The sequence below is a fragment of the Tiliqua scincoides genome, chromosome 3 (assembly GCF_035046505.1).
Source record: "Tiliqua scincoides isolate rTilSci1 chromosome 3, rTilSci1.hap2, whole genome shotgun sequence".
NCBI lineage: Eukaryota > Metazoa > Chordata > Lepidosauria > Squamata > Scincidae > Tiliqua > Tiliqua scincoides.
Genome location: NC_089823.1, coordinates 223,173,935 through 223,318,113, shown reverse-complemented (window position 1 = coordinate 223,318,113; position 144,179 = coordinate 223,173,935). Strand labels below are relative to the sequence as shown.

General features: G+C 44.8%; 1 protein-coding gene and 3 pseudogenes across 1 annotated transcript; 3 read left to right on the top strand and 1 right to left on the bottom strand.

Moving 5' to 3' along the window:
• Positions 1-12,713: 12,713 nt before the first annotated feature.
• LOC136646690 (5S ribosomal RNA) lies at positions 12,714-12,830 on the top strand (annotated as a pseudogene).
• A 23,995-nt stretch (positions 12,831-36,825) lies between these two features.
• On the top strand, positions 36,826-128,124 carry ZBBX (zinc finger B-box domain containing). Its single transcript, XM_066622601.1, has 20 exons — positions 36,826-36,893; positions 38,075-38,188; positions 42,621-42,711; positions 43,948-43,996; positions 45,510-45,625; positions 49,545-49,640; positions 57,613-57,691; positions 58,305-58,460; positions 59,454-59,574; positions 60,641-60,786; positions 63,872-63,975; positions 68,254-68,321; positions 72,195-72,340; positions 73,843-74,117; positions 76,248-76,398; positions 79,201-79,353; positions 81,638-81,808; positions 83,320-83,455; positions 85,405-85,462; positions 128,101-128,124. Exons 1-20 carry the CDS (start codon positions 36,826-36,828, stop codon positions 128,122-128,124), a joined length of 2,322 nt encoding a protein of 773 aa, XP_066478698.1.
• On the top strand, positions 71,454-71,572 carry LOC136647186 (5S ribosomal RNA; annotated as a pseudogene).
• An 11,035-nt stretch (positions 128,125-139,159) lies between the features above and the next one.
• Positions 139,160-139,277, bottom strand: LOC136647276 (5S ribosomal RNA; annotated as a pseudogene).
• Between the last annotated feature and the right edge of the window lie 4,902 nt (positions 139,278-144,179).

The following is a 144,179-nucleotide window of genomic DNA, read 5'->3' as shown; positions in this document are numbered from 1 at the left end:
CCTGTGCCAATAACATCCATATGACAAGGGGGAATTCACCACTGGCAACTTTTCCCATCATTGACCTACAGTATTGCAGAAAGGCCCCACATGATGTTTCTGTCTGGCAACTGCTTATGGCTCAAACATGTCTGTCAGTAGAGGAGTTTCAACCTAAGGAGGACTTGGACAATAGCTCTGAAACAAAAGGAGTCTGTTACCTTTAACAGTTGTGGAGATGGAAGATTCATCAGAAATAGCTCTTTTCTCCATTGCAATCGGAGGGGATGCATGGACTGGGATGGGCAGGGAGCGAAGTTAAACTTGATGAAATATATTTTGCAGTTACAGCTGCAAGGTAAATACACCAAATTCCTTTCCTGAACATAGCAGCTCTCAGCGGGACTATATGGTAAGAAGGATGGTAGTGTCAGAAATTGTACTGGGCACTGAATGGATGACCCATTCATCAGAGCAGTCTAAATCCAGGAGATTGGATTGTTTAGATTTTTGCTTCCGTTTTAATAGGTAGGCCACAGTTTTCACACAGCAGAGATAAATTCATCACAGCCTGCCTACGACTTAACAGATGAGCTGGTACGGAGGTAGAAATTTGCTGATATGGATTTCCAAGTGGCACTCTAGATCTATTTTAGGCCAAAAAAAAATTGGAATGTAGTTCTTGTACTCATGAATCATGGCAGCTGGATGGAGAAAAGTGTAGAGTTCAGACAAGCTTTAAGTTCAGTTCAGATGCTTTATATATGAAAACTGACCTTATTCTTCTGTCCTTTTCTGTTTGCATAAATGGTATCACTCATGACATCTGAGATGTTTGCTTTCTAGGGAAACACCATTGGTTTGGTCTAGGAGTCAGTGGGGTCTGTGACACCCGATTGTGCACAGTGATTGGTCAGTGGGTTGCAGCAGTGAGACCCAAACTTCACTTAATTCTTGGGATACACCCTTGCAAGAAACCCGGGTTGGGAAAAAACATCCTATCAAAAAATGTTTCCTGTTAGGGGAATCCAATTTCCTTGGTGGAAAACCAGAGGTGCAGAACATGGGGAAGAACTTCCCTGTGAACTGGAGTAGGGAATCAAATGGTATGGGCACCATCATTAGTTTCCTGTCCTCAGAAGGGCAAAGCCTCAGAGGAAAGCTCCTGCACTGTTCACTATAAGGGCTCCAGGAATTCTCGCAGAGTCAGGAAGTCTGCCAGAGGTTGACTAGCAGTGCAGGAAAAGGGATTATCATGGCTTCCACTGTGACAAAAGCCCTGGATTGCAGAGAGTGTTCTTCTATTGTTTTCTTCCTTGCCCCTTGTCAGGGGCTCCTCAGCCGAAAATGCACCGTGCCTACCACAACTGAGGAAGGATGTGCACAAGTGTGACCAATGCTATTGTTAGGACAACTAGACAGCTGCCTATCGGTATTCCAACGGTTTCTCCACCCTCCAGTTCTCTGCCAACTGTTGTGTTAAGACCCTGACACAGGGCTGATCCATATTCAAGCTGATTCCAGCTGCACCTGCAAAGAGAAGCAGGAGCAGATTTTTCTGTTGCAGGGTGAGCTCTGCTGTTCCTTACCTTTACTCCCCAATGATACATGCACACACAGCAGATTGGAGGCTGATAGCCTCTTCACCCCTCCTCACATCAGGAAAACTTTCTACCTTGCTCTAAAAAAAAATGTATTTGCTTGTGTATCTATGGAACTCTTGTCTGTGGAACTCCTTGCCACAGGAAGTGTTTGATGGCATCTTGCCTGGATGATTGATTAAAAGAGAATTGGACAAATTTCTGGAGGAAAAGTTCATCACGGGTTACAAGTCATGGTTACAAGTATGTGCAAGCTCCTGGTTTTAGAGGTAGGCTACCTCAGATTGCGAGATGCAAGGGAAGGCACCAGGATGCAGGTTATGTCTTGTTTTCTTGTCTTGAAGCATTTGGTGGGCCACTGTGAGATACAGGAAGTGGGACTAGATCGGCCTTTGGCCTGGTCCGGCGGAGCTCTTCTGACGTTCTTATGTTCTTATCTGGTCAAATGTAGGCTTGGCACTTTATTATCAAAAATAAATTTTCCCCTGCACTTGAAAAATTGCCCAGGAGGAGAGGTGGGCTTTGTGATTTACACAAGGGCCAGCCAATTGGTGCTGTTCCTAATCACAACCTCTTTGGCCACAAACTGAGCTTTCCTTTGAACTGGATTTGGGAGAGGAGGTTGTAAGTCTGCCCAAAACATGAGGCTTCCTGCTAAAACTGTGCAAATCTGTATGCACCATTACAGGTGCTGAGTGAACCTCTTTGATTATGTTCATTTCTTATTGGTTGACATTTCCTCTGTGGGATCTAATGATGAGAGATGTTTTTCCCAAATGGGAAATCTACCTGCATTGTGGGTCTTTTCTGCAGGCTAGTGCATATAAATCACTTCTGTGTTGGGAAGTATCTGAAGATTTCTAATCAATTTTTTTCACTTACCCTATATATTCATTGACAATCATATCTGTCTGTCTATCTGCCTGTCTCTTTTAATGTATGCAACCATTTTATTTATTTTTATATTTGTCATGGATTTTCACATGGGTCTTTCACATGTGGTTGTTGTCCACTTAATCATGAGGACCAATATGTGAATGTTGTTCTACCCCCTCCCACTTTTTTTGAGCAGATGAGGAAATGGAGTAAAAAGGGAAGCAATTTGCCTAGAGCAGTGTTATTCAAACTGTGAGGTGCGGCACCTTAGGGAGGCGCCAGGAACTCAAAGGGTAGGCGCAATGTCCTCTCGGTAGGCGGAATGTCCTCTCGCAGCAATACAGTCACACCCCTGGGCTGAATTTGTATTGGCATATTGACAACCTTCAGTTTCAAAAGACTATGGTATCACGCTCTGAAAGATGGTTCTGGCACAGCATCTAGCGTGGCTGAAAAGGCCAATCAGGGAGTGACAATCCCTTCCACACCGGGAGCAAGTGCAGTCTGTCCCTGCACTTACGAGCCCTTCTTCTGCCCCTCTTCTGCACTTTTTTTTAAAGCAGAAGAAACAGGAGTTGCTCAGCTGCGAGAGCGGCTGTGCCGCCCAGCCCTCTTCTCCCTCCACTCCGAGGCTGCCAACTTCTGTGTTCGCTCTTCAACTCTCATCTGGCAAGTACCAAGCATTCTCAGCTTGCAGTCCTTAACGCTCACTGATCCTTCTGGTTGGTTCCTAGTCCCCAGCCTGGGATTCTTCTCATCAAAGTGAAATCTCTCTTTTCAACCCCCTCCCTCTTCCACTCCCCCCTTTCGATCTCCAAACCTTCCCGCTTTCCTCCCCGTCCCCAAATAAAACGCTTCCTATTTTACCAGTCATCAGGGGTCTTAAAGTTGTTCCCATGCAGTTGGCAAAGGGGGGGGGGGAGCGAGAGAGAGAGAGAGAGAGAGAGAGGGGCACACACTTTACTTGGCCAGGAGCAGAAAAAGGGTACTGTTTTTAAAGTGATTTATTAATCTTGTTGTTTGACTGAAGAGGAGAGGCTGTATTTTTAAAGTGATGAATCTTGCTATTTGAAGGGAATACTTATCAGCCATTGATGAAGTGATTGCCAGCCCAATCCTATCCACACTTTCCTGGGAGTAAGCTCCATTGACTCTAATGGAACTTACTTCTGAGTAGGCATGCGTAGGATTGGGCTGTGCATCTCCTAGTATAGAAGACAAATCAGCTTCCTAACCAAACCCTTATCAGCTCTGATATATTTTCATGGTCTATTTTTGTTTTCCCCACTAGCTGCTGGGAAAAATTAATTTAATTAAATTAATAAAGGGTTCAATCCTATCCAAGGAGAATGGGAGAAATGACTAGTTGGATTGGGGTCCACAGGAGCGTGTGTGTGTAATGTTGGTCAGACTGGTTGTTCACAAAGTTCATTTGATAAAACAATTCTATTGGTATGCTTACAAAGTTTAAAAAAATGAGTTCTCCTGGACCAGACAAAATCTACCTACTCCAGCATCCTGTCTCCAACAGTGATCAGCAGCTGATCATTTATAAAGCATATATATTGCTGTGTATTAATAGTATATTTTTAAGATCTGCATTTAATTAATGATATGATTAATATAATTAATATTAATATAGTTAATATTTCTGGCCACTTCCTGTTTAATGATGTCACTTCCAACCCTTAGGAACATGATGGGGAGTCATGGCCAACAGCCACGGGGGGTCAAGGGAGCCACTGGCTGGAAAAGTTTGAGTACCACTGGCCTAGAATAACACCATCGGTATGCAGACAAGGTACAACTCATAACCAGGCCTGCCCAAGCTCAATTTTCTATTCATTGTACCACCTCAGTAGTCTGGATCAGTCTGAATTAAAATGGAAAACTGCAAATGTTCTTATACTAAATTATCTACATATTATTATTTTAGGCTTCAGAGTCGGGGGGGGATCAGACATATGATATCATATTGTGACTGAACTGCACAGCTGCCATTTTACAGAGCACTGTGTGTTCCTAATAGCCTTATGCAGTAATTGTATTTATAACCTTGGCACCATTTACTACAGTTGCCAAATGCAACATCCTAAAATGCACTCAATGTCAAAGCCATGTGTGCCTTGAAAAATTCCCTGCTGGTACATAGGGACAGGTAAGAGATCCTTTGCCTGATGATTCAGAACCATGCAAAGACATTCACTCAGCAACCGCAAGGCTTGCTAAAATTATGACTGTTTTCACCTGTGGTGGAGCAATATTCTCATTTCAAGAGATCTTGCAAGGAGATACCCCTTAAATCAGTGGTTCCCAACCTCTAGGAGCCCATGGACCACTGAGGCAAATATCGGAATTGTCGTGGACCACATGCAACCCCCTCCATCCCCACCACACAAAAAATAAAATTCAATTTGGTAGTCCATGGGGGAGCACTCAGTGAGACACTGGAAATGTCAGCTGGTGGGGGGGGTCCATTCTCCGCAATCTCTGTTGGTCCATGGGGAAGCATCTCACAGAGTGAGCGCTCCTCCACAGACTACCAGAAAGGGTGAAGAATGGGCCCTCCCATAGCTGGTACTTCAGCAAGCGCTGGACCACCAGAGAGGGTGGAGAATGGACTACTTACAGCCACGGCCAATATGTCAGTAGTCCATGGGGGAGCACTCACTTGGCAAGACACTGGAGGTGATCAAAGGTGATAATCTCTTTTTTCCTAACACCTTGAGGACCACTTCTCAGGGTCTCATGGACCACCTGTGGTCCCCGGACCACAGGTTGGGAGCCATTGCCTTAAAAATCATGGAAATCCCTCTGGCAAGAGTCACCAAAAGTCCTCCTGCATCTTCCTCATATCTCATCTCTTTTACTTCATTTGCTATTGACACAAAATGCCATCGGCTATTTATTTTACATGCCAATGAAGTAAGAGAGATATCATTGCTATTTCTGTGTTTAATGTACTTGCAAGCTGCTTTTTAAAAAGAAAATTTAAAGAATGTTGATCGAAGTGGAACAAAATATCTAAGGATATTGGGAGGAATAATGGATAAGCAGGGAACTTGCCTTGAGCAAAAGATGAAAAAAAAAATCTAAAAGTTGTCAATAAATGCTTCTGTTCTAATGCATTTCAAGTGATATTGAAAGCTTGCTCATGAAATATGTACGCCACAGAATTAAAAAAAATAATTCCCTCTTCCCAGGGAGCCTTATAGGAATTATAATGCTGTGAGTGGCTTCGAACAGAGAATTCTCAGCACCTCATCAAACGCTAATGCTCAGAATTCTTCAGACAAAGCCATGGGTGTTTATACATGACATGAGAGTTCTGGGACTGAAAATTCTCTTTTTCAAAAAGCAGCCATGGGGCGGGTTTCAATTGGATTGAGGCTGTGGTGCAGAGATGAAGAGAACACAACCCTTTCCACCAAACCAGATGTCACAGTTCAAGTGTGGTCATGAACGAGCCAAGGGTCCACGCCCTTGAAGGACCCCATGGTTATACTAGGCTATGCCCCACCTGTTGATGGTGGCAGGGCCGCTGCTTGTTTCCCATCACTTGGTAAACATCTACATCACGTATCAGATGATGGGGACAGAGCTGTAGCACTTTGTTAATCATTCCAGGCACCATTTCAGAATTTCTGGAAGTCGCATCTAAATGCTGCATTGGGCCATCTGGGAATGTTAAAATGGTGCCAAGGAAGACAGAGGATGCACTGTTGCCGTCCCCCCATTGCCAGAGGGAAGACTTACCGGGTTGGGGGGGGGAACACCCTACAGTAGCAGCAACGTTTTCCTCGTGTCACCATGGCAGCAGCAAAGAAAACTCTCCTCCACCAACCCATTGTCTTGGGCAACTTGTGTGTGCATATACATATGATCAGGGGATGTCAAACTCATTTCATACAGTTAGCATCCAAAGTTAGCATCCATGGCACCTGCTAAGGGCAGGAAGTGACATCATTAAGCAGGTGATGACCTGCAGGTGATGACTAAGAGAAGGTCTTAGTTGTCATTCAGTAACTCATTAGCTCAGTGGTTCCCAAACTTTTCAACTGATGACTCCCTTGACCTACTGGGCCATTGGCTGCAGCTCCCTATTAGGGCTACAGTTCAATAGGGCAGCAGTGTTTCTGCAAGGATTCCACAGCTCCCTGGCTGGTTTCTGTGGCTCCTCAGGGAACCACAGCTCACAATTTGGGAACCACTGCACTATGTGGTTGACAAAAGAGAAAAAATTTATATTTATTAATTACATTTGCATACATAATAAATTATATTTATTAATTAATTTGCATACTGTCTTTCTCACAGACTCAAGGCAGTTTACATAGGTGGGCTGACCTTTTTTCCCCCCAAATGGGGTTCTTACAAGTCTTATTCTATGAGCAAACCCACAAAATCCTCCATTTCTCCAGATGGTGCAGTGTCATCCTGGCTGCACAGATCTAGCCTTCCAAGCGTCCATAGGCAGCCACAAATCAAGCCTCAGTTGGGCTCTCAAGATGTTATCCATTTCTTGCCAGCGGACTCCTCCACATTCCTGAAGTTCTGTCAGCTCCATCAACTCTGTCAGTGGCATTCCTGTTGCTGTTCCAAGGTGAGACCGAAGCCAATCCTGCTGAGCTTCGTCAGGCAAGGCAGCAGCTCAACATCCGGACCACACCTCCTGCCTTTAATCATATTTTCAAGATATGGGAGAGCCTAATTATAACACAGGTTGTCATTCAGCTGCACTGCTTCTGCTGAGCAGTGTTCCCTCTATTTTTTTTCCCTAGCTTGAGGAGAAGTTAATGATCTGTAACCACTGGCATCTTAAAATGGGCAATGGCCAGTCTGACTTAACTATAATGACCACAAGATCAACATCCTCTGATCCTCCGTCCACCAGCACAAATGCCGCCTTCCTCAGCCACCATACCCTGGCCCTAACTTCCTTAACCCATTACTGCGAGGCCCACAGGTGTACATATTTGGTCCCTGTTGCATATATGCAACGTTGGGCAGAGGCGGCTTAAAAGCATTGCCTCTGTTGGCGATCTGCACATCTTGGCCAGTTGGCAGGAAAGAAGTTTATGTTAAGGAAGGGATAGAATCCAGCAAAGTAGAGATTGAAGGTGGGTCCGACTCCACCATAGAATCTCTGTGGGTTAAATTACCAGGCTTATGCAGCGATGTAATACTGGGGGCGTGCTATCGTCCTCCAGACCAGAAATCGGATGGGGACCTTGAAATGAGGAAACAGATCAGGGAGGTGACAAGGAGGGACAGGGTTGTAATCATGGGGGAATTCAATTATCCTCATATTGACTGGGTCAATTTGTGTTCTGGTCACGATAAGGAAACCGGATTTCTTGACATGCTAAATGACTGTGGCTTAGAGCAGCTAGTCACGGAGCCCACCAGAGGACAGGTGACTCTGGATTTAATATTGTGCGGTACGCAGGACCTGGTTAGAGATGTAAACGTTACTGAGCCATTGGGGAACAGTGATCATGCTGCGATCCGTTTTGACGTGCACGTTGGGGGAAGAATACCAGGCAAATCTCTAACAAAAACCCTTGACTTCTGACGGGCGGACTTCCCCCAAATGAGGAGGCTGGTTAGAAGGAGGTTGAAAGGGAGGGTAAAAAGAGTCCAATCTCTCCAGAGTGCATGGAGGCTGCTTAAAACAACAGTAATAGAGGCCCAGCAGAGGTGTATAACGCAAAGAAAGAAGGGTTCCACTAAATCCAGGAGGGTGCCCGCATGGCTAACCAGCCAAGTTAGAGAGGCTGTGAAGGGCAAGGAAGCTTCCTTCTGTAAATGGAAGTCTTACCCTAATGAGGAGAATAAAAAGGAACATAAACTGTGGCAAAAGAAATGTAAGAAGGTGATATGGGAGGCCAAGCGAGACTATGAGGAACGCATGGCCAGCAACATTAAGGGGAATAATAAAAGCTTCTTCAAATATGTTAGAAGCAGGAAACCCGCCAGAGAAGCGGTTGACCCTCTGGATGGTGAGGGAGGGAAAGGGGAGATAAAAGGAGACTTAGAGATGGCAGAGAAATTAAATGAGTTCTTTGCATCTGTCTTCACGGCAGAAGACCTCGGGCAGATACCGCTGCCCGAACGGCCCCTCCTGACCGAGGAGTTAAGTCAGATAGAGGTTAAAAGAGAAGATGTTTCAGACCTCATTGATAAATTAAAGATCAATAAGTCACCGGGCCCTGATGGCGTCCACCCTAGAGTTATTAAGGAATTGAAGAATGAAGTTGCTGATCTCTTGACTAAGGTATGCAACTTGTCCCTCAAAACGGCCAGGGTGCCAGAAGATTGGAGGATAGCAAATGTCATGCCTATTTTTAAAAAGGGAAAGAGGGGGGACCCGGGAAACTATAGGCCTAACATCCATACCTAACATCCATACCGGGTAAGATGGTGGAATGCCTCATCAAAGATAGGATCTCAAAACACATAGACGAACAGGCCTTGCTGAGGGAGAATCAGCATGGCTTCTGTAAGGGTAAGTCTTGCCTCATGAACCTTATAGAATTCTTTGAAAAGGTCAACAGGCATGTGGATGCGGGAGAACCCGTGGACATTATATATCTGGACTTTCAGAAGGCGTTTTGACACGGTCCCTCACCAAAGGCTACTGAAAAAACTCCACAGTCAGGGAATTAGAGGACAGGTCCTCTCGTGGATTGAGAACTGGTTGGAGGCCAGGAAGCAGAGAGTGGGTGTCAATGGGCAATTTTTCACAATGGAGAGAGGTGAAAAGCGGTGTGCCCCAAGGATCTGTCCTTGGACCGGTGCTTTTCAACCTCTTCATAAATGACCTGGAGACAGGGTTGAGTAGTGAAGTGGCTAAGTTTGCAGACGACACCAAACTTTTCCGAGTGGTGAAGACCAGAAGTGATTGTGAGGAGCTCCAGAAGGATCTCTCCAGACTGGCAGAATGGGCAGCAAAATGGCAGATGCGCTTCAATGTCAGTAAGTGTAAAGTCATGCACATTGGGGCAAAAAATCAAAACTTTAGATATAGGCTGATGGGTTCTGAGCTGTCTGTGACAGATCAGGAGAGAGATCTTGGGGTGGTGGTGGACAGGTCGATGAAAGTGTCGACCCAATGTGCGGCGGCAGTGAAGAAGGCCAATTCTATGCTTGGGATCATTAGGAAGGGTATTGAGAACAAAACGGCTAGTATTATAATGCCATTGTACAAATCTATGGTAAGACCACACCTGGAGTATTGTGTCCAGTTCTGGTCGCCGCATCTCAAAAAAGACATAGTGGAAATGGAAAAGGTGCAAAAGAGAGCAACTAAGATGATTACTGGGCTGGGGCACCTTCCTTATGAGGAAAGGCTAGGGTGTTTGGGCCTCTTCAGCCTAGAAAAGAGACGCCTGAGGGGGGACATGATTGAGACATACAAAATTATGCAGGGGATGGACAGAGTGGATAGGGAGATGCTCTTTACACTCTCACTTAATACCAGAACCAGGGGACATCCACTAAAATTGAGTGTTGGGCGGGTTAGGACAGACAAAAGAAAATATTTCTTTACTCAGCGCGTGGTCGGTCTGTGGAACTCCTTGCCACAGGATGTGGTGATGGCGTCTAGCCTAGACGCCTTTAAAAGGGGATTGGACAAGTTTCTGGAGGAAAAATCCATTATGGGGTTCAAGCCATGATGTGTATGCACAACCTCCTGATTTTAGAAATGGGTTATGTCAGAATGCCAGATGCAAGGGAGGGCACCAGGATGAGGTCTCTTGTTATCTGGTGTGCTCCCTGGGGCATTTGGTGGGCTGCTGTGAGATACAGGAAGCTGGACTAGATGGGCCTATGGCCTGATCCAGTGGGGCTGTTCTTATGTTCTTATGTTCTAAGTTAAAGGAAAGAGATAAATTGGCAGTAACGTCTTTTTTACTTTCAGCTCCTATTACAGCTGCATGTTTTGGAGGAGTCACATTAAAGCTCAATTATCATAAACCTAACATCAAGCTGGCCTAATAAGGAGCTTATTCTTCCCTGATCAGGCCTCCGGGCTTTTTGTTTGACACTCCTGTACTAGATAAAGCTTCAGGTTTGCATGTGTTTTCCTTTCCTAAATGCCTCCAATTGCTTTAAATCATATCATGTAGAGACACCAGATAATTTGAATACTTACTTACAATTAATTATTATGATTAGGTGCTAAGGAATTTTTGCTTTTTTTTTCTAAGCAGGAGAGATGCAAGGGAGGGCACCAGGATGAGGTCTCTTGTTATCTGGTGTGCTCCCTGGGGCATTTGGTGGGCCGCTGTGAGATACAGGAAGCTGGACTAGATGGGCCTATGGCCTGATCCAGTGGGGCCGTTCTTATGTTCTTATGTAGATAAAATGTGAGTGGCTTAAGATGAGCTTCCTTTAGTTTCCTTTTTTAAATCTTTGCCCAAAGAACAAAATAAACTCAGTTCCAGCAGGCACATTTATAGGAAGCTATCATGCCCATATTTTTCTCCTTGAAAAGTATTCTTTTTGTGTCTGTTTAGGCTATCTTTTCCTGAATTTACCCATAGGTAATCATGTTTAATTCAGTTAGATAACAGGCAGACATTGGCTGATAGGTAATAGGTGAATATCTGAAGAAGTATGTTTGATAATGAGTCCAAAGAAGCTCTTCTGCCACAGGCAGCGGTATTACTAGGGATGTGTGGAGGGTGCAGGCTGCACAGGGTGACACCCTTGAGGGGGGTAAGACCACTACTGGCCAAAATTTTGAAAATCTTGATATTTTTGAACAATACCACCATATATATCATTCAATGTGTAATTTAATTCAGAATTCAATGAAACAAACCAAGTTGAAATATATTTATTCTATCAAAAGTTATAGCCAAATGACTAGAAAAGGAAAACACAGCCGCCTTATGTAACAAAAAGTGGATTTTCTTATCTCAAATTGACCAATGAGACTGATTGTTCCTAGGGCCATGGAGGTTCTAGTATGACATAGCAGGGGACCAATAAGGTGTTAGTATGAGTCAGGTCTCATTGCCATGGATCAGAGCTACTAGAACTCTTAGGGCCCAATTCTATGGTCCGCACTGTGTCTCCGCAGTGTGGACCACAGTTGAAAACGTGCCGTACGGCACATTTGCGGGGCTTACCGCCAGGCTGCTGCCGGAGGTGGCTCAGCTCAGGCCAGCGCTGAGCCACCGCCTGGCAGGCACCCGTGTTCCACAGGTCGGTGGTGCCTGCTACTGCCGGGCTGTGGAATGGCAAACGGGGGGGGGGCACGGGGGTGTTCCAGGGAGGGGGGAGGCCAGTGTGATGCGGGGAGGGGCGGGGAAGCTGGCGTGATGCGGGGGGGCCGTGCCAGAAGCGTGCCTGGGGGCAGGCAGGAGAAGGACCTGCGAAGCTCCACTCCGTAGGATCCTCGGCGCTCGTGGAGGCTACATGCCTTACATGAGTGCCTTTACTTTAGCGGCGCCCTTTGGGCACCACTAAAGAGAGTAGCCCCATTGTGGGGCTGCCTTCCTTACCTGGGGGAAGGGGACGAATGTTCCGCTGGATGCGGCGGCAGTCCTTGTGTTGCCGCCGAGTGGGGGCGCCCCGGGCAGCTCAGGATTGGGCTGCCCCTTAGGATTGGGCTGTTACTCAGTTGTGTGAGTGTCGTTAAGGTGACCACTGGTTTTTTGTTGGCTACTGATTAGTCGGGTGACCTGTAGTGTTATATAAATAAACAAATAAATAAATAAAGTGAATTGGGAGGTTACACCAACCCTAGTTATGTCACTGTATTTAGGCTGTGCATATGATATTGTAATTTATTCTGTATAGTCTGGTACATTAGGAGGTCCATCATGGGAGGGACGTCATGAGCTCACGCATTGGATGTCACAAACTGTAGCGATGCCTTTGGCCACAGGAAATATCCTGTCCTCAAATAATGGGAGATGCAGGTGTATGTATGCTGGAGGGAAAGACAGACTTCATTTTGCCATTTTCAATATGCCACGTTCAATATGGTTGTATAACCTCAGCTGGGAAGTCCTTAAAAGCACAAATGGAAGCTACACAGAGCCTTTCTCAAAAGTTTTGCCTTCTTTTCAACAATTTCAAGATGGGAGGCCCTTCATGAAATCCAGAAGCTCCACTCCCATTTCAGGCAAATCATGCCTAGCATTCTAAAAACATTAATGGGGGGTATTAAAAATGTCTCAAAACATTTGAGAACCACTGCCATAGCTATCTAGTGTTCTCTTGGATGTTCTTTTACCCCTAGGCAGCAATTGTTACCCTGCACATGCCCAATCTCATCTGATCTCAGAAGCTAAGCAGGGTCAGGCCTGGTTAGTACTTGGATGGGAGACCGCTTGGGAATACCGGGTGCTGTAGGCTTATAGCATGATCTCGGAAGCTAAGCAGGGTCAGGCCTGGTTAGTACTTGGATGGGAGACCGCCTGGGAATACCGGGTGCTGTAGGCTTATACCATAGTCTTTTGAGACTGAAGGTTGCCAACCATTTTTCTTCTACCCCTCGATATTGCCATGCTAGCTGACCACACCCTCAGGCCTTTGCACATTTGGTGCTTGGGTGCAGATGGTAGGACCAAACATGGGGAGGGCCTCATTATGTGCAAGTATTGCACCCAATTTGGAATGTGTCAGAAACATTTAAAATATCATACTGGAACTCAAATGGATATAATCAGACTGCAAGCTGTAACCAGAAATTTATGACATTATATTAGCATTTTAATTTTCTAATATAAAAGGATAATTGGCAGAAGTTGGACAATAGTCAGCAAAGGCAGTTTCAGATGTTTCAGCATTATTTTATGTGGAGAGATAAGTTGCTAAAAATGATTACATATGACAGTGAGAGCTGGAGACACTGCTTATAAAGTGCACTTTAAGACAAAACTATTTCTGAGTATCATTTCCATTTTCTAGCCATGACATAATGTAACATCTTTCATCTGCAACTCCATTTCTTGACCACTGGGTTGATTTTAAAATAAAATTACATTAAAGTTACCAGCAGTTGACTGTGATTAACAATTCACTTTGTTACTCCATCAGAGTGATTATACCTTTGCATGTTGTTTTCATTATCTAGCAGTAATATTGCTGGGGGTCGAAAAAGCTAGCAACCAAAGAAGGGAGAAAAATTTTACGTGTTGCACAGATTATATTAATTTAGCAAATCACAGATTATTTTTGCAATCCGATGCCACTCTACTCAGAAGTACCTAAGTCTCATTGATTTCAATGAAACTTACTCCCAGGTAAGTGTGTATAGGATTGAAGCCTATGTTAACTTTGCAAAAGACAGTATAAATTTTCCTAGCACCTGTGGCAGTGTGAGCATATGGGCTCTTCTAGTGTTGAATTCTGTGGTGTTCTTGTCCCTCATCTAACCTGTTTTCTTACACCTTGGCAAGCGGTTCAGTGATACTGAACACAATTCAAAAGGACATCCAGGACTGGCCCATGCATAAGACCAGCTGAAGCAATCACAGGCAGTAAATTGGCTGGGATGTCCACCTTCATCCACTTGCTCCCATTGCTTCTCTTCCTCTTCCCGCTCCTTGGGCTGGAAAAGAAAGAAGAGGACAGAAATGAAGAGGGCGTGTGGAGGAGAAGAGAGTGGTGGGGTCACTCTCTAGGCCACCACTCTCCTGCACACTTCCAGTCTATCCCCCTTTTCCTTTAGCAATCTGGGGAACAGGAAGAGTAGAGCCTGGTACATCTCCAGGTTGGGGGGGGGGGACGGGACATTGCCTCAGGCACAGGGAGATCTTGGACCAGCAGTGTAGACATTCACTAGCACAATCCTTCATTGTGCTCCAGGGAAGCTCTCATTCCCTTCAACTGGACTTCTAGAGGAAAAAACTTCCCACTAAATTGTGTTTTCTATCTGCACTTTTTTTTTACTTTTCTTCATAAAGCATCTGTATAAAGCTGTCCATGGCTCACAAAAAGGCATATGAACCTGAAAGTCTACATTCCACACCAGGAAATTTGTGGCTTGCTGATACACAAGCATGGGGGAGTGATGAGCCATCACACTCTCATTTGCCCTCTACCACTGTGGTTTATTTAGACATTTCTAGAGTTATTTTAAAAGCTTGCCTTCCATCAGTGCTTGAACATATAATTTTCCAGATTGCTGTCTGCCAGCATTTATGCTAGTACCACTCAATTATTTGAGTAGCTGCCTAAAGTGAAGAGAACAAATGGTAAGAGAATAATATTTGCAGGCTTCTCTCCCATACCACATTAATACAGTGTTTTACCCATTCCATTGCTGAGCTCACATTGACATAAAAAAGTACCTGCTGAAACCCATAGTTTCAGCCATAGATGTTTCAAAACACTTTACTGCCAGCCTGTCCTGGTTTTATCACTCTTTATTCCAGACTGAGGCTGTGGGTGATGAATTGTACTGAATTGAATAGTATTTATGAATACAGGTATAACCTAATTATCCATGGATTTTTCACCTGTGGTCTTATCTCAACAAGATGAGAAGGGCCTTTAATTTAAAGGAAAAAAAAGTTGTTTAACAAGGAAGTCTTGTTAGTGTGGGAGAGGGCAGCTGACAGACAATCCATCAATCATGCACTCTCCAGGTGCTTAAAACAACTTCACTCCCAGGCAAGCAACCCCTCCCTTCCCCCTGAGCATGTGAAAGAATAATGCAAGTGATTATTACCTCCTCTGGTGAAGGGAGGGGTTGCTGCCTGGGAGTGAAGCTTTTCTAAGCATCTGGAGAGAGAATGATTGATTCTGCTTCAGGGTCTGCTTGATGCTTCTGCATTACAAAGGTCAGCAAGGCTGTTTTTAAATTGGCTGAGCAAATGGACATTGTTTTTTAAATGGATTTCCTTTAACATGATTTTTGGTATACCTGTGGGTGCTGGGAAAGGAACCCTCTGGAATACCAAGACTCAACCTGTAGTAATGAATTGTCCCAGTGGAGGAAGAGGGACAGGCAACTCATTGTTACAAACAGCTGCCCTAGAAACAGAGCCATAAAACCCAGAGGAGTTGTCATTTTCGACCACTGTGTGCTCCAAACTTTTGTGGCATACTAGTTGAAAACAGAAGAAAATTGCCCCTCTGAAGTCTGCCACAGGCGAGGTCATCCAGGATCGGGCGCAGCAGATGGAACGCTGGGTGCAGCACTACTCTGAGCTATATTCCAGAGAAAATGTAGTCACCGAAGAAGCGCTGAACAACATTGAGTGTCTGCCTTTGCTGGAGGAGCTTGACAGTGAACCAACCCTAGAAGAACTTCACGTGGCCCTGGACTCCCTTGCCTTTGGCAAGGCACCTGGAAAAGACAGCATCCCTGCTGAAATCCTAAAGTGCTGCAAAGAGATCATCGCTACTGAGCTGCATGAAATCCTCTGTCTCTGCTGGAGAGAAGGTGAAGTACCTCAAGACATGAGGGATGCAAACATCATCATGATGTACAAAAACAAAGGTGACAGGGGTGACTGCAACAACTACCATGGCATCTCTCTCCTTAGCGTTGTAGGAAAGTTGTTTGCCCGAGTTGCACTAAAGAGGCTCCAGGTACTTGCAGAGAGCGTTTATCCAGAATCACAGTGCGGATTCCGAGCCAGCAGGTCCACCACTGATATGGTATTCTCCCTTAGAAAACTGCAGGAGAAATGCAGGGAACAACGACAGCCACTCTTTATAGCCTTCATAGATCTCACAAAGGCTTTCGACCTGGTCAGCAGGGACGGCCTCTTTAAGATTCTCCCCAAGATCGGATGTCCACCCAGGCTCCTCAGCATCATCAGATCTTCCACAAGGACATGAAGGGCACTGTTGTCTTTGATGGCTCCACATCAGACCCCTTTGACATCCGAAGTGGCGTGAAGCAGGGCTGTGTTCTTGCACCAACCTTGTTTGGGATTTTCTTCGCTGTCCTGTTGAAGCAGGCCTTTGGAACTGCAACAGAAGGCATCTATCTCCGGACCAGATCAGATGGAAAGCTCTTCAACCTCTCCAGACTGAGAGCAAAATCCAAAGTCCAGCTGAAATGTCTGTGTGACTTCCTCTTTGCCGACGATGCAGCTGTCACTATCCACTCTGCCAAAGATCTCCAGCAGCTCATGGATCGTTTTAGCAAGGCCTGCCAAGATTTTGAACTGACGATCAGCCTAAAGAAAACACAGGTCATGGTTCAGGATGTGGACTCACCTCCCTGCATTACAATCTCTGCGCATGAACTGGAGGTTGTCCATGACTTTGTGTACCTTGGCTCAACGATCTCCGACACACATTCTCTCGATACTGAGCTAAACAAACGCATCGGTAAAGCAGCTACCACGTTTTCCAGACTCACAAAGAGAGTCTGGTCCAACAAGAAGCTGACAGAACATACCAAGATCCAGGTCTACAGAGCTTGCGTCCTGAGTACACTTCTGTACTGCAGCGAGTCATGGACTCTCCGCTCACAACAGGAGAGGAAACTGAACGGTTTCCACATGCGCTGCCTCCAGCGCATTCTCGGCATCACCTGGCAGGACAAAGTTCCTAACAACACAGTCCTGGAACGTGCAAATCCCTAGCATGTATGCACTGCTGAAACAGAGACGCCTGCGTTGGCTCGGTCATGTCGTGAGAATGGATGATGGCCGGATCCCAAAGGATCTCCTCTATGGAGAACTCGTGCAAGGAAAGCGCCCTACAGGTAGACTACAGCTGCGATACAAGGACATCTGCAAGAGGGATCTGAAGGCCTTGGGGATGGACCTCAACAAGTGGGAAACCCTGACCTCTGAGCGGCCTGCTTGGAGGCAGGCTGTGCAGCATAGCCTTTCCCAGTTTGAAGAGACACTTTGCCAGCAGTCTGAGGCAAAGAGGCAAAGAAGAAAGGCCCATAGCCAGGGAGACAGACCAGGGACAGACTGCACTTGCTCCCGTTGTGGAAGGGATTGTCACTCCTGGATTGGCCACACTAGATGCTGTTCCAGAACCACCTTTCAGAGCGCGATACCATAGTCTTTCGAGACTGAAGGTTGCCAATACATGATAGTTGAACACAGGGTGACCAGATCCAATGGAGGACAGAGTGCCTCTATCTTTAACCATTGTATAGAAGTGGGAATTTGGGCAGGTGCAGCTCAGCATGGAAGGGTTTAAAAAGCGGCACTTGCCAAAATTCCCTTTTATACAATGGTTAAAGGTAGAGGCACTCTGTCCTCAATTGCTGATGTAGAGTCTTTCCTCCATATGTTTAGGTAGCCTGGTTAGGTAGTAGCTGCTCTACATAATACATACTTTGAATGTAAGGCAGAGTGCTTGGATGAGTAGCCCTTAAACTGAATGGCAGTCATGGACTGCCATTGTGGAAATGTGTCTGAAACCCGTCCTTATATTTCTATGGATATCTTTCAAGCACCAGCATCATGTCTGGGCTCAGGATCGGTGCCAGGTTATTTTGCACCCTAGGCAAGGCTAACTACTTGCACTCCCCAAAAAACAACATATAAAAAGGATAAAGGACAAAGTATAGAAATTTTTCATAAGTAATTATATTCTTGTTATGTATGTGAGTATATCACCTGTGGGAAAAGCAACAGGTTATATGTGATTGGCTGTCCAATCAAGAGGGATGTAGGCTTGTTGGAGTTGTATATATATCTGGGGTATTTGTGTATGTGTGTGTGTGATTTTAACTCATATGGAGTAGGAATAAACTATGATGGAACTTTTATTCAAGTCTACTGATGTGTGAGACCCACTATATAACACTGGCGACGAGGATGGGATTCAGTCTGAGCAGCTGAAATTATACAAGAGATAAAGATGGCCTTTCAAGGACAGATGGAGGTATTTGACCCTGCATTCCCTGAACTGTGGGATAATTATGCAGAACGTTTGGAATTTTTTTTAGAAGCAAGAGGAATTACTGAGGCTGCTTTGAAAAGGGCAACTCTGCTAAGTGTTTGTGGGTCTGCCACATTTGAAATTGCCCAAAGTTTGGCGGCACCAAATGAATTAAGGACTACTTCCTATAGAGACATTATGACTCTTTTAAAAAGTCATTTTTCACCTCTACCCTCTCGGATTGCACTGCGTCATGCCTTCTACAAAAGAGATCAGGCAGCTGGAGAGTCCATCCCTGTGTTTGTTGCTGCTCTTCATCAGTTGGCACGGAGGTGTGAGTTCCATAATTTGGAGGAGTCACTCCTTGATAAATTTTGTTGTGGGGTAAGAGATATAAAACTACAGCAGAAGTTATTTGCAAAGGAGGAATTGACCTTCCAAGGAGCTCTCAAAGAAGCTTTGTCCTTCGAAAAAGCTGAGGGCATTACAGAACAATTACGTCCCTCCCTTAAGCCAGCTGTAAATCATTGTGAGGAGGCTGTTTCTGAAGGTGCTGATAGGGGAGAGGTGTTACAAATTCATCGAGAAGGACTGAGATGGAGTAACCATCATAGAGTACTAGCTTCCCAACTAAGGGTCCGGCAAGATTCTGAGACGCCTAGGCAGGGGTTTTGTGCAAGCTGTGGGGAAGCACATGAACGTCAGAACTGTCATTATAGGAATTTTAAATGTAAAAATTGTTTAAAGTGGGGACATTTAGCGTGAGTTTGCCACAGTAAGCCAGCAGGGGGAATTTCCCTGGTAGTAGGGGGCAGTAGTAGAGAAATCCATCAAGGGTCCATCCTTCAGGAGGAGCTTTATACTACTTCTATTTATCCTGTGCAGAGTATTAAGTTGACCACTAGAGAAAAAATACATGTGATGGTGGAGATTCAAGGGTCCCTGTGTAAAATGGAGGTAGATTCAGGGTCCGCAATTTCCATCATCTCTATGGATACCCTTAAGCGCCTTTGCCCCCAAAATGGTTGGAATCTGCAGGGTTATTGCTTACTGATTTTCAAGGAAATCATGTCCCTGTCCGGGGTGTGGGCAAGTTTAGAGTCCGTTATAAAGAATTTGATGGGCTTTTGGATTTGGTTGTTGTGGAAGGACACCGTACTAGCCTGCTGGGATTGGCCTGGTTTGGCCCATTGGGTATTCAGGTAACTGGGGTTCAGAGTATGGGCCAACAGGATCTTGAGGCAGTTTGTAAAGAGTTTGCCCAGGTTTTTGAGGAAACTCTTGGTTGTTATACAGGTCCCCCAGTGTCTTTACAGTTAAACCCAGCTATGTTGCCCATACGTATGAAGGCACGGCGAGTTCCATTTGCACTAAAGTCCAAGATAGAGGAAGAACTAGATCGTCTGGTTGAGCAGGGAGTTTTGGAACCTGTGTCTCATGCACGATGGGAGACACCTATTGTCACCCCCCTTAAACCAAATGGGGATGTAAGGATTGGTGCAGATTACAAATGTACTATTAATAAGGCCCTGCAGCAGCATGCATATCCAGTCCCAGTTGTAAGCCATCTCTTGACCTCTCTTGCAGGTTCTAAGGTTTTTGGGAAATTGGATCTAGCTCAAGCTTATCAGCAGTTGCCTGTTGATGAGGATACGGCAGAAGCCCAGACCATTGTGACACACCGGGGTGCATTTAAAGTTAAGCGCCTTCAATTTGGGGTTTCTGTGGCACCAGGAATTTTCCAAAATTTCATGGATACACTTCTGAAGGGAATTCCTGGGGTTATTCCTTTTTTTTGATGATGTATTGATAGCAGCGTCATCAGATAGTGAATTTATTGGTCGTCTGCGGGAAGTTCTCCGTCATTTTCATTCAGTGGGATTAAGGGTTAAAAGAGAGAAGTGTATTTTGGGGACATCAAAGGTGGAGTTTTTGGGGTACCTTATTGATGCAAATGGGGTACACCCTGCTCCCGAGAAGGTGCGGGCTATTGTGAATGCTCCACCTCCTACATCTAAGCAGGAACTACAGGCTTTTTTAGGACTTTTAAATTTTTACCATTCTTTTCTGCCTCATAAGGCGGCAGTGGCAGAGCCACTCCATCACCTTTTGGATAGAGGGGCTCCATGGGTTTGGGGTCAATGTCAGGAGGTTGCCTTTCAAGAAGTGAAGAGACTACTTACTTCTAATTCTTTATTGGCTCATTTTGATGAGTCACTGCCTGTGGTTTTGGCATGTGATGCTTTCCCTTATGGTATTGGTGCAGTTCTTAGTCATAAACTGCAGGATGGCCGAGAGGCGCCTGTAGCTTATTATTCACGGACCTTATCCCCAACAGAGCGAAATTATGCTCAAATAGATAAAGAAGCCTTAGCAATAGTGGCAGGGGTTAAAAAATTCCATGATTATTTGTATGGTCGTTGTTTTTCCATTATAACAGATCATAAGCCCCTGTTGGGCCTTTTTGCCCCAGATAAGCAAACACCACAGATTTTGTCCCCTCGCATATTGCGGTGGTCTATTTTTTTGTCAGCTTATCAGTATTCTTTGTATTATCGACCAGGGAAGGCTATTGGACATGCAGATGCTCTTAGTCGTCTGCCATTGCCTGTTTCCGGACCAGATCCGGCTCCAGCATATTGTATTATGCTTCTAGAATCCCTCCCAGAACCACCATTACATACTTCTGTTGTAGCTTCGTATTCTGCTAAAGATCGTATTCTTTCCCGTGTTCTTAACTGGGTTTGGAGGGGGTGGCCAGGAGGCCATATAGATGCAGAGTTTAAAGCATATGTTACTTGCCAGACTGAGCTTTCAGCCCATAAGGGTTGTCTTCTTTGGGGTAGTCGAGTGGTTATCCCCCTAAAATTAAGAAATCAAGTTCTGGAGGCTTTACATGAAAATCACCCGGGTATTGTGCGAATGAAGGCATTGGCAAGGAGTTATGTTTGGTGGCCAGGAATAGATGCTGCCATAGAAGAATGGGTAAATCGTTGTAGAACATGCCAGGAGTCCCGGCCAGAAGCCCCGAGAGCACCAGTACAGCAGTGGGAGACCACTCGCACTCCTTGGTCCCGGGTACATATAGATTTTGCAGGGCCATTTCAAGGCCAGAATTTCTTTTTATTAGTTGATTCATATACTAAGTGGCTGGAAGTTATACCAGTCACAGTTATGACTTCTCGGGCAGTTGTTAGGGCCCTTCGTAGGATTTTTGCTACCCATGGACTACCAGACACTATTGTATCAGATAATGCTACACAGTTCATGTCTGCAGAGTTTAAAGAGTTTATAGGCAGGTATTTGATTCGCCATGTGACATCAGACCCTTTCCATCCATCCACGAATGGACAGATGGAGAGGATGTTGAGGACTACTAAGGAATCTCTGTCTCGTATTATCCAGGGTGATTGAGATCATCGGCTGGCAGCATTTCTTTTTAGCCAGCGAGTGACCCCTTGTACGACTACAGGTCGTAGTCCAGCTGAACTTTTAATGGGACGGCGTTTGACAACCCGTTTGGACAGATTGCATCCTGATAGAACGACTGATAAGCTGCCAACTGCGGAGATACAAGAGCCAGTACGCAGCTTCAGTCCTGATGATTCAGTTTATATCAGGAATTATGCAAATGGCCCGTCATGGATTCCAGCGACTGTTTCTCCTGCTACGGGTCCAGTTTTATACGAGGTGGCCATCCCAGATGGGAGGATTTATCGTCGTCATCTGGATCAGATGCATCGTCGAGTGTCTGATTCAGCGCCAGTGACATTGTACCCTGTCCCCAGGGATCAACAACAAGATGTGCCCAGTGCAGGTGCCAGTCAGGACGTTACATCTCAGGAATTGCAGCCTTCTCCAGTTCTACCTGGACCCACTGATGTTAGGGCACCTTCTGAGAGTCCTCCTATTATCGGCTCCAGAGAATATTCAAGAGCAGACAAGGGAGACTGAGGCTTCAGTCCCAGTGTTGCATCGCTCTGTACGAGAGCGTACACGATCTAGATATTTGGAGGACTATGTGTGTTGATTCTAAACAACCCTTGGGGGGAGGGGTGTTATGTATGTGAGTATTATCACCTGTGGGAAAAGCAACAGGTTATATGTGATTGGCTGTCCAATCAAGAGGGATGTAGGCTTGTTGGAGTTGTATATATATCTGGGGTATTTGTGTATGTGTGTGTGTGATTTTAACTCATTTGGAGTAGGAATAAACTATGATGGAACTTTTATTCAAGTCTACTGATGCCTGAGACCCACTATATAACAATTCTATAGCACTGTAGTGATATTTATCTTAAAATAAAAAAATATATAAATCATCCATTGCATTTTTTTTTACATGGGTTAAAAAAACTAACCTGCATAAAACGGTGTCCCTCAAAGGTGAGTACTGCACCCCTCTGAGGTCTGCACCCTAGGCAGCTGCCTAGTTGGCCTAATGATAACACTGGCCCTGTCTGGGACATGGTTGGTTGGCAACCTTCAGTCTCAAAAGACTATGGTATAAGCCTACAGCACCTGGTATTCCCGGGCGGTCTCCCATCCAAGTACTAACCAGGCCTAACCCTGCTTAGCTTCTGAGATCAGACAGAATTGTGCAGGGAGAGACTGTACTTGCTTCCAGTGTGGAAGGGATTGTCACTCCTGAATTGGCCTTTTCAGCCACACTAGACGCTGTTCCAGAACCACCATTCAGAACGTGATACCATAGTCTTTTGAGACTGAAGGTTGCCAACAATGATGTCTGGGACAGGTATGGCTTTTGACAATTGTTGCCCTGCATTGCCCGAAGTTGGCTGAGTAGCGCCTCGTGTTCCCTGCTCCAAAGCAGACACATTTCTAAGGAATATAATGTAGATCTGAACCATTGTGACAAACTGGACACGTGTTACTGACCCCCAGCTGACAGAACTGTGCAACATTTTGTGTGTGTTGCATGTTGAATCCGACAGCCATATTCTCAAACTCATTGGCTTGCTCAAGGCATTTAGACAATGAATATGTTCTTTTCGTATTTGGAGGGAGAGTATTCACCATATCTTTTGTTTTGAAGCCTGCCAGCCCACATAATAAATCTGCTAGCTTTGTGAGACACTCAGCCAATCATGCACAATTCAAGGTTCACAAATCTATAGGCTTGAGCTACCAAGCCTTAACTGACTCAGGGCACAATCCTAACCGGGTCTACTCAGAAGTAGGTCCTATTTTGTTCAATGGGGCTTACTCCCAGGAAAGTGTGATTAGGATTGCAGCCTCTTTCAGCCACACTTGGATTTACAATGCAGGTTTACTCAGGCCTTCTGATTACAGTGAGTATGAGCACATAAAATTGTAGCCTTATAGCCCTGTCCATTTAATAAATAGTGCATCCCTGTTAAATGAGGTTCACCACTCCCTGATAAGTCTACATATAACTTTGTTGTTTGTTTTTTACAATTTGTACTTGGTATTTCCTGGTTCTTCCACTGACCACTTTTCATTGGAGCTAATTTTGTGTCATCTCTTCTAAGAGTTGCAATTGAGGCAGTGTGCTGACACAAGTTCTCATAAACCTTTCTCTGTGTATGGCCCGGGGTGCCAACACAAGGAGAGGTTTTTTTGTTTTGTTTTTCTGATACCTACACAGGCTGCCCTGGAAAGAATGTGCTAAAATATGATTAGAATAAAGAACAAAACAGAAAAAAACAATACAGTATTCCTGGATTCTATACGCATGTTACAAACAAAGACACAACATGGAAGCTCTCAGTTTTGTGAAACGTGCAATGCTGATAACTAATAGGACAACACCACCAAATGGAATTTAGCTGAATTTCAGGTCTTTTCGTTTTTTGGCTGAATGCATGTTTTCAAATGCAAAAGTAAATTGGGAGCAATGAACATAAATGAGTCTTCAGTAGTTCACATTGATGAATGCCAAAGTCCTCCAGTACTAAATCAGATTGGCCTGGAAACAAATGGGGCTTCCCCCCCCCCCCCAATTTCGGTAATAACTTGGCTTGTTTCGGAGAAAATCTGGAAATAAACTGACCCTCACTTCCATGAACCCTCAACCCCTCAAATCTCTAAGTAGCATTAATGAGGGCACAAGACACATGCAAGGCACTGGGGGGGGGGGGAGGAAGGAACTGGAGATACAGACATCCACATTCCCATAATGTCCAATTAAACAGACTGCATGTATGCCCATGTACATGGGCTGGTAACTTCAAAGCTTAGCTGTGTTGTAGAGCTCAAATCGCACTCTGAGCGCGGTTCAGAGCGCGATACCATAGTCTTTCGAGACTGAAGTTTGCCAATACAAAGAGCTCAAATATTACCACTGCATATTTAAGATGAAAGTTTGGAAGTTTGGAAGTTCTGGGGAAGTTAGCCGTCTTTAGCAGAAATCCTCCCTACAGTCAGTGTGGGGAGGAGAGAGTAGTATAGTGTGGGGAGAAGAGAGAGGAGAAGGGGCCATAATCCCCTACTGCCAATGCACACGCTGGCCATCTCCTACTGACAGGGTTGCGCAGAAGCGCAGTGCGCATGTATAGCAAAGGTGTGCAACTCTGAGAATTGTTTCTCATGAAAGTCAAACAAGTGCTCCTGCACAGGCAGACATCATTGCCTCGGGTATAACAGTCAGTATTATGGACTTCCTCTTCAAGGCAAGAATTTAGGAGTGAGTGAGACATGGTGAGACACAACAGTCTGCCCAGCAGAATGAGAAGCTGTAGGGATAAAGGCACAAACAAGCAACCCATCTTGCGGGGCCCAGTATTTGGGGAGTTTTTATGCAAAGGCCTGATGTCTCCAAACGAAAATGGGGCAACTGGAATGTTTGGTGGCTAGGGAAATCATTGATATAGAGGACATAACAGAAACCTGGTGGAATGAGGAGACAGATACTGCAATCCTAGCTTACAAACTCTGTCATAGGAAGGGGTGCATTGGGGATGCAGGGCACTTTCTGAGTCTCTGAGATCCTTTTGTGACTTTAAAGGACTTGAGTCCTCCCTTTATAAATAAATAATAATAATAATAAACTTTATTTATATCCCGCCCTTCTCCCCGAAAGGGACCCAGGGTGGCTTACAACATATTAAAAACAGATTAAAAACATAATTTAACCACAGATAAAAGCATATTAAAACACATTAACAGATACCATAAAAACAGTATTCAGATAAAAAGTCAGATAAAAAGAGCAAAATGCAGCAAATCATAGAGGAATCAGGCCTGTAAAAATACTAAAAGATATAGAAAAGATGTTAAAAAAAGGCCATGAACTCAGAAGGCTTGTTTAAACAGAAGGGCCTTCAGGCCTCGCCGAAAAGTCTCAAGAGAGGGAGCCATTCTCAAGTCAAGGGGAAGGGAGTTCCATAGCGTTGGTGCCACTACTGAGAAGGCCCTATTTCTTGCCGCCGCCCCACGTACCTCTTTAGGCGGCGGCACTTGTTAGAAGTCTTTCTCTGATGACCTAAGAGGACGAGCCGGATTGTACGGAAGTAGGCGATCTCTGAGATACCCTGGCCCAGAGCAGTATAGGGCTTTAAAAAGCCCACCATAGAAAAAACGGGGCTGCTGCTGGGGGGTTCGTGTTGGAGTACTCCTTTAGTCACTCCCCTGCTGTCCCTGCCCATCTGTAAACAGGACAGGAGGGAGGGACTGTATGAGAGCGGGGACAGAAGCAGCAAGCAGGGTCACACACAGCAGCTGCAAGGCTTACCAGTCCTTTGCTGCCCTACCAAAGGACCCAATCCTTTGCAGCCCTACCTAGGAGTACATGTCGAGACTCATTATTTGCAAGGGTTCCGTTCCAAGAACTCACATGGATGGCAAAAAACGCACTATAGGAAATCAATTTAAAAAACAAAGTTTCTTTGCTCTGGTGATTTAAAACAGCTTTGCTGACCTTTTGAAATGCAAATGGAGGCAATTTCAATGCACATGGAGGCAATTTCTGTCAACAGGCGCTTAGGCTTCACTAGGAGGCAGCAATCCCTCCCTTCACCAGGAGCCCCATTGAGGGGGAAAGAATGGAGAAGGTGATAATCGCTGCCATTTAGCCTTCTTTCACATGCTCAGGGGGAAGGGAGGAGTGAAGCCTGCAGAGAGAATGATTGATGGATTGACAGCCAACTGTCCTCTCTGGCATTATTAAAAGACTGTTTTCCTTTAATTTAAAGGGCCCTTCTTATCAGCTTTGAGACAGAAAAATCTGTGGATACTTAGGTTATACCTGTAATCACTTGTATGACTGTCTCTTTGCAACAGTAAAAAGCAGTAAAAAGCAGTTTTTTAAACTGTGATTTTAAAGGGGTGCATTTTCCCCCTTGTCCAGGAATCAGCACATTCCTTCTCTTTTGCAGGGGTCATTTCTGTTGAGTCAAATCCATTTATAAAAAATCCATGTATAACAAGGCTGGACCAGTAGTCCCACTGCAGCTGGTCATTCAATTAGGGTTCCTCCCTCCAAGTAACAACAGAGCCATGAGGAGGAAAGCGTGATCCTTACGAACTGCCTCCCTCCCCACTTCCCTGTCTCCTCCCCCTCCCTGTGCTTCTCCAGTCAATCATAAGGCAAGAACTCCCTTTGGCTCCTCCTTCTGCCCTACCTCCACCAAAGAAAATATCAGAACACCCATCCTTCATCCAAGGATCATTGGTTCCTATCAGAAACAAGCAAAAGAACTTGCTCTCGCCTCCCGCTCGGATGCAAACACAAACATTAACCCTTCCTTGCCTTGTGGCTGGAACCTCTCTGCTGCTTGCCTGGTCTGAATGATGGCCCCACAAGGTTTTTCATGCCACAAAAACAGTAAGCAAGTTTACCCAGACACAGGCAGACTTGAGTCTGGATACGTGGGGACAAGTGCCAAGTTAGGGGACCCTGACTCAAGTGTTTTTCTGAGTCTTCCATGCACGTGACTCCCAAGTCCATGACTCAGCAAAAAATGTGTTTTTACGACTTGAGTCCAAGTCACCTGACTCGAGTTCCCATCCCTGCTAGTTGGTGAAGTAAACAAACTTTGGGAATATACGTATTAATATCCCAAACTTACTATAACAAAAATGTCTGCGTGAAATGTCTGAAATGTCTGCGTGACTTCCTCTTTGTCGATGATGCAGCTGTCACTACCCACTCTGCCAAAGATCTCCAGCAGCTCATGGATCGTTTTAGCAAGGCCTGCCAAGATTTTGGACTGACGATCAGCCTTAAGAAAACACAGGTCATGGTTCAGGATGTGGACTCACCTCCCTGCATTACAATCTCTGCGCATGAACTGGAGGTTGTCCATGACTTTGTGTACCTTGGCGCAATGATCTCCGACACTCTTTCTCTCAATACCGAGCTAAACAAACGCATCGGTAAAGCAGCTACCACGTTTTCCAGACTCACAAAGAGAGTCTGGTCCAACAAGAAGCTGACAGAACATACCAAGATCCAGGTCTACAGAGCTTGCGTCCTGAGTACTCTTCTGTACTGCAGCGAGTCATGGACTCTTCATTCACAACAGGAGAGGAAACTGAATGCTTTCCACATGCGCTGCCTCCGACGTATTCTCGGCATCACCTGGCAGGACAAAGTTCCTAACAACACAGTCCTGGAACGTGCTGGAATCCCTAGCATGTATGCACTGCTGAAACAGAGACGCCTGCGTTGGCTCGGTCACGTTGTGAGAATGGATGATGGCCAGATCCCAAAGGATCTCCTCTATGGAGAACTCGTGCAAGGAAAGTGCCCTACAGGTAGACCACAGCTGCGATACAAGGACATCTGCAAGAGGGATCTGAAGGCCTTAGGAGTGGACCTCAACAAGTGGGAAACCCTGGCCTCTGAGCGGCCCGCTTGGAGGCAGGCTGTGCTGTATGGCCTTTCCCAGTTTGAAGAGACACTTGGCCAACAGTCTGAGGCTAAGAGGCAAAGAAGGAAGGCCCATAGCCAGGGAGACAGACCAGGGACAGACTGCACTTGCTCCCGGTGTGGAAGGGATTGTCACTCCCGAATCGGCCTTTTCAGCCACACTAGACGCTGTTCCAGAACCACCTTTCAGAGCGCGATACCATAGTCTTTCGAGACTGAAGGTTGCCAACATTATTAAGGCCTTGTGAAGTGAGTCCAGCTGGACAAAAATAGTATTAAGTTGTTTGCATACAAAAAGAACCGCGTTTCCAATAATAATATTGTAATCACCCAACAAGGACAAGAAACAGTTACTGAGACCATTCTCCTGAGATAATGACTGCTTGTCCTGTGGAGAGGGAGCTGAAGGGGGGGGTGAAGGAGGGCAGGCTGAAGCTGTGCCAATATGACAGGAGGGAGAATGGTAGTTCCTCTCCACCTCTGATTCGGAAACATGAAGAGCTTCATATCTGTTGGGAGAAGCGAGATTCATGAGCTCACCTACTGTGTCTGACCATGCTGGGTGATCCTCCAGGTGTAGCTGCTTGGCTAACTTGGTAGGAGAGTTGCCCTGTCCAGGGGAGTGTTTATGCCTTCTCCTCGTCCCCATTGGAGCAGCTTTTTAGAATCCACTGTAATCCAAAGACAAGGGTGCAGACTGGAAACAACTAGTAGTGTTGCTTTGCTCTACCAGGACTCAGGAAGCATCCAGAGGAGGAAAAAGAGTCAACGGATCCAATTGAAGAGAAATATCAGGGCATATAACAGGAGCACAATAGCAGGGATTCTACCAGGTGGCCATCTTGGAACCTACTCCAAAGTAAGTGTATTTAGGTTTGCACCCTGGGCCTCCAATCCTATGCAAGCTATCCTGGAAGTATGTCCCACTGAATGTAGTGGGATTTACTGTACACCTGCATATGATACAGTAAGGCTGCAATTTGATGCCCCTTTATTTAGAACAGCGTTTCTCAATGTTTGTCTCCCGCCATACCACTTTGCACGGTCCACCTATTAGAAGCACTACTGGAAGTTACTGGTGATGATAGCAATGCCAGTTACTTCTGGATTGGGAGGCTAGACACAACACAACAAACACCACTAAGAAGTTCAGGGCAGATGGGAGGGCTGCCTCAAGCATGCAAAAAGTACATGCTGGAGCTCTGCCCACCAAGCTGAGCTTCCTGCATCATGTTGCATTGCTGACCTCACTGCCAGGAAGCTGGAGAGGGGATCTGGCGGTTCTATGAGTACCACCAGACACCACCACAAGTACCACCAGTACTTTAGAAATGCGCTTTAGAGTAAGCCCCCAGTGGAACTTTCTTCTCAGGGAGCCAGTGGTGGGATTGAGCCGGTTCGCCCCGGTTCTATAGTACCGCTTCCTAGTTCACCTCTTGGTTCGGAGAACCGGTTGTTGGCTGGGGAGCGCACGCACAGCTATGACCCTCCTGCGACTGCGCGGAGAATGCAGGAGAGGGCGCGAACGGCCAGCCTGCAGCCTCGTTGATGAGGAGCAATTCAGCTGCTCGCCACGCGCCTCTCCTCTCCAGCTAGGCTCAGCACTCCCGGTGAGTCGGGGGCCCGGGAGGAAGAGGAGGGCGCTGGAGCCCAAAGAGCCCCCGCTGCCCCCAAGGGCGAGCCCCCCCCACCGCCATGTGTCCCCACCCGCTAACAAGAGAAACAGGAGCAGTTGCCCCTCCTGCGCCTGTCCTCCCCGGCTGAGCTAGCTGGCTCAGCTTTCCCGGTGGGTCGGGGGTGCGGGAGGAAGAGGGGGACGCTGGAGCCGCTCCCACTCAAAGAGCCCCCGCTGCCCCGGAGGGTGAGCCCCCCCTGCCGCCATGTGTCCCCTCCTGCTAACGAGGGCAACAGGAACAGTCAGCATGCAGCCTCGCTGACTAGGAGCAGTTCAGCTGCCCGTCCATCGCCCTGAGGATTGCAGCCCCAGCAGAGTTTGCCACACTTTCCTGGGAGTAAGCCCCATTGAACACAATGGAACTTACCTCTATGTAGGCACTGAGCACAATCCTAACCAGGTCTACTCAGAAGTAACTCCTATTTTGTTCAATGGGGCTTACTCCCAGGAAAGTGTGGATAGGATCGCAGCCTCAGTGAGGAAGATGAGATGCTTCCTTCTTCACATTCTGATTGACAGTGGCTGCAATCCTAACCACAATTTCCTGAGAGTAAGCCCCATTGAACAAAATAGGAGTTACTTCTGAGTAGACCTGGTTAGGATTATGCTCAGTGCCTACGTAGAGGTAAGTTCCATTGTGTTCAATGGGGCTTACTCCCAGGAAAGTGTGGCAAACTCTGCCACACTTTCCTGGGAGTAAGCCCCATTGAATACAGTGGGACTTACCTCTGAGTAGACACTGTCAGTCAGAAGGCGAAGAAGGAAGCATCTCATCTTCGTCACTGAGGCTGCGATCCTATCCACACTTTCCTGGGAGTAAGCCCCATTGAACACAATGGGGCTTACTTCTGAGTAGACATGCCTAGCATTGCATTGTCAGTCTGGAGGAGAATGACCTCCAAGGGGCGCCTCCTCCTTCCAGCTCCAGACTGCAGAAGTTTTTGGAGCTCCCCCTCCACCTTTGATCCAGGCAAGAGGGTCAGTCTCCCAGTGTCTCACCCCACCAGTGGCTCTCCCCAGAAGACTTTTTGCCCCTAAGAGACATCAAAACCCCCCCCCCCATCTCTCACACAGGAAGGGACTGAAGATCGCTTATGTCTCCCTGGCACACTTCTCCAGCTTGGATGGGCTCAAGGTCCCCAGTGAGAGGAGCCAAGGGAAGACTTGCCTTCCCCTGTGAAGTGCAGGTGCAGCTCCACACCTCCTGCTGCTGCTGCCCAGAGCAGATGGGTTGCCAACCCCTGGGCTAAGCTAATTACTGGGCTGGGGCACCTTCCTTATGAGGAAAGGCTATTTGGGCCTCTTCAGCCTACAAAAGAGGCGCCTGAGGGGGGACGTGATTGAGACATACAAAATTATGCAGGGGATGGACAGAGACAGAGTGGATAGAGAGATGCTCTTTACACTCGCACAAAACACCAGAACCAGGGGACATCCACTAAAACTGAGTGTTGGGAGGGTTAGGACAGACAAAAGGAAATATGTCTTTACTCAGCATGTGGTTGGTCTGTGGAACTCCTTGCCACAGGATGTGGTGATGGCCTAGATGCCACCTGGCCTAGATGCTTTTAAAAGGGGATTGGACAAATTTCCAAAGTCCATCACAGGTTACAAGCCATGACATGTATGGTGCAACCTCCTGATTTTAAAAATGGGCTACGTCAGAATGCCAGATGCAAGGGAGGACACCTGGATGAGGTTTCTTGTTATCTGGTGTGCTCCCTGGGGCATTTGGTGGGCTGCTGTGAGATACAGGAAGCTGGACTAGATGGGCCTATGGCCTGATCCAGTGGGGCTGTTCTTATGTAGCCCTGACCCCCTCTCCCATGCAACCCTGATCCCCTCCCCTATTTTAACAGTAATTATTGCCTACTCTTTATTCTATAATTTCAGGGAACAAATGTTCCCTGCCCCCAACCACAGGATGCAGTGCATGCCCTATTGGTACAGCTGCACTGGCACTGGAAAATTGGATAGGATTAGGTCCTAAGTCCTCTTAACTGTAACTTTCCAGCACCAAGTCCTGGAGGTTTCCTTGTGACAACAAAATGTTTGTTCCCTTACCTCGGGGCTGCATTGGCTCTGGAAAGTTGGATAAACCTTAGGCTGCAATCCTACTCACACCTGGGAAGCAAGCCCAATTGACTATAGAATGTGATTTGCTCCTGTGTAGGCTTGCATAGGATTGGGCTGCTATTCCCAGTGTGCTGAGGATGGTACAGTTAGCATTGCTCCTTCTCTCAAAGAAAAGTTCCTTTAGGTTATTCTCCCTCCCCCCATGCAAGTGAAATGCCAGGCTGACTAGAAATTGAAGATTTTTTGAACAAGTTTGCAAATTGGGTTTAGGTCTTATCACCTAATGAAAAAGAACTGGAGAAGCACTGGGAAGAACTTGTGATCAGGGTGAACCTCAAAACCTGCAAGGCTTGTTACATGTGCTGTTAATTTTCATTTTTGGGCTGGGTTGTGGGTGCTGGGCACCTACACAGCTGCAACACTTTCGAAGGACTGTGGTGGGGAGGTTCTGCCTCACCTGCCTCCCCACCCACTGCAGGCCCCTGCTTTGCACTCCCTGGTCAGTAGCAGCCCTCAAACTTGTGGGAGACTCGCCACTAGAGTAGACCAAAGTGATGGGTATCTGCTGTTGCCTGTCAGAAAGCAACCTAGAAAAATAGTCCCCTCATAGTACCTTTTTGCTCATTAGTGAAACTGTCCTTCAAGGCTGCCATTCTCTCTTAAACCCTGGAAGTCAACAACTCCCCTTGAACTTGTTGGGCTTCTGAGTAGACGTGCATTGGATTGCAGAGTTGGAAGTTGGAGGGGGAAGCTTTAGAGTTCACTGGAATTCTTTTTGGGGCTGGGTGGTAAAAGCAATAGAGCAGCATTTCTCAACCAGTAGTACTCATACCACCAGTGGTACTTGAGGTGGTGCCCAGTGGTACTCATGGCAGGACCCCCCCCCCAGACCTCCACTGCCTGGCAGTGAGACCAGCAATACGATGCAACAAACAGTGGTAGGAGGCTCAGTTCTGCTTTTCTTGCACTCAAAAAAGCCTTCCCATCTACCCTGGGAGCCCAATCCTATGCATGTCTACTCAGAAGTAAGTTCCATTATAGTCAATGGGACTTACTACCAGGAAAAAGTGGATAGGATTGTAGCCTGAGCCTCTCTCTTACCGTGGTTTGTTGCATCATGTCTGGCCTCTTAGTATGGAGATAACTGGTGATAAAGTCATTCCAGTTACTTCCAGTTGTACTTCCCAGAGGTGGGCCATGCAAAATGGTACAGCGGGCGAGAGGCAGATGCTGAGGAATGCTGTAATAGAACAAAAAAGAAGGGGAGATATAAAGATGTTACTATGCTGTTGTTGCTTTTGGTTGATGATGAGGTGTCAGACTATGTGCTCAGTGCACTTTTGCTGACCAGATGTTCACCACTAAAAGTGAACCAGATCCTCGAGAGGATTGACTGCTCTGGTAAAAATCACCAAGTTCCCACTGAGAAGGAAGGTGGCCCAGCTCAAAGCCCAGTGCAGCCAGTTGGTTTGTGCAGATGTGAAGGTGCTATGCTGCTGTGGTGTCTCCAGAGGTTGGTAACCTGGAGCCCTGGCAGTTCCCACCTCCTTTCTTGGTGCCTTCCTGATTTCATTATACAACTGCCTTGAGAATTCAAGAAAAAATGTCCATTTGAAGTGTGCATGTCAGCCGCATGTTTATCCTCCTTGGAAACTAGTGGCCAGAGGCCTGTAAGTATGACTATAGAGGACAGAATTGCAGCCTTGCAATTTGGATTTAGACATTGGGTTACAGTAACTTGGTTAAAGTTACAGTGCAATCCTATGACTGTCTACTCAGAAGTAAGCCCCATTATGTTCAATGGGACTTACTCCCAGGAAAGTGTGTACTGTACAGTATAGGAGTGCAGCTGTAGTCTTTCAACTTCCTTTGCAGCAGACAATTGAAGCTGAGTTGCTCATTAGGACATAGAACCTGTTGTTAATTTATTTGAATCCCACCACTGCAGGGAGCATGTGTAGGAGTGGGGCTGCACCTAATTTTAGTTTAAGGGTCTAAATTAAAGGCCAGTAAATTGATTAAATAAATAAAATAAAAATAATTAAATAAAACAGAATTAATCTTAAAAAAATAAAATTGAATATAATTAAACTAAACAAACCTTTCCTGTTATTACTTTACAGTCACAGTCCTAGACACACTTACTGGGGAAGTAAGGCTGCAGTGCTATCCACACTTTTCTGGGAGTGAGCCCCATTGGAAACAGTAGGACTTACTTTGGAGAAGGCATGCATAGGCTTGTGCCCTAAGGCTGCAGTCCCAGCCACACTTTCCTGGGAGTAAGCCCCATTGGACACAATAGGACTTACTTCTGAGTAGACCTGCCTGGGAGCATGCCCTAAGGCTGCAGTTCTATCCACACTTTCCTGGGAGCAAGCCCCATTGGACACAGTGGGACTTACTTCTGAGTAGACCTGCCTAGGAGCGTGCCCTAAGGCTGTAACCACATTCACACTTTCCTGGGAGGAAGAGCTAGTATCCCCCCAGGCTTCCCAGAAGTAGGCTCTCCCTGTTCCCCATCATCCCCCCCCCCGCTCCTCTAGAATGGAGCATTCCACAGGTCGGAAGCATTTCCACCCCCCGCTTAGCGCGGTGGAACGAGCCTGGGCATCCCGTTGCCATGGAGACGGTGAGGCCCGCGGCTGCGCGGCTCTGTCCCTGCCTGGGAAGCGGTGGGGGCGCCTCGAGGCGGCCGAAGGGAGGAGGAGGCGGCGGTTGGCTGGGACAAGCCCCTGGGCCACCCAAGCGCGTGTACGTGGAGCCGGGGCACGAGGGGGCGGGGGGGGGCAAGTGCGTTGTCGAGGCGCTAGGGATGCTGCGATTCTTGTGTGTGGGGACAGCTGGGAAGGAGTTAACTTAAAGGGGCCGCGCTGCTTTGGACGTCTCTGGACCACCTGGGGATGCGCTTCAGTCCTGCATCACTCGCTGCTGTAGAAGGCAAGGAGGTGGTCCAAGGGGGAAGGGATGCTCTCCAGGTGAGGCGTCATAGGTGGGCACCTCTCTCTCTCCTCCCACTCTTGCACTTAGCAACAACAACACACAACACTCACAGCAGCAACACAAAACAACACACAACAGCAGCAGCACACAACATGCAACAGCAGCACAAAGCAACAACACACAGCAGCAACAACAACAACATAAAACAGCAACACAGAATGATACAAAACCACGACACAAAATAACAACAACCACACAACACAAAACAAAACTGGGATTGCAGTTTGAGAGTTGTAGAGCTAATAGAGTAATAGATCATTGCTGTGGGGTGTAATTCAGTAGTAGAGCACACATATTGTTGCATCCATAAAGTCTCAGGCTAAGTCGAAAGGATCTTGGATATCCGGTGATGGGAAAAGTCCACACCAAAGCATTCAGATGCAAGTTGTACATGTTAAGTAAAAGTGCAAATGTCTTCTTATTTACTTATGCTTTGCAACCCAATCATAGCCTCTTTTGAATGTGTGAACTGAACCTTCTTTGCATCAACTCTAACCACTATTGGACAAAAGAAAATATTTCTTTGCCCAGCGTGCAATTGATCTGTGGCACTCCTTGCCACAGGATGTGATGATGGCACCCAGCCTGGATGCCTTTAAAAGGGGATTGGACAGATTTATGGAGGAAAAGTCCATCATGGGTTACAAAGCCATGATGGATATATGCAACCTCCCGGTTCTAGAAGGAGGCTGTTTCTGAATGCCAGATACGGGGGTGTACCTGATACAGGTCTCTTGTTGTCTTGTGTGCCTCCATGACACATCTGCTGGGCCGCTGTGAGATACAGGAATCTGGACTAGATGGTCCAGCAGGGCTCTTTCTATGTTCTCATGCCTAGTCTGCCTGCTCAGAAAGCTATTGCACTTCTTGTGTTGCAATTTCAATGTGCTGCTGGAATAGTAACTGTGGTTTCTGGTAGATGTTTCTCTTAATTAATCCATACATGTTGTAGGCAGCTTCTTCAATCTGTGGGGCCCAATGCTCCAGCTGCTTGGGGACTTGGGCCCTTTTCTGACCAAGAGATTTTGTTGGTGGATGGGAACAGTTCACTCTCTACATCCATTGGAGAATGTGGTAGTTGATCTTCTCAATATGAAATTAGAAAGTGTCCCCAAAGTTGCTTGGGGAGCCCTGTTGCTCTAACCACAGCTGGCGCATGAGAAACTTGTGTGCAGTTTTTAGCATGACATGAAGACAGAGTTTGAAAGAAAATAGGTAGGAGGCCACATGTGAGCTATCAGTCTACCATTGCTGATGTTAGCTTGTTATACTAACACATGGCTGTATCATGAAAGATATTGGCTGTGCTGACAGTGCATTAAACGTTCCTCTGGTTGTGCCAGAAATTCTAGGATGTTCCTAGACACATAATTCTGATGACTGATCTGTTTAGTCTAGAAGTTCAGACTGTTGAATCCGGTGGGTGTTCCTTATGAGTAATCATTCATAGGATCAGGCTGTAACACAAACCATCAGATCAGCAATTTTCAACCTTTTTCATCTCATGGCACACTGGCAAGGAACTGAAATTGTCAAGGTACATCATCAGGTTTTTTTGACAATTAACAGGGCACATCATACTGCCAGTGGGGGCTGACATCCCCCATTGGCCCTACTAATAAATGATCTTCCCCCAAATTCCTGTGGCACACCTGTGGACATCTTGTGACACACCAGTATGCCACGGCACAGTGCTTGAAAATGGCTGTATCAGACTTGCTACAGATAATTGTTTCTCACTTGCTACAGATAACTTGGTTGCCTGCCGTGCAAAATTGACACTTGTACTCCCCTGTATTTCAGCTTATTTGGAATTGGTAATTGGTTATTAGAGTATCTAATTTTTGTTTTAATTTACATCTTTTCTTTTTTCCTCAGCAGGCTTTTGAGTCTGTGCAATCTGACAGATTGCTGTAATTTGTTGTGAATTGGCAATCATGAATATCAATGACTTTGTGATACTTCCTGGTTCCAAAAGTGGATTCTCTGTAAAACTGAAGGCAAAGTAAGTTCATTTTCTCACATGATCTTTGAGGTGCTTCACTATCTATTGATTTTTGAATGTGTCATTAAATACAAGCTTTATATTAATGTAGGACAACTAGGGCTGCAATCCTAGGTATACTTCTGGTCGCCGCATCTCAAAAAAGACATAGTGGAAATGGAAAAGGTGCAAAAGAGAGCGACTAAGATGATTACAGGGCTGGGGCACCTTCCTTATGAGGAAAGGCTACGGCGTTTGGGCCTCTTCAGCCTAGAAAAGAGACGCTTGAGGGGGGACATGATTGAGACATACAAAATTATGCAGGGGATGGACAGAGTGGATAGGGAGATGCTCTTTACACTCTCACATAATACCAGAACCAGGGGACATCCACTAAAATTGAGTGTTGGGCGGGTTAGGACAGACAAAAGAAAATATTTCTTTACTCAGCGCGTGGTCGGTCTGTGGAACTCCTTGCCACAGGATGTGGTGCTGGCGTCTAGCCTAGACGCCTTTAAAAGGGGATTGGACGAGTTTCTGGAGGAAAAATCCATTATGGGGTACAAGCCATGATGTGTATGCGCAACCTCCTGATTTTAGGAATGGGTTAAGTCAGAATGCCAGATGTAGGGGAGAGCACCAGGATGAGGTCTCTTGTTATCTGGTGTGCTCCCTGGGGCATTTGGTGGGCCGCTGTGAGATACAGGAAGCTGGACTAGATGGGCCTATGGCCTGATCCAGTGGGGCTGTTCTTATGTTCTTATGTTCTTATGTACTTTCTTAAGAGTAAGTCCCACTGAATTTGGTGGTACATACTTCTGAGTAGACATGTATCAGATTGTGCAGTCCTAAAATCACTTACCTGGAAGTTCACCCTGTTGAAATTGATGCACTACTCTTTATATAAACATTTAGAATCCTAGTGCCAACTCACATTTGCCTTCCAGTGTCTCTTTTTTGTTTTCTGAGGCACGTCTCATCTTGGTGCCCGATGAATTGCTTCTGTTGTATTAGTGCAACAGAGGTCACAGAAACCACATTGTCCTTTTCCTTGGGTTAGAGACTGTAGCTATATCAGCCAGTCTCAAAGGATATCAAATAATAAATTTTATTTCAGTATTGAATTTATTACAAGTACTTCTATATGGTGGAAGGAGCATATAGTGCCAAATTGGATTCACACATGTGTTTGATCTCTTCAGAAGTGTACGAGAGTTGCAGCTGGAGAAGGTGCAGCTGGAACTTGAAAATAAGGAGATGGAGAAGAGGTTGCAACAACTGCAATCCAACATGAGCAGAGAAAAACAAGAGCGAGAGTAAGTCCCCTGCTAATTGGAAAAAAGAAGCCCCTTTCCCAAGTGGTACTCGTCTTATATTTAGCAGCGGCAGAGTAACTGGCCTTCCTCAATCCAGTGCAGTGTCTTTTCTAAGATAGTTGGTGTTTTGCACCTTTTTAGATTATGAGCCCCTTTGGGACAGGGAACTATTTAGTTGTTTGATTTTCTTTCTAAACTACTTTGTGATAATATTTTTTTTGTTGTTGTTGTAGGAAAAAGATGTATAAATATTCTTAATACAGGCCAGACTTCAGAATCTGTGAGGAATCCATTCCCAGACCTCCCCCTCCATGGATAATAAAATCTTCTGGTTGCATCAGAAAGTATTCTGCCTCATGGGGATTCTGTGTGTGGCCTCTCCATGCTTCAGAAAGTCTCCCCGATGCGACTGAAAGGCACCCATGTTAAGTCTAATCCACAGATCCCAAATCCACAGAAAAGGAGGGCCTACAATAATAAGTGAAATTCTGTTTTTTGAAACCAAGGGTGAAGATTCTGGTGAATGTTTTTGTTTTTAAAAGACTTTTGCAGAACTAACTATGGACAAACTGTCCAAGGAAAGTAATGTTGTATTACTCCAGCACTGTTGTGCTCTGTCTTTTCTACTTCTTGCACCCCATATTTCTGATTTTCCTCAGTTGGCAGTCTGTAGCATTTTGGTGCTACTTGAGGAGCAGCCTGAGTTAGCTGCTTGGTGTGGCAGAGAAGCCATGGCAAGAATTAGACAACAGACACAGGTTTCAGAGAGGTTGAAAGTGCTGGAAGCAGGAGCAAGAATGAAATCAAGGGAGAAGTGAAGTGTCTCCCAGCTCCTGACCCAGCTTTTTATTAAGTCTCAAAACACATGATATAAGGCTACGTAATAGGGAATTTTCCAAGAGGATGTAGAGAGTCATACTGGCTGTAACCAGCCGGCTCTAAAGCTTAACCGCAAACACATTTCTAAATATGATTCTTCATAACATCTTCAAGGCTAGCTCTTTCTATAACTTTCTACTACTTTCCAGAGCACTGGCTTTTCAACACTAAACATAGATAACAAAGCGTTTGCGCAGTTGCAGGTGTGCCTGCCAGATTGCCAAATATGCAAAGACATCTCAGAGCTCAACGCCTGTACATTCTATATTTACTACAGCAGTCCTAGCTGTATTCTGTTGTCCGCTATTGTGTGGGGCTTGTGGCTGTACTTGGGACATCAAAGTTATGTTGATCATTGTCAGGCATAACGCCACCAAGCTCTCTGCCAGCTTCCATGCCCTGACTGGACTGGTCAGGTATGAAGTGAAGCTGCTGACAGTGGGGTGACGACAGCCCTATTGAGTCCCAGTCACTTGATAAGGGGTTTGTGCAACAGAGAAGCAGAAGATGGGAAAGGATACAGCAACTCAGAACACAGAGTTGCAAAAAACAGCCTTTGACTTCAGGAGGAAGATGGCCAGATGTGCCTGATCTGGTCTGGCAGCCTCCACAGGGGCTTGGCAGCTGTGAAGCACACACTCCTTGAATGCATCCCTGTGTAAAATCCAGTGAGGCAATGTACTATTAGAGAGACGGGCAGCAAGGGACACTGCAGTCATGGGCAAGAGGAAAGGCTAGTGATAAGTTGAATCTCCTCCTCTCTCCCACCTTTCATGCTAGGATATCTGCATGTCCCTCTGGTAGTTGTGGAACTGTACCTTCTGAAGCCAACGCTCCAGTGACAGATCTCCATTCATATCATTTGGTCTTTTATTGTGCTTTTCTTTTACCCCTTCCTCTGAGCTATATCCACCTACACTCCTTTATTTAGCCTCTTTGACTGAGATATTTCGGCTTACAAGGCTGCACTATATTCCCAAAAAGTAGAAATTGGGTTTAAAATGTACTGTTTGAAAGATTTATACAGTGCTGTTCCTGGAGTGCAAAGCTATGTACAATATAACAATAAAATAATTAAAAACCTAACAGCACAACAGAATATGCACCCATAACATTTTTTGGCATGCAAAAATAATCAATAGGAGTGTTTCTGAACGAGTGATCCTAGGAGCCCTGGGGGTCCAGAAGCAGTGACCGCCATCTGCTTGGTGCTATGTTACTCTGTGTATGCGCCAACATGCTGAAGCTCCCCAAGACTCCATGTATGTATCAGTAGAGCTCCCCGAGACTTTGTTTAGGAGTATAAAGGGCTCTGGAGACCGAAAAGCTGAGAACCGCTGGTCTATAGTATTTGTGGTTGTATTTTTTTCCCCATGGTTTATTTATATTTGGTGAATGAATGTGAATTTTCCATGAATGAGTTCATGGTGGTTGTGCCACCTGTTTGCAATTGGATAACACAGGCCTACAAAATTGAGGGTCATAAAAGTTTTTCCAAAACTTTATGGTGGTTTGATATGAATTTGGGGTGCCGATTCCAAAAATGGCATCCGTTTTGCCCTATCACGTCTAGTTTTGGGGATATAGTATAACCTCATCAGTGAATGGTTCAAGCAGCTTCCTCATGAGGAAGCCATGGTGTAGGCTCCCTCATGAGGAAGCTGCTTGAATCATTCACTAAAGAGGCTATGCCGTGTCTCCCAAACTAGACGCGATAGGGCAAAACAGATGCCATTTTTGGAATCGGCACCCCAAATATACCCAGGAATTGGTGTAATGTTTAAGGAAGCAAAATGTGTGTTGGCCTGTGTAATCAGAGTAATGGTAGCATGATGTGCTAAACTCCCATGCTCGACTCTTCAACAGATGGCTTCTCACCGTGTGTCCAGTTTGTCTCTGTGGTTGTTCTAGCAGCTGACAGCAGGCTCCATGGTAATGCTTGCATACGCCACCCAGCCATGCTCCATCCATGTTCAGCTGGAGGGGGTCTTAGCAAACACTTCAGTTGGCTCTCATAGCTAAGCAGTCAAAGCTCTTTTTGAACTGAAAAGGCGCTGGCCTGTTCGACTGTGCAAGCACCTGCAGTAGAAGCTTCCAAATCCCTCCAGCATGCTTGGACTGTACCAGCTCCTTACTTTGTAGGATCGGAGACTTTTGTCATCTTCTTTTTTTGGTTGGAATTTTGATACAGGGATTCAGTTTCAAATGCCCCTTTCATCCACTGAACTTCACTTTGTATTCTTTTGGAGTACTCCATTGTTTCATGAAAAGGTAGTTATCTTTTAATAGAATCTCACTTGTATATAGTTTAAGTGCTTATGCATGCCTTTACAGAAAAGCAAGGAAGTTGTAATTGTTCTGTATTTGATAGAATCCATTTAGACAGCCAAAGCGTTCTGCAGACAAAGCACAGTCCTGAATATTTGTTACTCTTTTCACTTCCATTCTGAGAGCCACTTTATTAACCTCTCTGGATTTGTTTCTCCAGTTCTCAGTAATGGGAATAATAATGCGAACTGTCCTCCCCCAGAATAGCTTTGTTAAGGGTGCAGTCAATTAGTGCTCCATTGCACTTAACAAGATATGCAGATCTATTTAAGTGTTGCTAATTGCCTTGGATCATTGCGATTAATTTCTGCATCTTTGTCTTGGCGCATCTAATGCTGGATTCTAGCTTTGAGAAACTGAGAGAGAAAAAAAGGATGGGGGGAGTTTGTAATCAACACATCCTGGTTTTCAGTTCATAATTTGTTTTTCTGTTGTCTTGCAAAGATGCAAAAGAATGTTGAAATGGGAAACAACCATGATTTCTTAGTATGGGATTTTTTGGTCAGTGAGGGGGAACCATCACTGTGGCCGCCCAACTGTTGCGCCAGCGGAGAAGTGTGCCTGCTGGGATGGAGGGCAAAGTTGGGCACCAGGGGAACACCCACTGGGCAGGGCATTGGCGACGAGATTGCGCCCACTTTGGCTGGAAAAAGCAGCTCCAGGGGGCAGAGTCAGAATGGTAGCCCAGGTCTACCCAGCAGGTCTACCTGCTATCCAGATAGGAGCCCAGGTATACCTGCCCAGCAAACCTCAGCCATAGGGGACAAAGTTCAACTGGGAGCCCAGGTCTACCCTTCTGGAAGAGGTGGCTCTAGAGGGCAGAGTCTAAATGGGAGCCCTTCCTCCGAGGGCTTAATGGGAGTCCTTCCCCTTTGTTACTAGCATTCCTCGGAGGATATCAGGATGGTATACGTGGTTCCTCACAACAACCCTGTAAAGTCAGTTTGGCTTGAGAGATATTGACTTGCCCAAGGTCACCCAGGGAGCTTCATGGGTAAGCAGGAATTTGAACCTGGATCTTCCAGGTCTGACTTTCAAATAACTACACCGTCTTGGCACTCCATTGAATTCTTCTAGGTTCTGTTCCTTCCTTATCTCTTGTTTTTAAGACCTTGCTTGGGATGGCTGGAGTCAGGAGTGGGGGAGGGGTAGAGAAATTAAACAGAAAATGTTCTGCTTGATATAGAAAAGGCGTGTAAAATGATATATTTGGACTCTCTTGAAGGCGAGCAAATGGATATCACTGGAGGACTGGGCAGTCAGGGTTCAGCACACAGCCCCAGCTGCTGTCACACAACAAGGAGAATGTTGGAAAGGTAAGACTGCTATTGGATTTCCAGGTTGGCTTGTATGACTTGGTTGTTTCTTTTAATTCACATTACATTCAAATATTAGTTACAAAGTATTCCCATATCTCCAGACCTCTTACCCCTCTCCACATCTGAGTTCTCATGTGTGTTTGTCCTTTGGACACATTTGCTTTGAAGTTGAGTGCAGCAGAAGCTGCATGAGGATGAACCAGCATCTGGAGCAACGTCTTGCTTTGCGCTTGTACTGAATTTCAGATTGTAGTCCTTCTCATTGTCTAGAAGTACTACAGAATCATTATACCCTTATTTAATATCCTCTGATTTCTTGCAGCTTTTTTGCATTTGCTTTAATTTTCTGTATTTTGCTTTCTTGCTGTTATATCGCTGTTTTTCTGTCCACCAGCTGCTGTTGAAGCTATCTGGAGAAAAATGAGGGTCCACAAAGTCCTTACGTTTGCAAAGCCAACTGTGAAGGAATAAGCCCCTGTTTTGCATGTACTGCTGATGTGCTAGAAATATTTTTGTTCCTCCCCCTTCCTGCACAAGCTGATTCACATGATGCCTTTGGGGGATATTTAGAAAACCACTTTTGCCTTTTTTATTAACCATCTTGTGCTGAATGCATTGAAATGGTCTTGTGAATACTTAGTCATTTAGTTTTCTTTAGTTGGACCTTGGTATCCATGGTGGGGAGGGTATCCCCTTGGTATCCATTCCCAGACCCCCTGCAGATACCAAAACCCACTGATAATGGAATCTGCAGGTGGGGGCCATCGGAGGACCTCCGAACGTGACTGGAAGTGCCTTTCCGACACCTCTGGGAAACGTTCTGAAACCTGGAGAGGCTACACATGGCCTCAGAAAGCTTCCCAGATGTGACCAGAAGATGCTTCCGGTGTGTCTGGGAGGTCAAGTGAGGCCTTCCACTGAGGTGCCCACTCTGAATCAAATCTACATGTGCCAAACCCATAGATAAAGAAGCCCCACCTGTATTTACCTTATTTCTATCCCGCCTTTCTCCCCCTGAGAGGACCCACTTACCCAGATCCTGACTTGCTGGGCCACTGTGAATGCATCAGAAAGATTCTTTGGAGGCACTGTGGAGGCTTGATGGCATGGTGAAATTCTTGGACAACCATTTCAGCATATGTAGGCTAGAAAGAAAAAAAAAATGGGCCTGCTGAAAGAAGCTCCAAAGCTGAATAATCCAGCTGAACTCCTTTGTTTGTTTGTTTTAAACAGGTTTCTTCAGGCAAAGTAAAATTGAGGCTGCTCAAAGAACAAGTAGAAGGTAATGGGATGTGAGTGCTGGAAAAATGTAGTCAAAGTATATGATGGAAGAGGAGCAATGTGGGGGGGGGGGGCAAATGAGCACAGCGACTAGCAATTAGCAATGTTCCTTACTCCCTTGTTCTCCTCACTGCTCAAATTGGAATGTGCTGGGGAAAACTGATCGCTTTCCTTGCCAGCATTCAGGACTAGACAGCTCAGACAGATTGTGGCCATCATGAGAAAGCCTTTCCCACTGGTTAGCAAGAAGCCCCTAAGTCTGATGGGGTCCCACTTAAAATCAAACAGTAGCAAGATTGAGTAGTATAGGAAGCACGATTACCAGTTCTCTCTCTAGTAAACTGAATCAGTAGTCAGTGAAAATAAGTTTATTGAAGGAATTAATAAAAAGACAAATGAAATGGGGAGAGAATGTTGAGGGTCAAAAAGGAGACACATTTCAAAAATAGAACAGAACTTAAGGCAGGTGTTTGGCAAAGGATTATCACAGAGCTTAAAAGACAAGCAGGAAGTCAAAATTCCAGAGCAATAGTTACACTTTAATCCAATCCTTTCCACGCTGTTCTAGGAAGTGGGAGCAGTGGTAGGTCCGGTTCTCTACACTCTTCCAAAGAGTGGGAGTTTGCTTCATTAATGCGTGGACTAAGGACGCAGTCCTAACCAACTTTCCAGCACTGGCATAGCTATGCCAGTGGGGCATATGCTGCATCCTGAAGTTGAGGGCCAGTCATGGAGGCCTCCTAAAGGTAAGGCAATGTTTGTTCCCTTACCTCAGAGTTGCATTGCTCATATGTCAGTGCTGGAAAGTTAGTTAGGATTGCAGCCCAAGTCCATCAGTGCAGAACCAGAAATAACAACTTCAAGCACCTGGGTGCTTGAATGTAAAAAAAATAAATAAATACAAAAACCTAGGGCTGATGATGTCACAGAATCATCTGGATGGCTGATTTACAACTACTAGACTGCCTTGTGCTAGTCGGACTGGGGTGACCAACCGGCTGGCACTTACCCACCTTGGCAGGGCCAGCATCCTTTGTCTGAGAGAAATCCATCCAAGAAGACACTCGGTCTCCAACAGGCTTGTTTGGGATTTGTCCTAGCCTCTTGTAATGGTGCTGAATTCAAACAGGGCAAGGACTACTGCAGGAGGATATCTTGGCAGCTATTTGAAAACTTCACAGAGAGCTCTGGAGAGCTAGAAGTGTTAAAAATAGGGGGAAGGCAGACTTACTTTTGAATAGAAAAGAACTCCTGACTTTTCTTAGTTCAATTTAATTTACTGCTTTAACTAGGGTAGAAACCTGTGAACCTTGAGGCACTGAATTCATGCATGCACTGTGATTTGTCAAATGTTTCCACTGTTCTCCTTCCCACCCACCAGTAGTATCAAACTGCATTCGTACCAGTGCTTCCACTATCCACACTGATAGGAGCTATGTATTTCTATGTATTTATTCATCTATGCATCTTGCAATGTACTTTAAAAAAAAAAAAATCTGCGCTATGTTTTGCAGCTCCAGAGCCAGCAAAGAAGTCCTTTGCACATAAAGTAGCCAATGCTGCAGCTGTGGAAAAGCCTAGACTGAAGGGAAAGGCATGTGGTCAGTGTGAGACAAAGATGGCATTGCTGGTAAGTTTCTGACATGAAAAACAAATGGTCATATTTTGATTCTGAACTGTAAGATGTTTGAGAGAGAAGTTAAGACTCTGCCGCGTGTCAGAAGTACCAGGCTTTTTGTTCAGTAAACTCTTGAAAGTCATTTCAGTTTTGACACAGTGAAAGATTTCTAGGTCTACAAAGCATAGCAAGAAAACCCCAAACCAGAAGAGAGTTTTGTGACATTTCAATGACTAACAGATGGATTGCATTAACAGCTGTCAAGAGCTTCATCAAATGCATCTGAAGGGGTGAGCTCTAGTCCAGAGAACTTGCTTCCCAAGGAATCTGTTTAGCCTCAGAGGTGGCCCAAGACACTCAGCTGATTTTGGTTTTTTTGTTCTCTCTTTGTAGATTATTATTATTAACAGTATTTATATACCACTTTTCAACTAAAAGTTCACAAAGCGGTTTACAGAGAAAAATCAAATCACTAAATGGCTCCCTGTCCCAAAAGGGCTCACAATCTAAAAAGATGCAAAAAGAACACCAGCAGATAGCAGACAGCCACTCGAACAGACACTGCTGGGGTGAGGTGGGCCAGTTACTCTCCCCCTGCTAAATAAAAGAGGAGCACCCACTTGAAAAAGTGCCTCTTACCCAATTAGCAGGGGACTACTAGATGTATATGTCCTTAGCTATGTCAATATTGAAATGACTTTCAAGAGCATGTAACGAACCTGACACGTAGTGGAGTCTAACAGAGTTCTTGCAGTATAAGCTTCCGTAGGCTAGTGCTCACCTCATTGGATGCATCCGATGAAATTCGCAAAGGCTTTTCATGCAATCGAGCTGTTAAGTTTTAAGACAGGGATTCCTAAAGTGAGTGTTGCTATGCCTTAGGGCAGGGGTTTCCAAACCCCGACCTGGGGGCCAGATGTGGCCCACAGCCAGACTCTGTCCGGCCTGCGGCCAGCCTCTTCTCCCCTGAAAGCCTCTAGCCTACTCGACTGAACATGACCAGAGCTGTGCTCTGATTGCATCTGGAGGGTTTTCTGAGCACCAGAGAGACTGAGTGAATGAACCCACTCATTCATTTATTCATTCATCTAAGTTCGATCTCTAATTTATTTATTTAAATTTTATATTTAAATTTTTTTCCAGCCCTCAGCACTGCGCCAGATATTTCATGCGGCCCTCTGGCCATAAAGTTTGCAGACCCCTGCCTTAGGGCGTCCTGGCACACTCACAGGGACACTGCAGGACTAAAACTGGAGACCACGGCAGAAGTGTGTGCCTTTGTCCTTTTGACCTAAATGGTATTTTTTTCCTTACTCTCTAGAACAGCCCTCTCTAAGCCCTGGCCCGTGGGCTGAATCCGGGGGTTTGGCTGAATCTTTTCCCCACCGACACTTACCATTCCAGCGCTCCTCAGGACTTTGTATTTTCAAATCGGGACAATGCAATGCTCCGGACAGTTGTGTCTGCCCAGAAATCTGGGTGCGATGCCCACTGGGGCATTGCACCATAGATGTAACTGGCCAGAGCGCTTCATTGTCCAAATCTGGGGACATGAAGTCCAGCGGGGCGCCAGAATGGTAAGTGTCAGTAGCGTGAGGGAAAGTATTCCTGGCACGCAGTGGTCTCTGGTTTGGAGACTGCTACTCCAGAATGAGTGATTCACCAGTGATATTTCCAATGTCTACTCTCTGAATTCCTGTTACTTAAATTTTTAAGCTTTCCAGATAGCTTAAAAATAAATGCCCTGGGTTAAATCCAGAGTATAAGATTTGAAGAAGCTATGCCAATATTCCTTGTGGAAGTTCCCTGAACCTTAGAGACAAGCAGCTGCTGAGGGTTTGAGGACTCTTGATAGTGGCATGGGATGTGTTGAGTCAGGGAGGCTGGAGAAGGAGAGTGGAATACTTGGAAGTAGAAAGAAATGGAGGCGGAGTATGCCTTCTTTGTGGTTATTTCTCCCTCTGCCCCCGCCCCATGCCTTAGTAATGACTTTTCAGAGGGCTGGGGTGGGATTTTCATTACAGAGGAGGAGATGAAGAAAGTGGCTTCCATTAGCACTTTGCTCAGAATGCTGCCTCTGCATTATATTTATAGCCAGTGGCGTAGCTAGAGGGTGTGCAGAGCACTAAGTTTTGCAGGGAACCTTACTGCAGCACGCAAGTGCTCCTTCCCATTTGAAGCCATTGAACCCTTCCGTTTTGCTTTCTCCCCCCCCTCCGAATGGGAGTGGGAGGAGCCACTTGCACACCATGGTGAAGCTCCCTGCAAAACTTAGTGCTTTGCACCCCCTCTAGCTACGCCACAGTTTGTAGCTAATTCCGATCTAAAGACATATCCTGTTAGCACGTCACTGTTTTTACTCCTTTGTGCAGGTGAGCACAAAGGAGTTCAAAAATGGCAAATCTGAAGACCCAAGTGTTGGTGTCGTCATTGTGGAGGAAGAAAGAAGCTGTTTTTCCTGTTGCTAAGTTTTAAGAAGTGCCTGAGTGTGTTTTCACTTGAGTTGTACAGCAACTGGCTGTTCAGCCTCTTCAGAAAAAAACAACATCCTTCACAACAGACGGAGAGGAGGTTGTATTTCTCATCAGTAGTGAAGTGACAGACAGTAACAGGTGAAAACTAGTCAACAGGTGAAAACTATCATAGAAATACTTGGTTATTGTAGTTAATGTGCTGGGGGGAGGTATACTTCCCCTTTTTTCTCACAGCAGTGAAATATTCATAAGAGCATCATAAGAGCCGCGCTGGATCAGGCAAAAAGCTTGTCCAGTCCAGCTTCCTGTATCCCACAGTGGCCCACCAAATACCTCACACAAGAGAACAATTCTGTTTCAACATAAGCATGACCTTGAATGTAGCTGTCGGAATCCTCTGCAACACATGTGTAGCTTAAATTTCACGCTTGTTGCAGTATAAGTGGATTGCCTGTAATTTACCATTATGCTTTATTATTGTATATTATTTGTTAATTATTATTTGTATAGCACAGTGGTTCCCAAACTTTTTAGCACTGGGACCCATTTTTTAAAAAATGACAATCTATTGCAATGCACCTCACAAAAAAGAGATCTAGAAAGAAATATTTTCTTTATAACTATTAATGATTAATTACTAATAATAGAGTCCTGTGCTCCCAAGGCTGCTAGAGACATTATGTATAGCATGTGTGTGTAGACATTTGCTAGACTCTCCCTAGAAATGGAGTCACTAGAAACTCCCTAAGGACCTTTACAGCCATTCCAGGGTACCCAGAAAGCTGAACTGGAGAGCAAGATGTGCAGTTAAGATATTCCAGGCCTGAAAAAAAGTCTGACTCACAGTTTGGGAAACACTGGTATAGCATGCTTGTAATCATGTGTGGTGGTATTGTATTATTTATATTCATGTGCGTGGTTCCTTACAGTAGAAGAAAGGTAATGAGATAATGATCTTTTCATGTAGTTCCTGCCTTCTTAATTGAGATGAAATTGTTGGTAATATGCTAGGTAGAGGTGGGAGAACATGGTTTTATTTCACAGATTTTGGTGTTTTCTAGAAGTTAGAAGTGGTGTGTGTTTTTATTCAAAATTTACTTTATACATATAAATTATAATCGCTTTAAAAGTACACTAGGTGGGTGGTATAGTGTCAGCAGAAACAACCACAGTCATTACCTATGCACCCTCCCCCCCGTTAAATAATAAATATAAACCAAATAGAACAGTTTTAATTTCTTGCAGATTTTTCTTTTTGCAGAAATGTTAAGTGCAGAAAGTGGTGTTATGTGTTTTTATTTCTTTATCACCATTTTCTCCCACCTCTGATGATAGGCTGGTTGAATCCTAGTTGCAAAAACTTGCTACCATTTTCTCAGTTTTTAACTTACTTTTATGGACTTAGGACAAAAGAGACCTAGGAGCTTACTATCTATTTATTATTTGTTTTCCTCCAGGTTTGCTTAGAATGTGCAGAAGATTATTGTCCTGGCTGCTTTGCTAGAGTCCACCAGAAGGGGGCACTGAAGCTCCATAGAACAACCTCTTTGCAGGTACAGTACCTCTTTTTAAAAAAGACAGAAATATTTTTACAGGTTCATGAATCTCAGCAATTGTCCGTTGCAGAAATCCTTTTGTCATGCAGAGATTATTTTCTGCACTTATTTGTACCAGCTATTTATTCAGAAACCTTTGTGTATCAATAGCAAAACCAGAAGACAAAGTGGAACTTTTTTTAATGCCCTCAGCCCTATTCATAGACCACTTGAACGGAATACAGTTAATCATTGCATACAATTATCACTGCATGAAAGTCCTTAAGAGAGCTCAGGTGCATTGGGATGACTGTTGTTGGCAGAATAATGGCTGACATGCAGTAGCCTGGTTAGGTGAGGATTTCATCACAGAGTGTCTCACCCAGACATGGAATGTCTTTGGCTGTATGAATAGCTTTCTCTTCTCTAGAAACCTCTGGGAAGGCAGGGCTTCATGTCCAATTACCGAGTCTGTTTTTAATAAAAGCTGTCATTTTGTGCTGTAGCACTGTTCCTTGTTGCTGTTGGAATACTTAGTTTCAGCTGGGCTTGACTTTCAGAGCAAATGCTTTCCCGCTGTCTTGCTAGACCAGCGTTTCTCAAGGTTTGTCCTCCGCTGTACCACTTCACATGGTCCACCTGTTTGAAGTACCACTGGAAGTAACTGCTGGGAGGCCAGATGCACCATGAGACACGACAAACACCAGTAAGAGGCTGAGGATGGACAGGATGGCTTTTTTGAGTATGTAAAAGCATGCTCTGAAGCTCTGTCCACTGAGCTGAACCTCCTACTGCTGTTTGTTGTATCAAGTTCCTGGTGTTGCTGCTGAGTGGCAGGTGTCCAGGGGTCCTGCGAGTGCCACCAGACACCACCTGAAGTACCACTGGTGGTACCCATACCACTGGTTGAGAAACCCTGTGCTAGGCTAATCACTTTAGTGATGCAGGGATTTTTTTTTTCCTTTATTATTTCCTGCACCCTTTCTTGTCCTTTTGCCTTCTTCTGGCTGGATTTGTCTTTTTTTTTTTTCTTTCTTCAACCAACCAGTATGTAGCATATAAAAGTGACTTTATCTCTTATGAGTTGGACTCAAGGCACCCACTTTCACTATCCACATAGTATGGGAACTGCTTCTCTGTTCCACTTCAGTAGTCTTTGGAAGCCAGGACCATGCAGGTTGGGCTGACCATTTGGATCCACTGTATCTAATTATCCCTCCTAGCCAGGCAATGATCAAATAAGGAAGCCCTATGCAATTGGCCCTCCCCCATGTCACCCCAGCATGATGAGAGTGACAAAAGAAGTCTTGGAAAAGAGGCTTATATGTGAAAATACGTATTTGGTCTGGATAAATGTTTAATCTTTGAGAAACATTTCCCTTTTATCTGAATTCTACATCTTCATACTGTCTGTCTTTCTTGACTGTCTGTCCATCTGTCATATGCCATGTCCCTGTTAGGTATTCAGTTTCTTGCCCTGTAGAGCTGTACGTCAGTTGTAGGAAAGGAAAAGTTTATATATAAATCAAGGCATTCAGGGGAATAGGTAAAAATTGAATTGGCGGAATAACAGGAGGGGAAACCTCACAGGACTGCTGGAATGAAGTTTATTAGTCTCCATATATTTTGTATAGATACTCTCCTTCAGGGGTACTAGTAAAGCCAAGCAGCTCTTCTCTATTGTCTGTGAGATTACTCTACTTGGAATTCATTGGACCTAATCTTTGTCATTCTAGTGCACCAGTAGGGTTTCTTCTTGTCTTGTTTTTGCTGTTTCCTCATTCCCTTCCCTCCTTTAGCTGAATGAATTGGTAGAACTTGGGAATTGCCACTGTGTGCATGCCACTGGTCTATCAAGCTTGCCTCAGAGCTACCATAGCTATGGAGATTATTGTGATGCATCACTGTGTAAAATCGCATGTATATGCATCACAGTATAGCCAGGACAATGACAGAGGCAGCATGTGTGGTCTGTGTCTGAAAAATAGTATTGCAAAAGGAAAGGAGCCTAAGGTGAGTTTGCCATCTTCTAGATAATGGCTAATAGGACATGAAATTGGGTGGTCAGTCATGTTCTTAGTTTTTTCTGATCCATGATTTATGTTACACTGAACTTTTCAAAAAAGAAAGAGCTATGCTGAAGAAGCAGAATTTATCTGATTTCCCTCTCTCTTGTCCCCATTTCATTTGAAACCTGTAGATGAGGAACAGAGTCATAAGAAGGCAGCTACGGTGTTTTGCTTTTAGAAATATTTAAATTCAGAAAATTTTAACAGGTGTGTTTTGGTCGAAGGCAGCCATATATGGTACACTATGGTGAGAGATTCTGAGAGCTGTTTGCATCCATGCACACCATTATGTGTGAATGAAATGTCTAATTTTTTCACATTTGTGCATGCTAGGAAATTGCTGTGAGCGTCTCCCCCTATGAACTTAACATAAAGCAAAACAGACACACATTTTAAAATGCATGGATATTGATACACCCCCTCCAACATGCACTCTCTCTCTCTCTCTCTCTCTCTCTCTCTCTCTCTCTCTCTCTCTCTCTCTCTCTCTCTCACACACACACACACACACACACACACACACACACACCTGTTGGGGAAAAACCACAGGTTAAAACCTGAGATTAAAATAACTGCCTTTTGATTTCTAATAAGCTACAATCCTATACACAGTACCTGGGAGTAAGGCCCATTAATTCATGGGTCTTACCTCACCATCTTGGTAATAGCAAGTAATTGTGTGAGAAGACAGCTACTCTCTGTACCTTCTTTCCACTCTAGTAGCCTTTGGAAGCCAGGGCCAACTGTGTGGATCAACTGTACCTAATTATCTTTGGCCCTACCTATGTAGCCCCAGCATGGTCAGAATGGCAGAAGAGGTTAAGAACACAGCAAGAGCCCTGCTGGATCAGGCCAGCTAGTCCAGCTTCCTGTATCTCACAGGGGTCCACCAGATGCCCCAGAGCCCACAACACAACAAGAGACCTGCATCATGTCCTCCCTTGCATCTGGCATTCAAAGATAACCTCCTGGTTCTAAAAGTAGGCTAAGTGCTGTGATGACTGCCTTGCACTGACCTGTTGACGTCTAGGGGAGTGGAGGGTAGGTAAAACTCTGCCGTATCACTTGGCTAGAACCTGCAGCCAACCTGCTTGTTGTATGGTTGCATTTACTATGCAGTAAGCCTAAGTGGCTATCGTGTGACGCCTAGCTGACTGAATGTGTTTCAGAAAGATATGATCAACGTGTGTACCTGTTGGGTAACTTGCTACATGGATCAATGTTTGTGTTAAATTTTTAACAGACAGGTACATATTGTCTTATAAAATACTTAACTGCAGAAAAGAGACCTTCCTAGGATGTTTTCCCCTCATTAGTCTACACTGAAAACTGTATACCTTTTTTTTGGGGGGGGGGCAGTCTGGAGGCTAGTAGTTTATGCTTGTAGAACTAGCTGTAGGCTTCCATTGATTGCATGTCCTTACTGCATTTTTATAACACTAATAGAATTATTAAACAGAAATAACTGTGTCTGCAAGAGGCTCCTTTTGTGTTGGCCTTAGACAAATGGAAGGACCCAAAGTAAGATCCCATGTATGATTTTAATGGCATCTGACAATAGAACCTGTCATTGTTTCTCCATCCATGATCAAAGCCAGGAGAATGCCTTGGAGTTATAAAATGTGCCCACACTACAAAATTTCAGCCATTTCTATATATGTTGCATTGTCATGGTTTTGCCAGTGGAGTAAGTCTGGGCACCCTAATTTTATGTTGAATCTAAGGGCCATTGTAAGAGAGAATTGGAACAATTTGTATGTTGGCAACCTTCAGTCTCGAAAGACTATGGTATTGTGCTCTGAAAGGTGGTTCTGGAACATCGTCTAGAGTGGCTGAAAAGGCTGATTCGGGAGTGACAGTCCCTTCCACACCGGGAGCAAGTGCAGTCTGTCCCTGGTCTGTCTCCCTGGCTATGGGCCTTCCTTCTTTGCCTCTTAGCCTCAGACTGTTGGCCAAGTGTCTCTTCAAACTGGGAAAGGCCATGCTGCACAGCCTGCCTCCAAGCGGGCCGCTCAGAGGCCAGGGTTTCCCACTTGTTGAGGTCCACTCCTAAGGCCTTCAGATCCCTCTTGCAGATGTCCTTGTATCGCAGCTGTGGTCTACCTGTAGGGCGCTTTCCTTGCATGAGTTCACCATAGAAGAGATCCTTTGGGATCTGGCCATCATCCATTCTCACGACATGACCGAGCCAACGCAGGCGAATTATTAGGAAAGCGGAAAACTGGTAAAGCTGTTAGGGTTGTATGCATGAACAACGGGGTTGAGAGAATCTCTAACGGTGAAAAATGTCCGAGTATGGGGTGATGGTTAGAAAGATTTTGAACTGTGTCTCTTCTTTGATCATGAAAATAAGTTTGGAACAGTTTCTGGGCTTCATGAGACTTCCCTTCCTGTATGTAGCCCTTGTTCGTAATCTGATTGGAGACATTAGGCTGTAATTTTTCCCCCATGAGATATTCTTGATTCCCCCCCCCCTTTTTCCTTGTATGCCCCTTTCATACTGACTTCGACCACCCTTTGGTGCAAGTTGATGTCCAAAATAGATTATTTTCTCTTTGTAATAACAGTGGATGAAGGACACTTGCATTGTCTAGAACAGACACTTATCATTTACTTATTCCACTGCTATTTATTGCCAAAACCAAGTACTCTAAGAGCAGCTAAGGATATCTCCACGCATGTAGCAAAGAATGAGAACAGATGTACAATATGCGAGAGAGAATCTTGGAGGCAGCAGTGGAGAGAGAGAGATGGATGCGGAACGTAATGGGCAATGCGATGCCAAGCAAATTAGACTGCCTCTTTATAACATAAGAGTATTCACTTAATTCCTGTAGAAGGGTTAGTGAATTTGCATAGCATGTTTCTCAGTCTGATGATTCTGTTGGAGCATCTGTTCAGCATACTGCTCTCCAACACATAGAAGAGCAATTACTAGTGGCACAGGTACTGCATCTGCCTCTTGAATACACACTATCGAGCATGCTTAAAAAGAAGTAATATAAAAGAAGTTGCATGCAAAGTTGCTTGGAAAATTCTTCATTTTTGAAAAGAAACTGACAATTCTGGTGGACTTGTTTTTTTCCCTTGAAAAATACAACGTGCATCTTGTTTTCTCTTTTAATCCTGTTTTGGTGTAATTGGATCAATTAATACACAATATTTTTCAGTCCTCCATCTGTGGAGGATTGGGAATGTACCACAAGCATACGTACTTTCCCTTCTTTCACTTGTGCACTTGGTTTCAATTACTTATATGCATGTGTGCCCCTGTATCTGCAGGGGTTCCGTTCTGGAACCCCCTGCGGTTACCTGAAACTGCAGATACTGGCAAATGCCTTTGCTCAACCCTCCAGAGAGGAGTGGAAACTCTGCTCCCCCTCTCCTCGGCAGGTCCTCTGTGCCTAGCAGGGGGTGCAGATGTCCGTCCACGGTCTCTGGCAGACTCAGACTGAGCCTGGCAGTTTTAAAAAATGCAACTTCCAGTTTCAAGGAGAAACTGGAAGTGACTTTTTAATGCCTTATAGCAGCAATTTTCAGTCTTTTTCATCTCATGGCACACTAACAAGGCACTAAAATTGTCAAGGCACGCCTTTGGTTTTTTGACAATTGACAGCAGAGGCTTGCATGCCTCAGTGGCCCTACTAAAAATATTCCTCCCCAGTGGCATCACTAGGATTCGAGTCACCCGGTGCGGGAGGCCTGCGCATCACCCCATGTAGTGGGTGGGGCAACGCCCCAGGTGGGCGTGGTGATGTACCATTGCCCCGCCCCATCAGTTTTTTTGGCTGTACCTTTTGTTATAACAGATATTTCAATGTGGTTTGTTTCATTGCATTCTGCATGAAATTACGCATCGATTGATACATAATGTGATGGTCTTATTCCACCAAACTCTGATTTTAGTGATTTTGAAAACTTGTACGGTCTCTCACACACACCCCATGTCAACTTACTAACACCTTATTGCAGCAGTTCTCAAACTTTTAGCACTGGGACCCACTTTTTAGACAATCTGTCCAGGACCCATTGGAAGTAATGTCATGGCCAGAAGTGACATTATCAAGCAAATTAAAATAAATTATAAATAATCAAATTAATGGCAAGTATGCCTACTTGCGAGTAAATGCACGATACGGCTCACGTTCATTTTCCATAGGGCTCCATGCATTTTTTCCTTCCGGTTTTTTGGCCATAACTTTTGAACGAAAGGAGCTATTTTAATTCTGTGTTTTGCATTGCACTCCGCCAGCCATTCTGCATCCAACAGTATATGGCATGACGCAGTAGCTCCTAACGCCGTGAAGTTAGCACGTCCTCCCCCCGGGCACGTCACCTACCCGGCGCGTCACCCGGTGCGGCCCGCACGCCCCGCACCCCTCTAGCGATGCCAGTGATCCTCCCCCAAACTTCTGCAGGACACCTGCAGACCACCCAAGGTACACCAGTTTGCTACAGCAAAGTGGTTGAAATTGGCTGCCTTATAGGACATTAGGAGGCCAGGGAAGTGGACCTGGTCCACAGATAACTGAATCAACAGATATTGGCCTCTACACTCACATATAAATCAATCTCACCTATAAATGGAGGGCACACTTTGAGCACAAAATCATAAAATTTGCTGTAATCATGGAATTTGCTATTTGATAAGTTGAGTGTAAAACTTAAGGATTTATGAAGTTCTTTGAATTAGATAGTCTTGTCTGATTTTTCCTGAGGCAAGATCCTGGAAAAGCTGGCAATCATTCTTACATATCAAATGACTTACCAGTAATTGTCATCTAAGAACTCTACAGTCAAATTTACTGGAGTGTAGTAAAAAATAGTGAAATCATAAGGTACTTAGACACTATTACAAATTGGCACTTAACACCCGTAGTGCCACCACTATGGTTGTTAAGTGCCAATTTGTAGTCGTGTCTGTGTGTTAAATGAAGACTAAAATTAATAAAGTTAATGAATGAAAATTTATCTTATGATTTCAATTTTTTGACCTTGGTTGCGTGTTTGGAAGTTCCCTGAAAATGTTGCAAAAATGCAACTTTTAAAATATTGCACAAACGCAGCTGTGGTAGAAAATGGGTGTTAAGGCATTGATGTCAAGCAAGTTTTAAGAGTTGATTTTTAAGATTAATTTTTTGACTTATATGAAAGTATATGTGGTAGTTACTGCCAGTGTTCAGACAAATGCCACTGCACTTGAAATGAAGACTTGCTTGCCTGCCAAACAGGGATTTGAAGCTGTCTTTGCAGCCCATTTTCTATCATGATGTGCAGAACAAGTGCAAGCCCCCTTTTTAAAAAATTTGAAAGTGGTTTATCTAAATCAAGAAAAAACTCATTCCATCTGAGTGTATGAGGGGAAGGGAAAGAGGAGCACGTGAGCCTTTGGCACATTCCCCAGGATCATAAACATCACATAGTCCTCTTTGTGTTATGCAAATATAGTGGAACCTCAGTATCCGCTGGGAGCAGTGGATACAGAAATCAGTGGAGACTAGGATTCAGCTTTAAATGCCTTGTAACAAGATATATATGCTATACTGCATTCAGCCACTAGATAGGATGATTAATGTAATCTAATGGAACAAAGTTATTCCATTAGATTCCATTATTCACCCCATCTAGTGGCTGAATGCGGTACAGCATCTAGATGATGCATTCTGGGGCGATAATGGAGGAGCATGAAATCTGGAGGTGGGTCTTTAACCCACTTTATCTTTAACCCTGAGAAGTTTGCAATCAGTGCGGTTTAACAGCACAAAGGTAGGAAATGGGATTTGGGTGTTTTTCCCTCCCTTGTTATAATGCTTTTAAAGGTGGATCAGTGGTTAGTCAAGTCAGTGGATACCGAAGTTCTGTATTCTGTAATTGTGCTCTCCCCTTTTATGCATTAACACATGACTTCTTTTTGTCTGTAGGCAAAAGCACGTGTCCCAATCAGGAAACTAGAACCTACTCAGCAGTTCCTGAAAAAAATAAATCTTGATGAATCTAATGGCCAGATAAACAACGAACAGATGCAGGAAGTGAATAGTATGTTAGAGAATTCGTTAGACATGCCTTCATCCTTCCCGAAAGTGGCAACATATAATAATAAGGTAAATCCCAAGAAATTTGCTGTCAGAAGTGTTCTGCTCTTTAAAAGCTACACAAACTTCTATTTCTTAATAACAACAAATGGTTGGCCTTTTCATTTATGTATTAGAGATATGATCCTGCCAGAGTTAAGCATATTGAAATGGCTGCAGGCAAGACAACTAAGGGGAAGACTTTAAACATTTGTTTTTAATTAACTATAAGAATTGGAAGGAAGAGGAATAAAAGAATAGGAGTAGCAAAGTGCATGATTTGCACATTCAGTCCTCAACATCTCCAGTTAAAAACGAATCTTCAATTTTGTGAAATACCTTGGAGAGCCACTCCCAGTCTGAATAGACAGTACTGGGTTAGATCACTTCATGTGTATGGCTATCATTATGTTAACCCCTCCTGGAAATGAGGAGGTGGCTGATACTCTCCCAGTCTCAGCTCTGAAACCTAGGAATAGATCCATTTCCGTTTACCCACATTTAATTATTGAAATTGATTCAGGAAACTTCAGTACCCACAGAAGCAAGGCCTGCGAGCCAGAATGGCGGGTCTTTACTACAGGGTACCTTTGATGAAGAAGAATCTGCGAAGTCTTTTCAGGAAGCTGTAAATCAGTGGAGAAGTGGAAGTCCCTCTCAGAAATCTAAGGAAGAACGATCTTGTCCACTTGGGTCAGGTGTGCATTAATAAAAGCTGGATGGGGATGGGGGAAGGGGAGGCTATATCAGTTTGCTTGGTGGAATGTTCTAAATGTTCAACAACAAGGAATTAGGATGATACTTAGCTTGAAGGGCAAGTGCAAAACAAGTTAAGGTGTTCAAGGTTTCCAGAAAGCAACATCACAGTCTAATGTAATACTCTAAGCCAGTGTTTCTCAAACTGTGACTCAGGACCCACTAGGTGGGTCACGAGCCAATTTCAGGTGGGTTCCCATTCATTTCAATATTCTATTTTTAATGTATTGAACTTGATGCTCCCGTGGTATGTGGCCTCATCTGGGAAAATATTACAGCTCTTACCTTTAACAAGCTACTACATATATGCTTTTACCAATGATAGTAAATAGGACTTACTTCTGTGTAAATGGGTAGGATTGCATCCTAGAATTGCTAAAAATTTTCTTGCTTGATGATGTCACTTCCAATCATAACATCATTTCTGGTGGGTCCTGACAGATTCTCATATGAGAGGTACAGTTTATGCAGATGGGCTGCCAAGGGGTGCAGAAGTGAAAAAAAGTTGGCTTAGAGCAGTGGTTCTCAAATTTTTAGCACCGGGAACCACGTTTTAGAATGAAAATCTGTCAGGACCCACCAGAAGTTTGTCAGCAAACTGTTTGTCATTAATACAGTTGACATTCTTTCAAATTTATGTTGTAACTGTAAATAAATGGCCCAGAGGCGGTCATGGGACTTTTTCCGCCCAGGGCCACCTCCCAATTTGCCACCATTGATGCAGAGGTAATTGCGACGACATCATCACATAACTGCAGTCAATTTCAGAAGAGATCACTAGGCCATGACGCTCCTATGAGTTCACCATAATGCCCTCAGGTGCCATGGTACACAGTTTGGGAACCACTGCTCTAAAACTACTACTTATAATGAGATGCAATTGGTATCTTAATATGTTTGAATTAAAACTAATACCTTTCTCTGTATTGTTATAGAAAACACAGATACTTGTGAGGTGCAGACAAGCCCTCCCATCACAAAAAAATCTATAGATTTTGAATTCAAAGAAGACAGCTTGAAGTATATGGAAAGATTGTTACTGAAGAAGCATAGAAGGTATCTGCTGGGTGCCCCAATGCATGAGAGAAACTGCATTTCCTAATCTGCGTTAAGTAATATTAATGCAATACTAGTATTGGAAACAACTACCTTGTAGTAAATGTTACTGATCTAAAATGCTGATTGGGAAGGTCTTAGTCAATGTCAAGGTTACTTATGGTATTATATTGCCAATAATGTGGTGAAGAATTTTGTTAGGCCTAGCAAGCAGTTGCAGTGGATTTCTACTCCTACATTGAAGGAGATGAAAACTGCTGGTATAAATTTAAGTAAAGTGAAGGACTGCAGTTTTCTGTTGCCTTGAGTTATTTGCTGGACAGTGTGGCCTGATATATACATAGCATGCCAGTGAGTCTAAGGGTGCAATCCTAACCCCTTATGTCAGTGCTTTCCAGCACTGGCATAGCGGTCCCAATGGGTCGTGTGCTGCATTCGGCAGTTGGGTGTCACTCATGGAGGCCTCTTCAAAGTAAGGGAATGTTTGTTCCTTTACCTCAGAGCTGCATTGCCCTTAAGTCAGTGCTGGAAAGCACTGAAATAAGGGGTTAGGATTGCGCCCTAAGGGTGTGTTTGTTCACGCTTACTCTCCCCTCCTCTTCTTGTGCACTTTCCTTTCTCTTTAAGAACTGCATTCTCCATTGCTTATTAGTTAGCATGCTGTAGTTCACCAGGCTGAACTAGAATGGAAACAAACCAGGTTATCCATCCACAACTTGGTTTGATATCCTGGCTTGTTGTATCTCTAGCTCTTTAAGAGCTAGTTTTGTAGTTCTATTTGTATTTTACTGGTTTTTATGCATTTTATCTTTTGTGTATTTTATTTGTTGTTAGCTGCCTTGGGAGTCCTTTGGGGAGAAAGGTGGGATACAAATCGAATAAATGAATGAGAAACTCCAGTTTCCTGTGTTTGTGCATAATGTGGCACTTTGATTTATTAAAGTGAAAGCTGAAGCTTTAATTGTCCTTCTCTTGCTCACACAGCGCTGAGCCTTTACGTTTGAACTGGGCCCATGAGTTATAATGGTATTTTACTGCTTTTTCAAAGCACGATTTCCTTTTGCAGAACTCCAATTGATAAATTACCAGATGCTGTCATAGAAAGTGAACTGAATCTTGAGAAGCCATTTATAAATGAAGATTATGATACTTGGGCTGCAGAAGAGGATGATGATGATGATGACGATGACATAGCGAATGCTCGTGTTGCAGGTTTGGTGGGAATTCTCAGCTCATTATAGAGTCCCTGTATGCTCCCCAGTAGTCAAGCAATTTCAGTAATCTGATTAACTGAGCATTTTTAAGAATTAAAGTTCAAGCTTGGTGAACTCCAGGGTGTAAGACTTGGCAGCACAGCTTGCAGGGTCAAATTGAAGTCTACTTTTGTGATTGTTGTGAAGCCGCATGCTACTGCCCTGCAATTTGCCTTTGCATGCCTTGGGAAATCAGATTGTGTGTTTTTGTGTGTTGAAGCAGTGGCACAGGAATTTCACCCCATGCCCAGAGACGAAAACATTCAGAGCTACATTCCACAAACCCCGTGTTCACTGCCTGAAAATGGTTGTGTGACCCAGTGAGATGTATCACTATGGAGAGCATTGTCACACTTGTGAAACACTGCTCCGGTTAGAGACTGCAGACACGTTAATGTTCCTGCTAACTGGGCAAAGAGGCACTTTTTCAACTGTTGCTTCTCATATATTTAGCAAGGGGAGAGTAACTGTCCCTCTTTACCGCAGCATCAAATCTTTCTAGTGGTGTTGTTCTTCTCCATTTTTTTTTTCTTTTTTAATTGTGAGCCCTTTTGGGACAGGTAGCTGCTGTTGTTTTGTTGTTTGGTTTTCTGTGTAAAACTACTTTGTGAACTTTTTTGTTGAAAAGGATATTAATGCTCTTAATGATACGCTTTTGACAGAAGGCAGCTGGCGGTTGCTTTTGTGGCAAGACACTGGTGTTTCTCCTGGAGATACAGTATTCCACTTGCTCCATGATAGAACTTAAAGGCAGCATACCTATGGTTTTTAGGTGGACTCTCCTCAAGGCACTGAGCAGACCTGGATCACTTAGATTTAGCAAGGTTGCTGTGCTGGGTAACCATAGACCATGCCCAAATTACCTCTTATTCAGCCTGAGCGCACATTACAGAATGGGAGTTGTACTGTTGCACCTAAATTTGTTTTCTTATCTATATTGAATCAGTATTTGTAAATTGGATTACTTGGGAGAGGGCCCATTGCTCATTAGTGGAGGGTGGAGCATACACTTTGCATGCAGAAGATCCAGATTCAGTCTCTACCATCTCCAGGAGGGGCATGGAAAGACTCCTATCTGCAACCCTCTGGAACTACTTGCAGTCAAATATATATAACACTGAGTGAGAGTAATATGCAAAGTAATGTTAAGGAACTGAGCAAGATGCATCGGTGGTCTGATACAATATCAGGCAGCTTCATATGCACTTTGTTCAAAATTAGATGTGGGGTGGCATTTGGAGTACAAGGGACCATGTTGACAGTAAAAGTTATCTGCCAAAATTTGGTCTACTAAGATGGTGTCCAAAATACTCTAATCTAGAAGGTGTATGTCGTCTACTACTACTACTACTACTACTACTACTACTACTACTACTACTACTATTATTATTAATAACAGTATTTATATACCGCTTTTCAACAGAAAGTTCACAAAGCGGTTTACAGAGAAAATCAAACAACTAATGGCTCCCTGTCCCAAAAGCGTTCACAATCTAAAAGGATGCAAAAGAACACCAGTAGACAGCCACTAGAAAAGACAGTGCTGGGGTGAGGAGGGTCAGTTACTCTCGCACCGCTAAATAAAAGAAGAGCACTCACTTAAAAAGTGCCTCTTACCCAGTTAGCAGGGGTATGTCTATGGTTCCCAAGCTGTGGGTCATGACCCAGTTTTTGGTAGGTTGCGAAACTGACAGGGCAGATTAGGCTATGTCAGCTGTTTTCAAACTTTCAGGGAGAGTTTGAGCTCCTCTAAGTTATCGCGGGAGCGGGGGGAGGCAGCGGGGGCGGGGGGAAAGTAGCGACGCAATCTCCAGGATTGCGTCGCTTAGGGGGCTGCGGGGACTTGGGTGTACTTATCAGAGTTTCCTGCAGCCTCCTGGGGGAGTGGGGAGCCCTGCGCAACCTTCTGCAGGGCTTCCTGAAGCTTTAAAAGTGAAAGTGGAGTGATCCCGCTTCACTTCCGGTTTTGCGGAGATGGGGCACGACTGCTCCACTTTCACTTCTAAAGCTTTGGGGAGCCCTGCAGAGGGTCGCGCAGGGCTCCCTGCACTCCCAGGAGGCTGCAGGAAACTCTGGCAAGTACAGGCAAGCCCCTGCAGCCCCCTGAGCGACGTGACCCTGGGGATCGTATTGCTGCCTCCTCCCTGCCTCCTCGCTGTCCCTGCCCCTTAAGGGGGCAAAGGCCAGGGCCCACAGGCTGGGGCATCGCGACGCGCCAGTTTGAAAACCACTGGGCTATGTTCATCAAGGGTTAAACAATCTCCTACTTGGGGGAGCACTGCTGCCCAATCATGATTATAGTCACAGAGGCTTGAGTGGCTGGTACAGTGAAACTTTTTTTGTGGGTCCTGATGCTTGAAGGTTTGGGAATCACTGGTGTATGCTCTTTTAGTACATCTAAAGTCCAGATGTGCAGGGCACTTCAGCCCCTATTATTCCTTGCCAGTTCACACAGGTAAAGAGGAGTTGTTCACATGGGGGTGTTTTTTGGGTGGTGATGGGGGCTGTTCTTTGAGAAAAGTCCTTGTGCTTTTCCATGCGAATCCCTCATAACACACAACAGAGAGTACAGCTTAGAATTGAGTATCTGGGAAACAGCTGTCTAGATAAGCCCTAAAAATTGCAATTCTTTCTCCACATGGTATCATTAACGTTATCCATTTGTCTCTCTGACTTTGTCTGGGAAATTCTCCTGCTGTAGTGTTCTTGCCTTATCTGTATGATTCTTAAATTCTCCAATTTCTTCCATTTATGGAACTGATACAAAGATTTGCTTTGTATCAGTTCCATAAGTGGGAGTTCCATAAAACTATCATTTAGACTGGGAAGTGCCTGTTTCATGCAAAAATAAAAATAAAAATTCTACTCTAACTACGTATCTCAACTTCACACATCTAGACTATGGCCTGAGGGTAACAGCTTGCTGTTTAAGTGCTTCTTTAACAAGCTGGAATTGTTTGCTTGCCCAGCTGTTTTACAATCTCTCAGGAACAAGCATTAGTACAAGATATAAACAATGGCAGAATTTTAATTTTTAATTCCAGCTGAAGAAATGAAAATGTGCTGGGCAAACCATGTTCAACCAGAAGACCCTGAGGTGGTGGTTGTAAATTCTGAACCATCACTGAAAATCAAGATTCTTGAAGAGGTATGTGTGTACTGCCTGGTCCGTTCAGTTCAGTTTTGTTGACCTTAATAGTGTGTATAAAATTTATACGATATACTGTGACTTCCATTCTTCTCTCTACAGTTGTACGCATCTTTCCTGGAAATATAATCAGCTACGTGCTGTTTAACATTGGGTTCAATCTGACCTCTGTTATCTGACTATGAATGTCTTCTAAGTGACTTCTGGTGGAATATAGTTGGAACAAAGGTTGCACCTCAAATCAATAATATTCAGAATATTTGAGGTTGGTTCCATTTTAGACTTGGCAATAGCAGGAAATGGGGGGGGGCATGCATGTTGGTTAGGCAAACAGTAACTTGGAAGCTGACTATATTGTGGTGGCCTAAATGTAATGCAGAGTAGAATGGAGCTGCATTATCTGCTCCATGTTGTTTATGTTTTAGATAAATAGGTATTTAAAGTTAGGGAATGTACCTAAGGGCTGTACATTTTCATGGATTTTCTGGCAATGTATTCCTGCACGTGATTAGCAAGTATTTGAGGATTGTTTTGAGCCCAGATTTACTGGACTTCATTTCTGAAACCTGGTTTTAGTACCTTGAAATATGCAAAGTAATGGTAAGGAACAGAGTCTGTTTTGCACTTGTATAGAGTACCTTGACTTTGTGAGAAAGTAATCATACTCTGTCTCTGTACATCTGAATCTCTAGGGAGGAGGACATCATTGACACTTAGGGCCCAGCAGTATGGGTTTCTGTGCCAGCGGTATGCTTGTACCGCTGGCTCTGGGTGTTAAGAACGTGTCATAAAGTACATTTGTGGCAAGCTTGGAGAAAGCAGCGCTGGCGGGGAGGCCTGCGCCACCCCTTTGCTGCCACTGCAGGAGTCCCAGTCACGAGCAGAGAAAAGGTGAGCGCCAGGTGGCACGAGGATTGGGGAGGATGATGGAAGGGCCAGGAGGCATTCCAGAGTGGGGGGATGGTAAAACAATAAGAGGCGCTGGCCCTGGAGGGGGGTGGGGCCAGGGAGGTGAGAGGGTGGTCTCTTACATTGAACCCTATGCCCCATGTCAGAATCTCCATACGGGGCTTCTCAAATATGTGTCAGCTGTTTACCTGGCACAGACTTGAGAAGTTCCATTGCGAAGGCTGGGGTTTTGCTTGGGGTAAGGGGCCAAATGTCTCCTTCCCCCAAGAAAATCTCCAGTGGCTTCCCTGGCCCCGCAGGGTACAGTGGCGGCCATTGTGGCACTGCTGTAACCTGCAGTGCCAGAAGTTTAGGATTGGGTTGCTTGTCCCTCTGGTCTTAGACACAAAACATAGAAGGAACTCTGTATCGTACATGCTGATACTATGTGCAGCTGTTGATGAAGGACAAAAATGGGTAATTTGATAGTGACAGCAGTAATGAAGCCTTCTGCTTGATGGAAATGGATCTCTCCCTATGCATCTGGTATAAAAGGAGTGTATGAAAACTTTTTTATACGGGTTTATTTGGAGTAATTGCTGTGAATCATTAGATTTAAAAATTGATTTTTTTTCTCCCCTGTGTTACTCTCTGTTCATATTGTAGGAAGGAGAGTAAAAGACACAGTGGATAGGAGCACAGTAAATAAAACATGAAACCACACTGAGCAAACATTCAGGCAGCCTCAGGTTTTGAAGAGCATTATGCTTTTCTATCATAATCAGGAAACCTTTTGATTACAGTATTGTTAGTGAGCTAGACGTTTACACATTTATCACCTTTCTGTCTCTTTGAAATTTTACAAAAAATCAGAGCCGCAAGGGTCCCTCATCTAGACTGTGGTGCAGGCAGAGTTTCCTAAATCCTCTCTTCTTGTTCCATTTTCTCCGCGAAACCCTCTTCCAGACTGCTAATTGCAGTCATTCTGCCGGCAGGGCAGGCGTCTAGAGCGACGGTGGCAGAAAACTCGGAATGAATCCGACCGGACACGGAGTAGAGCCCATTACAGAGCCTATTCCGTGGCGGTGGTAGCAGCGAAGAGATCGTTCTTCTCTGCTACCATTGCGTCTGCTGACAACCGTCTGGCAGAGCTGTTCCGTGTGGTGCGGGGCCTCCTTCATCAGCCCCCCCAGTAGACCAGGAGGAATACACGGTCAGCCGCTGTGACGTGTTTGCGCAACATTTTGCAGATAAAATCGATCGTATTCGTCACAACTTGGATGCCACATTGACAGTGTCTGACGATGTCCCCTTGGCAACTGCTTGTCCTGTGTTGTGGGATTCTTTTCAGCTTGTACAGCCTGAGGATGTGGACAGACTCCTTTGGAGTGTGAGGCCATCTGCCTGCCTGCTCGACCCTTGCCCAGCTTGGTTGATAAGAGCTGCCCGGGGTGGGCTGGCTGAGTCGACAGGGAGGGTGGTCAACTCTTCCTTGATGGAGGGGACGTTACCACTCGCTTTGAAATGGGCGGTGGTTCGCCCCCTCCTGAAGAAGCCCTCCCTGGATTCCACTGTGTTGGATAACTACCGGCCAGTCTCCAACATCCCGTTTCTGGGCAAGGTAATTGAGCGGGTGGTGGCGTCCCAACTCCAGAGGGTCTTGGATGAAGCGGATTATCTGGATCCTTTTCAATCTGGTTTCAGGCCGGGCTTTGGGACGGAAACCGCCTTGGTCGCCTTGGTGGATGACCTACGCCGGGGACTGGACAGGGGGAGTGTGTCCCTGTTGGTCCTGCTGGACCTCTCAGCGGCTTTCGATACCATCGACCATGGTATCCTTCTGGGCCGATTGGCCGAGTTGGGAGCTGGAGGCACTGTTTTGCGGTGGTTCCGCTCCTACTTGGAGGGTCGGTCCCAGATGGTGGTGCTGGGGGATGCCTGTTTGACACCCTGGCCCTTGAGATGCGGGGTGCCACAGGGCTCAATTCTGTCCCCCATGCTATTTAACATCTACATGAAACCGCTGGGAGAGGTCATCCTGGGGTTTGGAGTGGGGTGCCATCAATATGCTGATGACACCCAGCTCTATCTCTCCTTTCCTCCAGACTCCAGGGTGGCGGTTGAGGACCTGGAGCGCTGTCTGGAGGCAGTGAGGATCTGGATGGGGGCTAACAAGCTGAAATTAAATCCGGATAAGACAGAGGCTCTCCTGGTTCGGAAATCCTCGATGCAGGTGCTGGACTATCGGCTTGCGCTGAATGGGGTTGCACTCCCTCTGAAGGAGCAGGTCCGCAGCTTGGGGGTCCACCTGGACTCGCAGCTGCTCCTGGATTCCCAGGTGGCGGCTGTGGCAAGGGGGGCCTTCGCTCAGCTTCGGCTGGTGCGCCAGCTGCGGCCGTACTTGGATCGTGCAGACCTGGCCACGGTGATCCATGCCTCGGTGACATCGAGATTAGATTACTGTAACGCGCTCTATGTGGGGCTGCCCTTGAAGACGGTTCGGAAACTGCAACTAGTGCAGAATGCGGCGGCCCGTGTGGTTACTGGAGGTAGGCGGTTCGACCCTGTCAGTCCGCTTCTCCAGCGGCTGCACTGGCTGCCCATTCGTTTCCGGGCCCAATTCAAGGTGCTGGTATTGACCTTTAAAGCCCTATACTGCTCTGGACCAGGGTATCTTAGAGATCGCCTGCTCCCGTACAATCCGGCTCGCCCTCTCAGGTCATCAGAGTAGGCCTTTTTACAAGTGCCGCCGCCTAGGGAGGTACGTGGGGCGGCTGCAAGAAATAGGGCCTTCTCAGTAGTGGCACCAATGCTATGGAACTCCCTTCCCCTTGACTTAAGAATGGCTCCCTCTCTTGAGACCTTTCGGCAAGGCCTGAAGACCCTTCTGTTTAAACAGGCCTTCTGAGTTCTTGGCCTTTTAACATCTTTTTAACATCTTTTAATATTTTTTTACAGGCCTGATTCTTTTATGACTTGCTGCTGCTCTATGCTCTTTTTACCTATTTTTTTTTACTCTGACTGCTGTTTTTAGTATGTGTTAATATGTTTTTATTTGTTTTTTAAATTGTTTTTAATATGTTGTAAGCCGCCTTGAGTCCCTTCGGGGAGAAAGGCGGGGTAGAAATAAAGTTATTATTATTATTATTATTTTCCTCCTGGGATAAATAACTATGTGTGTGGGTAGGTAGGTTAGGAGAAGGTAGGGATTAACCCTGTGTCTTGATCTCAGCCCAGATTGGGGCCCCTTGTGACTAGAGTTTGTTTGAGATAGAAAGATAATAATGTATTAATATGTCATTTTGCTTGACTTTTATATGCCTGTATTTTCAGAATGGGGTGGGATGAAAATCTAAAATAAATCAATTTATATATCCATTTGCTGATAAGGCTTGCAAAGAGGAGCTAGAAGAATCCACTAATTTTGTGGTGGTAGAAGCTGGATCTGATGACTTTAGGTAATGACTTCAACTTCATAATCATTCCTTTGATTTATATGATTTTAATATATGAAAAGTCGTTGCACAATCAAATTTGAAGACTATGTCTTTTCACTGTTTTGCACCAAAGTGTGTCCTGAGAAATTCTTAGTGACTAATCACTTTCCTCATTATGTTTCAACTTTTTTACTGTGCCGGTTCTCAACCACTGATCCATATCTATTAATCCACATCTATTAATCCACAAATTGATGACCGAAAACTAGCAGTTGGTGGGGCTTTCACAGCCAGGTAGCTGCCTTCCTTCTTTCCTCCCTGCTTTGCCAGCCCTGCATAGCATTCTAATACAGACCTGCTTTTTCCTGCCATTATTCAGTTTTGTTTTTTTTTTCAAGAACCGCTAAAGGACCTGGCAAGTACCCTGGGGGTACATGTACCCCAGGTTTGGAACCACTGGTGCAGACCATGTGTTGTGCTGGATGTCCCCAGGTTCAGTTCTAGGCATCTCCATGTGGGGCTGGAGAAATCTCCTGTCTGAAATCCTGTAGAGCCACCCCTAGTCAGTATCAACCACTCTCAACTACATGGAACAATGGAATCATTTTATCCATTTTCCTCTTTTCTAACAATTTCTCTTATATTTGTACTTCTGTAGCATTTTTTTCCATAAAGAATGCAAATCTTTTTACAGTGAAAATTTCTCAGGAGAATACAAATGCAAATATAACTATTAATCCTAATTGAAAAATCAAGAACCCAATATAAAATCTGTATTAAATGTCTTTGATGTAAAATCAACACAACCTTCTCAATTTGCGAGAAGTTTTTTTTCTTTTTTTAAAGGACTTGTTTAAATGTCCATTGGAGAAAAATATTTAGAGGCAAAATATGGATGTTAACAAAATGTATAAATTTTGCAGCGCTGTTCAGAATATGGAGGTATATGGATAGATGGTCTAACTTGCAGTTATTGTGATTGGCTAGATTGGCAGCAGTAAAAATTATTTTGATACCAACATTGCTTTTACTCAAACTCATACAGTATAGTAATATTCATGTATCATGTATTGGCAACCTTCAGTCTCGAAAGACTATGGTATCGCGCTCTGAAAGGTGGTTCTGGCACAGCGTCTAGTGTGGCTGAAAAGGCCAATCCGGGAGTGACAATCCCTTCCACACCGGGAGCAAGTGCAGTCTGTCCCTGGTCTGTCTCCCTGGCTATGGGCCTTCCTTCTTTGCCTCTTAGCCTCAGACTGTTGGCAAAGTGTCTCTTCAAACTGGGAAAGGCCATGCTGCACAGCCTGCCTCCAAGCGGGCCGCTCAGAGGCCAGGGTTTCCCACTTGTTGAGGTCCATCCCTAAGGCCTTCAGATCCCTCTTGCAGATGTCCTTGTATCGCAGCTGTGGTCTACCTGTAGGGCGCTTTCCTTGCATGAGTTCTCCATAGAGGAGATCCTTTGGGATCCGGCCATCATCCATTCTCACGACATGACCAAGCCAACGCAGGCGTCTCTGTTTCAGCAGTGAATACATGCTAGGGATTCCAGCACGTTCCAGGACTGTGTTGTTTGGAACTTTGTCCTGCCAGGTGATGCCGAGGATGCGTCGGAGGCAGCGCATGTGGAAAGCGCTCAGTTTCCTCTCCTGTTGTGGGCGAAGAGTCCATGACTCGCTGCAGTACAGAAGTGTACTCAGGACGCAAGCTCTGTAGACCTGGATCTTGGTATGTTCCGTCAGCTTCTTGTTGGACCAGACTCTCTTTGTGAGTCTGGAAAACGTGGTAGCTGCTTTACCGATGCGCCTGTTTAGCTCGGCATCGAGAGAATGAGTGTCGGAGATCGTTGAGCCAAGGTACACAAAGTCATGGACAACCTCCAGTTCATGCTCAGAGATTGTAATGCAGGGAGGTGAGTCCACATCCTGAACCATGACCTGTGTTTTCTTCAGGCTGATTGTCAGTCCAAAATCTTGGCAGGCCTTGCTAAAACGATCCATGAGCTGCTGGAGATCTTTGGCAGAGTGGGTAGTGACTGCTGCATCGTCGGCAAAGAGGAAGTCACGCAGACATTTCAGCTGGACTTTGGATTTTGCTCTCAGTCTGGAGAGGTTGAAGAGCTTTCCTAATAGTAATATTAGGTAAATAGCAATGCATATTTAAAAAAAATTTATAAATGGAGGCGAGAAATCTAGAATCTTCTTTGCTATTACGTGTCAGAAAAGGAAGAACTGGGAGTTTGAATATTTCTCATTCAGCTTTGTATAACGTATCTCAAATTTGTTCATGACAGTGTGATCCTTTCAAAAGGAAGAGTTTCTATTAATGTAACACTTTTTTAAAAATTTCACTTGAAGACTTTATGTGATATAAAAACAGAATTGGACAGTAAATGTAGAAAAAAAATTATTTTGGTGGCAGCCCAATCCAAACCCACTCTGGAACAGGCAGGCGAATTGGCTTGCCCCATATCCAGTGCGGGGCTGGAGCTGGCTGTTGCACAAGTTGTAGTAAAGGAAATGAACTGCCATTACATCCCTGTGTCATGCCACTGGCTATGGGGCTACTAGGATTGTGCCAGCTACTAGGATTTGTGCCGTTTGTTGGTTGGGCTGACCAGGACAGGGATTGGGATCCGGCCTAAGTGTCAGAGTTCAGTCTCACCCCTCCTCCCTGGGCCAGTCCGCCCATCCACCATCAGCCCTTAACCTTAACTCCACCCTCGCCCCACCCTCTCCAACCCCCTGCTGCCCTTGGCCTGCGCAACTTCTTCCTGGCAGCGCGGGCACTGGATGCAGCCTTCGCTGGCCAGCGCATGTTCTTGTGCTGGCCAAGCCAAATCCAGAAGAGGTGCAGACATACCTTACGACACATTTGTGACAGTACTGGGCAAGGGAGAGCGCTCAGGATTGCACGCTAAGATATTTTTGTGCTGCAGTAGAGTGCATGAAAAGCATAACTTGGAACTGCTTCTAGTTCAATCAGTTTTATATGAAGCAACTTTAGGTGTTTCAGTAAGAGATTTATTAGCGGAAAACATCTTGAGATGATCAAATTAATGGATTTCTTCCCCCCAAGAATGAGGAATAATTACATATTGGGTAATTCTGTAGTGGGAGGCTTTGACCTTTGGAGATTCCAATATTTTCAAGCACAGCATTGTGCCTTGTTACCCTGCACATGCCCAATCTCATCTGATCTTGGAAGCTAAGCAGGGTCAGACCTGGTTAGTACTTGGGTGGGAGACCGCCAGGGAATACCAAGTGCTGTAGGCTTATACCATAGTCTTTCGAGACTGAAGGTTGCTGACCATTGTGCCTTCTATTTAAACGGAACCAAAACTAAAAAAAAATTATGGGATTACTAGAGTACTGGCTTAATTTGAAAAATTGTGGAGTGATGATAAAAAATTAAGAGTTTATTATCTGAAATCTATTCATTGTTGTTGCAGTTAGTTTTGAGATCTAATGTTGCATTTGAAAGAGAAATGAACCCAGTACTGTGAAGAGCAAATAAGAGTCTAAATAGAAAAATAAGATAAAACTGCCAGTTTTAATAGGCTTGAGATAAATATTCTACAATTGGTATCTTCCTCCTGTAAAAAAAAAAAATTAGTAAAATTAATCCTCAGTAGAATGATTGGTGCTGTCTTGTCAGTGACAAACTAATGTCATGGATACATTCATTTGGGAACAAATTGCCTTAGTGAAAAGAAACATGTTTTGGGGATATAATTCTGATTTTTATTTTTATTTTTTTGCAATATATGAGGGTTCATAAATACAATACCTACAGAGATTCTCTTATGCACATGCATAGATGTGTAGACTTGTCGGAAAACACTTTATAATGGAATCTGGTCACTTCTCTATTCCAATTTTTGTCTCTTATTTCAAGTGGTACCATGTCAGCAATTCAGAAAACTGAACCAGACTTTCTGCCACATGCTGATGACATCCCCATAAGGTCATCTCTTTCTTCTTCAGTTGAGAGAGAAAATGGTTTAACATTTATCAATAATAATCATGGAGAAGCTACTAGAGGTAGGCTTATAACAATCCCTTTCATGATTTAAAGGAGGATTTGTGTCAACATTGGTCTTCTCTAGAGTCCTTTATCTACTCTTGTTTGTAACTCATAAGCACAGCTTATCTCTTGGATGCAGCATTAAAAGGCAACTTCTGTGTTTTTTTCTCACAAGGCCATGTTTTCACGTCAGGTGTTGGTAAGCTCAGTTATGTAACTTGGCGCAGAACTAGATGTGTATGAAAGTTACCTGGCAAAGGAGGGAATTTTTTACTCCTGGACACATCCAAAATTATCCATGTTGGCTGTGCAGATAAGCAATAGGCTTGTTTCTCAGCACATATCGACCTATTTAGATCAGAAGTGTTGGATGAACAACAGATGTGATCTATGTGAACATTCCTTAAGTACAGTCAGTTCTATTTATATGCGAATTTACTTATCCATGAATGGCAAATTGCCACATATTTCTCGTTATCGTCAACTCTGTTCTTGCTATCCACAAATACTATGCCACTGCAAGCTGAAAGTTGTCTGGATTGGGTCAATTTTCCACATCAAATGGGCATTGGTATTGTCCCATGGAGAATTGTTGGGGACATTTGTATCTGCTTTCAGACTTCCCTCACTATCTTGGGCACCATCTCGGGGACTGCAGCTGAACCTTCACAACCCTAGTGATGATGAGAGGTCAATGATGAGAGGTCTCTGGAAGGCTACCTGAGGGCTACTCTGGCACTGGGGCAAGCCCAAGGAAGGAGCCAAGAGACAGGAGGAGGATGGGTGAAGCAACCCCCTTCACACTGCTGAACTCTGAGATATGGCTAGCAATCTTAATTGAGTTTAGGGATAGCCAGCATGGAGAAATCACCATTGCCACAACCTCCAACCCATCGAGGGATATCCAGCATGGAGGACGAAGCATCAGATGTTGGAGATGTTGATGAGCCCTTGCTATCCCTCAACCCCATAGACTTCAAGCTAAGAGTCAGGGTTATAAAATTCATAATAGTGTATGGTGAAGAGGGTCCCCTGGAACCTAACCCCATTTTCCCCATAGACTCAATGATTCAGTATCTGCCAGTTTGGTATCTGTTAGTTTTTTCAAGGAACCTAACCCTAGTGGATAATGAGAACTGACTGTATCTGTCATCAAGTAACTACTGTTTGTTAAAGGCAAAATATGACAAAGAGTAAATAGGAATTTGTAACAGTCTGCACAGCCTCCTTGATTTCCACAGGGTGTTCCTGTATGGACTGAACTTATTTTTATTAATGATTAGCCTTTTTAATAATTTCTGAAATCAGAAGTTTAAAAGACGATTGGAAGATGATGGCAGACTTTTTGTGTGTGTGGTCAGTCATACAACACTTAAAGTGAAGACCCATATCTGGAGCTTCTGTATGTGTGATAGCTCCAAAGGAGGTTCCTGGTTTTATAGATTAGCAGAAGTAATTTGTGAGTTAATTTAAATCCTTGCCTCAAAATAACTAGTTAACGTCACATTTTTTTCTTTAGCGAGCTTGCCTTCTGCACAGTCTGCAAAGCCCAATGCTACTCATGACTATTCCAGTGCAAAAGTAATAGATCCCAGCACTCTTCATGAAAGAGCAATAATGAAAGAAAAATGCACTACCATGAAAAGTAATGGCTCTCACACATCATCTGAGCATACTTCTAGTCCTCCCGAATTGCCTCCTAGTGAACCTTTCCCTGCGATGGAATTACTTAAAGGCGGCAAAATGTCCCCAGAGTTGAATGAAGTCTCACCAGGAACTATCAAGTCCTCAGTGGTAAAAACAACAGAAATTATACTCTAGCTTTTATTGGGTTTATTTCATCATTATTACCTGGACTGTATATCAGAATAACAGCAATAATGAATTTCTGACTTGTTTAATTACACTGTCCTGTCCTCCTTGAAATTAGACCTTTCTTTTACCAGTGAAGCCCCTGGATTCTTTCATGTGTCCAGAGAATTTGAAGGGTTGGGAAATGAAGGGGTGAAGAAGGAAAGGAGGATAGGATGCAGAGTAAAAGTGATTTATTCCGAAGACGCTGAAGAGGCTAGAGCAGGGGTGATCAAAGTTTTTGGCAGGAGGGCCACATCGTCTCTCTGACACTGTGTCGGGGGCTGGGCAAAAAAAAAAAATAATTAATTTACATTTAAAATTTGAATAAATTTACATATGTTTACATAAATGAATATATTAAAGATGAACTTATATGAATGAATGAAGGTCTTGCAATAACTCAAGGCTTTGCACAAAGCAAGGCTGGCCTTTCCTTTGCTGCCACTGCTGCCTCACAGACGTGAAACAGCAAGCAGTGGAGGAAGCCCTCATCCCACAGCTCACGTGAGAGGTCAAACAGTCACCCTCATGCTGAGAGCAGTTGCATCAGGCCAGCGTGGGCTCCAGCAAACCTCCGGAGAGCCAGAGGCTCATTGGAGACTGGGGGCTCCCTGAGGGCCGCATTGAGAGGCCTCGAGGGCAGCAAGTGGCCCCAGGGCCGGGGTTTGGGCACCTCTGGGCTAGAGCATCAGGAAGCCAAGGGGTGCATTAGAGCAAACTCTGAATCTTCATGTTAACTGCTTTCATTCCCCCATTTACCATATCTCAAATAGGACATACAGATATAACATTTTACTTTTGCACTATTAGCTTTTCAAAAGGGATCTCAAGAGTGCCTGCAAAGTGGCAAATGTTTCGTTGCAGTAGGTTATATGGTGCCTATTTGCCTTTCCTCCAAAATGACTCCAAGAGCAGAAAGTTAGAGGAAGTTAGGATCTAAGAAGGTTACGATAAACCCATTTCTGGTGTGCCTGTTCACTAATCATCATTCTCTTTCTTGAGTTGTGATATCTACCTAGAGGATTTATGCTGCTTATGTATTTTATATAGCATCCAACATATTGGCCATAAGTTGTATATAATACAAAACTCTGCTTCCTCCACACTTTCCAGAAGTGTAAAAGGCAGAAGCCTTGTATGGCGGTTAGACTATCTGTTACATCCTCTCCCAATTATATCACAACACTGAACTGAGTTATTGAAAGAGGAAGCGAGAAGATTGCCAAGAAGTATCTTGCTACTGATGTTGGACTGCAGAGGGATTTGGAATGGAATTTGAGGCGTATATTAAAGAAGAACGAGTTAGTTTAGTTTGCAAAATATTCAAAATTTTCCCTGAAATCATTTATACCCTGCCTTTTCAGAGCTCAAGGCAGTTCACAAGGTTTCATAATCAATAAAAAATAAACCAATAATTATAAATCACAATAAAATACAGAATAGTAAAGTACAACAATTAGTAACCTAAAAAATAAAGGGTTTTTTAATTGCTTTCCTTGTAAGAAATTCATTGTTCTCAGTCTTTGCATAGCCAAGGCTTTGCAGTTTATGTGAATTTTTAAAATCGATTAACTAAGCAAACTTCAGTATCTCTGTATCTACTTAACTGTCTGCTACATGAGCACCCAAGATAATAAATCTTGTATGTTTGTATACTTGTAAAAAATCAAGTATGCTTGTTTCAAAGAGTAATTACTTTATAGGTGAGCCCTTTGCAGCTACAAAGCTTAAAGTAAATTTTCAAACTTCCAGCTTTGTTAACCATAGTTATGTGTTGCAGCTATCCTGAGCAAAACATAGTTGAGGCATTTTTGTATAAACAACCTCAAGGGGTCAGAACACAGCTCAGTAAATGAAGCCATGATTTCTCTGTGCAATTAGAATTTTAACTGGGATTAAGTCAGCAAATCATGCTTAGCACTAACCATGATTAAGCTTTATATCTGCAACAGATTGTAGAAGTTTTCAGATTTTTTAAAATGCAATGTGCTTCATAGTTTGCATAGTGTGGCCTCAAAATAACATTGGTGTGACTGTGTCTTTTCCATCTCATCTCAGTCGTTACAGGAGGTAGCCCTAAGAGAGAAATGTCTTCGTGCCCCATATCAAGGGCTTGAGGGTTTCTTCACAATGCATGCAAGCTCTCAGCAGGTTAAGATGTACTCATTCCCTTCACGGCACACAGGCAGCCAATCTCCAAGCAGCAGCATTTCATTTTCAGGTAGTAATGCAGAAGCAGACATCCCCCCTTTCGTATATGTTGTTCACCAAGCACAACTATCTTAAGTTATGGTAACCTCAGATGCATATTTAAAGTCAGAGAAGCTTCCGCATGCACTGCCAGGCCTAGGACGTCATATGTAAGTGAATTTGGCATAAATTTGTGTAGCTGCCATACAGGGAAGACAAGAGGGAAAACCTGTAGCGAAAAGAAACGAGACAAAATGTGCTGTTCCCCTGTGTAAGCTAAATGGTGTTTGTAGTGGTAAATGGAATCATGCAAGTCACCTGAAAATTTCATGGTTTTCTCTCAAGCTCTGAGTCTCAGTTTTAATAACAGGGTTTCATAGAAGCTCTTTGGAAAATTTATTAATGAGCCACTAGCATTCGTAAATCATTGCTTGAGTGAACAAGCTAATTGCTAACTGGAAGTTGCTATATACCTATCTTAAAACATCTATATTGTGCATTTGCGCCCTTCTGAAGTAAAAATGTGGATGATGGGGTTTAACTTGATCAGGTCACAGCTGTGGTTCAGAATACTTTCTGTCACCTCCCTCTGGTGAAATAACCTGCCTTTTGCAGTACTCAGTGCACTTTGTTTAAATGTTATTCAAATATGTCAGCTGGAGACACTGTTTGATGTGGAGATTGTATTACAACATTGCTCCAGAGTTTTCACTGTAGTCTCATAGCAGTGGTTTTCAACCTTTACTTAAAGGTAAGGGAACCACAGCATTCCTACACAGCCCATCAACGGGGGTGACAACTGGGCAGTGATGGTGGCATTGGCACTTTTGGGTTCACGCTTCTGACTAAGTAAAAACAAAAGGGGGTGTTTGGACTAACCTGTGTTGGGTCAGTGGCAAGAACCAGGTTTTATGGTGTTTGCACCACGGATGCAGACAGGGATATCCAGAAAACCCCTTTTTCTACTTAGGTGGCAGCAGGGCAAACACGGAGGTACTGTTGTCACCATCTTGCCACCACTTGAGAGTAACCACTCCCCTTAAGGAGGAATTTGGTGTTTCCTGCTGCCCTGAGGGGGGCAACCCCCCAGATTGGGAAACACTGTCTGAGGGTGTTATCCTAACCCACTTTTCAGCACCATCATAAGGGCAATGCAGTTCCGAGGTAAGGGAACAAGCATTCCCTTACTTTGAGGAGGACTTTGTGAGTGCTGTCCAACTGCAGGATGTGGCACACGTCCCATTTTCACAGCTATGCCAGTGCTGGAAAATTGGTTAGGATTTCACTTTAGAGGAATAATTCAGGGTTCTAATCTAGATATGTGGACCTGCTAATGACTAGGCCTCCAAATATCATCCATTTGTGATCTCTTAGAAACTCTGTTTAAACACGCTACACATGGACCAGGTGTGTACAGAAAGGGCACATACAGAGAGCCACATTTGGTGCCAGCCCTAAAGATGGAAATTCTCTTCTGGAAACTTGCAAAAGCTGGAATTCAAACATTACTTGGGAGCACTTTAAGATATGAATATTTGCATTGCCTTTTGTTAAACATGATTCTAATATTGTTTTTTAGCACCCTTTGAATTTTCGGGCTGTGCATGAATTAATTTTGTTCAATCAGCTGCCTTTTAACCAACTAATTTATGAACTAGTTAATTTTCATATTACAGATGTGCATGGCTTAATGACCTTCCGCCTAACAACAGACCAGCGTACAAGGGTGGTCAAAACACAACAAAGGCTCTTAGGGTGCAATCTTAACCCCTTATGTCAATGGTTTCCAGTACTGACATAAGGGCAATGCAGCTCTGAGGTAAGGGAACAAACATTCCCTTACTTTGAGGAGGCCTCCTTGAGTGACACCCAACTGCGGGATGCAGCACATGTCCCATTGGCACCACTATGCCAGTGCTGGAAAGCCCTGATTTAAGAGGTTAGGATTGCACCCTTAATAAAGTAATCGGGTCTCCCATAGCTTGCAGCAGAGTATCTGTTTACACAACAAAGAGGCTCTTAATGCAGTCAGTGTCCAGTAGCATGCGCAGCTAGCTAGTGTATGTTTACACAATAAAGGCTCTAGATTTGGCTGAATGTTTGCTTATTGCCATACTTGTATAACAACAGGGCTTTGAGAATATATCCCCATAGTTAAGTGACACACACCTATACCCAAACCTTATTATAGGTGCCTTTCTGAGTGACTGAAGAAATGAGAGATGACTACAGTGGGGTCCCTATTATCGAACATAAATGGGACCGATTGATGGTCTGATTATCGAAAATGTCGGATGTGGTGGAAACAGGTGGGAGGGAAAGAAATTGGAAATTAAATGGAAGAAATAAAATGGCTTTCTACATCCACAAGCTGCCTATGTGCGCTTCTGCATTTTCCAACTCTTCAGAAGGCAGTGTTCTTCCCCTCTCATTCAGTCTACATTTTTCCACCCAGATACACCTTCAACTCACTGGTCCCAAATGCTACCAGGCTCCAGCTTCTCCCACAGGAAATTCTAAAGCTCCATTTTTTCAGAAAGAGGCCAAGCAGGAAGGAGCCTTCACTATTGTCACACCTGTCCATCCCACATTTCTTGCTTTCTGTCTCTTTAACTGCTAGACTAGAGGGTTAAAAGAGGGTTCTTCTGCATGTAAGATTAAACAAAATGTCAGAAAAATAAAGGTTGGATAATGAGGACTCTAAAATATTTAGTAAGCAAAAGATACAACTCCTTTTTTGAAAATGAGGCTGTATATTTCCACTTTTTCACTCTTAACACAGTCACTGAAAGCGCCTCTGAAAATAAATTAGTACCTACCTTTTTAATTGCAGGTTCTGAACGGTGGACAAGGCGCTTCAGCTTCAGTGAGTGTGCTAATGAATCTATAGTGCAAGATGTCTTGAAGAGGGAGCTCGGCAGACCATCCAGTAGATTGAGAAGGCAACGCCCAAGTTCTGGAGCTTCTCTGTTAATCTCATCAATTGGTGAGAGCATTGCAGAAGCAGTATCTTTGAACTGTGATGGAACAGTAAAACCAAGTACATAAATAAATCATTTTTCTATCGGGGTGATTGTTGTGCCTAATCCCTTCCAGACACATCCCCCGAAAACCCAGTAAATGAAATTGAACTGGAATATTTTGATTGAATTACAGGTAGAGCCTGTTTATTCATGGAATATACATCCATGTATCTGGCTCAATGTGAGTTCCCTGGACCCACATTGAGCAAGACTTGGCTGCCCCTGAGCCCTCCAAAGGGAATCAGAGCTATGCTTCGTTCCCCTCTGGAGGGCTTTCTGAAGCTCAGAGAGGCAGCATGTGTCCACCTGATCCCCCTCCAGGCTTCAGAATAGCCTGAAGAGGCAAAAAAAATACCACTTCTGGTTTACCAAGGGAAACTGGAAGTGACTTTTTTTTTTTTTTACTTTTAAGGCATTCTGAGGTTCAAGGAAGCTTTCCCTGGGCCTTAGAATGTCTTAAAAGGTAAAAAACATCACTTCCAGTTTCTCTTGGGAAACTAGAAGTAGCATTTTCCACCTCATTGGACTGTTCTGGAGAGGCAGTGGATGGATGCACACTGCCTCTCCAGGCTTCAGAAAGCCCTCTAGAGGGATTCAGAAAGCCCTCTTCCCTTTGGAGGGATTAGTGGGGCAAAGATTGTGGATTTGAGTATCCACGAAATTTGGTATCAGCAGGAGGTCCTAGAATGGGTCTCCTGCGGATACCAAGGCCCCACCTCTATTGTTGTTTTGCATTACAACCATTGTTTGTGTTAGATGTGCTGCGAAGAGTTAGCCAACAACATAACTATCTCCACAACGTTGTGGAGGACAGTGTGCAGTAGATGGGTCGATGGCATCTGAGAGGTTTTCCAGGGCTTTTGTCCTCAGTCCAGTCTGGTGATAGGCTGTGGTGGTGGTGATGGTGGGGGATTTTAGGGTTTCCAGCCACTGCGGGCAGTTTTAGTGACCTACGTAGTTTTACCAAGTACAAACCTAGTGGTAATGGATGTTGCTGCTGCTTGTCTCTTCCTTCATACTTTGTTATATAGAAGAAGTCTTCCCCCTTAGCATTTGTATGTGGCCATACCTGTTTATCTGTGTGTTTGAATCTTTAGGACTCGGTTTCACTATCCGCAAAATGCTGCATCCTTCTGCTTCACAAACAGCAATCAGATCTTCCTAGGGAAGTGAAAATATTGTTAATCGCAATATGTTTTACAGGAGTTGATGAATTGACAAAATATCAGTATATTATAACTGTATATGATGCAGTAGAAACCGAAGCGTATTTGTCACATCTTGTTGGCATCCTTCAGTCTCGGAAGACTATGGTATCGTGCTCTGAATAGTGGTTCTGGAACAGAGTGTCCTCTCCAGAGCACGAAGCCTGGGTAAAGTAAATATGGAGGATAGACTGTTTCCCATGCAGCAAATCCCCCCTCTCCACGTCGCTGAAATGGTCCAATGGAAAGGCAAAAGCCAATACGGTTGGTTCCAGTGGCGTCACAGGAGTTGCCAGAACGTGACTGTGTTCAGCCATGAACTGCCTCAGGGACTCCGGCTCTGGATTTTGCCTCGAGGTTGACTCCTGAAGCCTTTTCCATAACTGGATGTAGCCACAAGGCAGTGGAGGTTTGGGATCAGAGTTTTCCTTCTCTCAGATGAGCTGCCTTCCCAGGCTAATGAGTCCCATCTACCTGGTGGCTCTTATGACAAGTTCAGCCAAACGGAGGGCCTATTCTTATCCTCCAGCCCCCAGGGGTATCACATACTACACAGCAATGAACATTGATTTGCCACAGCATATATGCTCAGCATAACCAGTCTTGGTTCTGTGAGTACATGTTCTTGGCTCATGCGTGCATTTCCAGTATCTTTCATGCCTAAAAATGGCTTGGAACATGAGGGGCTTTCCAAGTTCACTCTTTTGATGGACTTGGGGGACATGAGTCACAAGCAGATTGGTTTTCTGAGTTTGGAAATAGAGTGGTTATTTGTGCAGACAGTACTTTGACATATGTGATATCCTCCTGACCCACAGGTGTACACATTTGGTCTCTGTTGCAAATATGCCATGTTGGGCAGAAATGGCTTAAGAATAGGGAAGGTACCGAAGTCTAGCTCTTTAGATGTGAACAGTTCTTGGAGCAGTTATTAAGAGCAACTTCTCCTTCTCACGCATTTCAGAAAATGCTTCTCCAAGGCCTTTTTCTGCAAACATTTCCTGCCGCAGAACTCTTGAGCGCAGTCCTCGTCCTTCTTCAGCCCTTCAGATGGGAGTGAAAAGCTCAGTGACCTGGCCTTTGACTCGAGCAGCTTCTGAAATTTCAGAAATCGAAGGCATTGATATCACTGAGCATGACGATCCTTTCTTGGAATCCAGCACTGACCAACAAGCCTTATCGGATTTAGAAAGTGAATTGCAAAGTAATGCGGGTAATTATGCCATACCATTAAACTCTCATTCCGAAAGAAATCTTTTTAGGACCTTGATTATCTATAAGTGTGTTTTTTATGCTTAGTTTGGCATTTTCATTTTCCATATTTTTTTTATGTTATAAACAAAAGATTTCAAACTAACATAACAGAAGCCAAAGCAGCTCTCCAACTCTCTTGAGCTTACTTGCCAGACAAAGAGTTGGTAAGGGAGGAGAGGCATGAGGCACTGACCAGAGGTGACATTACTCTGCAGTGCTCTCTCTTATTTCCAATACTTGCCACATTCCCTTGGGCCACAGAGAGGTAAGCCCTGCAGTACTGACCAGATGACCAATCTGTCCAAATGGATTTCTCCCAAGGATAATCTTTTCTCACCCCCACACCTGCAGTACAAAGAAAAGGGGAGAAAGAGACAGGGAGGTGTGGCATAGAGAAGTTATAGTCTTCACTATTCCTGTTCATGGTTTAATAGGCCCAAAGCGATGCCTGAAAGGGATTGAGTCACACTTGTGTCTGGTGGTGGACCTCTCATTTATTTGATGGGGCAAATCCCCTGGGCGCGGAGCCTCGCGCAGACTTAGGACCCCACGGAAGCTTATTTGAAGCTCCCGACAGGGTTGGAAACTGTGCTTCTGGTTTTCCAGAAGCACAGTTTACAGTGTTGGGGAACCTTCAGGAGGCTTCCCCGACCCGTCCTGAAGTTGCGCGAGGCACTTTGTGTTCCAGGTAAGTGGCGGGAAGTGGATTTGCATGTGCAAGGGGTGATAGTAGCATCCTTCGGGGGCACCATCGCAGACCTTTGCCATGGGGTGCAGGACTGGGGAGGTATGCCACATTGTAACACTCCATAACAGGTAATTTCCTGAGTGATAAACTGCGTCCAGTGAAAAGCATTGTGTTTGAGGTGGTGTGGAACAATATGGTGAAGTTAGCATTCACCGCAAGAATAGTGATCTGTTTGGCAAAATTTCAGCCCCTTTGGGTATATTCTTTAGAGCAGCTCCCCATTTCATAATATCACAAGCTTCTAAATGAAAGCATAGAGTAACTGGATTTGTTTTTTTGGTATCACCCCAAGGCCCTCTTAGTCCCTCAGGTGTGCAGGAACTATCCATCCCTACTACATGTGCAGGTGTCCATCCCTACTATTCCATGCTGCAGGTTGGAAGAGATGCAGGAACCGTGCCAGTGATGCTGAAGGAATGTTCACACCCTTGGGCCATGCAATACCTCCTCTTTCCCATATTGCTCCTGGCACTTCCAATTTAGCAGTAAAGTGTTGAAATGGTAGCATGAGATTCTCCAATGAGGGTATAATAATAGAAGCTGCTATAGTATAGTACGTTGGAGGTTTCTTGAAGTAGTTCAAATTGGGGAGTATATTTTTCATTTTTAATACATAAGATGTCAGTTTGACAGATCTGAGTCTTCTTTTTCCTGCTCTGTGAGAGTTTTAGACATCTTAGTGTTTCATTGCTTCTTACTGAAAAATACGTGCAAAATTTCAGATCCTCTGGAAGAATGTGACTTAACCTCTGGAGACTTATCTGCCTTCAGCAGACATTTACCGATGACAAGTCAAAATCATATAGTTTTCTATAACAACCATGAAGCAAAAGACTACAGTAGAGGTGATAGTATAAGGTAAGCTTACCAATTAGGTTTTAAAACAGAGAAGAAAAACATGTTGAAAAGTAAAACCGCACGCACATACCCATGCTTATTTTACGCACATACCCACTGACGCTTATTTTGTGAAACAAGGCAGGTTTCATGTGTTTATAATGTGCATGATATTCCAGTGCAAAATTCCCTCTGCAAGCAATAAAGGTCTCCGTGATTGCCAGAAGAATGGTGCTGTTATCTGGGCTAATTTGTTTTTTCTTTAATTATTTGCTAATAGCTTTTGCCAATTATCACACCACAGCCCCTCCACTGAGCAGTGTGTTTAATTATACAATCTTTGAACACTGTTGACCTTCTGGGGTTTTAAAAAATTGCAGTCTGTCTTCTGATGAGAAACTCTGTCCAGGATACTGTCCAAGATACATTTTATCTTGCATTTCTAAAGATGGCTTCCTCCCACCAGCGTTGTACCGAGGGGGTTATTAAGTCCAATGCTTTGAATGGAGGCCTTTCCCACTGCAGAAACATTGTCCACACTGTTATTTGACACAACACACCCACGTTTTTAGTTGGATGGCAAAACTTCTAAATTAAAAGGCCCCTGGCCGATTCCTCTTTTCTTATATTGGGTCTTCTGCCTTTTCATCACCGTGGCTGGCTGGTGATGTGAATCCACAAGAGCTGTGATTAAATTTTAGAAGAGAAATTCCCTAACCCCCTGACTTGATTCTGTTCCAGTTAGAAGGCTCTGCCTCATATGATAGGGATAGTATAGACACAAAAATGGCGGTGGGGTGGGGAGGGTTCCTTCTCATTTCTTTCTCATTTTTCAGTCAAGAGCGTGACCAGGTTTTGCATGCATTGTGAATCACACAGACTTTCCTGTGGTTTACAAAATTTTTATGGTGAACTGCAGTCTGGATGCTTCTATGTTAATTCCCCAGGGATGGATGCTTAAAAAAACATGATGAGCAGCTCAGTTAAAAAAAAACAACAGGAAATCTTGCTTCTTAATATGTAGATTCCTTTCCACAGTAGTGCCTTTTGGCTTCTCTTTTGCAGGACTTACTTGGGTAGAAGAAGTGGATTCAGTACATAATGCTAGGAAATGATACATTTTATGGGTGAAGTCTGATGGTTCTCTGTTCATAGAAATTAACAACCCAATCTAGTGCAAATTCCTCTGCGCTGATATAGCAGCACCAGCATGCTATATCACCATGGGGGAATTTAGCAGGTGGAAGGTCTTCCCGGGATAAACCCCAGCCTGCACAGTGGAGCAGCTCGGACCTCTGCTTGCTAAATTGCAAGTCCACATTCCCCGTGTTGGCAGATCGAGCCCAGGAAGGGGGATAGGATGCGGCACATAGGTCTGATCCTGGGTCTAATCCATCTGCCCTCCTCACCAACATACCCACTGGGAAATTTACCCCATCTGGCACACACTGTTCCTTTTGCTGGCATGGGCCTTCCCACCAATGCACCCGCTTTCTAGTCGCACCATGCTTTACGGCACTTTTGTGACTACTAGCGCCGGTGCAGTGCATGCTCTGCCGGCATACTCGCTGCCTAGGATTGTGCCATAAGAGAAAAAGGACTTGAAGCTGTTCTGGTTAAGCAGTTATTCCTTTATATTTTACTTGAGATATTTGCTTTATGTGTTCAAATGATAACAGAATTACCAATATAGGTAGTTCCCAATCTTTTAAAATTAAACTATACAAAAGTATATTTTTATTTTGGTATATGTTCTGTATTTGGCAAAAGCTGTAAAAAAATAAAAAAGGATGAAGCTGTATTTAAAAAAAACTAATTTAAGATGGATGACCAACTCCCAGCCTACTAGAAAAAGGCACCAGCATTGCATATCTCTTTCACTTTGATACAGTTTTTCATGTAACTGAATTGGGAGCTGGCTTGCATTTGAGTTTCTGGAGACAAATAACTCTTAAATATTTTATTTTTAGAGTGTTTGATGAAAGCCATACAGATGATGAGGAAGACCTTTTGAGGGACAAACAGGAGGTGATAGAATTACGTTGAAAACGATCAGGAGTCGCAACTCAAGAACACCTTTTCTTCTCATTACATAGAACCACCCATCACGGTGCTGGTCATGAGTGCGGCAAATTAACTGAGCTCATGAGAATGCAGATCCCTTATAAATAAAGTATGTGTTGATGCTGAAAAGCAAAGAATCAACAAGAGGTGTTTGGTTTTTCCTATTTTAATATTCATGGTGATTTTTCTTTGTAAAAGGTGAACTACATTCATGCTAAGTATGCTGTCTGAACAAAGCATGAGCAGTATATTGTTGCATTGGGAAGTGTTTGTACTGACAGATTTTATACCAGTAAATGGAAGTGGGAGAAAATAGTTGTATTTTTTTCGTGGATTTTGGCATTTCCCAAAATTAGAAGTGCAGAAAGTGGTGTTGTGTGTGTGTGTTTTTTTTCAGAATTTACGTTATAATTATAAAATTATAATTGTTTTAAAAGTGTACTAGGTAAGTGATATAGGTGGTATAGTGTCAGCACATGAAGCCGCCGTCATTACCCTTGCATACCCTTCCCCATTACTAATAAATAAAAACCAAATAAAATAATTTTTTCAGATCTTGGGGTTTTATTTTTTATTTATTTTTTTAACAACAATGAGAAGTGCAGAAAGCGGTGTTACATGTTTTTATTTCATTATCACCATTTTCTCCCACCTCTCCTTATAGACATAGCAGTCATGCAGGGTGACCTACAAATTCTAGCTATGGGCTATAATCAGGCTGCTGGTGTGATAACAATAGCTTAGTTTTTGGCCATTATGTAATATTAAATTCATCTATGCAGTTTACTGGATGGCATGTATAGAGGGACCGTGAGAACAAAGTGGTGGTGTCAGCAAAATTGCTCCTAAAATGCTACCTCTTGCAGCCTTTGCCTCTGAGAATTTTGAGGTCTGTGATACCATCTGCTAGGAGAACAGCAGCAGTAGAACCATCTTTTAGACTGGGGAGAGGACCTGGAAGAACAATTGCCGAACAGCGTTCCCCTTTGCTGCCACCAACTTTCACGAGAGCATAGCCAGGAGCCATTTAAATATCATGGACAGCACCTGCTGTTCCAGATCTGTCATTGTTGAAGCGAGACCACCTGCCTATAAATCTGAGTTTCTTCAATGAGAACTGCTTTGAGAACCATGTGCAGTGTACAAACACTGTTTAAAAACGTCAACATGTGAAACGAGTTTGGAAGTTGGATGGAATATCTGAGAAACTTTGACGGAAGCCATTTTTAAATATACTGTCACTTACCAAATGTCTTTTGAGATATAGCTGGACAAAATTCTCATATGGCACAATTAAACTGTCATAATTGTTCCAAGAATAAGTTTACATGCTATTATGACTATATTTAGTTTATTTGGGGGGGGGGGGAGGTGAAGCCTTTGAGAAATAAGGCCTGATCTAACAGGAGGAAGAAAACATGAAAATAGTGTGGCATGCATATTTTTTCCAAGCGGAAACAGCTGATCTACAAGCTTAGGAAGGACAGGTGGAGCCTCACTCTCTTTGGAGGACCAAATCTATCTCCATTTTCCTCCTCTTGAACTGCTAGTTGGCCAGTACTGCAGTGATTGATTTGTGCATGCAGTCCTGGCTCCTAGATCATGTTTTTTTTCCCCAGCTTGGAAGAAGTCTGTAAATACTGCTTGCTTATGCATCTTTCCCTTGTGTTGATGAGTGATTTTTTGATATGGATCATTACCTATAATATTTTTTCTAGAATTTTTTCTACTTTGCATTGAATATGCCCAATGATGGGCATTGAATATGCCCATCCAGAGCGCGATACCATAGTCTTCCGAGACTGAAGGTTGCCAACACACATGCCCAATGAGAACTGTCATAGGCATTCATAGACAGGTAGCTTTACAAATCTTCCATATTCAAAAATGCTTTTCTCTGTGAAGATAGCACTCAACTGCCCACTTTCGGCATTCTGGTTTTTTGTATGACTGTGCCAGATTTTTAAAAGCCTCTCCCCAAGAAACCTTGCTGGTTTTCTTATTTCTTTAATTGCACTTCATAGCTTCTTCCATTAAGCACATTTCCAATATCATTTCTAGATGATGAATTGTGATGCCTTTCCCCAAAGATACCTCTTGAAATCGAATGCATAAGATGGCAGCCTGCATATCAACATCAAAGAAATAACTCTGAAATTATTAACAAATAATTCATGATGCAATTTAAGTGTTGTTTTCATTGTTATATTGACAAACAGAAAAAGTTGTCTTCTCTAAAGCACTCTTTCTGCAAGTGTGAGAATTGCACAATGAGCCAGCCTTATGAAGGTGGTGTGGGGTGATGGGGGAAGCTTTGAAACGATATGCAGAAATCTTCACTCACAGTTGGCTTCCCCAGGAGGATTCTTTGCTGCAATGCTGAAAGAGCAAAGAGCAGGATATGGCAGCATCTTTCTGCTGGGCACTCTGCAAGTGGCAGGGACCTTCCTATGCCTTTATAATGGTATTTCAAGCACCCACTAGCTCCTGCAGTCCTCCTGCATGAAACAGGAGCAGACCTGAATCCTGAAACAAAAGTGGGCTGTTACTGGCTACTTTAAAGAAAGGCCCTTCCACATTTTCTCTTAAAGTGAAAAGCAAAATTGATGTGTAGGTGTTCTGGAGGGAAGGGGTGCCTTATAAGGAATCATTCTACGGCCTGTTTTTTATTTGTGCAGTATTTGGTCCCTAGGAACTATAATTTTCTGATGGGGCTAGCAAGTTTCACCCATCTGTTAACTATAAAGTGACCTTTATGATTATTTTGGGTATTTGCTCCAGAACCATGGTATTCTGTAGGGATGGAAATTCTACAGATTCTTTGTAAAGGCACTACTGTTGACCCATGACTTTGAGCCACCCCAAATTCTCTCTCTGTGCTCATCCTGGCTGCCACAAAGCAGAAGAGGACCTGTGTGAATTAGAATGAGAACCGATGTGGTGTATGGGTATCCTGGGGTTGGAGAAGGGACTTGAAGCTCACTAGGTGACCTTGGACAAGTCCCTATGGAGACAGATAATAATTTTGCAGAAGATTGAATGGTATGATATATGATTGTGAGTGTTCATGTTTCCATAGTACTTCAAAAGGAGTGTATCCAACAAACTATTAAATCAGAAACACTAGCGGGAACCTCTTGATAATAGCAGAAGGGAATTTCCAGAAACCAAGATTGCATTGGAGGTACAGGGTGCCTCAGGTAGGCCTGACCCCCCCTTCCCCATCAGCTACTGAATGAGGATGGGTGGAAGGAGGCCATGCACTCCTTCCCTGTTTTAAGAGGTGGAATAATCCTAGATGTAGTGGAGAGTCTGACATAACACCAAATGGAGGGGATTGGGATTGGTCTGCATTACACTCCTGATACAATTGGGGCAATCAGTAGTGAACTGTCAGTAGGCCATGGATGCGTCCATCCTGGTGTGTTAAACAACTTTGTGGTTTACAAAAGCTACTCCCAAGTGAGTTTCTAGAGCCATTTTTTCCTGCAAGTGTGTGCCTTCTGTTGACACAATTAAAGCTGGTGGCCTCCCTCTGATACATGTGAGGCTCCCTGAATTGGGAAACCAGAAGTGGCATACTCTCTGCCACGATTTACCTAACAGTATCAGTGGTCCTTTTCCTGATGTCTCCCCTGAACTGAAGCAATAGGATGCTCTTGGCTAAAGGATAAATGCTGGCTGCAAGCCACTGTCACCTTCCCAATAGTCTTGATGAATTTAGGAAAGACTGTGGCTACCTCCCCATGAAGAAGAAGACAACAGTCTACCCAAGTCTTAAGCTAGAAGATACATGTGCTGTGTGATTGTCTTAGCTGTGCTTGTGTTGTTATTTTTTTTGGCTAGAAATAGCTGCATGTGGGGTGGGTGGGTGAACGGGTAACAGAGGTGCCTTTTCCCACTGCAAAGCACCATGTGAAGTTACTATTTACTCCCAAGGGTGCAGTGACTGCAAATTGCACCTTTGAGGAAAGATGTGCAGCAGGAAAAGAGAGACTTTCATGCAAAAGCAATTATGTGGTAGAGCCAATGCTTGCATACAAAAAATCCCAGATTCTCTCCCTGGTGTCTCCAGATGGGGCAGAGAAGAATTACTGTCTGAGACCTGGGGGGATCTGCTGTCATTCAGCATCAACATTACTGAGCTATATAGATCCATGGTCTATTTCAGCACAAGGCAGCTTCCTGTGTTCCATGTGCACCACCACTGAGTTACGTTCCCTCCTCTAGAAATCTCTAAGCTTGCTTCTCCCACACCTGTTCATTTGAAATCATGCTGAGCCAAACTTTCAGCCATTGTCTATTATGTGTCTATTGTAATTCACAATATGAGTAGACAAGCACCAATCTGTGCTGTAACTTTCTATAAAGAATTCTGTTCAACCTGCCTTTGTGCTGACAGTAACCAGACCCAGTTGATTCCCAGTCAAAATTAGTGTCTCAACTGTCAGGGGTGAGGGGATATCAACACAACCTATTTACAGTGGTTGTACACAGGTCTATTTTTCATGACTTCCTGCAAAGAATCCTGGGAACTTCCGTTTGGTGAGAGTGCATAGAGTTCTCTGTTGAAAATCCTTGAACTTTTAAAGAAGTTCTTTTCAGAAGGTCTTCCATCTTGTAGGACACTGGTGTACCTTATAACCAGAATTCCTCCCTCCTTTCTCATAACTTTATTACTTCTTCGTCTCTTCCTGCCACTTCATGGGAGACATACTTTAGAGATGGTCACCGATTGGCTCAGTGGTTGGTACAGGCCTTGAGGCTATAGGGAGCATAACCACAGTTATGGGTCCCTTGCAGCCAGTTACGTTTCTGGTGCATTGCGTTCTCCCACAGAAGTAGGTTTTATTGAAGTTGTGTTAATTCCTTGGCAAAAACTCATGCCACTGAGGGAAAAAGTGAAAAGTTCACCGAGTTTCACTGTTCCTGTATGAGAACTTTAGAATCGTGAATCATTTTTAATGTTCTGCAACTATGAAGGCCAACTTAATTTTCACATTTCTCGTTTCCGGTGCCTTTTCTGGATTGCTATCGAGTTTAACTTGCTTTTATTGTTGTCAGAGCTCTCGTTTTCCTGTCAGAACTGCTTGACTTTATGGAGACATATCATTAAAAAGTTAATCATTGCTGTTGCACCAGATCTGACATGTATCTCCTGTTGATAAGTGTTTACCCTCTTTGAATCTCTTGCAGTAAAAAGAAAACACTTTATGATGGCAATTAGAACATTTGCTACACGGCGGTGGGAACAAAGGAAACTTTTAAATAATTTGTGAAATAAGTATGGGTAGCTGCTGTTCCCTTTTCTTGCCGTCATTAACCTTTCCCCGCATTAATTCCCTCAACTCGGCTGTGTGTTTTTCACTTTCATTGTTGTTTATCACAAGATCCTCCAGAGTTATGAATGCCTTGAGCAGGAAAGTTATTCATAACTCCTGAAGGCTAGAAACTTTACCACTTGTTTCCAAGCAGACCAGCCTTCCACAGCTGGTGACCTGGCGATCTGAACGTAGTCAACCAGCCATGTTCTGTGGCTTCCCAAGCGTTTGACCATCTGCATAAAGTGAAGAAGTCTGAGGACCACTAAAGGAAGGTAAACTACAATTTTGGTTTCACCATCTGATCTCAGATCTCTGTGAAGTCTACAGCCAGGCCTCCTAGTTTTGCAATCTCAGCTGCTTGTTTTGCTGCTCTCAAACAAGCAGGAAAATTGAGACCTTTACTGAGTCCATTGAGGGCTGCTGTAGGCTGTAGGTAAACTTTGTTTTGCTTGATAGGTTGCACATGCAGGGACTCGGGGCCCAATCCTATCCTAATTTCCAGTGTCGGTGCAGCCACAGTGCAGCCCCAAGGTAAAAGAACAAATGTTCCCTTACCTTGAGGAGACCATTCTCCACTGCAGGATGCAACACATGCTCTTTTGGTATGGCTGCACCAGAGCTGGAAAGTTGGCTAGGATTGTGCCCTTATTTGATAGAGCATTCGAAAGTCCCAGGTTCAATCTGTGACATCTCCTAGTAGAGGCTAATAGACCAGGTAGACCTCTTCTGGAGAACAACTACTACCCAGTATAGACCCTATAGATTTGGATGGACCCATGAAAGCAGCTTCATATGTTTATTTAGAAATTCAAGGTTGATCCCTTTTGCTTTCCATGGATCCCACTCACCAAGTCCTACCAATCCTTTGAGTTCCAACATTCACATGATCCCTTTGCACCTCCAAAAACAATGCAGGCCTTTGCCCCAGCAACAGACAGGGAAAAGACTCCCTTAGGCAGTGTTTCTCAAACTATTCAGAATTTCCAGTTCTACTGCCTACCTCTGCCAGCTCTGTGCAGAACATCTTCATGCACAAGAGAACCTCATTATAACAGCATTGGTCCCTTCCGAACTCATTTCTTCCCAATTGAGGTTGGAGTTATGGGGCAGCCAATATGGATCACAGAGGGTCTACTGATGGGGAATTACCAAATGATGTGTTTTGCTTTTGTAGTAGAGTATGGCTCTGTCTGCCCTTAGAGGGCTGTTCAGGCATTGCCGCCACCCCACGTCTCACTGTGGGTGCAATCCTAACCCCTTATGTCAGTGCTTTCCAGCACTGGCATAGTGGCGCCAATGGGACATGTGCTGCATCCTGCAGTTGGGTGTTGCTCAAGGAGGCCTCCTCAACGTAAGGGAATGTTTGTTCCCTTTCCTAGGAGCTGCATTGCCCTTATGTCAGTGTTGGAAAGCACTGACAAAAGGGGTTAGGATTGTGCACTCACTCACTCACTCACTCACTCACTCACTCACTCACTCACTCACTCAGCCCAGGACTGAGCATGATCCTTCACATGTTCAGCACAAGGTTCACTTTACATTGAAGGCAGTAAAAGTGCTCTTGTGGTGTTCAGCTGGTATGGTGATCAACACAGATCAGACTGAACTACCCTGTTGAGTTCCTCAACACACTGAATGCCAGTACACCATCTTGCTCTAAATGATGGTGCACCTGTAACATTGTTACGTAATTTGAATCCACTGAAATGCTGAAGTGGTATGTGGCTTCAGATCAAGGACCTCAGGAGCAAGGTCCTCAAGGCTACAGTTTTTACAGGATGTGCGGAAGGGGAAACAGTATTTATTCCATGCATCCCAATCATCTTGTCAGACCACACTTTTGAATATAAAAATACTGCAATTCCCACTTAGAGCATGCTTCGTGTTCGTGATGACTTTCAATAAGCCTCAGGGACAATCCTTCAAACAGGCTGGCATTGATGCAATGCGAGATTGCTTCTCTCATGGGCAATTTTATGTGGCATGTTCAAGGGTTAGTAAACCAAGCAACCTGGTGATATTAGTGCTAGAGGGTAAGACCGCAAATGTACCATACCAAAAAGCGCTAGTCATGTAGCTAAGCAGTTCTTTTTGCTGTTAGACTGTCAACAGGGTAGAAAGTAAACCCTTTTAAAATCCGTTTGAAAAATGGATTTTTCAGCTAGTTCATTTATGTAGTCTTTTGGAGTGTTCAAAGTCCAACACATACATGATTCTTCCAACAACCCATAAGTCTCCAAGTTGCAGGTAAGGAGCTGAGACTGAGAAAGTATTGCTTGCCTAGAGGCATATGACAGAGGTCCCCAGTCTGTGAGGCGTGGCTTCCCAGGGTGGCGTGGTGAGCGCGCAGGAGCATTGTGGGACGCCCACTGGCTGGCAACCAGACTGCAACATTTCAAACAGTGGTAGGAGGCTCGGCTTGGAGGGCAGCAATCATGTGTGCTTCCTGAGCCTCTTACTGTTGTTTGTGGTGTTGCAGTCTCCAAACTTGGAAGTAACCGGTGATGATGTCATTGATGTTTGAGCTCATGGCAAAGGTGAGATTTTAACAGGGCATTTTGCAGTTCAATGCTCAGTGTCCTTCTCTGCTGTGCAACACAAGCTTACGGTATTAATGAATTTATTATAAGCACACACAGGGTGTTTTTCCCTCGCCAAACAGCCACAGCTCATGAGTGTAGAGTGAACGTGAAGTGCTCAGGCCAAACCTGAGAGGTTCACCTGGAAGTGTGCATTGGAGAAACTTAACACAGTTTGCTTAAGCTGCTCCCAATTAGTTTGTCAAGTCACTTGATGCTGCCATTATGCTGCTAAGGGCAGAGACGAGACAACTTTAGTGCATGCTTGGTGAGCTCTCTGTGTGTGCTTTCAAGCCACTTTCTGTTTAGCAGTGGGAAACTGACAGGGCGTCATTTGTTTGCCACTTTGGAATGGCAAAAACCACTTTCTGTCCTGATGGGATGTGGCAGAAAACCATTATCTGTGTGCGGAGATTAAGTGTGCTAATTAGCAGAGTGCTCTTTCCCCTTCTCGCCAGCGACGCAATTGTTTTATTCACTGAGGCATGTGGGCAAAGGGTTACCACAGAATTATAGAGCCGATGTATAATTAGCCACTTACTTGTTTGAACGAAGCGCAATACAGCCACTGGCAATGGTGTCAGGGAGCAAACAGTTGAACAACTTGTAGTTTAGACCAGTGTTTCTTAAACCGTGGGTCGGGACCTACCAGATGGGTTGCGAGCCAATTTCAGGTGGGTCCCCATTTATTTCACTGTGTATTTTATTTTTAATATATTAAATTAATGCTAATATATGGTATGTTACTGCATTTGAGGAAATGTTAAAGATCTGTTCTTTTAACAAGCTACTATGTCCATGCTTTTAACAAGATAGTCAATGGGGCTTACTCCTGGGTAAGTGTAGATAGAATTGCAGCCTTTTGGATGTTTGGGGAATTTTTTTAAAACTGATCAGCAACTGCTTAGGAAGGTTAGGAGGGTTCTTCTTAGTTTAAATAAATTTCTATACTTATTGTAAACTTTAAATTTACTTTGATTTGGTCATTATGGGGGTATTAAATTTCCCTGCTTGATGATGTCACTTCCAGGTTAATGATATCACTTCCAGTGGGTCCTGACAGACTGTCTTTCTAAAAAGTGGGAAATATATAATATGACCATAGCTTCGGAAATTTTCTACCTGCAGAAGGTTGTCTGCACATCAGTGTTTGGTCAAAGCCTTCATACATCTGAACGACAAACTACATGTCAGGAGATCCTTTTCACAATTTCATTTTTTACTTTCAAAGTCACAGGAGACTACTTATTCTGGGGGAGGGGAGGGGAGGTTAACCCTTCCCCGACACAATCTTTTCAAATGAACATACACTGTCTACCGCTTTTGCCACTAAGTTGCCATTAGCTGTCTTGGGGAAAAATTGTACCTGCACCTCACCTGTCTTTTTACTGAGACTGAGGCGAACAGCAACTTCACGGAGGCAATTCAGGCTGTAAACCGATGCACGCTTACCTGGGAATAAGCACCACTGAACAGAATTGAACGTACTTCTGAGTAAACATGTATAGGATTGTATAGACAGGGAAAATGGTGCTGAGAAAGAATGTTGAGACATAATGTTGAGAAAGAATATTGAGAAATAATTTTGAGACATACAAAATTATGCAGGGGATGAACAGAGTGGATAGGGAGATGCTCTTTACACTCTCACATAACACCAGAACCAGGGGACATCCACTAAAATTGAGTGTTGGGAGAGTTAGGACAGACAAAAGAAAGTATTTCTTTACTCAGTGTGTGGTTGGTCTGTGGAACTCCTTGCCACAGGATGTGGTGATGGCATCTGGCCTAGACGCCTTTAAAAGGGGACAAGTTTCTGGAGGAAAAATCCATTACGGGGTACAAGCCATGATGTGTATGCGCAACCTCCTGATTTTAGAAATGGGTTATGTCAGAATGCCAGATGCAAGGGAGGGCACCAGGATGAGGTCTCTTGTTATCTGGTGTGCTCCCTGGGGCATTTGGTGGGCCGCTGTGAGATACAGGAAGCTGGACTAGATGGGCCTATGGCCTGATCCAGTGGGGCTGTTCTTATGTTCTTAAACTACAATTCCCAGGAGGCCTTGCAGGTCTCTTGTTATCTGGTGTGTTCCCTGGGGCATTTGGTGGGCCGCTGTGAGATAAAGGATGCTGGACTAGATGGGCCTATGGCCTGATCCAGTGGGGCTGTTCTTATGTTCTTATGTTCTAATGTTGACCCCAATCTCTGGAGCCATAGCCTGGATCAAATTATTCCCCACCTCCCCATAACACATACCACTGCTTAAAGATGATGAACAAGATGCAGGGTGCTGTTTAATTTGGCCCTTGTCCTCCACAGGATCTCAGTCTGTATTTTGCTAATGGAAGGCATAATATACACAGTCTGTATGCACAGGAGAGAGCTGCGAGCACATCTGAGACACGGCTCATGCTTTTCTCTGCTGCAGTTCAACTGTCAGAGAGACAAGCTGTCATTCCGCTTCTAAAGGCCCTGCTCTCTAGTCACTGCTGTCATTTCATCGGACCTTGGGGTCAGATCAGACATGATAACCGCATTGGTTCTATTTTCCTTTTTCCCACAACTAAAATAATGGTCCTGGAGAAGGCAGGTCAGAAACCTGGCCTGTAGGGACAGGCTGTTTAACTCTTTCCCTATCAGGCCATAATCCTGCCACAAATGGCCCGCTAAGGTTTTTTGTGCAAAGATTTGAAACTGTGAGACCCCACAGGCACACTCATTGTGGGGCAAAGTATTCCTGGTGCCTCGCCCCACATGGGGAGAATTCTGCCACTTTCAGTTAGGTGAAGGCTCCCAACCTCCATCAACACAGAGCTGGGTGCTAATAATTAAGCTGCAAGATTATGGAGGCTTGCATACTAATTGCAAGGTCCAAACTGCAATAATAACATTATCCCCGAATAACAGCAACCATTGCACCAGATATAGCTTAACCCTGACAATTTTCATACAAGTCATATGCAAATTATTATAATTACATGCAACATAAGCAAATCAGCGGTAACCTTCAAGCTAATTATATTTCCACTGTGGCCCTTGTTGCTGAACAAGCTGCTTGTTTCTGGTTGCAGTTCAGCTCCTTAGTTTGCAGTCTTAAGATATTTATGTAGAGGTAAGTTCCACTGCAATCAAATGTATTGGAAGATAAGGTCTACTAAATGAGGCTTACTTCCAGGTAATGGTATTTAACATCGGTGCCTTGGGCCCCAATTCTATGGGACAATGGGCTGCTGGAATTCGGGTTCTAGCCTTTAAAAGCCTTTAAAAGGGGATTGGACAAGTTTCTGGAGGAAAACTCCATTTCGGGTTACAAGGCATGATATGTATATGCAGCCTCCTAATTTTAGAAATGGGCTATGTCAGAATGCCAGATACAAGGGAGGGCACCAGGATGAGGTCTCTTGTTATCTCGTGTGCTCCCTGGGGCATTTGGTGGACCGCTGCGAGATACAGGAAGCTGGACTAGATGGGCCTATGGCCTGATCCAGTGGGGCTGTTCTTGTGTTCTTATGTTCTTCTGTAAGGTCCCTTATGGCTGTTGTGAAAGGAAAATGGTCATGGCTGTGCACCAGTGGCCTGTCAATGACCCCTGGCACTGGTAAGTCTGTGGGGGAGGATGGGGGAGGGTGGGTGGAACGGGAAGAATGAAGAGGAGATTAGGTTGGGAGGAGGGTGGGTCAAGGACAGAAAGAAGGTGGTGTCAGTGGAAACATCACCCCCAATATCCTACTCCCCCCACCTTGATCCACCCTCCTATGTCCATTCAGACTTGTGCCAGCTAAATCAGTGACACAGGTCTGAACAGACCCCAGAGGGAAGTAGAGGCTTACCCCTGGACAAAGGAACAAATGTTCAGTTACCTGCAGACCTCCAGGACTGCCTCCCCCCCCCCCCCCGCAGGATACATTGTGCACTCTGGTGACATGGCTACATCAGTGCAGGGGGGGATTTAGGTAGGATCGGGCTGCCCGAAAGGAAGCTGAAACATGAAGCTATCTCTGTGAAAAGCATTTCATGTTTTTTTTCCTACAAATACAGTTAGTCCTTCCATGAGACAGTGTGACATGAATGCTTTAGGTATACCACTTGTCCGTTCTTTTCATATGAGGAAAATGGCCAGCGTTATGACAGGCAGGGTCTGCAGGGCTGGTCCAAGAATGCCTTACACTTGAGGTGGCATGCCAAATGCTGCCCCATCATTACCTGATGATATCACAGCCCCTGCTCTTCATACTCACCAATACTCTAGTTCAGCCCTTCCCTACCTTTCTCTTTTCTCTCTTTTCTCTTCCTCTCTGTTCTCTTCCTCCTTGTCCAGTTCAGGGAGTAGGGGGAAGCGGAGGAGGAGAAGAAAAAGCAATGGAGGTAAGTAGGCAGAAAGAGCTGAGCGCCTCCTATCTTCTGCCTGAAGTAATCAGTTGGCCTCATGGATGGGCCGAAACGGAATAGAAGGATAACTGTTTATTATAAGGTCCCTGACAGTTTGCAGTGCAACTCCTTCATTGTACTGTTGGTAGGGTCCCCAACAGTGATTTTGAGGGTCAGACATTCAAGTGCTGGAGGGAGCATCGTTCAAAGGAATAGTCACTACGCATATAACATTCTAGGTTTGATCCCTTGGTTTGATCTCCATATAAAATACGTAGGTTCCACTGGCTGGACTAGAGAAGAGCTCTGTTTGAAACCTTGGAGAGCTCCTATTCAGTCTGAATAGAAGGCAGCTCATAGGATCCTAGACCAGGGGTCTCCAAACTTTTTGGCCAGAGGGCCACATCAAATATCTGGCACGGTGTTGGGGGCTGGAAAAAAAATTTAAATATAAAATATAAATAAATTAGAGATGGAACTTAGATGAGTGAATAAATGAATGAATGGGCTCATTCATTCAACCTCTCTGGCCCTTAGAACACCCTCCAGATGCAACCAGAGCACAGTTCCAGTCATGTTCGGCCAAATGTTCTTTGCAGAAGCGTGCGTCTCTCTGCAGAAGTGCACATGGCCTCTGGGGAACCAAGTGCCTCAGGGATGAAGTGCCAGGTAAGGCACCACGAGTTTAGCATCTGGGCAAGGAGAAGGCAAGTGGACCTCTGAGTTTTGGAGAAGGAGAGGAGAACGATGAGAAGGAGAAGGTAAGTGTACTCTTCCTAACTCTTTGTCTTTCTAACTCCTTGTCTTTTAACTTTAAATCAACCTTAAATCAACATTGAAATTGAGCTTTACCTAAGTTAGCACCTAATCTAATTTAAGGGAGGGAATCTAAGGTCCAGCGAGTTGGGGCACAGGAGCTAGGTGAGGGCAATAAAAATAAATATGTAGGTGTGTACATAGGTCTACTCTGAGCAGGAGCAGAGTCCTACTTGTGAGTAAGAGCCCAAGGGTCAGGCACTTGGAAAAATAAATAAAACAGAGGAGGATAAAGTGGAAAGCAAGTTTTTCTACTTTGTTTAAATTAACGCTATACTTAACCCAAGTTAAACTTAATCTAAGTTAGAACATAACCTAAACGGTTCAGTAAATTGGAACACAGGATCTAGGTGAGAGCAATAAATAAATAAATAAACAAACACACAAACTCAAATAAAAACTAGCTTGAGGTTAAAAAAAACAGTCCAGCCTAAGAGAACTGAATTAGGAGGGTAAGAACCTAGGAAGGGCCAGTTCCCACCCAGACAGGGCAATTTAGCATAGTCATTGACCTTTAGGAGGTGATAAGAGCCCCATTAGGCTAATCCAAGCAACCCATTCAGGGGCCTGCAGAGTAGATTAAGCCCATCAACAACCTTTTGTCTTCCTGAGCTTTTGTAATCTCCCCTGGGAAGACCAGCTCCCTTTCAATCAGTAAGGAGGGAGGGTGGAGGAGCCAGCTGGGGTATAAAGCTAGTGCCAGCTACTGCGTGAGCCTCTCTGCAGAACCACGTGTGGCCTCTGGGAATCCAGTGCCTCGGGAACAAAGTGCCAGGTAAGGCACCGCGAGTTTAGCATCTGGGCGAGTTCAGCAGCAGGGCGAGGAAGCCAGGGCCCCAGACACTGCCCTTCTCTTCCCTTGAGAAGAGGGCAGCAAACCAGTGTAGGGTTTTTTTTTAAGTACCTCTAAATAAAAACAACAAAAAAAAGCTAAGCAGTCAGACAGCCAGCAGCAGGGCGGGGGCTATCCAGTGTTCTGCATCGAGTGCCACATGTATGACTGTTTGCCTTTGGGGCATAAGTCATGGGTGTGTCCTCGGTGCAAGGAGCTCCAGGGTCTCAGGGAATGTGTCCGTTCCCTTGAAGCCTTGGTGGCCGACCTGGAGAAGCAAAGGCAGGCAGAGAAGGACTGTGGGGAAGCTTCAGGGGATGATCAGGCTTCGTTCCAACCTCAGGTGTGCAGCTCCTCAGCTGCCCGGGTGGGAAGTCTCGGGGCTGGAGGACGTCATCCTGGAGAGGAGGGAAACAATCTCCTAGGAGGGACCCCTTCTCCAGGGTATGGGCCCATATCCGAACGCACTCAAGATACTCCTCGGTGTGAGGGAGGTTGGGGGCTTCTTGTAGTGGGGGATTCGATTATCAGAAACATAGAGAGGAGAGTTTGCAACGGATGTGAGGATTGCATGGTGACTTGCCTGACTGGTGCGAAGTTTGAGGACATCACTTCTAGTCTAGATAGGCTGGTAGACAGTGCTGGGGAGGAGGTATCGGTTGTGGTGCATGTCGGCACCAACGACGTGGGCAAGTGTAGCCGGGAGGTCCTGGAGGCCAAATTTAGGCTATTAGAAAGGAAGCTGAAAGCCAGGACCTCAAAGGAGCTTCCAAGCATTCTCTGAAGTGCTACCTGTTCCACGCGCAGGGTCAGCTAGGCTGGCGGAGATTAAGGGTCTCAATGCGTGGATGAGATGGTGGTGTAGGGAGGAGGGGTTTAGATTCGTTAGGCACTGGGGAATGTTTTGGGACAAGCGGGGCCTGTACAAGAGGGACGGGCTTCACTTGAACCAGAATGGAACCAGACTGCTGGCGCATAACATTAAAAAGGTGGCAGAGCAGCTTTTAAACTGATCCCTGGGGGAAGGCCGACAGGAGCCAAGGGGCATCCGGTTTGGGACTCCTCCTCCCTATGGGAGGTGGATGGGGAAGTTAGAGAACAACAAGACAAAGACAGAGTAGGAGAAGAAATTGGGAATGGTAGCATGATGGGATGTGACAGACGGTTTGGCACAATGAGAGGATGTGGAGACAAAGGAGCGAATAAGCATCCCACCCTGGGACATTCCATGTACAAATGCTTTTATGCGAATGCCCGAAGTCTCCGAGCAAAGATGGGAGAAATGGAATGTCTGGTGAAAAGGGAAAACATTGACATAGTGGGCATAACGGAAACCTGGTGGAATGTGGAGAATCAGTGGGATACCACAATCCCAGGCTATAAACTCTACAGGAGGGACAGGGAGGGGCGTGTTGGAGGTGGGGTGGCCATTTATGTTAAGGAAGGAATAGAATCCAGCAAAGTAGAGATTGAAGGTGGGTTCGACTCCACCATCTGTGGGTTAAATTACCAGGCCTGAGGAGTGATGTAATACTGGGGGGTATATTATCATCCTCCAGACCAGAAATTGGAAGGGGACCTTGAAACAGATCAGGGAGGTGACAAGGAGCGACAGGGTTGTAATCATGGGGGACTTCAATTATTCTCATATAGACTGGGTCAATTTGTGTTCTGGTCACGATAAGGAGACCAGATTTCTTGACATGCTAAATGACTGTGCCTTAGAACAGCTAGTCATGGAGCCCACCAGAGGACAGGTGACTCTGGGTTTAATATTGTGTGGTACTCAGAACCTGGTTAGAGATGTCAATGATACGAAGCCATTGGGGAACAGTGATCATGCTGCAATCTGTTTCAACGTGCACGTCGGGGGAAGAATACCAGGCAAATCTCTAACAAAGACCCTTGACTTCCAACGGGTGGACTTCCCTCAAATGAGGAGGCTGGTTAGAAGGAGGTTGAAAGGGAAGGTAAAAAGAGTCCAATCTCTCCAGAGTGCATGGAGGCTGTTTAAAACAACAGTAATAGAGACCCAGCAGAGGTGTATACCACAAAGAAAGAAGGGCTCCACTAAATCCAGGAGGGTGCCCGCATGGCTAACAAGCCAAGTTAGAGAGGCTGTAAAGGGCAAGGAAGCTTCCTTCCATAAATGGAAGTCTTGCCCTAATGAAGAGAATAAAAAGGAACATAAACTGCGGCAAAAGAAATGTAAGAAGGTGATAGGGGAGGCCAAGCGAGACTATGAGGAACGCATGGCCAGCAACATTAAGGGGAATAATAAAAGCTTCTTCAAATATGTTAGAAGCAGGAAACCCGCCAGAGAAGCGGTTGGCCCTCTGGATGGTGAGGGAGGAAAAGGGGAAATAAAAGAAGACTTAGAGATGGCAGAGAAACTAAATGAGTTCTTTGCATCTGTCTTCACGGTAGAATACCTCGGGCAGATACCGCTGCCCGAATGGCCCCTCCTGACCAAGGAATTAAGTCAGGTAGAGGTTAAAAGAGAAGATGTTTCAGACCTCATTGGTAAATTAAAGGTCAATAAGTCACCCGGCCCTGATGGCATCCACCCAAGAGTTATTAAGGAATTGAAGAATGAAGTTGCAGATCTCTTGACTAAAGTATGCTACTTGTCCCTCAAAATGGCCAAGGTGCCAGAAGATTCGAGGATAGCAAATGTCACGCCGATCTTTAAAAAGGCAAAGAGGAGAGACCCGAGAAACTATAGGCCGGTCAGCCTAACATCTATACTGGGTAGGATGGTGGAATGCCTCATCAAAGATAGATTCTCAAAACACATAGACAAACAGGCCTTGCTGAGGCAGAATCAGCATGGCTTCTGTAAGGGTAAGTCTTGTCTCACGAACCTTATAGAATTCTTTGAAAAGGTCAACAGGCATGTGAATGCGGGAGAACCTGCAGACATTATATATCTGGACTTTCAGAAGGCGTTTGACACGGTCCCTCACCAAAGGCTACTGAAAAAACTCCACAGTCAGGGAATTAGAGGGCAGGTCCTCTCGCGGATTGAGAACTGGTTGGAGGCCAGGAAGCAGAGAGTGGGTGTCAATGGGCAATTTTCACAATGGAGAGAGGTGAAAAGCGGTGTGCCCCAAGGATCTGTCCTGGGACCAGTGCTTTTCAACCTCTTCATAAATGACCTGGAGACAGGGGTGAGCAGTGAGGTGGCCAAGTTTGCAGACGACACCAAACTTTTCCGAGTGGTGAAGACCAGAAGTGATTGTGAGGAGCTCCAGAAGGATCTCTCCAAACTGGCAGAATGGGCAGCAAAATGGCAGATGCGCTTCAATGTCAGTAAGTGTAAAGTCATGCACATTGGGGCAAAAAATCAAAACTTCACATATAGGCTAATGAGTTCTGAGCTTCTGTGACAAATCAGGAGAGAGATCTTGGGATGGTGGTGGACAGATTGATGAAAGTGTCGACCCAATGTGCGGCGGCAGTAAAGAAGGCCAATTCTGTGCTTGGGATCTTTAGAAAAGGTATTGAGAACAAAACGGCTAATATTATAATGGCGTTGTACAAATTGATGGTAAGGCCACACCTGGAGTATTGCGTCCAGTTCTGGTCACCACATCTCAAAAATGACCTAGTGGAAATAGAAAAGGTGCAAAAGAGAGCAACCAAAATGATTATTGGGCTGGGGCACCTTCCTTATGAGGAAAGTCTATGGTGTTTGAGCCTCTTCAGCCTAGAAAAGAGGCGTCTGAGGAGGGATATGATTGAGACATACAAAATTATGCAGGGGATGGACAGAGTGGATAGAGAGATGCTCTTTACACTCTCACATAACACCAGAACCAGGGGACATCCACTAAAATTGAGTGATGGGAGAGTTAAAACAGACAAAAGAAAATATTTCTTTACTCAGCATGTGGTTGGTCTGTGGGATTCCTTGCCACAGGATGTTGTGATGGCATCTGGCCTGGATGCCTTTAAAAGGGGATTGGACAAGTTTCTGGAGGAAAAGTCCATTACGGGTTACAAGCCATGATGTGTATGCGCAACCTCCTGCTCTTAGAAATGGGCTATGTCAGAATGCCAAATGCAAGGGAGGGCACCGGGATGAGATCTCTTGTTATGTGGTGTGCTCCCTGGGGCATTTGGTGGGCTGCTGTGAGATACAGGATACTGGACTAGATGGGCCTATGGCCTGATCCAGTGGGGCTGTTCTTATGTTCTTATGTTAAATGGGCCAGAGACTCTCAGGGGACAAGAGCCTGGCCGCGGGCTTGATAGAAGCTCGCCATGGGCCGCACTGTCCCCTGGGCCGGGGTTTGGAGACCCCCGCCCTAGACCATGAAGGCAGGTATTTTCCTCATTATAGAAGTGCACCTGGTTTCTTTGGCGAAGGTTAACTTTATGGGAAACAAACAGTAAAAGGTACCGTTGGGATACAGTTAGGTTGTGGGATAACCTATTTCCTGCCCCCCCTTGACTTCAGACAACAGGGCCAGCTTTAGGCCAATTGGACTGATTGGGCCCAATCGGGCCTTCACCTAAGGGAACTGCGCTAAGGTGGTGAGTGGATTGCCTGCAGCTGGCACTTCAGCTTCTGACCCAGCAGGTCCGCAGATAATCCTCCGCGCAGATGTATCACAGGGCCAGTGCAGTGAGCAAAGCTTCCAGGTTGCAGGACCCTTCAGTTCATGCCTACCTCTAATTGGCTCAAAATCGGGACACAGTGGAAGCACTTGGTGTTGACACGATGATGTCATTATGTCACCACTATCCTACTTCCAGGTGCCATTGGCCCACTGCTCATCCTTGTGAGTCGGGGGACATGCGGGGGGATGACTGATGCCCACCTCCCCTCAGGGCCCCGCAAAAAAAAAAAATTCTAATTGGACCCTGCAGCTTGTAAGGCTGACCCTGATTAAGAATAAAATTTGCCTTTTTGAGTGCTCCATCCTAGGTGCTGCTTCCTGGTCATGCCAGAGTATGATGGGATGCTGGAAGAGTGGGACAGAATGCTGGGACCTGCCTTGTGCATATATAGGCCCAAATAATTTTGGGCCAAATCCTATCCAACTTTTCAGCCCTGGTGCAGCCACATCTTTGGGGCATATGCTGTGTCTTGCAGTGGGGAGGGCAGTCATGGAAGCCTCCTCAGGGTAAGGGAAGGTTTGTTCTCTTTCCTCAGGACTGCAATGTGGCTGCACTGGCACTGGAAAGTTGGATAGGATTGGGCTCTGTATTTGCTGGTATTCCACCTCCTCCCTGGAGAGGATGCAGTGAATCTCTGTGCACTTATGTATAAAAGACACATTGCCTCCTTTGAGTTCTTTGTCAGCTGTAGCTTCTGGACCATCTTCAAAAGGCAGGTTTTGTCACCAAATGCAGCAATAATAATAATAATTAATAATACAGGTATTTATATACCACCTCTCTTGGTTGTCAGATTTCTCCTCAGACTTTAATTCAAGGCGGTTTACATAGGCAGGCTGTTCTAAATCCCCATAGGGATTTTTACAATTGAAGAAGGTTCTATCTTTCAAGAACCGCACAACATTTCAGATGGATCTTTTGTGGTCTGTTATCACTTTCTGGCCTCCAGATTCCTCCCACGCAGGTTGGCAAGCAGCTCCTTCACAGGTGGAATAACTCAGCTCGGCTTGTCAGCTGCTTCAAGGTCTCGCTATTCACTGTGCCTGTGGCCTTGAACTGGTGACCTTTGGATCTTATCTTCAGGCAAGTGGAGTATCAACCCTCTAGACCAGACCTCCTGCCCAGAAAATATTCTGCATTTCCACCCAGGAATGAATGACAACCACTCATTTTTACAGGAGAAAGTAAAGGGGAATATTTTGGAATCCCCCCGTTAGTGCCTGGGAAGAGTGGCAAGATCTGGTTCCCTTACAACAGTCTCTCAACTTGCAGATCCTTCCTTTCATTTTAGGTTATATTTCTTATGCTAGAACAAGGGTGTCCAACATAAGGCCCATGGACTGGATACGGCCCCCAGAAGCAATTTACCCAGCCCGCGTTATAATTGGGCTCTCCCAGCATGATAATTGGGCCCTCTCCTATCTTGAGCTTATGAATAAGATTTGCACATTTTCTCTTCTGTCATTTGCAGCTAATGATTTTTTTTATGTGAGAACAAGTGCTTATTTTTGACCATCATTGGCTTAATGATGTCATTTCCTATATGAAACGAGCTTGACACCCCTGTGCTAGAGTGTGATGGAACAGTAGGATTTAGGAATCTTGCTGTCTGATTGCACTGGTGGTATCATTTGATTTTGTGACTTGGGTGCCAGAATTAATTCTTGGGCCAGTCCTGTTTACTAAGGCACAATTTACAAGGAACTTTCAAAGTTATAACAGCAATAAAGCATTTTTTTTGTTCAGATTGCATTTTTAAAAAAAAAAATTTAAAAAATGATTGCTTTTTTTTCAATATACCAAGATACAGTGGTGTATATATAAATATCTTTTAAAAAAAAAATCCAGAAGGTCATTGTCCGAAAAAAGTTCATGCAGTAAAAAAAATCAAACGAAAAGCTATTCACTTCATCAAAGCATAATATACAACTGTCATGATTGCATATTATTTTCTGAATTGCCCCGGCAGTGTGCAGTACCTCTGACAATTTAACAGACGTTTCTAAGTGCCGAGACTTCAAAAGCCAACCTTCTGTGGTATATGCAATTCCATTCTGCAGTGCAAATTAAAATTCTCTTAACTATCTTAAGATAAGCATCACCAACTTACATTTCATATGCTGGAAGAGATGGGGGTCTGCTTTGCAAGTAAAAATAACTTTCCTACAGCATATTTTGCATACGAAATTTTCCTGCTGCTGAATATGTTCCCAGCATTATAATTTTGGGAAGACTTATGGTGATTCCACTCCATATACCTTTAAACAGGCGGTGTTTTTAATATATATCAATAACGCTTCATTAATGCTACATTTCCAGGCCTAGACCTTATTCAGCCACATAAGAGCCCTGCTGGATCAGGCCAAGGGCCCATCTAGTCCAGCTTCTTGTATCTCACATTGGCCCACCAAATGCCCCAGGGAGCACACAAGACAACAGACACAACCTGAGTCCTGGTGCCCTCCCCTGCTTCTGGAAGTCAGAGGCAGCTTGCCTCTAAAACCAAGAGCTTACACGTACCTATTATGACTTGTAACCCGTAATGAACTTTTCCTCCAGAAATTTGTCCAATCCCCTCTTAAAGGTATCCAGGCAAGATGCCATCACTACATCCTGTGGCAAGGAGTTCCACAAACTAATTATATGCTGGGTAAAGAAATATTTTCTTCTGTCTGTCCTAACTCTCCCAACACTCAACTTTCATGGATGTTACCTGGTTCTTGCATTATGTGAGAGTGTAAAGAGTGTCTCTCTATCCACTCTGTCCATCCCCTGCATTATTTTGTATGTCTCAATCATGTCCCCCCTCAGATGCTTCTTTTCTAGACTGAAGAGGCCCAAAGAGCCTTTACTCATAGGGAAGGTGCCCCAGCCCAGTAATCATTTTGGCTGCTCTCTTTTGCACCTTTTCCATTTCCACTATATCCTTTTTGAGATGCGGCGACCAGAACTGGACACAATACTCCAGGTGTGGCCTTACCATCGATTTGTACAACGGCATTATAATATTAGCTTTACATTATTCTCAATGCCTTTCCTAACAATCTCAAGCATGGAATTAGCCCTCTTCACTGCTGCTGCACATTGGGTCAACATTTTCATCAAGCTGTCCACCACCACCCCAAGATCTCTCTCCTGATCTGTCTCAGACAGCTCAGAACCCATTAGCCTATATGTAAAGTTTTGATTTTTTGCCCCAATGTGCATTTCTTTACACTTACTTACATTGAAACGCATCTGCCATTTTGCTGCCCATTCTGCCAGTTTGGAGAGATCCTTCTGGAGCTTTTCACAATCTCTTCTGGTCTTCACTACTCGGAAAAGTTTGGTGTCATCTGCGAACTTGGCCACCTCGCTTTCTTCATTGCACCTTTCTTCATTGGAGTTTTATGCATCCTCCACATTTAAGAGAAGTATTATTGGCTATGTATAGATGTCATCTATTGACCCTTATGGATGGCAACCATTTGGAGCTTTCCCCCATATATCTTTTTTTGTGTTTAAAGGGTAGAGATGTAGCTCAATGGTAGACACCACTTTTGTATGGAAAAAAGATCCATGGCTGAATCCCTGGCATCTCCAGCTAGGGCTGGGAAAGACCTTGCAAAGAAAGAAACAGTGGTAAGCCATTTTGGTCAGTGTAGAAAGCACTGAGTTAGGTGGTACAATGATCTTGATTCAGTACAAGGCAGATTCAAATGTATTCTTTTTCATTGCTGAGAAAGGAGACACTGTACTGCTGTATTTCCACACATTCCCAGCTGCCCCCTTAAGTAAACAGAAAAAGTTCTCTTGTGGGTGCCACCCCCCCATCTCGGAGGTGAGGTAGGTGACGGTTAGAGAGAGGGCTTTCTTGGTGACAGTACTTGGGCTGTTGTGGAATTCCCTCCTCGAGGATTTGCAAACAGCTTCTTAGTTGATGGTATTCTGGTGGAGTCTCAAGAAAGATTTATTCCACTACACTTATAGTTAGGTCTGTGCAAATTAAAATTCATGAGATTTTATAGCCTTCTCCGGGTTATTTTAAGCTGTGATTGGTTGATGCCTGTCTGTTGGTTTTTGATTGACTATTGGTTGTGTTTACCCTGGCTTTTAGATTAGTCGCTAAATGTGCTGTGGAATGGATGTATTTTATTATTTTTGGATTGTATTGTAATATGTATTGTGAATTTTAATACGTATTTTAATTTTTTAACTTTTACTGTGAGCCTTTTTTTGAAGTGCATGTCAGGGACAAGAAAAGTGGGATATAAATATTTCAAAATAAATAAATAACTATGTAGGGGAATTTGTTTAATTTAAGTCTTTCATTCATGCAACTGTAGTTCCAGATGTTATCTTGGCATCTGCAACATCCCCATTTGCATTGTGATGTTCATTCAGGCCCCCATGGAATTGCCTGCATGAGTAACTCCTGCTAACCAAGCAAAGAGATACTTTTAGAAAGTGGAGGCACCCTTCTATTTAGCAGGGGGATAACAATTCCTGGGGGCAGAGACCTAGAGGAGCCCAATGCTATCCTCTCTCCCCACGCTGGTGCAGCTGCACAAAAAGAGGAGTAACTAAGGGCACAATCCTAACCATGCACCCAGCTGGCGCAACTTGTGCTTGTCTGGAAGTGTCACAAACTTGCTGTGAAGCACTTTTGCGCCTCCGTCAGAGTCAGCTGGGCCAGCACAAGGATGCACGTCAGCCCACGTAGGTTAGATCCAGCCTCTGTGCCAATGGGGATGGGTAAGTATGCGCTGGCTGAGCTTAGCCGGTGCGGGGGTCTAGGGGGGCATGGGTAGGGTGGGGAGGAGGCATTTTGGGGTGGAGGAAGGGTAGGAAGTGGGTGGTCCCATCAGTGGGCTGGCAGGGAGTGGGAGGCGGGGCCAGGATTCAGCACTTATGCCATATCCTAACCCCGTTCTCAGGCATCCTGGGCCAGCCCCAGGCTGTTTGGATTTGCACCACCTCTATAGGTGGTGCAGATCTGAGTAGCCCCATTGGGGCTGCTGCGGTGTTACCAGGGGTAAGGGGAAATATTTCCCTTTGCCCTGGTGTGGCCTGCAGTCAACCTCAAACTTGCACTGGATGCTGTAAGGATTGCGCTGTAACAGTCCTGGCATCAGAGGCAGTGATGTCACAAGATCATGCATAATGAGATGATGCTGGCAGTGCCAGCTTTGCTTATGGCTGATGCCCCCATTCCTTCTCCTATGGGGGCTCCCCCTTGGAGGGGTGCACCGTTCAGGTGGGCACCTCTGCAAGAGAAGGATCGGGGTGGAGCCAGGTGGTGAAGCTGCAGCCGCCAGCACCTCCTCCTTCTCCAGATAACCTGGAAGTCATAGAGGGGGACGGTCCCCCCCTTGGTATGGTGCCTGGAGCAGGTGCCCCTCAGGCTCTGTCCTAGTTATGCCTCTGCGCGCAAAAAAGGGCATGCTGTTCCCACCAAGGGGGGAGGTGGATCAGCAGATTTTAGAGGCAAAAGGGGATTTAAATCCCTTTACACCACTGTAATCCACCCACTCTGCAATGGGACTCCTCCGTCCTGTGCTAACGATTTTGCTAGCGCAAGTCTAAGGAGAGAGAGGGAAAGGGAGGCCGCAGGAAAAGGGGATAGAATCCAGCACGTGCTATCGCCTCCTGATCCACCCCCTTCCTCCTTGCCCATTCCTGTCTCTCCCGCTGACTTACCTGCTCCGACGGGCAGTGGAAGAGCTGAGGATGTGTGTGGAAAGGCTCTGGCCTTCCTGCTAGCATCCCCAGCAGTGTGCTACGCAGTGCACTGCCAGAGTGCCTTTTATGACTGACACTGATTGCCTTACGGTGGTTGGTGCCAGCGAAAGAGGCTCACCAATAATGGCAAACCCAAAGAGGATTGGGCTGCTTACTTGTTTGGATATGGTAAATGGTACTTTACAGGTAGACCACAGCTGCGATACAAGGACATCTGCAAGAGGGATCTGAAAGCTTTAGGAGTGGACCTCAACAGGTGGGAAACCCTGGCCTCTGAGTGGTCTGCTTGGAGGCAGGCTGTGCAGCATGGCCTTTCCCAGTTTGAAGAGACACTTGGCCAACAGTCTGAGGCTAAGAGGCAAAGAAGGAAGGCCCATAGCCAGGGAGACAGACCAGGGACAGACTGCACTTGCTCCCAGTGTGGAAGGGATTGTCACTCCCGAATCGGCCTTTTCGGCCACACTAGTCGCTGTTCCAGAACCACCATTCAGAGCGCGATACCATAGTCTTTCGAGACTGAAGGTTGCCAACAACACCGAACACTTTACAGTCCCAAGACATGGTCTGAGGGCACATGATATAGCCACCCTGTGGAAGCTACGCAGGCCTAGTTTGGGCCAATGTCTGGGAGGGGACTACAGTACCTGCAACCTTCACATATACTGTCTTGAGTTTTCTGATGAAAGAAAGGTGGAATATAAATAAAAAAAGTCCTGTATCAATAAACGTAATGAGATGCACAAGATACATATTGGATGATTTGCTATTTGGTGACCATTATCGGGCACTGTGCTTAATTCTGCCACACAGACAGGGTGACCAGACATCTTCTTTTTCCAGGACATATCCTCTTTTTTAACCTCATGTCCTGAAAAGAACTTATATGCCCTCCTTTTCCCCGTGAGCAGGCAGCGCATAGCCTTCTTGTAATTCATAAATTATATGTAATATAGTTTTAAATTTAATAATGAGGAATATAGTGTTTCAGTTAACTACATGACATCAACATACGAGTGTTTTTAGCTTTTATTTTGCCATGTCCTACATTTTTCTTGGATGTCCTACATTTTGGGATCCCTTGTCCCCTTTTGCGCTTATGAAATGTGCAGTCCTATCTTGTGCTGGAACTGACATGCCAGGAGGCCTGAGCTATACCCGGTACAAGATTGGGGCCAGAAGTAGCTCAGCTAGAGGTAAATTCTTCCCCTTACCCCCAGGTAAGCCACCACAGCCTCAGTGGGTTTCCTCAGACTTGAACCACCTCAGGAGGTGGCACAAGTCCAAGAAGAACGGAGTGGCTTCAAGCCACGTAGGGAACAGGGTTGGGATTTGGCACAGCAACTGGGTCCCAGCCCTGCCTCCTGCTCCCCGCCTGCCCACCCGCCCCCGGGACCGCCCCTAGTCATCCCGCACATGGATCAGTGGGGTTTAACCTTGGCTGGAACATGGCCATTCTCACCCTGGTACTCCCATTCTCCTGTTGTAATTTTGGCTGTTTTCTTTTGGAAGAGCTGAAAAGTCCACTGCTTCATGACGTTGTAGAAATGTTGTTAATTTACTCCTTCCACCAGTAAATCTCAGGCTATTCTCTGAAACATTACATCTGAACTAAAATGAAAGCTATTAACCTGAATCTATACTGAACCAAATATATATTCTCAGTGAACATGATTAATGTTCAGGTTCCAGGAATATTGGTAGGTTTCCTCACAGTTATTTTCCAATTTTATACTTGCACTTATGTCTCTTCTATAGCTATTCCAGATAATTAATTTACTAATGTCTTTGCTGCCTGGGACTGGAAATATTTTTTAGATCCTTCAAAATCCTTGACACATGGTAGAGAAAATGACGTTTGAGCCTCTCGGAGAAGATCAAGTATATAATGCTCATTATAAAATCTCTCATCTGGTGTGTAGTTAAGAAACCTGGAACTTTGCAGAGTTAGAAGTGGGGGGGGGGGAATTGGACGCTTTTGATCAAAGATGCTTATGGAGGATTATTATACAGGGAAGTATCAAGTAGATGATGAGAATAAGAAGTAGCAAAGAGCAAAATTGTCACTGCTATTAACAGCTCGATCCAACCTAAATCCCCGCGCAACTCTAGAGTGGCACCAGTACAAGTTACGCTGCATACTGTGGAGATTTTTAGCTGCTGGATGTCTCAATGGGGTAAGGGGACTTTTGTTCCCTAGTCTGGAGAGAAGCCCTAGCCAAAATGGGTCAACTGGTGCAAGTTGATCTATGCAGGCAGGCCAGGCCTGGGAAGGGGCCCTGAATTCAGCATGCGTGTTCCACTGGCGCTGTCTGACTGGTGCTGCCTTTCAATAGGATTGGGCTATAAGTGGAATAATTCCCAAGGTTCATTGCCTTTGTTGAGATGGGGAGAATGAATGGAATTGGCTGGTTTGTGCCCAGCAGAGATACCAATCACCTGTTACCCCGGCCACAGCGAGGCTTTCAATCCATTTCAAATTACATCTTGTAATTTTACATCGGGCAGAACGCATTGAAAGGTCACCTCCACATTGCAGAAAAAGAACAGAAGACCTCACAGGTGCAGGAGACATATGAATCCATACCAGATGCAGAGATTCTAGTGCATTTCAAGCAAATAACTCATCTTCAGAGGAAAGTTTTTTTTGTTTTTTTTTTGTTTCTGAAAACAGCTACGGGAGCAATCCTATGGCCCGGGGGTGGGCGTGCGGGGAGGCAGGGGTGGGACTGGGACCCAACGGTATCCCATCCCCGGGGTGAGCGGAGCGGCTTCTAGATGCTCCACTCTCCTCGGATTTGCGCTACCTCCGGAGGTGGCGCAGGTCTGAGGAGACCCATAGGGGTACACAGCCCTTACCCAGGGGTAAGGGGAAGAGCTTCCCCTTGCCCCTGGCTGAGCAGCTGCTAGCTGCAAACCCGCATTGAATGCAGCACGAGCCTCCTGGTTTGCCTGCTCCAGCACGGGTTTGGATTGCACCCTATGTTTTATTTATTTTTATTTTTGCAATGCCACAGGGCAGTCACAATTTAAATGTAGATTGTGAACTTGCTGTAAATAGAGCCCCTAATCGATTGCCTCCTATATTAAGAGTTACAGTAGCCTTCCTGTATCTGCAGGAGATATGTTCCAACACCCACTGTGGATAGTAGTGAACCCTACAGTATTTGCAGGTGGGAGGCTTTAAAACCCAGAGGTGTCCTGCCTGAGTGACAGATAACTGAAACTGTTGATACTGGACCAGTGGATACTCTACCTCTTCAAAATGCTTTTATATTTTTGCGGTTGTATCAATCAACTCATATTCTATACCTACCGGATGCGTGCCCATAGTCTAAGCCAGTGATTTTCGATCTTTTTCATCTCATGGCACGTTGACAAGACACTAAAATTGTCAAGGCACACCATCCGTTTTCTGACAGTTGACAAGGCATACCACCACTGCTGACTGGGGGCTCTGATCCTCAGTGACCCTACTATGATCCTCCCCCAAACTCCCACTGGCTGACCATTCACGGCACACAAATGAGCCAGTGAATGAAAATTGGGTGAATGAAAATTGGGTACAGTGGGTGAAAATGGTTGGTCTAACCAAGCTGAGTGCAGTTCTTCCTAGCCATGTACAGTGTCCACCAAAGCCTTGGTAGACAACCTGTTTTTGTTAGGATTTCAAAACTGGAGGGTGGAGGAGGAAAAAAACTGTCAAGCTCACTGATGGGTTGTGTTGTGCTTCCAAAAGCCACATTATTGTAGACTTGGCAGGGGTGACATCACTCAGAATGCTGCCTGATGCCATCTCGGGTCCACTGCCTCTGTGCTACAAAATGCCCCCCCCCCATCCTTACAGTGCTCCCTGTGCACTGCTGTGGAACCTGGAAATGAGGGCTTTCTGATTTCAGTGTTCATGCTGTCCCTGTAAATGAAACTGGAAGTCCTTTATTTCCAGGTTTCACAGCAGTGTGCGAACATAAGTCCAGTGTAAGAACATAAGAACAGCCCCACTGGATCAGGCCATAGGCCCATCTAGTTCAGCTTCCTGTATCTCACAGCGGCCCACCAAATGCCCCAGGGAGCACACCAGATAACAAGAGACCTGCAAGGCTTCCTGGGAATTGTAGTTAAGAACATAAGAACAGCCCCACTGGATCAGGCCATAGGCCCATCTAGTTCAGCTTCCTGTATCTCACAGCGGCCCACCAAATGCCCCAGGGAGCGCACAAGACAACAAGAGACCTCATCCTGGTGCCCTCCCTTGCATCTGACACAGCCCATTTCTAAAATCAGGAGGTTGCACGTACTGTAAGGAGCGGAAAGATCTACTTCTTGCTTAAGCAAGCAAGAAGCAAATCACTGCAGCTTGCACTGTCGGCAAAGAGGTAGCAGTAGTTGGAGGGAGGCAGTGGTGGCAGACTTAGTGCAAATCCACTGCCCCCTCAGAACCCTTGCAATCTTCCATTGATGCAGCAAGCATCAGGTAGCTGCAAGGATGGGCTGCTAATGAGGCTTGGTCTAGTGCAGCCATTTTCAATCTTTTTCAGCTCACAGCACACTGTCAAGGCACTAAAATTGTCAAGGCACACTCCCAGTTTTTTTACTTACATTAAATTACTACATTGCAATTAATTTTTAATTAATATAATTAATACAATTAAATCATTACATGACAAAGGGCACAATCCTAACCAGGTCTACTCAGAAGTAAGTCCTATTTTGTTCAATGGGACTTACTCTCAGGAAAGTGTGGTTAGGATTGCAGCCAAAGACTGGGGGGGGGGACATTGGGGGGAATGTGCCTGTGGGACTTACTTCTGAGTAGACATGCCTAGGATTGGGCTTTTGGTTGCACTCTTGGCACCTCTCTCCTCCTTTCCCCCACCCCACCTCACCCCCTCCCACAGGCACATTCCCCCATCTCATAATTGCAGTTAGCATCTCTCCCACAGTTCCTCCCCTCACCTTCCAAAGGTCCAGAATCACTTGCCTCACATTCTCCCTCCCCCCATTTCCTGCTCCTGTTTTTCAGAAAAAAGTGTGACCTAAAGCCCAATCCTAGGCATGTCTACTCAGAAGTAAGTCCCATTATAGTCAATGGGGCTTACTCCCAGGAAAGTGGGGCTAGGAGAGGATCCTGAGAGCCCAGCCCAGCTCAGGCATGTCTACTCAGAAGTAAGTCCCATTATAGTCAATGGGGATTACTCCCAGGAAAGTGGAGCAAGGAGAGCATCCTGAGAGCTCAGCCCAGCTCAGGCATGTCTACTCAGAAGTAAGTCCCATTATAGTCAATGGGGCTTACTCCCAGGAAAGTGGGGCGTGGAGAGGATCCTGAGAGCTCAGCCCAGCTCAGGCATGTCTACTCAGAAGTAAGTCCCATTATAGTCAATGGGGCTTACTCCCAGGAAAGTGTAAATAGGATTGTGGCCCAGCACTCTTCCTCTGAAAGGAAAAGGCAAGGCAGGGAGGGTCTCCTTGGGGAGCCACAGGCAACTGTGGCAAGGAGAAGGGACTTTCGTGGACCCTCAGCCAGCCCATTCTTAGCCTGCTGGCCTCAGCAGACTCCTTAGTACCTGCTTGCCTGTCCCTGGCTCCTTCCTCACTCACTCACTCACTCACTCCACCCAGACCTCCTCCAGGCTTCCTTTGCCGCCCCATAATAGTCAATTGTCAAAAGTCAATAGTCAAAAGTCAAATGGGGCTTACTCCCAGGTAAATGAGGATCCCCAGGTAAATGAGGAGCGGGTTGCAGCCTTCCTGTTGCTCAGCGGAAGCTGCTCCTTTTTCGCCCGCTGCAGCTGAGGGTCAAAGCAGCCCTCTTCTCCGCCCGCAGCTGCTGCCTGCTGCCTGCCTCCTCTGGCCCCGCGGCACACCTGAGGCTGTCTCACGGCACACTAGTGTGCCGCGGCACAGTGGTTGAAAAACGCTGGTCTAGTGTTTAGAGCAGTGGTTCTCAAACTTACCAGGGTCACAGCACACCCCCCCCAAGCCTCTTTTCAGCTCAGCTGGGCATCACCATCTTGGATTGTGTGTGCGATCCAAGATGGCGGTGAGGCACGGTGACCTTTGACCCTAGACCTGGATAGCCCAATAGAGTATAAGCAGAGTACTAAGAATTAGTTTAATACTATAGCATATGCACAATGGAAGAGAGAGCTGCTTGATCTTAGAAACAAATGCTTAAATTATTTTTAGACGCTGCCAGTTTCACAGAAGTTGGACACTTCAGAGTTTAGAAGGGAGTAGGGCAACAAAGACAGATAAAACCCTTTTTGGCAGGCGAACAAGGCTGGGCAAGGCTGTTGCCGTGCCAGGTGCCAAAAACTCACTTGTTTATTCTTCCAAGTTTTCAAAGAAGGAAAACACATATAGAGACATATAAATATATTTAGTCTTTGCTTTAAAGGTGTAACCTACATATATATGGAACATATAGTAGTGGCAGTCATTAAAATGCTTGATTTTAGAAAAGAATAAAACTAGACAAGGGTTTAACATTGCAGACACTCTTATCTTAGTTGGCACAAATGTTTCTGACAGACACCTGGGAGATTAAACATTAAGTTACATAAACCGGGTCCATCCTTAAGAAAGAGTTCTTTGTAATTAGTTTGAAAGTAAATAGAACAAGGATTTGTTAAACAGAAATCACATATGCAGAGTACTATTTAGCTTGTTTTGTGTTAAGATATATAAAAGAGGTCACTTATATACACCACTATACCACTTAATAGTGGTAGAGTCACAATAGTTACAATAAGAATTAAGGCATGGAGTAAAAACTGTTAAAAGAAGTTTAATAGTCTCTGGTTCACACAGGCATGCAGAGGGCCCACAGGGAATATACTAAACCCAAAGGAAAAGATGCAGAAGTTCTGAAGATGAGTGGCATTAGTAAGGCCATCTAATTAGGAAGGGTTTGAAAAGAATATATGTCAATAAATGGGTTAGAAGTTCTGCCAAATTAAGTTCTTCACACCCGTGTTTAAGTGTTCTCTTCAATAAGGATAGTATGAAAACTTATTTTCTCAAAGAGGTCCCTAGTTAGATTGATAAATATGAGTAAAGGTCAGTGTTGGATAGAATAATGTTACAGTGAACCCTACTGGTTTTGGAAACTTTCGGAAATTGTGTAATTTTGGCAAAGTTTTAAGATGAAACCCCACCTGTATGTAAATAAGAGCCAATCAATGGTTTTGCTCACTTGTTGCCCACCTATTTTCCATCTTGTATGTAAATAGTATTTTATCTATGTCCTATTGAAAATCAGCCCCATTTATGAGGTCAAACTTTCAGCAAATGAGAAGTCTGGATTTTCAGACAAAGGATTGTGTGGTATGAAGGTTAAGGACCAGCGTTCGGAAGGGGTCCATGCTTTGGACATGAGTCCCGTGGACCAATTGTATACAATTGCATGTGCTCAATCTTGTCTGATCTTGGAAGCTAAGCAGGGTCAGGCCTGGTTAGTACTTGGTTGGGAGACTGCCTGGGAATACTGGTTGCTGTAGGCTTATACCATAGCCTTTCGAGACTGAAGGTTGCCAACCAACCAATAAAAGCCTATGAACCTTCATCCTTGTGTACTGAGTCATTCTGAGCTGCTTATTTGAGTGGCTATTTGACCTTGCAACAGCGGCACCTAAATCTCATGCAAAAAGATGGGGGTGCCTGGGAGAGTCAGTGGGAGGGGCCACCAGGGACATCCCACAGCACTCCTGTGAGCTTGTCAGGCCACCCTAAGGCACCACGGCACACAGTTTGGGAACCAACGGTTTTGGAGTATTAGATCTGAGAGGGGATTCACGTTTGACTTGAATGTAAGGGCAAGTCACTATGAGCTCAAGTTCCCCTTCTGTGAATGGGAATGCCAGACTTTGATCTGATTGTGAATCCCAGTTTAATCAACATTGGATTTATAAGAGATTTATTTTTAATATAGCAACAGTGACTTTCAAGATAAGGAAAGTATTATAAAAGTCGTCCTGGGTTACAAATCAAAATAAAGAAATACGTTCCTTCAAACAAAAGGTACTTACCAGCTAAACATCTGCAGAAAAAAATGAAATACAACCAGATCCAGAAAGTTTGTACATGAACATGAGCTTCTGCAGAATCTCCCTGCTGAGTTGGGAACTGCTTGTGCAAATTGAATGTGGATACATATCGGGCATGATCCTCAAGTACACTGAGACATGTGGGTGGTTGTGTCTATCTGTCTTGCTATGCAGTTGTGAATTCGCATCATTCTGTATGGACATCTATAGTGCAGTGGCATTGCTAGAGGGGATGCAAAGTACTATGTTTTGCAGGGAACCTCACCATGGCGAGCAAGCAGCCCCCCTTCAGAACCATTCAGGGTGGTGGGAGCAAAACAAAGCTGTACACCTCTGTTTTGCTCCCACTCCCTGGAATGGCTCCAAGGGGGGGGGCGCGTTTGCACACCCTGGTGATGCTCACTACCAAACCTAGTGCTTTCCACTCTCTCTAGCTTTGCCACTGCTATAGTGTGATGTATAAAACCCAATGAGCCCTGCAGGATAGGTAGACAAGTCTTCTTTCTCATCTTGCAATGCAAATGTACACCATACCAGACCATCAGTTAACAAATTCAATATTACCTCCTCCGATTTTCAGCAGCTCTCCAATGTCAGAGACAGAGGTCACCTTCTAGGCCGGCCATCTTTGCTTTGGGTCAGACTGATTGTTACACAGAAGGCGGTGATTTGTTTTATAAGCAGGAGGCATATCTGGTTTAGACTGTAAAAAACAGAGCTGTGCACCCCCCCCCCCCCAGGAGAAACACCAATAACCCTATAAAGGATGCAGGGAGCCATCCTTCCCTTTTACTCTTGTATTCTGCTAAATGTGGGGAAAAAATACCATAAGCCTCCTTGGACAACTCTCAATAGGGAAAGTAAAGGTAGGCTATACATTTTTATATAATCATAAAAAAGGTTTTGCTGAGAGGCTTCCTTTAAGCCATGCAGACCCTTCAATGTGAAACTAGGAGAAAAACACACACCACACTGAAAATATAAAAGGCATTTCTCTGTATCCAATACTATCTGGATTTTGCAGAACCCTTAAAAGTTGAGATAAGGAAAACAAATTAGGAACTGCATTAGCAAAGCTGATATGTCATTTGGAAAGCATGCAAGATCCCAATTCTCACCTACACTGGTGCAGCCAGGACAGGTTAGGAGGTGGCTGAAGGTCTCCTCAGTAAGGGGATATATGTCCCAGCCTACCCTATGGGACAACTTGGGCCAGCGCCACCTTGCAGGCACTGCAAGGCACAAATCCAGGAAGCCCGGTGTAACACCAGGAGGCTTGAGAAGGGGGTTAGGATATGGCAGAGAAGGCCTCTGCTTCTGCCCCAATTTGTATTCCCAAAGAAACATATTGCCCAACACATGACTATTGATCTTACCTTACAACCATTTCCAACTTACCAAAGCTAAGTAAAGTCCACCAAACATGGACATCAGACCACCAAAAGCTTGAAGAGCCTCCCATTTCTGCTGACCTCCTATGATAGTTGGAACAAAATGCTTGCCAAACATCTGAGCTGTAATAATATTCCATGGCTGGTGAAGGTCACCCTTGGAGGGTTGGCAACCCTAAGTTCACATACAGCAGCAGCTGCCCATAAGAACATAAGAACAGCCCCACTGGATCAGGCCATAGGCCCATTTAGTCCAGCTTCCTGTATTTCACAGCAGCCCACCAGTGCCCAACTTGTGACCACTGCATAGCACAAAAACGGTCCCCGTTCGGACTAGCGTTTATCATTCCGCCAAGCTGCTCACAAGAAGTCCCTCTGATCTCCATTGCATGATGCTCTGGGCAGTCACATCTGTAGCCTACTGCCCCAGCAGGCTTTGTGCCTGGATTTCTGGGCAAGACGCAACTGTAAAGTGCCACGCAATGAAGATCAGAGGGGCTTCTTGTGAGCAGCATGGCAGCTCGCACTGGTAAGCACTGCTCAGAGTGGGGAAGGATTCAGTGTTGCGCCGGATCTGGCCCATGGGTCATCTTTAAGTGAACACTGACATAGAGTACTGGTTCACACAGCCCTGACTGGTCAATGCTCAGTCTGAATGCAGTGTATCCTAGAACAGTCCCTACAATTCTTTGTAATGGATAGAGATTTTGTGGCAGATGTAGAAGGGTTCCTCAGAAGATGGCGAGATGCCCCCCCCCCCCCCAAAAAAAAGGTTTCCGGGAAATACAATAGTCGAAAACAACTGCCACAGGAGTTGCATAGCTTAACCATTCTCATGTTTTTGTGTACGAAAGAAAAAGTTGAGCCCCTATCTTGATTCTGATGGAGGAGAATATAAATGTTCCTCCCTTGTAACCCTGAGGAAGTTGAATGCTGCCTGCAATGTGCTATAACTTATTGCTTACTGCGTAGGGCAGCAGGAGACACCATTTTGCCATAAGCTGAACCCCAAGTGAGTTCAATTTGTGAGGAAGAGATAGGTGTCTGCCCTTTTGTTTTATCTCGCGACCATGCAGAGTTACTAAGAGAGCATGAAAACCGCTTCTGCTGGAGACGAGAGATGATTAGGAAGTGTAATAACTTTACCACACGCAGACCAAGCTGGTGCTGAACAGCCGTGGAGAGCGCGATAGGCCCTCAAGCTGCTGCTGCAGCATTTGTTATGAGATGTGAAGCATAGAGTACCACCCCGAGGAGCAGAAAACCCAACAGATTTAAAACATTGATGGAAGAGATAATATGACTCCAATAAATAAATGGAAAACCTGGACAGACCTGCTTTTGCTCACCTCTCCTCCACACTTCCTGTTCCACTCTGGTCTCCTCTTGGTTTCTGACTCCAAAGAGGAGGAATGGTGGAGAAAGGAATTGTATGACAGCAGCTGTATGTGCACGTGTAGGGGTGGCTTTTGGTGCACTGCCTCAGCTGCTTTGGGTCCATTTAGGGCAGCGGTCTGCAAACCAAGGCCTGAGGTGCACTGGAATAATTACTTCAGGTGTGGTGAGGTGACGAAGCCTTACCTTTCTGCCCCACAACTGATATTTTTCCCCACTAAATGTTGCCGATCCTTGTGCTGAGGAGCTGCTTCCCCATAGGGCTGGCTGGGGCATTAATTGGGGTAAGGAGAAAACTATCTCTTTACCCTGAGGAGACCACCAGCCGGCTCCCAACTAGCTCTGGATACAGCGCAGGCCATGCAGCCTGGCTGCACCAGGACTAGTAAGGATTAGACTACCTCAGAATACCAGGTGCAAGGGAGGACACCAGGGTGCAGGTCTCTTGTCTTGTGTGCTCCCTGGGCCATCTGGGGGGTCACTGTGAGATACAGGAAGCTGGACTAGATGGGCTTCTGGCCTGATCCAGCAGTGCTCTAAGTGTTCTAAGTGGCACAAGGCCCTACAACATTTCGGCACAAAAACTGCTGTCTGCTGGGTGGAACTGCAAAGCTTTTCCATCGCCACGCCTGGTATAATTATTCAGTGCACTGCAAACCAGAGTTTAGAGGTGTGTGCCTTATGGGGAGAAAGGCAGGATAGAAATATGGTAAATAAACACCCCATTTCCCACCATTGATAGTGGTGGGGGTAACTCAAGCGAAGGCGTACAACCACTAATGGGAGGGAAGGAGATTCTGCAGTCTGTTGCAGTGCTTCTCTCAGGCCATGCTGGTTGTGTTTGGGTCATTCCTGATTTTTCTTCAAACCAGTGTGGAATAAGGATTTGCTGTCATGAATGAGTCCAAAAAAAAAACACAACACAAATACTTCACAGCCCTGATTTGCCTCTTATGCTAAATATATATTTATAAGTTTATAAGAGGAATGAATCCCAGAGGACAAGAACTGCCTTCACTTCACTGAATTTTTTTTCCTTTAAGTCTTTTGAAGACAGATTCCTTTTCACAGATGTGGTCTTTGATGTCATGCTATTTAATTTTCTCATTAACATATAAGCATGTAAACGTGCCGGGGTGGGGGTGTGCAAAGGCTACTGAGTTGAGGCTGCAAAAAGGAAGGCAAAGAGATACAATGAAAAGTCCTTTTTAAAAAGGGCAACCAGATGCCTGCATACCAATAGCATTCTTCATGGAGGTAGATTGCATCTGGGCATACTATCACCTATGGGGCCTCATCATGGTCTGATTGCCACCTCTCACCTACAAATGCTGCCACAGGAAGAGGTTGATCAATGCCTGTCCTTCAGGCCAGTGGTGTAGCTAAGGATGTGCAGGGGGTCGCAATGGCACCAGGCAACAAACTTTAAGAGGGCAACAATGTGAGCTTAACATCAGTGGCCAAAATTATGAAAACCTTGATATTTTTGAATAATGCCATCATGTTATATACCATTTGATGCGGAATTTAATGCAGAAAGCAATGAAACAACTGCATCAAAATATATCTATTCTATCAAATGTTATAGCCAAATAACCAGAAAATAAAAAACACAACTGCATTATGTAACAAAAACTGAATTTTCTTAACTCAAAACTGACTAAACTGATTGTTCTGAGAGCCAATTAGGTGTTGTTATGATCCAGCAAGGGACCAATGAGGTGTTAATATAAGGGGGGGGCCTGTGGGGAGGCAGCAGAGCAAGTGGGCGGCAAGCTACTGAAGGGTGGATGCGGATATTCCCACATGTTCACATTTTTAAAAGCCCAGGCGTGACGTCACTTTTGGGGCATCATTTTGAACTTGGCACCAGGCTACATGATAATTAGCTATGCCACTGCTTCAGGCTGGTGGCTAGATCTTGCAGGTTTGCTTAAATGAAAATGGAAGAGAATGAGGGTGATGGGATATAGGGCAGCAGTCAGACTATAGTAGTAATCTATTATATCCATTCATTCAAACTTGCAAGGTTCCCATGTGTGAAATGCTGGTGTTGCTAGCAGGGATCTGTTAGAGAACCTTTCACTGAGTAAACCATTGGTCCACCTAGTTCAATACTGTCTACTCAGAGTAGGTATGTCTCTCCAATGTTTATGTCCTGCTAACCAAGGGCCAAATCACAAAATGCATAACATGGCCTAACACAGGGGTTTCCAAAACCTTACCTCCTGACCTTACCTCCTAAAAATTAGGTAGCAACAGACAGTTTGGGAAACACTGGCCTATGATGTTTGTTTAAAAAAGGAAGTAAGAAGGAGCCATGGAACAGAGGGGAACGGCAGCAGAGAAGAGGTTGGAGAATTTTGGACTCGCCCCACTTGAGATCTGCTCCAACTACAGCCTTTCAGTTATGTAATAACACCACCCTCTTTACTCTAGTCGCATGGGCTTATCCAGGATATGAACACTGAACCAGTCATGCCCTTATAAGAACATAAGAAGAGCCCTGCTGGATCAGGCCAAGGGCCCATCTAGTCCAGCTTCCTGTATCTCACAGTGGCCCACCAAATGCCCCAGGGAGCACACAAGACAAGACACAACCTGCATCATGGTGCCCTTCCCTGTGTCTGACAATCAGAGGCAGATTGCCTCCAAGACCAAGAGCTTACACATATCTACTGTGACTTGTAACCCCTGATGACCTTTTCCTCCAGAAATTTGTCCAATCCCCTCTTAAAGGCATACAAGCAAGATGCCATCACTACTTCCTGTGGCAAGGCGTTCCACGTGAGACCAACAAGCCTGCTGTTGCCCTTCAAAAACTGGAAAAAGTACAGTCCCCATTTCAACTACCAAGTTCTAGAGGTGGGCAGGCTCCTGTGGAGTCTTGCCATGCCTTGCAGCTTGGTGTATGTTCTAGCATGTGCCAGCATGCTCCACTCAACTGTCTGACAGCCTGCACCATCCCCACTGAGGTTTTTCCAGCCACACCCAACCTGTACCCAGCCCTATGCCCACTGGGCAGATCACTCCTTGTGTTGGGTAAATCTGGCTCTGGGCAGAAGTCCATGATAAATTGATGTACGGAGAACCAATTGTCAATTGTCACAGAACAGTAGTGGAGACTGCAGAATCCTCAGAAAAATGTTACTAGCCTTACCTGTGGGAATTCTTCCATTGGTTTGCTCAAGCAGGAACCGCCAAACTCATCTCAAATTCTGCTTTAGGTGAGATTTGGTAGCAATGCTATCATTAAGCATTGGTAACAATAATGGTAGAACGAGTGAGCGTTCCTTTCCACAATAGAAAAAGGAAGCTGAATGTAATTCAGAATAATTCCCCCTTCCCCATTCTACAAGACCACAGCAGCAGTCATCATCAAGAAGAATTTGCAGCTGATGCCTCTTTGGTGAATTCAGTTGCGACAGAGGAAGCAAAACGCTGACACTCCAAACTGTGGCATTAGCGCCTCTGAAGAACTCTTAATAAAGTTGATTCAGCAATTAGAGTAACTAACTTTGCCTGGAAATGTGCTATTAGCAGGATTGTCAAACATAGCAATGGTCTGAGAGGGAGAGAGAGAGAGAGAGAGAGAGAGAGAGAGATCAGTATAAATTAGGTCCTGAGAGATTTGCAGATTACTCAGAATTTTCCTCGGCTGTGTTCATTAAATATTCCCTAGGCTACGAGAATTGCAACGGGAAGTGCCCTTGTTGGTGCCGGGCTCATGTGTTACCATGGTAATGTGAGAATTGGGGGATCACTGATGGGGGGGCATGTATCTGTGACGGAGCACAGAGGAGGTGCGGTGTCCCAGATTCAAGACATGGCATCTCGAGTTAAAGGGTTTCAGGTTGCAAGTTCAGAACTTCATGTGACAGAGACTCTGCTGGTGTCCAGGGACACCACCAACCAGAGTCGACAATACTGTACACGATTAGATGGCCTAATAGACTAACACAGCACAAGCAGCTTCATATATTCATATCAGATTTAGCCGGGCTCCTAAACAGGTTGGTTATGGTCCAAGGAGAGGACTTCTACATACCTGACAGACTCACCTGCAGGTGGAACTTGGCTCTTTTTGCTGTAGGAGTTTTCGTTGCCGAAGAGTCAAGCTACTGTTTTGTTTAGTGAGTGGCTTGTCACTTCTCTAGTGGAAAGTCTTGATGAAGCAAAACCAACTGAAAGCTTTGGGCTGTAGTTCACTCTTGTGTACATTTGTCTGGCATGGTGAGGTGGGAAGCTATCACAGCCATTACATATCATCTAGACTGGTGTATAGGCACAGGGATGTCCTGAAAGGGTGTATTCTCTTAAGCCATTTCTGCCTAGTGTTGCATTTATGCAACAGGGACCAAATGTGTACACATGTGGATCAGGTAAAAATGAGTTGCATTTGTTCCTCTTGATGGGCCATTCTCAACAACGTCAGACAATGCTCTTTGCTCTTATAGACCAGTGATTTTTAACCTATTTCACCTCACAGCACACTGACAAGGCACTAAAATTGTCAAGGCAGACCATCAGTGTTTTGACAATTGACAAGGCACACCATGCTGCTGGGGGGTTTCTCAACCCTCCCAATGACCCTACTAATAAATGACCCTCCCCCAAACTCCCATGGTACACCTGCAAACCATACACTGATTGAAAACTGCTGCTATAGACAGTACAACCATACATTGGTTTGTAAGACTTCAATTGTCATTGTTTCCTCCAAATAATCTAGACAAACACAACTTTGTTAGATGCTCTGAATTCTCTTTACAGATTTCTACCCTTTCCCCTAGGGCAGGGGTGTCCAAAGTTTTTGGCAGGAGGGCCACATTGTCTCTCTGACACTGTGTTTGGGACCAGGGGAAAAAAGAATTAATTTACATTTAAAATTTGAATAAATGTACATAAGTTTACATAAATGAATATATTAAAGATGAACTTATATGAATGAATGAAGGTCTTGCAATAGCTCAAGGCCTATAAAAGGCCTTGCACAAAGCAAGGCTGGCCTTTCCTTTGCTGCCGCTACTGCATCACAGATGTGAAACAACAAGCAGTGGAGGGAGCCTTCAGCCCACAGCTAACGTGAGAGGTCAAACAGTCACCCTCACTCTGAGAGCAGTTGTGTCGGGCCAGTGTGGGCTCCAACAAAGCTCCAGAGGGCCAGAGGCTCATTGGAGACTGGGGGCTCCCTGAGGGCTGCATTGAGAGGCCTCGAGGGCCGCAAGTGGCCCTAGAGCCGGGGTTTGGGCCTGCCTTAGGGCTACAATTCTCAGGAAATTAAGTGTGGGCCACTTCCTTCTAACTTCTCCCTACTCTGCTGTGTTCAGTGCCATCACCATGCTGGTTTTTTTTTTTTTCTTCATCTATGCATCATCAGAAAAACAAGCCACAACGAACAGGTGCCCATGCAACTTGGAGCATTCATGAATAAGGATTCAAGAGAAACAGACAGTACTGAACTGAAGTATACACTGAAGGAGAAAGTTAGGCTTGGTTCACATAGAACATGACTATGCCATGGGGTTGTACGGTGACAGGACCATTTCATCTTCGACAACTGTGTCCTGGCCAAACGCATCCCGGGCATTGGCGTCCCTGAACATTTGCTTTTGTTTTTCTTTCCTGTCCCAGAGATTTGGAACCCATTATATGTATATCTATATTACGTGTACTTTTTAATTTTTTTAATGCACAGATAGGGTTAAGGTTAAGGCTGGGATAAGAGGCTTAGGATATATTGCATGGGGTTTGTTGCCCAGTTATGGCTTGTTGCCCAATTATACTGGGATGCCAATGACCGAAACTCGTTTAGCCTGGACACGACTGTCTAGGATGCAAATATGCTAGTACCAGTTTGCACACTCCCTCCTGTTCCCTGTGTGCTTCAGCTGCCACTTTCACCTTGTGCTTCAGATAAACCATAAATTGTTGTTATACCTTAAGCAGATAAACCATCGTTTGTGAAGATCATAGTTTTCTGGAATGAACGTTGCATAGGTTTTCTGGAATGAACCATATAGTTCGGAATGAACCTTGAGTCGTGTTTGGAGGCAAAACACATTTTGAGTAATAGCAAACGATGAATTTTCTTCCAAACTGGGAAGTGGAGGGTGGGAGAAGAGGAACAGAACCTGCAAGCCTGAGGGGAACCTGAAATATGGTCAGGATAGCACAAAAGTGGTGGGACCATTGCATGTCACCCTGGCCAGAGATGGCATTGGAGATCAGTCAGGTTGGGTGGTGTCTTATCAGATGACTTCAGTTATCATGTTGAAATCCACAATACTGGATTTACTTGGGGGTCCACCTGGACTTGCAGCTGCTCCTGGATTCCCAGGTGGTGGTTGTGGCTGGGGGGGGCCTTCGCTCAGCTTTGGCTGGTGCGCCAGCTGCGGCCGTACTTGGATCGTGCAGACCTGGCCACGGTGATCCATGCCACGGTGACATTGAGGTTAGATTATTGTAACGCACTTTATGTGGGGCTGCCCCTGAAGATGGTTCGGAAACTGCAATTAGTGCAGAATGCGGCGGCCCATGTGGTCACTGGAGCTAGGCGGTTTGACTCTGTCAGCCCGCTTCTCCGGGGGCTACATTGGCTGCCCATTCGTTTCCGGGCCCAATTCAAGGTGCTGGTTTTGACCTTTAAAGCCCTATACTGCTCTGGGCCAGGGTATCTTAGAGATCGCCTACTCCCGTACAATCCGGCTCGTCCTCTCAGGTCATCAGAGAAGGCCTTTCTACAAGTGCCGCCGCCTAAGGAGGTACGTGGGGCGGCGGCAAGAAACAGGGCCTTCTCAGTAGTGGCACCAACGTTATGGAGCTCCCTTCCCCTTGACTTGAGAATGGCTCCCTCTCTTGAGACTTTTCGGCGAGGCCTGAAGACCCTGCTGTTTAAACAAGCCTTCTGACTTCATGGCCTTTTTAACATCTTTTATACATCTTTTAGTTGTTTTTTTACAGGCCTGATTCCTCTATGAACTGCTGTTTTATGCTCTTTTTTATTCTGATTTTCATCTGACTACTGTTTTTATGGTTTCTGTTAATGAGTTTTTAATACGTTTTTATCTGTTTGTTAAATTATGTTTTAATCTGTTTTTAATATGTAGTGAGCCGCCCTGGGTCCCTTTAGGGAGAAGGGCGGGATAGAAATAAAGTTGTTTATTATTATTATTATTATTATTATTATTATTATTATTATTATTATTAATACTACTGAGTTGAACACTCAGTATCAGTGGCAGTGCCCAGAATGCCATTTAGGGGCAGGGAGAGGTGTTTGGGGGGGAAGCAAATCAGGACTTTCCCCCAAGCCCGCAAGCAACCTGGTTCCAACACCGAAGCTAGCCTGTGTGAGCATCGCTCAGGAAAGTGGCATGAAGAGCAAAATGACCATTAAAAAGTGAGCCTGGACACAGCTCTAGTCTGGTCTAGCAGCAACTGTTATGCCTTATTCCCAGGCAGCCTCCTGTCTCTGGTATCCTCTTGCTAGCGTCTTGTTCTCTAGGTGTCACTGTCGCACAGCAGATAGCAAATCTCCGTAGCGCAAACGCGGAGTACAAGCAAATGAAAAACAAGCTGTGAAGTGATTTACTTGGCTGCGGTTGTCATATCAACAATGAGGTTTCCCCAGCAACTAACAGAATAAATTAGTTTAAAGATTTATTTATGTATCCCTCCTTTAAAAAAATGGACGTGAGGCAAGACGAATATTCTCTTCCTCTTTGTGGTTATGGGGGAAATGGAAGGTGTTGGCGTCGCCAGTCATTTTGGCATTACTATCAATGATTCTAAATGAGTTTTGCTAATATAAACTGATGTCAATTGAATTAATGAAGATTTGCCACTTGTTCCAAAGTGTTGCTGTTTTCCTTCCCAACCATTTACATATTTCAAAGTGGCTGCTTGATTGCTGAGAGAATGCATAAATTATTACCATATGCTTGTTTGACAGGATAAACCTTCAGCATCATATAGGGTGAATTATCAATGCAAATACTACTGTGAGAAAGATTTAATATGGTTCCCGCTCAAGGCTGTTGACAGAATCGTCTGGGCCTGGGGCACCCTTTGTATGTACGCTTGTCCATGGCTGCACACCTGAGATAATTCCTGTCTCCAGAGATTAGATGGGCACCCTCCCTGATCCCCCCGCCAAGCTGTTGAAGTTGATTTTTCTGTTGCTTTGGCTTAATGCACAGGTGTAACTATGGAGGGGTGTGTGCAGTAAATACTTGATTGTTTTTTGATTGTTGGCAACCTTCAGTCTCGAAAGACTATGGTATTGCGCTCTGAATGGTGGTTCTGGAACAGCGTCTAGTGTGGCTGAAAAGGCCGATTCGGGAGTGACAATCCCTTCCACACCGGGAGCAAGTGCAGTCTGTCCCTGGTCTGTCTCCCTGGCTGTGGGCCTTCCTTCTTTGCCTCTTAGCCTCAGACTGTTGGCCAAGTGTCTCTACAAACTGGGAAAGGCCATGCTGCACAGCCTGCCTCCAAGCGGGCCGCTCAGAGGCCAGGGTTTCCCACTTGTTGAGGTCCACTCCTAAGGCCTTCAGATCCCTCTTGCAGATGTCCTTGTATCACAGCTGTGGTCTACCTGTAGGGTGCTTTCCTTGCACAAGTTCTGCATAGAGGAGATCCTTTGGGATCCGGCCATCATCCATTCTCACAACAGTACTACAGGTGCCAAAATGCACTCATTTCCATCACTGCCCAGAATGGCTGGAGTGGCAAGTGGGAGGGGCCACTTACACGATGCATTGTGGTACCTGCAGTACTTACTGCGTCCCCCCTCGTAGCTATGCCACTGGCTTAATGCTCTGCATTTTGCACCCGTTTGGCTTTCTGTGTGTTTGTGGTGTTTGCGGCCTCTGTTGCCGCTTATGTGAATGCATGTTATTTTTTGATTTTCTGGCATTTTGAATTCTGATGGTCAGCTGCCTTGGGCAGATCCCCTGGGAGGCAAAAGGTGGTGTAGAAGTGATTTCAAATAAAGAAAGAAATATTCATGCCTCCCCCCCCCCCGAAGAGTGTGATGCCTAGCCATGTGATCACTCATGGTTGCTTTGGAGCCCCAATGGAGCTCCAGGCCCCCACAGTAGGTTCATCTGTACTCTTTTATTTGGGGGGAGGGAGCTCTGGTCCTACTCAATCAGTCATGGATACTGATGGAATTTTGAAGTTCAGAGGATCCATACATAGCAGCTGTTCCTCTCTGCAAGGGACAGTACCAATTTTCTGGCCCATTTCCCTGGTAAATTAAAGTCCTCCCTCTTTCCCCTACTTTCTCAGTTTGGGATGCCTTGTTAAAATGGTAACAGGTCTTGTTATTCATGAGGGTTCCGTTCCCAGAACTCACATGGATGGCAAAAATCACATTAAAGCAAATTCATTTAAAAAAACAAAGTCCCTTTGCTAGGCGATTTAAAAACAGCCTTGCTGACTTTGCTTGTGAGTCATTAGGCAGACAATCCATCAATCAGTCTCTCTCCAGGTGCTTAGAAAGGCTTCACTCTGAGCCAGCACCCCTCTCTTCACCCAGCATGCAGTGCTGGGGAAGAATGCAAAGTGATTATCTTTCTTTCACATGCTCAGGGGGAAGGGAGGGGTTGCTCGCCTTGGAGTGAAGCTGTCCTGAGTGCCTGGAGAGAGAATGATTGATGGTTTGTCAGCTGGCTGCCCTCCCTTGCGTTAACAAGGCTATTGTTAAACAACTTTTTTCCTTTAATTTAAAGGGTGCTTCTCATCGCGTTGAGATAAAACCTTGGGTGAAAAATTCGTGGATAATTAGGTTATGCCTGTAATGTGAGTTACTACACTGTTTGTCAGGCTTCAGGGTTGAGCTTTCTCTCCAAAGTCTCAGGCAGCCCAATCCTACCTAAACATCCCCGTGCCAATGGGATATCCTGCATCCTGCAAGGGAGTTTAGCAGGCAGAAAGTCTCCTCGGGAAAAGGGCACATTTGTCTCCTTTCCCCAGGATAAGCCCCAGAAGCTGCTATGGGTCAGCTCAGATTCATGCTAGCTAAATCACTGGTGCAAGTGCACGTTGGTTCATGTTAGTGGATCAGGCCCAGGAAGGGAAACAGGATTCAGCATGTGGCGATGCGGCCAATTCCAGCCCTCTTCCAGACCTAATGCATCCATCCCCTGCCCCCATCACTGCCCTTCCCCATCCCATTTTGCCCCCTGCCCTCCTCCCACCTCTGTATTGCACAGCCCAGGATTTAGAGCACAGCTCCTTACGCTGGTGATGGCAGGAAAGCTCTGGCCTTCCTGCTGGTGCTTCCTGGACTATGCTGTTGCAATGTGCGTTTCGACATGTTTGCAACCGCATGTGCCATGGAGTCTGTGCTCTGCCAACCCAGGGTGAGCTTAGGATTGTCCCATAGATGTGTTTGTGTGTGTGTGGTGGGATGTCCGTAGTTAATGCCCACATTGCTAAATATTCGATATTATTTTGAATATTCAACATTATGTTCACTTCAATATCATGGAGTCATACAGCACATAGCCTGACATTTCACGAGCTGTTGCAACTCTTTTTGAACTGCTGAAAACAGATTGTAGGGCAATTGTGTTCTGCAAGCATATTTTTAACCCAGACAAAACACACACGCACACACACCACGCACACATCCCACAGGTTTTAAAAACAGAGCAGGACAGGCTATTTTAGGAGAAATGAAGGCAGCAGATAAAACTGAGCCTTCAGCAATGTGTAATTGGATGAGGGTCTGGGCCGACCCAGCAATGATTCTTGGTATCGTAATAAGAATGTGGCATGTCCCTATTCTTATCTGTGAAAAGTTGGAGCGTATGAAGGACACAAGAAAGGCCTGCAAACAACATACATTGTTTGCTCCACTTTTATTTTAGTTTAAAAGGTTTTTATGCTGCCTTCTGTGCCCATGGCAATCCCAAATAATCGCAATGAAAACATAGCATCCTAATAACAATATAAAAATGCAGGAACAATTCATAAAATTATACATATTAACCTCACACTGTCTACTAACTACAGAATATTTCAAAGAAAACAGTATCTGAGGGCACAATCCTATGCATGTCTACTCAGAGGTTAGTCCTATTGCATTCAATGGGGCTTACTCCCAGGAAAGTGTGGCTAGGATTGCTGTTTGAAGTGATCAAGGGCAGGGATGTTATTCCTACAAGGCAATGTTAGCGAGTTTAGGGTGTCTAGTTTGGGAAAAAAGGCAAGTCAGGAGAAATATGGATGAGATCTATATTTATGAATGGGATGGACAGAATAGACACTGAGAACTCTCTTTCTCTGTCTCATGGGGTCAACTGATGACATTGATTGGCAGCACATTCGTGACAGGCATTAACAAGTACTTCTTAATTAACTTATGGAATTCATTACTGTAAGACATGGCAATGGATCGGACACTGCCTCAGAAGGCTTTAAAAAAGAAATGAAATCAGTTTTGTAGGAGAGAGGTCTATCAATAGCTTTTAACTAGGATAACTCAATCAAACCACCATATTAAGAAGTGGTACATTTTTGAGTTCTGGGTGCTGGGCAGAAGTAGCACGGAATGGCTATCAGAAACCAACAGCTTTGGCTGCAAGCTTCCCAGAAGCATCTTCTGGATACTGTTGGAGGGAGAATGTTGAATTAGATGATGGTTCCTGGTCTGATCCAGCAAGAACATTTTGTTGAAGGGGGCATTGAGTGTGTAAGCCAGTCTATGAATAACATAACTCAGCGTATGGTTGGTCTGTGGAACTCCTTGCCACAGGATGTGGTGATGGCGTCTGGCCTGGACGCCTTTAAAAGGGGATTAGACAAGTTTCTGGAGAAAAAATCCATTACGGGTTACAAGCCATGATGTGCATGTGCAACCTCCTGATTTTAGAAATGGGCTATGTCAGAATGCCAGATGCAAGGGAGGGCACCAGGATGAGGTTATCTGGTGTGCTCCCTGGGGCATTTGGTGGGCTGCTGTGAGATACAGGAAGCTGGACTAGATGGGCCTATGGCCTGATCCAGTGGGGCTGTTCTTATCTTCTTATGTTAACATGAAAGCCTTCCATTTGGAAAAGGCTATGGCTCAGTGGTAGAGCACATGCTTTGTACGATGATGGTCCCAGGTTCAAGCTCCAGATTAAGGCAGAGAAATGTTTCTTGTCTGGAACTTTGGAGTGTGGTTCCTGGCAGTGTCAATAGTCCTGTGCTAGATGGCCTGGCTCAGTAGGCTTCCTTCTTCTCTGATTTTTCCCTACAACATATGAAATCTAGAGATAAACGGCCAAAACATAAAACCTGTAGTCTAGATACTATTGAAACCAAGCAGACTCCTAATAAACACCTTGTTAAACAAAGATTTAGTGTGCACAAGCTATAGCTCATTTCCTCTTCATTTGTTTTCCTATCCAATGCGCAACACACCCCCTAATAAAAAATATTCATTGCTAGTCTCCTTGTGGAATATAGCGCATGAAGTTAATTTGAGTTGCTATGACAAGAGAAAAAAGATACCAGTAGACTGCCCCTTAAACAGACATCCAGTTGGCATCCTTCAGTTTCGGAAGACTATGGTATCGCACTCTGAATAGTGGTTCCAGAACAGTGTCCTCTCCAGTGCGCGAAGCCTGGGTAAGGTAGACATCCAAAATCTAGATTTTCCTGATATCCACACATAAGAACATAAGAACAGCCTTGCTGGATCAGGCCAAGGGCCCATCTAGTCCAGCTTCCTGTATCTCACAGCAACCCACCAAATGCCCCAGGGAGCACACAAGACAACAGACACAATCTGTGTCCCGGTGCCCTCCCCTGCATCTGGCAAAAAGGCAGCCTGCCTCTAAAACCAAGAGCTTGCACATACCTACTATGACTTGTAATCCATAATGATCTTTTCCTCCAGAAATTTGTCCAATCCCCTCTTAAAGGCATCCAGGCAAGATGCCATCACTACTTCCTGTGGCAAGGAGTTCCACAAACTAATCACACGCTGGATAAAGAAATATTTTCTTCTGTCTGTCCTAACCCTCCCAACACTCAATTTTAGTGGATGTCCCCTGGTTCTGGTGTTAAGTGAGAGGGAAAAGAGCATCTTTCTAGCCACTCTGTCCAACCCCTGCATGATTTTTTCCAAGACTTGTTTTCTGTTGTGTGAACACTAGAAGCTCTTGTGCTCATTCCCAAATATAGTCTTATGTAGTGGGTTGGTGGGTGAATGGGTGGGTGTGAGACACTGCCTGGGCAGACTGACATCAGGACACTGTTCCGTGGATGACAGGCTGCGTTGGGGTTTCCATGGATGCTGGGGCATTGTTGGCAATGGCTGCACAGCTGTTGGTGGGAGGGCTATGCCAGTTACCGTGATTATTGTGCTGGCATCGGTGTGCCATTGGCACAGTCTCTGAATAGGAGCGAGCCATTAGACATCAGTCCTCGTTAGCCAGTATTTAACAGGGTTGTGCAAGATATTCATTTGGGATATCACTTTGTTTGGTGGCCTGATTGGCTCATTTCAACAATTTGCTTTGCTTTGTGCACCATTGGGATGGATGCTTCGTTTTACTTTTGATTCATTTGTCTAACATTTCTTGCTTATTTCAATGGGCACAATTCAGTTTATTGCAATGTTTTAATTTACTTTTCAGAACTGGCTGGAATTTACAGGAATGGAATTGCCAAGAGAACAAAATTAGCAAAATTTATCCCAAATAGCTGGGATTTTCATTATAGGAGCAATTGAGATTAGATAGTTTTAGAAAGTTTTCTGGTGATCTTGCCACCCGTTTTTGGGTACTTTGCTTGAAACTCACAAGAAATGTAGAGTTGCCCCTAGGAAAAAGTACTGCTGAATTTAAAAAAAAGAAAAAAAAGATAGAACAAGTCAGGAGCTACCCATAAAAAACTCAAGAGGTCTGAGCTTCTAATTATTTTGTTTTTTTGCCCAATTTGTATCAAAGTTACAGGAACAGCAGAGCTGATGCTAGGAAGTCCCCCCTTCCCCATTTCAGAAAGAAAGACAGAAGATTTCCCAAGTAAACATAATACTTCTGCATAATGTAGTTTAAATGCTGAGTCAGAGCAAACCTAATACAGGCACATAGATAGGGAAAAATCTGGGATGGTTTTTCTTAAACTGGCTGTTGGGAGAATGGGTCTGGATTCTGGGAGGGAAAAAGCTAACAGAGAAACAAGAAATCAATCAGACCCACAAAAACCAAGCTTTTTCAAAAGGAGAGGGGTGGATAATTTTGGAACAATGGAATGGGGGGATTTATTCATTATAAAAGACATGCCAGAAACTCCTGTCAACATTCACTTCAAGAGAGAATTCACACAGGGCAGACAAAACAATTCACTCGAGTCCTATATGAAGAGGTGGGAAGAAACCGTTTTACTTTTTTCATGGATTTTGGTTGTTTTCCAAAAGTTAAAAGTGCAGAAAACAGTGTTAGGTGGTTTTTATTCAAAATTTACATTATCATTATAATTGCTTTAAAAACGTACTAGGTAGGTGATATAGGTGGTCTAGTGTCAACATATGCAGCCACTGTCATTACCCACCCCCATTAAATAATACACAAGAACAGTTTTATTTTTTCACAGATATTTGTTAATTTTTTTTAGAAACATGAGAAGTGCAGAAAGCAGTGTTCTGTGTTTTTATTTCCCCATAATAGTATTTTCCCACCTCTAACTATAGTTCTTCCCATTTTCGTAGTTCCCCAAAGTCACAGTGATTGGAAAAGGAAGGAAAGAAAAGGATTAGAAACTCTCATTCAGCTGCTTTGTTCCCCATTGACAGCTCACAGCAGTCGATTGCATTTCCTCACCTTCTTCTCTCTGCTTGGAAGCCACCTTTCATACACAGAGGAAAAAGGCTCCATGCAGTTAGAGGGGGAACGATAGAGTCAGCCATCTGATGCTACTTCAGTGAGGACTGCTTCAGAGGGCGCTTGCTTCATTTAGGGCACCCTCTGAGGCTGCTTGGGGAGCAGGCGGATTCATTTCAAGAGCCTGCTTCTTTGCAAATCAAAGGCACAGCCCTAGTATTTAACCGAGTGGCTGGCGGGGCTCCTTCATCTCTCTGTTTCAGCAGAAGTCTAAATCATATCTGGGGAGGAAAAAGAAAAAGAAAATCATTTATCAGAAGTGTAAGAATAGAGTCTGCAGTTTCATGAGCTGGGGAAAAAACCCAAGGACTATTAATCCTTACACTTCAAGACATAAACAGGTCATTAACTGAGAAAGAGAAGAAATTAGGAATGGATTTTTCCAGTGCAACCAGATGTAGCGCTACTAATTCCAGTGATATTGCATTCTAGTGAACAGGGAACTCTGGAGATGAACCCCATCTCAGAAATTGTGAGCTTAGTAGTATCCCCCTGAGTTTTGGCTTGACTTGTAAATAAATCCGAGCAACTCCCAAAATGTCAACTTTCAACAAGGCAATGTGGGGAAGGACTGCACCTAAGGTTGCCAATGCTAACTGAAATTATTCTTGGAAATTTTTTTCTCTTGATACGGTATAATATTATTTACAGCTCAATCCTATCTCCCACCTGTCCATAGCATGCAGCCATGTCAATGGAGCACACACTGCATGTTATAGTGGGACGGGCAATCAGGTGGCCAGCGAGAGGTATCAATAGCTTTTACTTACCTCTTGGTAGGTCATCTGATTGCCAGTGGGTCTCCTTGACTCATACCAGCTGTTTTGCTGGCAGGGCCTCTGAGAGAATTTTATCAGGGGGAAGTTTCTTTTAAGCCTCTTCCCAAAGGGGGATGGGCAAAATAGCATGGGGAAAGGGTCATGATGGGGTGGGTGGAACAGGGCTTGGGAGGGGCAAAATTGGACAAGGGGAGGGCGACAACAGCCAGAAAAGTCTCCAGAGCCCAGATCTACCTGCCTGGTAGAACTGGCCTCCTGGTTGGCCCAGACTCCATCTTCTGCTCTCCACAAGGCCAGCTGAGATCCCAGGAAATCTGGATATCAAAACATACTTCTGCAATAGCTGTAGTTCCTCAGCTCTGCCCCATGGTCATGTACTCTCCTTCATGGTAAGTGGACACACAAGCCAAAGAGCTAGTGTAGCAGGCCAGTTTCCTCCCAGATTTGATACCGTGTTAAGGAATGCCATGAATGCATTTCTTGACCTGGCTCATAGGGCTTGTAGCAGCAGTTGCTGCTGTGTAGCTTCCAATAGTGCCCCCAGTATGGCTTGCAGGAGGCCAGGTCAAAGCTGCTGCAGCATCAGCAACCTGCAGAGGCAGAACAGCAAGGGCAGAACAGCAGGGATCTTGCACAGGCAGCAAGTCTGGGTAAGATCGGAAAATGTAAGAGCCCCAGAAATTCCCAGATCCCCTCCTTTGGCCCCCTTTTTGACCTTGGCCTAGGTAGTTTACCCATTGCACCCCCATCTCATGGGCTCTGTTTGCTGGTATAAGTTTGAGAAGAGGAAAGGGGCATGTCAGGATGGGAAAGGGAGATAGGATCCAGCTTACATCACTGCTACTGAGATACTTCCCCTCCTGCCCTCTAATTGTCACACCCCTTCCCGATTTGGCCCCTGTCTGTACCAACAGCCCCTTCCACCACCTTACTTTTACTGGTGGTGCTTCTGGGCAGTTCTGGCATGTGCATGAAGCCACCAGCAACTCTATAGCGCAGGTGTGCATACACAATTTTCCAATATAAGCAAGAAAATTCTGGCAGTTTGTTCACTGTCAGCATTCACTGGTGAATCTTCGAAAGTTCAGACATTCCAAATTTTGAACGGGATTGTCAACGACATGTGAACATTTGGACAGTTGGCCGATTCCAGACCTTCATGGCAACATACGTCTTTTTCAACTTCCTTTTTCAATAAGAAACAGTGCATTACCATCACACAGCAAAGGGGGAGAAAACTGAAAAGAGGAGAACTGCAGGATGAATAATTTATAAGAAAACACTTTCTTCCACTCATTAAAATGGCCTGACAGTCATAGAAATTTTTCAGTTTCCTTGCTCAAGATGAAACTAGAACACATGCAAATGAACATTTATAAAGGAAAAAAAAAGCAAATGCAACCCCTTTTCTATTCCTCTTTTGAAACCTTTAGAAAGGAAGAAAAAAGGAAGTTATGCTGGGAGATAGCACAGATTTAAAAGTCACCGATTTAAAAGTTATTGTCACCATTGACTTCATTGATATTTCAATTCCGAAAGAGATTGGCAGAGCACAGATGTAAAAACTGAAAGGTTTTTTTTCCCCTCTGAGATGATCATATGACCTTTCAGTTTTGACATACTGGCTTAGGGTACATCAAGGTATGTGGGGGACTTCCAGAGGTTCATTTAATGCACTTCTGATCTACTGGCCACCTGGTGCCAGTACAGAACCTAAAGCAGAGATTCACAAAGTGTGTGTCATAACACATTGGAGGGCTGTGGGACACTCACAGGTGCACTGTGGAATGTTCTACTGGCTTTCCTGGGCACCACCCATCCTGGATCGGTGAGTTCTCATTCGATTTGGGTGTGAAAGGGTGGAATAATAATCACCCTATGTAGATGCTAGGAAACCAAGAGACTCTCCATGGTTTCACAATGCCTGTGAGCAAGCTAGCAACCCCTCTAGTCAGAGTGAGGATCTCTCTCTGTGGACAGCATTTAACACTAGAGACAAATACTCTCCATGGGCAGAACTATAGAGTGTCTTGGTAGGGTGGAGCTTGCTGGCAAAGCTCACTGGTGTAGTGGAACCCTGGAGACTCTCTGTGGTTTCATAGGGTTGTACAGGGCTAGTGTAAGCAGTATGTAAATTTAGATGTAAGTGCCCATCTTTTTCCACTGTTACCATATAATGAATAATTATTAAAAATAAAAATGTAGCCATATAGTGGAGTCACCATGTAGTAAGCCAGGATGGTGTAGTGCAGAGCTCTCAAAACTCTGGCCTGTTGGCTGAACCTGGGCTTCGGAAAAGCCCTTCCCCCATGAGCAGCGCTTACCATTCTGCCACAGTGCCACTTATTTTTCAACCTGATCTCTGCACAGGGACACTCTGGGCAGTTGTATTTGCGCGGATATCCTGCTGCACAGACTGATTGGATGCTGGGCAATAGAACCTATTGTCCAGAGCATCTCTGTGCAGAGACTGGGTTGGAAAATAAGTGGCGCCATGACAGAATGGTAAATGCCTGTCAAGACAGGGAGGGCTTTTTCCAAACACAGTGGTCTCTGGTTTGGAGATCACTGGTGTAGTGGTTTGGGACTTAGACCTGGAAGATCCAGGTTCAAATCCCCACTCAGCCATGGAGCTTCCTGGGTGACCTTGGGCCAGTCACTATTCCTCCACCTTACCTACCTCAGAGTTGTTGTGAGAACAAAAGGAGGGAGGAACCATGTACACCACCCCATAGCTCCTTGGAGGAAGGGCAGTATAAAAATGGGAAAAGTAAAAATAGTGGCTATAACGTGTGGTAGATCAAGACCAGGATCATGCAGTGACTCTCCATACATTTGGATCAATTGGTGTGCTTATGGACATTGCATGGTTGGTTGGTAACCTTCAGTCTCAAAGACCATGGTATGAGCCTACAGCAACTGGTATTCCCAAGCGGTCTCCCATCCAAGTACTAACCAGGCCTGACCCTGCTTAGCTTCCAAGATCAGATGAGATCGGGCATGTGCAGGGTAACAGTTGCTGCATGGAGCTTGCATTAATTGCACAGAGCTGTTCTAGATGAACGCCTTAACTCTGCTCTCCTAAAGTTTCTACTGGATGAGTCTCTTTTGAGTTTCATTCTAGCACTTTTGATTATATGCACGGAAACCATTTGTGCAGGTATCCTTGAGTTCGCTGCTGAAAGCTAGTTTCTCCTTAACAAAGTGGAGTTCTTTGGGTACTTGAATACAGGATATATTTGTGGTACATGTTAATAGAAGCTGTTATCCTAAGATAATGTGAGGCTATTAATCCTTCTAGCTGTGGTGGCCATTATTTCTAATGGAGTGGCACCTTAACTACCGCCCTTCTTAAGAGATACTGAGAGAAATTATATTTTTCATTTCTGAAAAGACCATTCTTCTCTCACTTTCATTTACTTTTATCTTAGCAACTCCAGTTGCAATCAGCTGTTTCTAGTGATCTCTATGGATTTTGTCTTAGCTTGGATGACATTGCCCTGATTGCCACCATGGCAGGTGTTTTGATGGGAGCTGTCAAGAGTGGCCAAAATGAGACTTTATGTGGTGCATTTTCAGTATGTTTTGGAGTATTGGAATCGATGTTGGCAAACTTCAGTCTCGAAAGACTATGGTATCGCGCTCTGAATGATGGTTCTGGAACAGCGTCTAGTGTGGCTGAAAAGGCCAATTCGGGAGTGACAATCCCTTCCACACCGGGAGCAAGTGAGTCTGTCCCTGGTCTGTCTCCCTGGCTATGGGCCTTCCTTCTTCACCTCTTTGCCTCAGTCTGTTGGCCAAGTGTCTCTTCAAACTGGGAAAGGCCATGCTGCACAGCCTGCCTCCAAGTGGGACGCTCAGAGGCCAGGGTTTCCCACTTGTTGAGGTCCACTCCTAAGGCCTTCAGATCCCTCTTGCAGATGTCCTTGTTTCGCAGCTGTGGTCTATCTGTAGGGCGCTTTCCTTGCACGAGTTCTCCATAGAGGAGATCCTTTGGGATCCGGCCATCATCCATTCTCACAACATGATCGAGCCAACGCAGGCGTCTCTGTTTCAGCAGTGCATACATGCTAGGGATTCCAGCACGTTCCAGGACTGTGTTGTTTGGAACTGTGTTGTTTGGAATATTGGAATAAGGAATATTATTTATTCATTTGAATGACTATGCAGTCCTAACACATAGCTCCACCAGTGCAGTAGTCCCTGCACTGGTGGAAGGTATTGCAAACATGCCGTAAGGCACATTGTGAAACCCAGTGGGTACACAGTGCAGGTAGGGCATCCTGTGCCACCACAACAGTACTGCATTCAGATCTAGGGCCATCAGCATATACAGGTAAGGTGCTGAGCAATGCAAGGGCTGGGAGAAGGTGGCAGGAGAGCATTCTGGAGGCAGGGAGAGGCATTTTTGGGCAGAGGAGGGTGGAATGGAGTGGATTGAGCCAGGGAGGTAGTGGGATCAGAGAAACCTCCTCCGCTGTATCCTAACCCCCTTCCTGGGCCAACTGGTTGTTCGGACATCTGTCAGCTATATAGCTGGTGGAGATCTGTGTAGCTCCAAAGTACTAGGGCAAAACATCCCCTTACCCCAAGGAGACCTCTAGCTGCTTTCTAACCTGCATTGACAGTTTAGGGACAGATGGAACTTCAATGCTACTAAGGATTTCTGAAACTTCTAATCCACTGTGCCTTTTCTGAGAGTGATTGGAGTGAACTGACAAATGGAAGAGTTTGGAATATTGAAAAGTTTTCATTCATTTTCAGGTTGGGTTCAGAAACCTTCAAATTTGGAACTGGCTCCAAAATGGGAGAAGCCCCTGCTGCTAGTTGCGTCTCCCTGCGTCTCCCAACTGACATCCTCCCCCAACCCCTTGGCTTTGTGAAGGGTGAGGGGTTACCTAATTGGTGGCAGGAAGACAAAAGAAAACTTTCTGATTTTCCCTTAACTAATGGAAGGACCATCATTTTTTGGTAGGGAGCATGGGATTTGTAGTCTTTTTTTCACTCTCAAATTGAACAGGCAGGGCAGGTAATAGAGTTTTATTCAACTTTTCTTCTGTGCATTTTCCTAAAAAATACTAAAAAAAAAATATTGCAAGTTTTGAGTATTCACAAGAAATGCTTTAGCTAACCAAATGGGCAGCCCAATCCTGAGCTGCCTGGAGCGCCCAGGCTTGGCGGCACCAAGAAGGGCTGCCGGCAAATCTTGCGCCTCCTGCACAACCGTGGGAGGCGCCTCGGGAGAAGGGGATGTTTGTCCCCTTCCCCCGAGTAAGGTAAGCAACGCTGCAATGGGAAAAGGCTCTTGTGTAGGGTGCGCAGCCCTGCACGAGTGCCTTGGATCCTGCGGAGTGGAGCTCTACGAATCCTCCTCCCTCCCTCCCCCAACAAGCCTCCCACCCACCCCCTGGCACACCAAACTGGAGAACCTGGGCCACTGTGCCGCCCTAGCTCAGCACCAGCCTTATGGCACGTTTGCGACCACAGGATTGGGCTCTTATTTATTTATTTATTTATTTATTTATTTATTTATTTAGTTAGTTAGTTAGTTAGTTAGTTAGTTAGTTGGAGGTAGGTATAGGGAGTTCACTCATTCCTATTGTTCATGGGGATTGATTTTAATTCTCAGAACACTTAGGACTATCCTTACATGTATATTGGAGCTTCTCTCATTCACACAAACATGGTTTTAACAGAAGGGAACATTTAGAAGCACAAAATGCAGATAAGTTTGGGCCTCATGTCAAAGTAATTTACACAAGTAATGGAATTTTTCTTAATATGCAGGAGATGAAAAGGAATGCATTTTGGCCTTTCTCAGTAACACACGGCTCACTGGAAAACAAAGGAAAGATCCCTACTGCACAATTTTCTCGTTTGTCGATATTTAAAATAAAAATGCATGCTCACTCCTGTGGATGCTTTCTTGAAGCATTGATGAGGCAAAATGAAAACAAACTTTTGTAGCAGGAGTAAACACAGACACACAGACACACACACACAGACACACACAGTTGCATTATGAATTCTTCATCCCCTGGCTATTGACCATAAAAATTTAAAAGAAAACAACTGCAGGCTTACCCAGTAACAGTAAGATTTATATATATATATAGGTCTCATTGCCCTATTGGAACATTCCCTAGCTTAGTCCAACACCAAGCCCTTTGGAAGATGCTAAAGGGAGAGCCACTCCCAGTTTTTCCTCTACCTTTTTCATAGGTCCATGCCCATATCCCATAAGAGCTAGTATGCGTGTTTCATAGTACAGGTTTCTAAATTGCTCCAATACTTGCTGCCTCAAGGAGACCACGCAATTCCATATTTAAGAGTGGTGTTGGAAGGAAAGAATCCTACATATCGGCCATGAGGTTTCATATTTTGAGAATCACCAGCAACTCCTCCATGGCCACCTGGCCATCCCATAGAATGCACTGGAGACTGGGCCTGTGTCCCTGCATGCTGTGGGCCAGCCCAGGATAGAATTGGACTGTAAGTGAATTCACCTTGTACAAGCCCCACTGAAACCAAAGGAAGCTGCACAAGAAAATGACACCCCACCAGGGACTGCAGGGAAGAATGTCCCAGTAGATAATGGCCCCTGCAAGCACTAAAGCTAATGGGAACATGGGCACCACATTCCAATGGCATGAGAATACACAACTTAATTATTTGCTGAAGCACTGAAGTATGAATAATAACCATTGTTGCAGCAATGAATATTGTAAGAGATACAAAATGGGTAATTGAATACCTTCTGAAGGACCCGTTGGTGTAAGAGCTTTCTAATAACTGAATGGAAGTGGCATTATACCATAACAGGCATTTGTCTGGAACCACTTTGGTTTTTCTTGCCAGGAGGGTTTGTTTATTTATTACCAATATTGATATCCCACCTTTCAGTAGGAACATGGCAACTTACAGAGATTCCTTCTGCCGGCCTCCACTGATGCCTGCAGCAGAATCAGGTGATTGAATGTGCCAATTTAGAATATACATGGGAAATAAAAATTCTAAATGTTCCTGTACATCAGCCATTTTCAAGTGTGCTGCAACAGATTGTTGTGTCCGAATGGTCCATGGGTGTGCCATGAGAGTTTGGGGGAGGGTCATTTGTTTGTAGGGCCATTGAGGGAGCCCCCCACAAACAGTGCCTTGTCAATTGAAAAATAAACTGATGGCGTGCATTAAGGACTCTCTGTAAATAGAAAACCAGGGCAATCGGACAAGGACAGAACTCTCATCCCTTATATGCTTATTTTCTATTGTTAAGGAATTTTTTTTATATGAGGAAACATTCCAAATGGCACCCCCCACTTTCAATCTGAAGTAGTACAGCCCATTCGATTACTTCATTCTCTTTCATATCTAGACTCTGCTCCCCCACCCCATCCATACAAATGAGACAATATTAGGCTTAGTTTTCGCAGTGGTAGCAAGACTGAACTTAAACTGCACTTACAGTACACAGTTATCAAGAACTGGGTCTGTTGGTCCAGCTACATGAATATTGCCTACACAGACAGAGAGCAGCTCTCAAGGTTTCATAAGGGTTCTTTCCCAGACCTACCTGGAGAGGTCAGAGATTGAACTTGGAACCTTCTGGATGCAAAGTATGCCCTATATTTCTAAGAGCTCAATCCTAACCCCTTATGTCAGTGCTTTCAAAGCACTGGCATAGCAGTGCCAATGGGATATGTGCTGCATCCTGCAGTTGGGTGTCACTCACGGAGGCCTCCTCAAAGTAAGGGAATATTTGTTCTCTTGCCTCAGAGCTGCATTGCCCTTATGTCAGTGCTGGAAAGTGCTAGCAAATCAGTGAGATGTCTAGGCTAGAACTTTCTAGAAGACAAAATATGACCAGTGAAATTTTCATGGATTTTGTTTTTAATACATTCCTAGTTTAAAAACATAAGATAAGCCCTGCT

Excerpts from the sequence above, each read along its gene's own strand:
- ZBBX (XM_066622601.1), top strand. The coding sequence starts at position 36,826 with ATGAATATCAATGACTTTGTGATACTTCCTGGTTCCAAAAGTGGATTC. Across the intron at positions 42,712-43,947 it reads ACAAGGAGAATGTTGGAAAG|GTTTCTTCAGGCAAAGTAAA; the intron begins GTAAGACTGCTA and ends TGTTTTAAACAG. Across the intron at positions 79,354-81,637 it reads TCTGTTAATCTCATCAATTG|CCCTTCAGATGGGAGTGAAA; the intron begins GTGAGAGCATTG and ends GTCCTTCTTCAG.